At 44.5% G+C, this 144,179-nt stretch overlaps 1 protein-coding gene across 5 annotated transcripts; it reads left to right on the top strand.

Moving 5' to 3' along the window:
* The first annotated feature begins 28,774 nt into the window (after positions 1–28,774).
* On the top strand, positions 28,775–96,370 carry LOC100974858 (core histone macro-H2A.1). Of its 5 annotated transcripts, XM_034960535.3 has the most exons (10): positions 31,480–31,678; positions 41,679–41,883; positions 60,604–60,710; positions 61,143–61,340; positions 70,111–70,221; positions 77,674–77,773; positions 84,644–84,733; positions 87,274–87,448; positions 91,156–91,329; positions 95,612–95,749. In XM_034960535.3, exons 2-9 carry the CDS (start codon positions 41,712–41,714, stop codon positions 91,286–91,288), a joined length of 1,086 nt encoding a protein of 361 aa, XP_034816426.1. In that variant the 5' UTR covers positions 31,480–31,678; positions 41,679–41,711; the 3' UTR covers positions 91,289–91,329; positions 95,612–95,749. The 5 variants fall into 5 exon arrangements, with proteins under 5 accessions (XP_034816423.1, XP_034816425.1, XP_034816426.1 ...); XM_034960532.3 differs by lacking the exon at positions 91,156–91,329 and having other exon boundaries at positions 28,775–31,678; positions 70,114–70,221; positions 95,612–96,370; XM_034960534.3 differs by lacking the exons at positions 77,674–77,773; positions 91,156–91,329 and adding an exon at positions 79,793–79,883 and having other exon boundaries at positions 31,479–31,678; positions 70,114–70,221; positions 95,612–96,370.
* Positions 96,371–144,179: the final 47,809 nt, after the last annotated feature.

The raw sequence follows: 144,179 nt of genomic DNA, 5'->3' as shown, positions 1-144,179 counted from the left end.
TACCCACAATGCATGAGGGTTCCAGTTTCTTCACATCCTCACCAATGCCTGTTATTTTCCTTTTTTTTTTTTTTTTCTGCCTAATGTGCATAGCTTTGGGATATGGGAGGAAACCTGAGTGCCCAGAGAAAACCAACGCAGGTAAGTGGATAATGTGCCAACTGCACACAGACAGTGGTCCCAGGCCGGAATTGATTGTTTTTTTTTTCTCATCAATCTTATAACGAAGCAACATTGGATGAATGGACATTATGGGAGGACCCACTGTATAGCCGTCTCAGTAGGTGCGAAGTGGAATCTCACTGTTGTTTTCTTCAGATCATTCTCACACACGCTAAAGTTGGAGAACTCTGTTGTCAATAAAACAGAGCACTCAGCAGAGAGACAGGGACCCAGGGTAAAGAGAAGGGGATTTTTGCCACTTTTCAAAAAGTTCATTTTTTTAAAAAACAAACGCTGGTTGCTAATGCTGAGTTCAGTGGCCCATCGAGAGCATTCCATAGTCCTGAAGTGAATTTGAAGAGTTTGGGGGCTGCAAAGACTGGATTTAGAGTTGCGAGGCTGCAGGCAGGCTTGTGTGAGCGAGGCAGCAGGCCAGTGTGGGTGACAATGGTGCTGTGGAAGCCCATGGGCAGGGCTGCACTCTCATTAAGCTTTCGCTGGTGAAAGGGATTGAGTCTGAGCATCTCTCCAGGGTCTAATAATTTTATGAGTCGGCTTTGTGGGATAACTTCACTTTTTTGGAAGCACTGTAATGAGAATGCACAATAGGAAAAGTGCCAACTGGCTTTTTAATAAAGTCATCTGAGGCAGGGGTGGAAGAACAACTTCCCTGCCTTCCCACCAACACAATTTGTGCAACAGGACTCAGAGGGGAAGATACCAGGCTTCGGGCCCATCTTGACAGACACCAAATAGAGGGATTTTCTTATATTCCAGGACTCTGGTCCAGGCTGAGTAATAAATGTCTCTGGAAGCGGGGGATGCCTCCTCATAACCCTGTATCAGCTGCCCATTAGTCATGGGGGTTCTGAGGGTCTGGGAAGGGATGCGTAGTACCCAGAGCTGACCCCTGAGCCCCTGTAGAGGCTGCTCTCTTCCAAATCCCAACTCCTGCCAGAAGAAATGCTCATTGCTTTAGGTGTAATTGTGCTTATTTGGCTACACTGGGACAATTAGCAAAGCAGAGTTCTGTGGGTAAGAGCACTCTCAATGGGACTTGTAAGAGCCACAGCCAAGAGATCAAATAACCCCCTTGCTCTCTGTGCAGCAGGCCTGGAGTCCATCAGAAGGACACGCCCAGCCAGCCACGATGTAACGTTGGTGCAGACAGCTAGCGGGGCAGTGAAGCAAGCAATAAAGAGGCCTAATCTCTTAAGGCAACATGAATTGTTGGCGAGAACACAAGGGGAAAGCAACGTTAGCCAAGGATCATTTTCTTCTTGTTGTAGATGCCTGCTGACTGCTTGGAAAAACCAAAGTGGGAAAAAAATCCTGCTAACACTGGTGGGCAGCAAGATGCAATTTACAGGACTGGTTCTGTACACAGTTAGTCTTCTTGTAATGATTAGTGACTACTATTGACTGAGCGCTCCTTCTGCAACAGGTATTTTACATTTAATAGCTTGCCTAATCCTCATGATCCTGAAAAATTAGCAGTATTATCACCCCGTGTTGGTCAAGTTCAGTGTAAGAAACAGAAGTCACTCTAAGTATTTCAAGCAAAAGAGGATTTTCATAGAGGGAATCAAATGTTTATAAGATTGTGGTTAGGGCTGGAGGAGCATGTGCAGGGGGGTGACAATGAGCAGTTGGATATGTGGACACATCACACAGCTGAGCTATCAGGAAGCTGCTGTAGCTGCCACCAGAGCTACTGTCATGACTACTTCTCCCACCCTTGAAGCTAGTGACCATCTTCCTTGGCTGCCTCTAAACTCACCACAACCAAGTTTACCAGCAACCTCAGAGGGAGGAAGAAGGTGTCCCTCAGTTCTGCCTTATAGACCTCTCACAAGAACCATGACTAGTGGAATTTATTTCCAGCCAGAGCCCTAGCTGCAAGGGAGTCTGGAAAGCTTTCCAGGCTGCCCAAGGAAGGAGAGTAGAAGTGGGAATTAGAAGGCCTTGCAGTCCCATTTTTCATTTGAGTCCAGAGAGATTAAGTCATTTGCTCAGGATCATCCAGTTGGTAGTGGAGCCATTACTTGAGCCCAAGTTTGTAGGACTCTGAAGCCTGATCTTCCCATTGCTTTCCAGAGAATTTAGGAGAAAAAGCGTACTACATGTTCTAAGCATTCCTTTTAATTATAATTATATTGGATGGTTATTATTTGATCTGATTAAATTCCCAGTGGATTATTCTGAATTTTAGAGATAATGACTCGACTAGGGCAATTGTGACAAATGAATTGTTCCAGTATGAGGGGAGAGGGGGTAAAGAGGGTGAGAGAAAATAAATGGGTCTAGTCTGGATTTAGGTGCAGAGCAAACCTGTTTTCCCCTAGATCCCCATTCCAGGCTCCAGGTTCTGGAGCCCCAGCCATGGGCAGCCTGGGGAGCTTTACAGCATCATTGTTGGAGGACAAGCATGGAAGAGCAACACTCACAATTTAGTCTTACTGGCATTTAGGTGTCATGGATTAGGGCATTTCATCCACACAACAACTTATGAAGGAGGCAACTATCTCCATTGAATTTCATACGAGGAGATTGCGTCTCAGAGAGGTAGAATGACTTGTCCACTATGACACAGACCATCTGTGGTAAAGCCAGAGTTGGCCCCTGAGTCTGTTTCAGTCCATATTCTGAAATTCTTAGCCCTTGGCCATGTCTATACCTCCCTGACCTTACAAGTTCTGGCAGCCTCTCAGAGCACACAAAAACCTGGACTAGTCCAAAAAGGCTGACCACCAGTTGGGTGGAAACTGTTTGTGGCAGAGCCATGGTCACTGACTCCCCTGACTCCAGTCTGGAGAACTCAGTGGAGTGGGCTCCAGCAGGCCCGGGAACCACCTGGGGCTAGGCCATCTCTCTCTACCAGTGATTGCTTCCAGATCCATCGTGCAGTTCCCCACTGCACCTCGTCCTGTGAGACTTGGGGCAAGTCCTGAAACCACATTGCTCCAGCTTGAGAAACCTTAATGGCTTGTTAGTCCAACCTTCCCATTGCACAGATGGAGAAGCAGAGACTCTAAGAAGGTACCCTGCCAAAGATAATTCCCATGGCTGGGATCGGGGAGGGCATAACCCAGGCCTCTTCATCCTCACTTCAACTTTGGTGCTAACATTTTTAAAAAGACGCATTATAGCCCAAAATAATGGGCCAGCAACTGAGCACCCCTTGAATTCCTCTGATCACCGAGAACCCCTCTACCTGCCCTTCCTTGCTGGCAGCTTTGGAGACAGTGGTAATGTTCCATTTCTCGACCTGGATGAGAGTTACCTGGCTATACTGACCTGGTGAAAGTTCACTGGGCTGGACACTTACTTTTTTTTTTGTATTTTTCTGTATTATGTCATGCTTCAATTAAAAAAAAATCTTACTTAAAAATAATGTTGGCTGTACACCTTCCCCAGGACCAGAAAAATATTCCCATGTTTTAATTGAAAGGTATCTTCCTCTAATCTCAAGAGGCTGAAAAAACTGTATCCAGTGCTGCTGTCAACTCCAGAATTAAGTAGACTTGGAGATGAAAATGTCAAGAAGGTTCAAGGGCTCTGACAGAAGCTGAGACATTCCTTTTACTTTACTTCACGAGGCAGAAATGCACCCATACAAATGACACCTGTGGCAGAGACTTAATAGTTGTTTACAAACTACATCTTCCTCCTGGGCAACCAGCTAGACTACACTTCCCAGCCTCCCCTTCACGTAGGCACAACCATAAGACTGAATTCTGGCCAATAGAATGCCCAAAGTGAGCAGACGTGATGGATGCAAATTCCAAGTCTGGCCCATAAACACTCCCTTGTACAACCCCTGATTGCCTTTTTCAATCTACTGAGTAAATAGAAAATTCTCTGAAGCCTTAAGGAGAGTGGAGCCATTAGCTAGGAGGAGCTTGTGTCCCTATGACATCACATGGAGGAGAGCAACATAGGAGAGTTACCTAACCAGGAAGACCTATGATGGGTCACTGCATGAGCAAGACATAAACTTTATTATGCAAAGCATCGAAATGCATAACTTATTTGTGGCAGCAGTTGGCCTACTCTGAATAATACAAGAGCCATTCTAAAATTAGGCAAATAATCTTCTCAACCTAAAGTCAGCCCCAAAGTATTTTTAAAAATCTGAGAAGCTACAGTGGCCTCTTGCCTGTTACCTATTGACTCATAAATCAGAAACAGTTTTAACAAGGGCAATTCACCTCTTTCCCAAGTCATTAGGGCAGCAGATCAATGGAGAAAGATTCATTCTTATAAAATGTGAGATTTGGTAGTCCTTTTTAAAAAACTATTGTTCTGTCTCCTCCCTTGTTGACAAAGAGCATGTAATAGCAACATTCTGGACCCCTTTAATACAGGGGCTAACAGTTCTGTACCACCAGAGGGCGATACTATGTAACAGCTGGTGCACATAATACCTGAATCCTCATGACAGTGAGAAATGGAGTCAACATTTATAGAAAGGGGCCAGAGGCAGACACTAGAATTGTGGACAGGTTCCCGGACAATAGGATGGGAGACAGCACAGAAAGCTCCTTTCACACCTACCCCCCAGCTTCCATCTCCTTTGCAATTGTCCTCACAACTAACTCTGCCCATATTTTTCCAACACGTATAAAAATTCTCCAGCTGAAAGACCTGCTTGCATAAGGCAAGGAAAAAATGTGCTCAAGCTACCACCTACCAAAACATCCAAACACGTAGAGCTGTTAGAAAATGAAGACACTGAGAAAAAACAGAAAGAAGAAGACAGGCACACAACGGGACAGGCCCCATTTTGTTCTCTGTTGGGTCTGGGGCCTGCAAGAGTCTACAAGAAAACAGCAGTTTCTCCAGCATTACCCTGTGGTTTCCTGTTAAAGCCAAGGGTTGAGAGTTCTGCTTCCTAGAATGGGGAGCTAGCTTTTTTCCAGGCCAAGCCTTTAGCTGAAAATAACTAGAAAAGGACAAAAATATGTCATTTAATCTGTGTGATGGCATTGAAGAGTAATGACAGACCTCCAGAAGCAAGATCTAGGGGAGAAGGAATCCCAATTTTCTCTTCTTTCTTTCTTTCCTTCTTTCTTTCTTTCTTTTTTTTTTTTTAAGACAGAGTTTCACTCTTGTTGCCCAGGCTGGAGTGCAATGGCGTAATCTCAGCTCACTGCAACTTCCACCTCCCGGGTTCAAGTGATTCTCCTGCCTCAGCCTCCTGAGTAGTTGAGATTACAGGTGCCCACCACCATGCCCTGCTAGTTTTTTTATTTTTAGTAGAGATGGGGTTTCACCGTGTTGGCCAGGCTGGTCTCGAACTCCTGGTCTTGGCCTCCCAAAGTGCTGGGATTATAGGCGTGAGCCACCACGCCCAGCCAAGGAAGCCCAATTTTCAGCAGTCCTTCTCCTTGGGATATTTGCCATTTCAAACTTTTTGGTTGAAAAGCTGGTCAGAAAGGTCCAGCTGAGAAGCTGAGAAGAACTTTTGGCCATCTCTCACCTGGGTGCAGGTACAAAAATTAGAATTCAAGATTTGCCAATCAGGAGAGGCTATGATAAGCAGCTCAGGTTTTCAGCTGGGGTCTCGAATATCTACAGCATAGGAATAAGAGAATCTTGGCCCAGGTTTCCTAGAATGCAGAGCCCAAAGAAAAAGCTTGCATGCTTCCTAGGAAATACAATTGCAGGGAAGCTGGAGTGAGGAAGAAAGGTGAGTGAAGCAGAGTAGGATGAACATATATAAGGAAGTGGATCACTGAGCTTTACAACAATCACAGCTGACTGCTCCATTTCATGGGAAATGCTATGTGTCTCTGAACAGTCCTTCCAAGGGTATGCAGGTTGAGAATTTTCCTGCCAGTGCCTTGCATCTCTTGTCCCCTAGAGTAAAAGTTCACTCCATAGAGGGTTAACTCCTACATTTCCATATTATACGCCAATCCCTTTAGCAGTCCCAAGACAGACATATCCCACACCCTTTACATTTGGGTGTAAAAGCTGTAGGGGAAGCCAGAGACACTTCACAGCAGACTCATGTGTTAGAATAATGCTGACTTGAATGCCTTTTTCAGAGTCAGTAACCCTTGTGTTGGCCAGGGCTGAACAGGTAACCAATAGCCCTAAAGACAGGTGAAACTCATAGGATCTGAGAAAGAATGTAAGAGGTATTTGATACAACGAGTGGACCAGAACTAGACCAACTCTAGCCAAATCTAGCTTCCAATATTAAATCATTTCAATCTCTGATTGGATTATGGAGATCTGCCCCTGGAAAGGCAAGACTAAGATAAAGTCCAGTGAGGGACTCCCTCTGGGTGCAAAATGCAAGGGGGCTCAAAAAAACTTAATACTTGTCATAAATAATCTATAATTGCAATATTTTAAAAATCAAAATTAATGCAAAATATTTATGACAAAGAAATATCAAAATGTTTGGAAAATGGTGTTTTTATTGGAAACTGCAAGATTAATGACAAAAGGAACTGCGCAGAAATAAGAAACTTTACTTAGTGAAGCTGTTCCTCACAGGGATATAGGTTAACAATTCTGAACCTGCTGCACATATATGATGGGAATGAACAAACGAGTAAATGAAACAGAGAGAGGGGGTGGAAGCCAGGTTTCCCACTGTTAGAGCTAGAGGTTGCAGAGACGCATGTGGGGAAGGCTGGAATGAAGCATGTGGTTGTAGATTAGTGCAGACAGCAGTATGAACTCATGAGTAGCTTAAAATAGATACAGATGGAGAGAGACAGAAATAATTGCAGACATGTATGTATATAAATATATATGTGGGTTATTACATATGTACATATACTTCCTAGCTCTGTCTACTGAGAGGGCCTAGGAGCGATGATGTTCTAGCAACAGTGAGGATGCCCAGTGCCCTAATCTTGGTTTCTGGTAAAAGCACGCAGGGATCTTTGGAGAAATGGCTGATTCTAAGGCTGGGCCTGAAGCTCATCCTGTAGTACCAGAAAATAAGGAAGTGCTCAAAAAAAGCAAAACCATAGGGACATGACTCAAGAGCCAACCCGCAAGAGCTCTCAACAGCTAAATCTGGAACAATTTCAGCAACATGAAATTACAGTATTGGATTATAACCCCAAGTGTAAAATACATATCCATGAAGCCATACTGATACAAATTATTGAATAAATAAATTAAGGAATTCCAAATAATTTATGTAGCTACTCCCTGCTCCCGGAGGTGGACTTCACTCTCCTCTCCACTTTCAAATGTAAGCCATGCTCATTGAGTTGCTTCCTAAAAGTAGAGTACAAAGAGGCGGAAAACACTCGCTTTATGGAGGAGAAACCTCGCCAGCACTATCTCAGCCCAGGGATAATCAGTGATGAGTCATGTTGATGGCATGTACCCTTGATATGATGTGATAAGACTGGCACTTCACCTCTGGTCTTCTTCCCCCAACCATGAGAAAAACATCAGATAAACCCAAACTGAGGGGCATTCTACAAACCACCAGTACTCCTCAAAGCTCTCAAGGTCTGAGAATTTGGAGAAACAAAGAAAGTCGGAGATTGTCACAGACCAAAGAAGCCTAAGGAGACACAAAGGCTGAATATGATATGGCAGAAAAAGAGCATTAGGGAAAACTAATGAAATCCAAAGAAAGTACGGAGGTTAGTTAAGAGTTATGCACCAATGCTGTTTTCTTAGTTGTTACAAATGTCCCATAATAATGTAAATTTTTAACCATGGGGGAGGTTGGGTCCAATATACATGGAACTCTCTGTACTATCTTTTCAACTTTTCTGTAAGTTCAAAACTATTTAAAATAAAACTTTGATTTAAAAATAAGATAAACAGGTAAATCCAAATAAATTTTCACTGTTGAAAACATCAATAATAATGTCTTGGGGGGATTATAAATATATGTTTGATATTATTTATAATTAAATCATATTATAACAAATAACACATTTATTATGATTTATATATTAAATCATAATAAATGTGTTATTTGTTATAATATGATTTAATTATAAATTATTAGTTAAATTATTTACATATTAAATCTTAATAAATATAAGCATATACAATTATGCATGTAATTAAAATATGCAACAATAATAGCACACAAAGGGAATAAATGGAGCTAGGATGTTCTAAAATCCTTGCATTGTCTGGAAAATTGTAAAAATATTCATTTATATTAGATTTTAATAAATCAAAAATGCATACTGTAATCTCTAGGTTCATCACCAGTAGAATGTAACTAATGACTAATAAAGAAGAAAGCTATAATAATATAATATAAAAATAATACAAAAAGGAGTAAGAAAGGAAGTCGAGCTTAAAAGAGGTGAAACAAGTAGAAAATAAAGAGTAAGTTATAATGCTGAAACCCAAATACGTTATAAAATTAAGCATAAATGAAGAAAGTGCTCAAAATAAAAGTGTAATTAGATTAGATACAATAGCACTGACAACCAAAACCTGCTTTAAATATATACTTAAATATAAGGATATAGAATTACTTTAAAATAACTGGGTAAAAAAAATTTAATTCAAACATTAATTTTTAAAAGGTTGATGTAGCTAAGGGGACTTTAAAACAAAGCATTACTAGAGATAAAAAGGAGTAATGTATGTTTAAAGGATCAATCTACCACAAATATACAACAATTCCCAATTTGTATGCACTTCATAGGTTCAAAATATAAAAAGCAAAATTCACAAAACTAAAAGGAAAGACAAATCTACAATTAAATGGGCGAAGATTTAAATACATTTCTCTCAGTAATTGATAAAACAAGCAGAAAATAATAAGCAAGGATTTAGAAGATTTGAACAATATGATTAAAAAGTTGATCTAATCAACATATCTAGAGTATGACCTCCCAGCAGTGAAAGAATAAATATACATTCTTTTTAACTGCACATGAAAATTTGCCAATATTGAACATACATTAAGCCGCAAAGCAAATTTCAACAGATTTCAGAAAACTGGAATCACGCAGAAGATATTCTCTACCCACAGTGGCATTAAGCTAGAAATAAATAACAAAGTTACTAGAAAATCCTCAAATATTTGGAAATTAAGCAATATACTTCTAAGTAAATCATGGGTCAAAGAAGAAATCACAGTGGAAAGAAGAAACTAACTGAATAACAATAAAAATACAACATAATAAAACCTATGGGATACAGTAAACCCAGACTTAGAGAGAAATGTATACCCTAGGATTCATATAAGGGAAAAGAGGAATGAGCATCTATCCCTAGGAAGTTAAAATTATGACAGCAAATTAAACTCAAAGAGTTCCACTTTTTAAATTTCGAAGTAGATAGTGGAAAGGCAACGCTCCTGCTAAAATGACCTAGAAAAATCAGACAACTTATAAAAATTATGTATTCAAAAGTATCAGAATTATAGAAATGATGGATTAGAGGAAATAAATTCCACTGAAAGGAGAACCTTTCAGGGTCAAGCTGAAGATATCTATCCTTGGGGTATTAGTAGATCCTGGGCACAGGCCACAGATTGAGAATCTGGGGTGGGACCTGTCACAGGAGTCTCCTAGGTGCAGAGTTTTAGAAAGTCACATGAGACTAGAATTATACAATTGGAGATTTGAGGGGCTTCAGACACATGGCGGGTTTCCTTTCCAAGACCTTAGCTGAAATCTCAAACTTTACAGGTCAGGAGGCTAAATAATTAATCCCAAATCTCAGAAAGCTGAGAATTTTCTACAGTCTTAATATGCTTGGTAGACAAAAATCTGCCTGGGGAGTGAGCAATGAGGAGCCCTAGGAATGATAATTGACACTGACAATCTCCCACTCCCTTTCCTAGCAACTGGGCATACCTGGAGGCCAAGAATCCAGTCTTGGCACCTGGCAGAAGCCTGCTGCTGTAGAACTGAGAAACCAGCCTGAGGTAGTTGGAGAGCCTCAACTACATTGTTTTCCTTTTCAGAATGACTGCAAAATTCTGAAAGTGCTCAAGGTAGGAGGCTAAAAATTTAAGCCAAAAACCTCTGAAAAGCAGGGCAAAAATTTCCCATAGTCCTTAGGGGATGAGAAAAAAAAAATTGACACATCCGTGTCTCAATTCTGGAGAGCTGCAATCTTGAACAGGGACAAACCAGAAGTAAAGTGCATTGAACTTAATTTGTGCCGTAAGTATAACTGAGTGGTATAATGGGTAAATTGTAGTAAATGTTATTAGTGACCTGATCAGATTCCTTTGGGCCATATCATTGTAGTACACAGTGACCTGACTTCCAGCAGTTTGATGGCTTTATTCTGGATGCTGAAGCCCACTCTACACATGCACACAGAAGAGTCAGATAATCAATGTCTCCTGGGAGCAGCCTTCAATCAATGACTAATGAGAGTTAATTAGTAAATATCTCCACACCTTCATCTGTCAGATGGGCAAACTCTTAGCATGTATTCTACATGGATGCTGAGCATTCCCAAGCAAGAGAAAACTCCAGTTACTTACAGTGAGAACTTGCTTGATAATGAACCCTTAGTTAACTGTATTTGCTCTCTTGTCTCACTTCTCCATTCCATTACCAGTGTTTTCTGGGATCATATTTTACATGAACAATTTGTTCTCAAATTCAAAATCAGGGTCCACTTCTAAAGGAACCCAAAGTAAGAAAGCAGAAGACAGGATCAATAAACTTGAAGACAGATTAATAGAAAATATCCAAGCTGAATCACAGAGAAAAAAAGAATGGAGGTTGGGGGGACGGGGGAACCAGGACCAAGTGTAAGCAACCTAAAGAATAAAGCCCAAAAGCTTAACTTGTGTAACTGAAATTAACAAAAGAGGAGAGAAAAAATGAGGCAGAAGCACTATTAAAAAAAAATTATGGCTAATTATTTTACAAGCCTTAGGAAAGGCATCAAACTACAGACTCAAGAAACCTAGTAAAACTCAGACAAGATAAATGCAAAGAAAACCACACCTAAGCACATTACCATAAAACCACTGAAAATGAAGACTAAGAGAAATCATGAAAGTAGATATAGAAAATGGACACACCACCCTAAAAAATCTCAGTAAGATGGAGACAGAAATTATTACCAGAAATGAAAACCCAAATCCAATGAAATAATGTTTATTTGAAGTGCTAAAAGAAGCCAGGCATGTTGGCATGTACCTGTAGTTTCAGCTACTTGGGAGGCTGAGGCAGAAGTATGGCTTGAGCCCAGGAGTTCAAGGCCAGCTTGGTCAACATAGCAAGACCCCATCTCAAAAAAAAAAAAAAATGAAGTTTTAAAATAAAATAATTGTCAACCAAGAATACTGCATTCAGTGAAAATATTCTTGAAAAATAAATATGAGGAGTTCTGGCTTCTGGTGAGACTAACACTTTTGCAGATAACAACCTTTTAAACACAGACAGATTTTAAAACATAATTATTTGAGGGTATTGAAAATTGAATAAACCAGACAGAAATTAGATGTAATCCCACCCTTGAAAAATGAACTGTAACAGATGAATAGTAAATTTAGAAGACTCAAAGAAAAAAAGCAACAGCTGGAATCTTGAAATAAGTAAACAGAGATTCCAGTTGCTGCCCAGCATAAAAGAGAAACAGTTTGAAAAGTTAACTTAAAGGACTCAAAGTTAACCATTTCCTAGAATAAAAATTATTCAGAGAAACATAACAGAATTCAGAATCTACAAAACACTACTCATGTTGTTCACTATTCAATCAAAAATAAACAGAACTGTGAAGAAACATACAAATATGACCTACATTGAAGAAGAATATCAGTTTATGGAAACTCAGATGTTGCAAATAATAAAGTCTTTAAATAACCATCATAAATAAATGTAAGTATTTAAAGAAAATGATGGACACATTAATGGAGAATCTCAATAGAGAAAAAAATTGTTTTAAGCCAAATGAATATTTTGGATCTGGATAGTACAATAACAAAAATGAAAAAATTCACTGGATGAGCTTGACAGCAGATTGGAAATGACAGAAATGAGAGTCATTGAAATTCAAGTCACAGCAAGAGAGGTTATCCAATCTAAAGAAAAGAGAGATGAAAGAATGAAGAAAATGAACAGAAATTCAGAGACATTGTGGCCAAATATCAAGTGGTTTACTGGTTTAACACACATATGACATGCAATTGGATTCCCAGGAGAGGACACTTTTATTGCTTGTATTAAAAAAAGGAAAAAGAACTTAAAATAAGCGATCTAAGTCTTTACCTTAGAAAACTTAGAAAAAAGACAAAGCAAATAAAACCCAAAGTATGTAGAAAGGAGACAATAAAGATAAGAACAAAAGATCAGTGGAATTGAAAACAATGAGTAGAGAAAATTAACAAAGCCAAAAGTGGTATCTTTGAAAAAAAATCTATAAAATTGATAAATCTTTAGCAAGACAAATGAAGAAAAAAGAGGAGAAAGCACAATTACCAATACCAGGAATGAAAGAGGTAATATTACTATACTTCTTACTCAAAGGGGAAAAAAAGAGAATGTTATTCTCTATTTTTTTGAATAATAATGTTATTCAAAGGCAAAAAAAGAATATTATGAATAACTTTATGCAAACAAATTTGATAACTTAGATGAAATTAAGATATATTTTTAAAAACACCCTGTACGCAAATTTTCATAGAGACAAAAAATAGAATGGTAGTTGTCAAGGGCTTGGGGGGAGAAGAGAGTGGGAGTTATTATTTAATGGGTTCGGAGTTTCAGTTTGGGAAGATGAAAACGTTCTGGCAATAAGATGGTGGTGATGGTTGCACAACAATGTAAACATCTTAGGCCACTAAAATTTTCACTTAAAATTATTAAAATGGTAAATTTTATGTTATGCTTATTTTTCTACAGCTTAAAAAATGATTTAAGAAACTGACAGAAGACAAAATTTAAAATCTTACTACTCTAAATCTGTCAAAGAAATTGAATTTCTTATCAAACCCCTCTATAAACACACACATCTCTCTAGAATGAGATGATTTCACTGGTGAATTCTATCAAACATTTAAGGAAGACTTAATGCAAATCCCACATAAACCCTTTCAGAAAATAGAGAAAGAAGAAACACTTTCCAACTCATAAGACCAGAATAATTTTGATAACAAAACCAAACCAAAATATTATCAAAGAATAAAATACAATTATAAATCAACATCTCTCATAATAATTGATATGGAAAAAAACCCTCAACATGATATAGGTAAATCAAATCCAGCAACATATAAAATGGGTAGTATATCATGGCAAAGTAAGGTTTCTTTCAGGAATATAAGGTTGATTTCACATTTAACAATCAGTTAATAAATTCCACCATGCTAACAGAATAAAGGAGTAAAATCATATGATGATAGCACTGCAGAAAAAGCATATGACAAATTTCATTGCCATTATAAAAATTCTCAGAAAATTTGAAAGAGAAGGGAATTTCCTCCATTTGCTAAAGAACATCTACATAAAACCTACAGCTAACATCATACTAAACATTTTCCCTCTATTATGAAAAGGCAAAACTGGCTTCTATCACCAGTTTTATTCAATGTTATATTAGAGGACCTAGTCAGTGAATTAAAACAAGCAAAAGAAATAAATTGTATTCACACTAGAAAGAAATAAAGCTGCTTCTATTCTCAGACAATATTTTTTAACCTAGAAAAATCTAAGAAATTAACACCAACAATAAAATCCCTAAATATGATAAATAAGTTTAGCAAAGTTTTAGTATAAAAGGTTAATATATAATATTCAATAGTATTTCTACATATTAGAAACAAATAATTACAAAAATGAAAATCAATTGCATTAAAATAGCACCAAAAACTTAAAATGCATAGAAGTACACTTAACAAAAGCTGTGCAAAATCTTTACTCTGAAAACCACAAAACACTGCACCAAGAAATAAAAGACCTAAATAATATGGTAGATGGATATTCCATGTTCATAGATTGGCCAATTCAATTTTGTTAAGTTATTAAGTCTCCTTAAATTAGTCTATAGATTCAACACAGTCTTAGTCATAATAGTGGGCTATTTAAAAAAATAAAAATTAACTGCTGACTTTTAAATGTATATGAAATGCAAAGGACCTAAAATAACTAAAATAATCCAGAAAAGATGAACAAAACGGAAGCACTTGTATTATTTAACTTCAAGATTTAGTAAAAAGTTATAGCAATCAACAAAATTTAGTGTTAGTAAAAGGATAGACAAAAAGAGCAATGGAACTGAATAGACAGCCTAGAAATAGAATGGCATTTATATAGTTAATTTGTTTTCAATAAAGGTGTCACATCAAGCCAATGGGAAAAGAGAAGTCATGCTATCAAATGGTGCTGAAGCAACTGTAAATCCATCTGAAATAAAATGAAGCTTGACTTCCTAACCTCACACTTTGTACAAGATTTAATTTAAGATAGATCATAAACCAAAATGTAAAAGCTAAAAGTGTAAATACATATAAAAATCTATCACCTAGGGCTAGGCAAAGATTTCTTGGATAAAACCAGAGACACATAATAAGAAAGAAATTTATTGATGAAAATTGAATTTATCAAAACTAAAATCTTATGTTTATTAAAAGATACCAGCAATATCATTCAGGACATAGGCATGGGCAAGGACTTCATGACTAAAACACCAAAAGCAATGGCAACAGAAGCCAAAATAGACAAATGGGATCTAATTAAGCTAAAGAGCTTCTGCACAGCAAAAGAAACTACCATCAGAGTGAACAGGCAACATACAGAATGGGAGAAAATTTTTGCAATCTACCCATCGCCAAAGGGCTAATATCCAGAATCTACAAAGAACTCAAATAAATTTACAAGAAAAAAATCAAACAACCCCATCAAAAAGTGGGCGAAGGATATGAACAGACACTTCTCAAAAGAAGATATTTATGCAGCCAACAGACACATGAAAAAATGCTCATCATCACTGGTCATCAGAGAGATGCAAATCAAAACCACAATGAGATACCATCTCACACCAATTTGAATGGTGATCATTAAAACATCAGGAAACAACAGGTGCTGGAGAGGATGTAGAGAAATAGGAATGTTTTATGCTGTTAGTGAGAGTGTAAACTAGTTCAACCATTGTGGAAGTCAGTGTGGCTATTCCTCAGGGATCTAGAACTAGAAATACCATTTGACCCAGCCATCCCATTACTGGGTATATACCCAAAGGAATATAAATCATGCTACTATAAAGACACATGTACATGTATGTTTATTGTGGCACTATTCACAATAGCAAAGACTTGGAACCAACCCAAATGTCCATCAATGATAGACTGGATTAAGAAAATGTGGCACATATACACCATGGAATACTATGCAGCCATAAAAAAGGATGAGTTCATGTCCTTTGTAGGGACATGGATGAAGCTGGAAACCATCATTCTGAGCAAACTATTGCAAGGACAGAAAACCAAAGACCACATGTTCTCACTCATAGGTGGGAACTGGACACAGGGCGGGGAACATCACACACCAGGGCCTGTTTTGGGGCTGGGGGGGATGGGGGAGGGATAGCATTAGGAGAAATACCTAATGTAAATGATGAGTTAATGGGTGCAGCAAACCAATGTGGCACATGTATACATATGTAACAAACCTGCACATTGTGCACATGTACTCTAGAACTTAAAGCATAATAAAAAAAAAAAAAGAAAAAGAAAAAGAAAAGAAATAGGCAAACCACAGACTGGAAGAAATTATTTGCAAGATACATAACAGAGAAAGCACTTGTATACAGAATGCATAAAAACTCCTACAACTAAATAATATAAATGACAAAAAAGTCATAAAAATGAGCAAAAAACCTGACAGATACTTCACAAAAGACAGTATTCAAATAGCCAATAAGCCCATGAAAAAGTGCGCAATATTATAGAGCATCAGGAAAGTGGCAAGGATGTGGACTGACCCAAACTCTTATGTTGTTAGTAGGAACATTAAATAGTACAACCATTTTGAGAAAACTCTTTGGCAATTTTTCTTTTTTAAATTAGTTTTTTAATTTTAATTTAATTTTTTAACTTAAATACCCTTAAGGGTACAAATGGTTTTTGTATAAACAAAATGGATGTATAAACAAAATACGCAAATGGATGAATTGTATAGTGGTGAAGTCTGGGATTTTAGTGCGCCTTTCACCTGAGTAGTTAGTGTACATTGTACCTAACAAGCAGTTTTTCATCTCTCACCCCCACTCCCAACCTCCCTGCTTCTGAGTCTTCGATGTTCATTATTCCATTCTGCTTGCCTTTAATAATTTCTTATTAAGTTAAATATGCATTTATACTTTGACCCAGCAATTCCAATTCAGTCATTTATACAAGAGATATAACAACATATGTCCGCAAACCAACTGGTACAAGAATGTTCATCTCATTTTTATTCGCAATAATAAAAAATTTGAAAAAAAACAAAAAACCAATATCCGTCAACAGGAGAATGGATAAACAAATCATGGTATGTTTATACAATGTAATACTATTCAAGAATAAAAAGAAATGAATTATTAATATACACAGCAACATGGATTGACCTAAACATTATGCTGGACAAAACCAACTGAGTGCAAAAGAAACATACAGTATAATTCCATATATATGAAGTTCTGAAACAGGAAAACCAATCTGAGGCAAAAAACATTAAAACAGTAATTGCCTCTGGGCGTGGGGATTAACTGACAAGGTACTCAAGGGAACTTTTTGAGGTAACGAAAATGTTCTGTATCATGACACAGGAGGCATTAAGTGGTGCATCCACTTGTCAAAAGTATACAGCTGAAATGTCTACACTTTCATGTATGTACATTCTACCTTAAAATAAAAGAACTGCTAAAAGTCATCATCATCAACATCATCAAGTGGAGGAGCTGTTGGAGTATAGAGATGCAAGAATTGCATAATTTGAGAATTGTTGTAGCTAGGAGATGAATACATGTGAGTTAGTTATGTTCTCCTCATTTTGTATAAGTTTAAATTTTTCCATAACAAATTTCTTGTTAACAAAAGTGAAATAAAGAAGTTTCAGACAAACAAAAACTAGGAGAATTATTTGCCTGCAAGCCTTTATTTAAGGAAACACTAATGGTAAATTTTCCAGGAAAAAGAAAAATGATTCACATAAAGACATGCATACACAAGGGGGAATAAAGAGCACTAAAAAGTATAAATATGTGGATAAACATAAATTTATATAATTGTACAATATAGTCCTAAGTAATGTCTTATGGAATTTAAAATATATGTAGATTAAGGATTCACGAAAACAATGCAAAAGTTGGGAGAATAATGAAGTTAAAATATTTCTAAATACTTATTGTAAATATTCTGAAGTGTTGAAATTACTATTTTTGGTAACTGTTAAGGATGCAACTTGTAATATCTAAGGCAACTACTATAAGAATAGTAACATATTGTAAAACAACAAATTAATCAAAAGAACTGGAATATTAAAAATATTTTATTAATCCAAAAGGAGACAAGAAATGAGAAAAAGGAATATAAAACAGGTGGGTTGGCTGGGTTTGGTGGCTCACGCCTGTAATCCCAGCACTTTGGGAGGCCGAGGCAAGCAGATCACCTAAGGTCAGGAGTTTGAGACCAGCCTGCCCAACGTGGTGAAACCCTGTCTCTACTAAAAATACAAAATTAGCCGGGTGTGGTGGCACATGCCTGTAATCCCAGCTACTCGGGAGGCTGAGGCAGGAGAATCACTTGAACCTGGAAGGCGAAGGTTGCAGTGAGCTGAGATCGTGCCATTGCACTCCAGTCTGGGCAACAAGAGTGAAACTCTGTCTCTAAATAAATAAATAACAAATAAAATAAAACAGGTGGGTCAATTAAAAATCAAATGGTAAGATGGCGATATTAATCCAACTGCAAAAGACAAACTTTAAATATGAGGACACAAAAAGTTTTAAAACAAATGACTGAAAAAATAGACCATACAAACCCTAAAAGAAAGCTGATATAGCAATGCCGACATCAGACCAAATCAATTTCAAGAAACGTTATCAAAACAAAAAAGGAAAATTTCATAATGATAAGAAGATCAATTCACTAGGAGTATGCCACACACATATATTACATATAGCAGTATATAATTAATAATATGATTTCAGTATATATAAAACCAAAACTGACAGAACCCAGTGTAAAATATGGTTTCAATATATATTAAAGCAAAACTGACAGAACCCAAAGAGAAATAGACAAGCCTACAGTCACAATGGAAGACTTTAACACACTATTCTCAAAACCTGATAGAATAACTAGACCAAAAAAGTCAGTATGGACATTCAAAGTTTGAAAAACACAATTTAAAAAAGCTAGAGTTAATTGACATATATAAATCATTGCAGCCAACAATGATAGAATTTACATTATTTTCAAGTGCACATAAAATTTGTGACAAAATAGGTCCATGAGTTGAAGCAAAAAGTGGCTCAACAATATTCCAGTGTTTACAAGCATCCATAGTATAATCTCTGAGTATAACTGAATTAAGCTAGAAGTAAATAGCAAAATCCACAGGTCTAAATATCAAACATGTACTTCAAAAATAATATATAGTTTAAAGAAGAAATTACAGCTGAACGAGAAAATATTATGAACTTAATAATAATGAAGATGCTATGTGTCAAAACTTATAGAATACAACAAAATCAGATAAAAATTTATAATTCTAACTACATATATTAGAAAATAAAAAAGATCAATTACCTAAGCTTGTATCTTAATAAGATGTAAAAAGAACAGTGTTAAATCCAATGAAAGTAGAAAGAAGGAAAGAGGAGCTGAAATTTAATTAAGTAGAAAAACTTTAATAGAGAAATTAAATAAAGCCAAAAGTAGGTTCTTTGAAAAACTGATAAACCCTTAGAAATATCAATTGAGACAAAAGAGAGAAATCCCAGGTTATCAGTACCAGTAACGACAAGGAAGACAGCACTACAAATGCTGTATTAAAAGGGTAAGAGAGTATCTGAACAATTTTAATGCAAGCCAGAGAGCCCTCAACAGAAATTGAATAAGCCGACATCTTGATCTTGCATTTCCCAGTCTCCAGAAGTGTGAGAAATAAATTTCTGTTGTTTAAGCCACCTAGTTTATGTTTTGTTATGATGGTCCAGGCAAACTAAGACAAGTAGAGAGTCCAGAAACAAATCCACTGTCACTTGATCGATGACACTACGGTGCAACGGGGAAAGTATAATTATTCATTAACTGGTGCTGGAAAAATTAGATAAAATGATATCTTATACCATATTTTTGTATTCCAGATGGATTGCAAAGTGTGAAAGATACGTTTTTCTGCTTTCTTCTTAGAAGTGTTTTTATTTTTTAATTGAGCTATAACTTATATACAGTAAAGTACACAAGTCTTAAAAAATTGATGACAGTTTTCATATACCCAACAAGATCCTTCATGATCCCTTCCAGTTACCCCCAAAAAAATCACTATTATGACTGTCAAAATAAGTAAGTTTTGCCTATTTTTTTCATTGAGATCTAGAGGGTCTCTGTTCTCTTACCGTTGAAAGACTGTGGGAAATTCATTTCAGCTCTTTGAAAGTGTTCAGTTTAATTTTGTATCCTCATGCTCCATACAACTGCAAAATCTGACAAATGTCGTGAAGCCTTTTTAGACTGGGTGGGTTTTTGAGACAGGATCTCTTCCTCTAGCAGGACTTTGTCTCTTGAGCACCAAACTACAGGAAATTGTATTTTGCCTGTTAGAAACACTCTGCCGGACTTCTCAGCCTCCTGCACACAAGCCTCAGAACTTATCAAGTGTTCTATGGGAAATGCAAACATGTCTGGGGGCTCTGCAAGTCTCCAATCTGTCATATGAATCCTGTGCAGCCACCAAAAGCCTTGCTGGGTTCTATTCCTTCCATACAGTCTCTCTGCATGAGTTAGATCCAAACTTCAGTCTGAGCCTATAATCGGAAAAGGCCCCTAGGGAAGGAAGCTGCTAGTAATCATCAGTTCACCCCCTCTGCAATGTAAATTCATATTGTACTTGTTGCTTCCAGAGCCCTTTGATGCCTTTTTTTAAAGTACACAACTTTTTACACAGTAAAAATGTCACAGTGAAATGTTGTCACAGTAAGAATGTTGGGTTGCCATGACCTACTCATCTTACTCAAAGGTTGATGACTGATAGAGGGTAGGCAAAGATTTCTTAAACAGCACACAAAATGTGTTAATCATAAAAAAACCCTAATAAATTGGATGGACTACATTAAATCTAGAAATTTCTATTTATCAAAAAACAATTAACTGATAAAAGAACCAAAGAATGCCTAAATAAATGGGGAGATACACTGTGTCCATGGATCAGAAGACCCAACATAGTAAAGATGTCCATTTCTCCAAAACTGATCTATAGGTTTAATGAAATTTCTATCAAAATCCCAAGGGTTTTTTGTGGATATAGACAAGCTAAGACAATCTTGACAAAAAAAGAACAAAGCAGAAGTAACCACTCTCCTGGTATTAAGGCCTAATATATAGCTCCAGTAATGAAGACATGGACTGATATTGGCAGAGGGACAGACACATGGGCCATTGGAACAGAATAGAGAACTAAGAAATAGACCCACAGCAATATGCCTAACTCATTTTTTTTTTTTAATTGATCATTCTTGGGTGTTTCTCGCAGAGGGGGATTTGGCAGGGTCATAGGACAATAGTGGAGGGAAGGTCAGCAGATAAACAAGTGAACAAAGGTCTCTGGTTTTCCTAGGCAGAGGACCCTGCGGCCTTCCGCAGTGTTTGTGTCCCTGGGTACTTGAGATTAGGGAGTGGTGATGACTCTCAACGAGCATGCTGCCTTCAAGCATCTGTTTAACAAAGCACATCCTGCACCGCCCTTAATCCATTTAACCCTGAGTGGACACAGCACATGTTTCAGAGAGCACCAGGTTGGGGGTAAGGTCATAGATAACAGCAACCCAAGGCAGAAGAATTTTTCTTAATACAGAACAAAATGGAGTCTCCTATGTCTACTTCTTTCTACACAGACACAGCAACAATCTGATTTCTCTATCTTTTCCCCACATTTCCCCCTTTTCTATTCGACAAAACCGCCATCGTCATCATGGCCCGTTCTCAATGAGCTGTTGGGTACACCTCCCAGACGGGGTGGCGGCCGGGCAGAGGGGCTCCTCACTTCCCAGAAGGGGCGGCCGGGCAGAGGCGCCGCCCACCTCCCAGACGGGGCGACTGGCCGGGCGGGGGCTGCCCCCCGCCTCCCTCCTGGACGGGTCGGCTGCCGGGCAGAGACACTCCTCACTTCCTACACTGGGCGGCTGCCAGGCGGAGGGGCTCCTCACTTCTCAGACGGGGCGGCCGGGCAGAGGCCCTCCTCACATCCCAGACGGGGTGGCGGGGCAGAGGTGCTCCCCACATCTCAGACGATGGGCGGCCAGGCAGAGATGCTCCTCACTTCCTAGACGGGAAGGCGGCCGGGAAGAGGCGCTCCTCACTTCCCAGACTGGGCAGCCGGGCAGAGGGGCTCCTCACATCCCAGACGATGGGCGACCAGGCAGAGACGTTCCTCACTTCCCAGACGGGGTGGCGGCCGGTCAGAGGCTGCAATCTCAGCACTTTGGGAGGCCAAGGCAGGCTGCTGGGAGGTGGCGGTTGTAGCGAGCCGAGATCACGCCACTGCACTCCAGCCTGGGCAACATTGAGCACTGAGTGAACGAGACTCCGTCTGCAATCCCGGCACCTCGGGAGGCCGTGGCTGGCAGATCACTCACGGTTAGGAGCTGGAGACCAGCCCGGCCAACACAGCGAAACCCCGTCTCCACCAAAAAAATACGAAAACCAGTCAGGCGTGGCGGCGCCCGCCTGCAATCGCAGGCATTCGGCAGGCTGAGGCAGGAGAATCAGGCAGGGAGGTTGCAGTGAGCGGAGATGGCAGCAGTACAGTCCAGCTTCGGCTCGGCATCAGAGGGAGACCGTGGAAAGAGAGGGAGAGGGAGACCGTGGGGAGAGGGAGAGGCAGAGGCAGAGGCAGACCGTGGGGAGAGGGAGAGGCAGAGGCAGGGAGAGGGAGAGGGAGAGGGTGAGGGACGCCTAACTCATTTTTGACAAAGGTGCAAAACCAATGCAATGGAGGAAGGACAGCCTTTTTTGCAAACGGTACTCAAGCAAATAGACATACACAGGAGAAAATAAAATAGGGAAGAAAAAATCTTGCTCTAAGCCTCGTACTTTATACAGAAAGTAATTTAAAATGTATTCTGAACTTAAATGTAAAACATATGGCCGAGCGTAGTGACTTACACCTATAATCCAAGCACTTTAGGATGCCGAGGCGGGTGTATCACTTGAGGCCAGGAGTTTGAAACCCGCCTGGCCAACATGGAGAAACCCGTCTCTATGAAAAATACAAAAAAAAAAAAAAATTAGCTGGGTGGTGGCACGCACCTGTAGTCCCAGCTACATAGGAGTTTGAGGCACAAGAATCACTTGAACCCGGGAGGCAGAGGTTGCAGTGAGTGGAGATCATGCCACTGCACTCCAGCCTGGGCTACAGATGAAGACCCTGTCTCAAAAAAAATAAGTAAATAAATAAGTAAAAGAAAGAAAAAGGAGAAAAATCTTTGGCTAGGCAAATAATTCTTACTATGACTGAAAGAATAATCCATAAAAGGAAAAATTGATAAATTGGACCTCATCAAAAATAGAGACTAGAACAATAAAACATTATTTAACAACAAAAAGAGTTAATTACTGCTACATAGAACAACATGAATGAAACCCAAAGATAACAGGTTAAGCAAAAGAAGCCAGACACACACGAGTACATATTGCATGACTCCATTTATGGAAAGTTCAAAACAGGCAAAACGAATGTGTGGTGTTAAACGTCAGGATAATGTCTATTTTAGGGGCTGGAAACTGAAAGAGGGTACAGAGGAGGAGATTCTAGGATGCTGATAATATTCTGTCTCTTGATCTAGGTGCTATTTACACAGGTATATTCACCTTGTGAAAAACTCATGGAGCTACACACGCTTAGAATTTGTGCACTTTTCTGCATGTGTATTATACTTCAATTAAAAAGTTTAAAAAATTAACCCCTCCAAAGTAGAAAGAAATAGGTAATAAATAAAATAATAGAATTGATGAATTAAGAAACAAGCACAATAAAGATGATCAATAAAGCTGGTTCTTTGAACAGACTCACAAAGTGGATAAACCATGGCAAAACTGATCAAGAAAAAAATAGAAAAGACACAAAAAATGTATCAGAAATTAAAAAAAGAAAGACCTATAACAACAGATCAATGAACGTGAAAAAAGAATTATGTAATATTATTGGTAATTTAATGTCATTAAATTTGAAAACTCAGTTGAAATGAATGAATTCCTAGAAAAACACAATTAACCAAAATTTACACAAGAATAGATCATTTGAATAGTAGATGTGCTTATTGCTACAGGGATGTATTTCGTTCTTGGCCCTTTCAGCAGACAGAGCTAGGAAATGCATGCATGTATATACACATATACATATACATACACATACATAGGTATGTACATATATGTGCACATATACACACACATATTTATATATACTTATTTTAAAAATCATGAGTTCACATCATTACTTCTGATTCCAGTACATCCCTATGTGGTACTTTCTTGCCTTCCTCCATTCCGTGGTTGTATGTCTCTTCTTCCACAGGGAGAAATCTGGCTCTCGATAACATCAGCACATTTACTCATTTGCTAAAGCCTATAATACATCCAAAATTATTTTAGAATGGATTTCCCCATGCCACTACAAAAAAAAAACTCAAAAAAAAAAAATCTCAGGATGTGTTTGTAATTCCTCCCTGTCCCTCTTCCCTACCATAGACTGAGAGTATCAAATACTGTGGTCATAAATTTCTTGGATTATTTCTTTTTCTCCCTTTTAGTGGGATTATGACATTCATTTGAAACACAATTAGATTCATTGGTTTTAATTTGCTTTATGTTTTAGGAATTTTCTCCCTGCTCCTTTTTATAGGTGTCATTTTAGTTTTTTAATATGTAGAACATTAACACATTTCTAAAAGTCAAAAGTATACAAAAAAGTATACTCAGATAAGTGTCACTTTCTTCCTTATTCTTTCTGCCCCTCACTCCTTATAGGTAACTATTGTCATTGTTTTGTAGTTTATCCTTCCTGTGTTTCTAGTTGTATTTGTAAGCAGATATATGTATGTTTTCTTAATTTCCCTTTTTTCTTACACAAAATGTCACATACTCTCATTTGCACTTTGCTTTTTTCACTTAACAATATCTTTTGGAATTTACTTCATATCAGTTTACAGAGATCTTCGCCGTTCTTTTTTACAGCATATAGTATTCATTGTATGTATTATATCATAGTTTATTCAACTAATTTCCTATGCTTGTACATTTAAGTAGCTGCCAATATTTTGTAATTCCCAATAATGAGGCAACAAATAACCTTGTACATATTTATTTTTGTATCATTGGTGATGTATCTTCAGGATAAGTTCTAAAAGCATAATTACTTGGTTAAGGGTAAATGCAGAGATAACTTTTATTAAATACTGTCAAATTTCCCTCCATAGAGTTGAAGCAGTTTGTATTTCTACCAGTCATGTATTAGAGAGACAGCCTGTTTCCTACAGCTTTGCCAGTATAGGTTCAAGCTTTTGAACTTTTGCCAGTCTGGTAAGTAAGAAATGGTTTCTATGTGTGGTTTTGTTTGCACTCCTTTTATGTATGAAGTTGAATATCTTTCCATACTTTAAGTACCATTTTTATATCTCTTCCTATTAGTTGTTCATATCTTCTGGATATCTTTCAATAAGATATTAATTAATTTTCAGAAGTTTGTTTTTGTTTTTGTTTTTGTTTTTGTTTTTGTTTTTTGAGACAGAGCCTGGCTCTGTTGCCCAGGCTGGAGTGCAGTGGCATGATCTCAGCTCACTGCAGCCTCAGGCTCCCTGGCTCAAGCATCCTCCCATCCCAGCCTTCCAAGTAGCTGGGACTACAGGCACATGCCACCACACCCAGTTAATTTTTGTATTTTTTGTAGAGATGGGGTTTCACCACGCTGCCCAGGCTGATCTTGAAATCCTGGGCTCAAGCTATCTGTTCATGCTATCTGCCCTCCCAAAGTGCTGAGATTACAGGCATAAGCCACTCTGCCTGGCCAGAAGATATTAGGGAGTGCTATGAACTAAATTCTGTCTCCCCCAGATTCATATGTTGAAGCTCTAACCTCCAATGTGATGGTAATTGGAGATGGAGCCTTTAGGAGGTAACGAAGTTTAAATGAGATCATAAGGATGGGGCCCTAATCCAATACAATTAGTGTCTTTATAAGAAGTGACATCAAAGAATGCTCTTTCTAGCCCCCCAATAAACCCCCACACACCCATGCAAAAAACGCTATGTGAGGACGAAGCAGTTGTCCACAAGCCAGGAAGAAAGGAAGAAAGCCCTTTCCAGAAACCAAACACTGGTGGAACATTGAGCTTGGACTTTCAAGCCTCCATAACTGTGAGAAAATTAATTCCTATTGTTTAAGCCACTCAATCTATAGTATTTTGTTATGGCAGCCCAAGAAGACTAAGGCAAGGACAATAGTTTTTATCTGTGCTATATTTTGCCAATGTTTTCTTCCATTTTGTCATTTGACTTTTTAATGGTGTTTTTCTTTCCATGCAAAAGTTTTGCTTTTTTTTTTTTTTTTTTTTTTTTTGAGACAGAGTCTCACTCTGTCGCCCAGGCTGGAGAGCAGTGGCGCGATCTCGGCTCACTGCAAGCTCCACCTCCCGGGTTCACGCCATTCTCCCGCCTCAGCCTCCCGAGTAGCTGGGACTACAGGCGCCCACCACCACACCCGGCTAATTTTTTGTATTTTTTAGTACAGACTGGGTTTCACTGTGTTAGCCAGGATGGTCTCAATCTCCTGACCTTGTGATCCGCCCGCCTCGGCCTCCCAAAGTGCTGGGATTACAGGCGTGAGCCACCGCACCTGGTCGTTTTGCTTTTTTTTTAAAGGAAGGAATATTACAGTACTCTTTTCAGATAATTGTGGATATTGTTCTCTGATTCTATACTAAAACTCAACAAGTGGTCAGCTCTTAAAGGTTAGTAGTTATGTAGAATTTGAAAACATCACTAACTTTTCATACCCTGTGACATTGAATCCATCGGTTTATCTTGCACTTTGAATGGATCTTTTTACCTATGCATAATTTTGTGACATCTTACATGGGTCATTTGAAAAATATTGGCTAGCTAACTTATGCAGATCTTCCAAATGTTGACTGATTTTAAAATACAACATCAAAAAGTCATATTAGTTAATACTATCACCAATCTCATCAGAAAAGTATTGGGAAGCTGTCAAGTTCATGGTAGCAGATACAAGCTTTTAAATTTTAAAAAATTTGTTTCATTAAGGACATTCTTAATTCTTAAGTGAAACTAACACTCTCTTTCTGTGTGTGTGTGTGTGTGTGTGTGTGTGTGTGGGTGTGTGATGAGGTGAAGAATTCCATGGCTGCTAGTACAGTTTGGGGCCACTGCCTTGACTCATGCTAAGGCTCCAGCTATTTACCCACCAATGCTTTTGTGTCATCAGTGCAGATGTCAACACAGTGAAAAAGGCAAATAAGGCTTTCATATTATTATGAAAATAGTTTTGGTCACAGATCACTTGAAAGGGTCTCAGGGACCCCATTGTGGTCTGCAGAGCACATTTTCACTGCTCTACAGGTATCCTAAATCCTTCAACCTGTATTTTCAATCCAGTTCTAACCTCAGGGGAAAAAATATTTAAATTCAGAGATGCCTCTAGGCATGAAAAGAGGTAATACAGTCCTCTTCCTTCCTACAAACTCTCTAGGATGGTTTCCCATGGCCCCTTTGTTATTCCTCATTAAGGGTAACTACTCACCTGTACTTATCTTAAACAAGGGCATTAACTGCCTCAGCTTCCTGACTAGGTGCAGTTACAGGCCCGCATACCACGCCCAGCTAATTTTTGTATTTTTAGTAGAGATGGGGTTTCACCATGTTAGCCAGGCTGGTCTCAAACTCCTGACCTCAAGGGATTTGCCCACCTTGGCCTGACAGAGTGCTGGGGTAATAGGCGTGGGCCACTGCGCCTGGCCAATCTTTAAAAATATTCATAACGTCTTTATAATAGAGTTGGAAACAGCCTGAAAGAAGAAAAAATAAGGAGTTGGTTAAATTAACGATGGCCAAGCTTGTGGATATTGTGAAGCAGTAGTTCTCAAAATGTAGTCTGCAGTCCCCCGAAGGTCACTGAGACCCTTCCTGGAGGTACAAAAAGTCACAACTATTTTCATGTTAACATTAAGACATTATTTGACTTTTCCCTGTGTTGATCTTTGCACAAATGGTGCAAGAACAATAGTGGATAAAACTGCTGGCGACTTACCACAAATCAGCAATGGCATCATCCCGTACTCATCATCATTTTATTATTTATTATGAAGCACTCACAGCCAAAAAAAAAAAGAGAGAGCCAGTTTAACTTAAGAATGTCCTGATGAAACAGTAAAAAGCATTAATTTTATTAAATCTGACCCTTTGGAACACATTTTAAAATATTCCACGTGACCAAATGGGAAGTACGCATACAGCATTTCTACTAGGATGGTCACCTTGAGGAGAAGCACGTATGCAATTGAGCTGTGAGTTAAACTAGCTGCTTTTCTCATGGAACACTAGCTTTTCTTGAAACAAGGGCTGACAGCAAGGCTGCATTACACTTTCATGGCCCTAGGCACTTTTACCTTCATGAGTCCCTTCTTCTATAAAACAATAGAAAAAAATATTTTACAACTGTGTTTGTAGAAAGACAAATATATTAACATTATATATTAAAATATTTTCTTCAATATAAAAGAACTAACTTTCATTTTCATCTGATTTTAAAAGAAATTAAGACATTTTCATGGGCCCATAAAGTCCTGGGGGCCTGAGTACTGTTTCTAATGGAGAAGCTACACCTGACAGACAAACTATGGGTATTCAGAATTGGGTGTATGTAGGGCTGAATACTCCACGAGGCACAGTTTTAATATACAATATTAATTTATTTGTCTTTATACCAGTGCAGTTGTCTTTTTAGTGGAGGAAAGGGCCCATGGAGGCAAAAATGCCTATGGCCCATGAAAGTCATAATGTGGTCCTTTGTTTGTGGTAGACATTTTCTTGAAAATGAATGAAATGAACCTGTCATTTCTAGGAAAATCACTGTGACATTATGTTGTCAGTGATAAACTTGAGCTTTCAAGCAGAAATTACAATTTTGGGAAACTCGTATCTGCCACAATGAGCTTGACAACTTCCCAATACTCGAAAACCTTCAGATGAGATCAGTGGTGCTATTAATAGATGTGATTTTCTAATATTGTACAATGAAATGTGTTTACATTTGTAAGATCCGTATAAATCAGTGAACTGATATTTCCCAAATGATCAATGTATGATTTTACCGAATTATGCATAGCTAAAGGACCCAGTCAAGATATAAAATAGGCCAATGGATTTTAATGTATTAACTGAGTTCAAAAGTTTATTGATTTTTTTTTTCAGGTTCTACATTGCACTTAACCTTTAAGAAACGACTCCTTGCATTTTGGTGTGGTATGAAAAAAGAACATCTGTAATTGTCTGAAAAGGCGATTAAAATCCTCTATTCTTTCCCATATACATATCTACATAAGGCTGAATTTTCTTCACATACTTCAAACAAAACAACATATAGTGACCGACTGAATGCAGGAGGAGGCATGAAACCAGCTATCTTCTATTACACCAGACATTCAAGAGCCGTGCAAAACTGTAAAACAATGCCACTCTTCCCACTAATTATTTTCGTTTGGAAAGTATAATTATTTTTCTAAAATACATTATTTATGTAATATAATTTCTTTCCATGTTAACATTTTTAAAATAAATTAATAAGTATTTACTTTTTCTCAGTTTTTATTTCTAATAAAGCAAATATTGATAGATGTAACCTATAAAACAAAAGCTCTTCAGGGTTCTCAGTAATTTTTAAGAGGGTCAAGGGAAACCCAAACAGTTCCAGTAATGTTATTGTAGAACAACTACCCAGTAAAATGCTCGTAAAGAACCATTAAGTTTAAAATGCAGGTGACAATCACTAAATAGAGTAGAAACTCTGTATGTTTAATGTTAAGTGGATATAGATAAAAAGGCTGGAATGGGAGCAGCCTGTTCTCTCCTAGCAATGAATGTAGAGTGAGTTTTATTTTTTGAGCATTTTTATTTTTCATGTTTTCAGAATGAGCATAACTTTGTCATTGGAAAAAAATTAAAAACCTTTAACAGAAGAAGAAGCAGTAGCAGCAGCAGCAGCTGGTACCCCTCTCTGAGCCAGATTAGGGGAGGAGACAGGTCACCGAAGTGGAAGAACAGGACACACAAAGCGCAGGAGAGAGGGGAGAGAAGGTGGAGGCTTCTGGAGAAGGATGAGGTCAGAGCTGCTGCATTGAACAGCTCCAGAGGACAAAGGTCCTAGTGTGTTCTATGAGAATGGCACGCTGTAGAGGGGCATGGAGGTGGGGCCGCCCCAAGATCAGCTCTTGGAGGAGTGTAGACTTTAATTCCACCTGGTGGTCCCTGCAGAACGGAGAGTCCTTGCCCAAAGGCACAGAGCAGGATGGAACAACAATGTGGTGTGTGGGGGAGGGTCTCTGCACCTTTCCTGACATCTTTTCTTCGGGAGATCCTCATAGAACCATAATGCTTTGTTTTGGGACCAGAAGCATCATAAGCATCATCATTTTTCCAGGTTCATCTCCTGTTACTTTCCCCTTCACCCATTCTACTCCAACCTGACACTCGCTCTGTCTTGACTATTTTGGACACACTCCTACCCCAGCCTTTACACTTGCTATTCCTCATGCTCGGGGCAGTTCTTCCCCAGACATCCACACGGCTTGCTCCCTCAATTTCTTCAGGCTTTAAATGTTACTTTCTCATAGAGGCCTTCTCTTGTATTTGAGCCTCACTCTTATCTCACACTTCCTATTCCCCTTCTCCGCCTTATTTTTCTCCACCCCATGGAGACCCTCTGACACATTCTCCCGTTTGTCTTTCTTTCCCCCACGAGACTGCAAACTACAGGAGGGCAGAGATTTCTGCCTGTTCTCTTGGCTGTTTCATATCCAGCACCCAAATCGATGTATGACACAAAATACGTTCTCAGTACTTAATCGAATTAACGAATGCATGAATGGCAGGTATTGGACATTGTTTTGCAAACTCTTAAAGTAAGGTGTAAAGCATCCCTGTGAGGTGGAGGTTACTGCCGCTGCGATTCCCGCGCAGCCTGAGGACTGGGGGTGGGGGTGGGGGGTCTCTAATTACCTCCATAATCCCCAGTAGCGGCACTTTAAACTTCGCATCAACCCTGAGGGATGTGTATTATTATCCAAATTTAGTTCACAGCTGGATGGAGAAGTGGCTTCCGGCTCCACACTTTGGAGGGAGGGGAGTAGAGGGCAGGCCCCCATTTAAGTACCCGGGATGGGGCACCAATGCCTTCAGGCGGTAAACCAATTTAGGAAGACCTGGCGGGCTTTGTGGCGGCCCCTCCTCTTTCGGCCTGTCCGCAGTTTTTAAAAAACGTGTGTGATGATAAGGAATCACTGTCTACATTAGTAATTCCCAACTTGGGTCCGAAAGTGAACTTTTGCTGAAGCGAAGTAGCTAACTGCTTCCATGTGCAAGGCAGGTTCCAGACTTCGGGGTGAGGAGGATTAACTGAAGGACCCCAGGGGAACCGGGTGCGCAGTAATTGATCTTGGGGCAGACCAGGGCTTGGCGGTGGCCTGTATCTAAAGACAGCGGGGTCTCTGAGGCGGGGCGGGGGGGGTGGCATTGACTGGGGAGGGAAAAGCGATCGCTGGTAACAGCCATTGTGCCTTCCCACTGGGTTAGTGGGAAGGTTCCTAAAGATGCCGTGGCAGCGACAGTCCCGTGCTCAGAGCCAGGCACACAGTAGGCATTCACTCGAGACGCAGAGTCTGGGACGCGCCCTGAAGAAGCTCCTCTCCAGGGGCCTGGCCCTTCCCAAGGACTGGGCTCTGGGCGTCCCCGGGGTCATGGGTCAGACCTCGCGTCCGGGGTGCGGGCTGGTGCCTGGGCGCAGAGCGGCCGGCGTCAGCGGGTAGGGCGCGGGCCCGGGGTCAAGGCCGGGGCGCCGGGCGGCGCGGGCGCGGAGGCCGGACGCTCGGGGCCGCGAAGGGATGTGACGAGCGGCGCGCTGTGCATTGTGGGAAGCCGGCCGCGAGGACTGGTTCCAGTTCACTCGGCAGCGGCGCCGGGCGGAGGGGGAGAGCGCGGGCCGCGCGGGCGGGAAGCGAAGAGGCGGGCGGGCCAGCGAGGAGCGCGGAGAGAAAAGGCGCGAGCGGCCAGGAGGGCTCAGGCCGAGACACCTTGCAGCTGCCGCCGCCGCCACCGAGCCGCCGCGTAAGTGCCGCGCGGGCCCCCTTGCCGCACTCCCTGTCCCCGCCGCTCGGGTCCGGCCGCGGGTGCCCGGGAGCGGCCCGGCCTGGCGCGCACCGGTGTGGTGCGGGCTGGGCTCGGGCCGCCGGGTTCGGTGTGGCCCACGCCGGGTCCTCGCGCGTGCACTACGTCCTCCCAGGCCTTGTCGGGCCGCGCGGGATTCCCTTTGGTTTTGTTCAAAAAAGAAACCTGGAAACCAACTTCTCTTCGAAACGCATCCCCCTGCCCGCGCCTGGGCGCTTTTGTGGGAAAAAGGCGGTGCTGGAGCCTACCCTGGCGACCCGTCCTGGGGCGGGCTCACGGGCCAGGCACGAGGCCGCAGGAGGCCCCGCGGCGCTGGCTGGGCAGTCTGGGCCTGGGCACCCGGGAGCTGCTGTGAGCAGAGTTGTACTTGGTGAGGCCCCCGCCGGCCCGCGAGTTGCCGGCCCCGGCACAATAAGTCGGGCCCGAGCCCCGGGGGGCCGAGGTGTAGGCGTCTGGCTCGCTATCTGCAGGGAGGGGAAGGCGGGGGCTACTCGCGGGACTGAAGCCGGGCTGGTGCGGGGGACCGGGTTGGGGAGTGGTCCAAGGATAGGCTGGGGAGTGGTCCAAGGATAGGCTGGAGAGGGGCCACGGGAACCCCCGCTGCTCCCGATTGTCTCGGTATCAGCCTTTTGTTTGCTTTGTGGTAGGAAGGGTTTGCTTTTTTTAAAAGGTAACTCCGGAAGGCTGTAGGCTTCCCCGGGTGGAGAAGGCCAGCAGGAAAGAGCCTCGCTGGGGGTGGGGTGGAGTGGGGAGGTGAGTGTGCAGGATGCTGCTGGCAGTGTCACCTGACAACAGGTGTGCGACATGGCGCTCCCTACCCCCACTCCTGCAGGGGCCACAGATCACTCAAGGAGTTGGTCAGTACATTGCTTGAAAGGTTCTTTTAGTCAAGATGTTAGGGGAAATGTTTCTGAGTTTCAAAGTGAGAGACTTCTGTACAAACAACTGGGACAAACCTTGAATTCAACAATTACAATGACTATAAAGGCCTTGTAAGATTTTAATGACCCAGTAAACAGCACATAAGAATAGACAATTAGAGGGGGCACTCCTGCTAGCTTCCCTCTTTTCTTCCACCTTTGTGGTTTGAGGTTTTACCGTTAAAGTAGGGGGTGAGGGAAGTGTTTTGTTCCAAAGCTCCCTGCTCCAGGGAGTCGGGCATTTTTTTAACAGTCTTAGGTTTGAATGGGAGACTCGAGTTGTAAATTAGGTGGAATTCACCTACTGCAGGCCACCTTTAGGCTACTAGCCTGTTGTCAGAGGTGTTAACTCTGAAATGGACACCTCTTGCCTGCAACTGGAATTAATACCCATTGTACACATTTAACTAGAGTTGGGCAGCAGCATCTCAGTCTTGCACAAGAGACTCTCTGATGAGGATGAGTATGTTTTTAAACTTATTTTTTCTTAAACACAGCAAAACTCTTGAAAGACTTCAAATTCTTCCCCCTTCTAGTTTTACAAGGAGAGAGAAATCTTTCCAGTCTGTTCTTTGGTTTCGATCTGTTACCATTGTTAATGCTGATCCCTAGATAAGGCACTAAGAGGGTTGTCTAAATGAAAATTGTTTGAGGCAGGCCTTTAGAAGGAGGCATAATTTAACTCACATTTTATTAAACTTTAAGAATTGTCTGGAACTTCACATGTGACATTCTAATATACAACCATGCCACTGGTTTAGTTTTTACCAAATGGGCCAGTGTCAGGGAGTGACACATCTCCATCTGATGTTTCTTCTGGTCCCTGAGAGAGGCGAACTTGAGGAGCGCCTCGCATTCCTTCCCCACTGAGAAGCTCAGAGGGCATGTGTTCTGGGACCTGCCTTCAGAGCTAATGCGGCCCTAAGTCACCTAAAGGAGATTTATTTAAATAAAAGCATAAACTGAAAACCTCAAGCCGAAGAACCCAACAAGACTCTATATGTGCTGTTCATCAGAATTGCAACAGCCTCTGGTTTTATTTGAGTGTCCCCAAGGATTTGTGACAGTCTTTTCAGAGCCCCATTCCTAGAACATGGGCTGGGAAGGGGCAGGAGTGATTGGGGCCCAGATCTCTGTGGGTCCTTCCCATATTCTGTAGGTTTAGAGGTCTTTTGGGCCCTGCCTCAGCGCTTACAAGTGAGCCTGAGTGAGTCAACTCTTCATTCCAAAGAGTTGTATAGCTTGTTTGCTTGGACCAAACCTGTCAGGTCAGTGTCTCAGAGTCTTTCCATAAAGATTTCCTGAGAATCAGCTCCTGTTCAGGCACTGGGGACACAGCCGTGATTAAGAAATGCCTAGCCCCTACCTTGGGGGAGCTGACTTTGGGAGAAGGCAGGCAAGTAGCCGTTGTAAAATCAGTGCAGAAGGCCCCACGTAGCCCCCCAGCAGGTACAGTAACCTAGCCAGGAGTGAGCCCTTATCTGGCTTGGAAAGGTCAAGCAGGAGATGGCTGGGCAAAGGAGGGCAGATGGGGACAAGTGTTTGAGGCCTGGGGAACCCCATGTGTGCATCTTAGAAGAAAAGAACAGAGGTCATGTGGGGAACTGCCAGAGGCTCGGGATGGCTGAGTCCTGGTGCGGAGTCAGGTGAGGCTTCAGGGAGGGACAAACAGGACAAATCACAAAGGATTCTGGTCAGACTCACACTTTATCCTAAGAGCAACTGAAGGGTTTTGAGCAGGAGAGAGACAGGATCAGGTGTTCTTTTTATTCTTATTGGGAACACGTCTACTCGGCAAATAATGAGTGGATTCTACATGCTAAGCCTTATCAGAGTCCTGTCCTGTGAAGCCCACACTTTAACTTTTCTCTAAATAGCCTTCCGTGAGACTGGTTATCTTAGAGTCTGGCACAACCTTTAAAAGAGAGAGGAGTATGTAGAAAAGTTTTTTTGTAAAGCAGGCAGGCAGTAACTTGCTGTTAAAATGTAGCAAGCTGCACAGTTCCTTCAGTGCATCTCGGGAAGCACATCACCGAATGGGTTTGCAGAGGTGAAATTTCAATCCCAGACTAGCTTCCCCAAAACTGTTTCTTGCTTGTGGTAAATGACATTTGTGTTTGTGTTTTGTTTCTTCCTGCCACTGAAAACATAACAGGAGTAAGACACATCTGCTGGAACAAAATGCATGGTTTATGATTTATTTACTATCTCAGTTGGTCTGTCTCTTCTGTTTGCAGTCCCCTAGTTCACTGAGAGTGGACTGTAGGTTCTTTAATCATCTGGCTCACTTTTTGATATGGTGTTTTATGAATGGAGAGAGATATTTTTCCTGATTGGCTAGAATACTAGAACAGGTCTCTGATCCAAGCCAATCAGAGTGCAGCTTGTGAACCCCAGCTCTGTGAGCAATGGTTGTCTAGTATATCCACATGCCTCTGGGGACATGACAGCGGGTGACACCGTTAATCATTTGGTGTGATAGGAGTAAACGAAAGAGGGAAGAGAATGCCGTAAACAGGATTAGTGTCTTGTCCTTCAGAATTAAGTTTCTCAGGTTGGCCTTTGTGATTGGAGTTGATGGGAAGGTGACAAATGCATGTGGATATGTGGGCATTTATCCAGCTGCCAGAATGGATGGGGTGGTTCTTCCTCATCAGCAGTTATTTGAGCACTGATAGCTCAGACTCCTCTATCCTCAGGGGCTGGACATAGGGCTCTTTGACTAGCAACTCCCCAGCAGTTCTAATCAATATTGCATGGGATCAATAGGCATGTATTCATTGCTTAGATAATAAAATACTTCATGATTGACTATTCCAGCGGTTTCATGAGTGCCCTGATTGTTTAAGGGGTTTCTGTGCTGTAGCTTTAACAGGAGTCAATCTCTTATAGATGTGAGGAAGGTTAAGTATTTTCCTGCAGTCTATGGTACTGAGCCAGAGGCAGGAGGAGAGGTCACTGGAACCATAGAACTGTCACAGAGTCATAAGGCCTCTGTGTGCCTTATGCCCAGCTATCAGGGCAATTGGAGTGTTCCTTTCCTGAGAATCCCCAAGGTAGCTCTACAAGCTCCCTGAATTTTGAGTGTCTGGGCTCCTATAGGGATTTTGCCAGGTGTATGTACATGAATGTCCAAGAGAAGGTCTCTGATTGGTGTCCCACTAGCCATAGCTCCCAGTCCTGTGGGCTTTGGAAATGCTGCCCTCTCCTTTCTCCCTATCCACTGTCAGTGCCAACTAATCAGCTACCTTGTAGCTGGCATGTGCATGTCTACCGGGTGCCAGGCAGGGTGGTGGGTGCTTGGAGATACAGTGGTGAGTAGAGCAAATTGGTTCGTTTCATCAAGACAGACAGGTAAATAGGCAATGATGATACCATGCACTGAGTGCTAAGAATGGGATAGCTGGTTTCAGAACTTATATGTAAATGGGATCTAGAGTGACTGGCAATCATGATGGAAGGAAGGGCTGGAAACTGCATTTGCAGAGTACTGTATATAAGACTAAGAAAAATAATTGAGTATATTAAAGAATAGGGGCAGCCTGAGGGAGATTGTGAGGCACTTTTAGCTGGGCCCTGGGTCTGCAGCTGCCACATCCATTGAGGGAACTGGGAGGGAGAAATTCATCCTGGTGGATCTCTGGTTGTTGCAAATAGAGAGATGTGTTGGAGGTCAACAGGGCCTGTGCACAAGGTTGGAGTCTGGACATGCAGCTGCCCCAAACTAGACTGTGACTGACAGAAGGCATGGCCATGGCAGGAATGCAGAAGAGGGAGCACATTGATGGATCATTGCCAGGGAAGGTATTGGGACCAGTAGGCAGGATTACTCCAGACAAAGGGCTAGAGAGATGTTCAGACTGAGCGTGCTGGGTGTGCTGAAGGTGCCAGTGGGAATGAAGGTGGTTTGCAGTGCAGGGAGCAGCCTGTTAGGATGCCTGCTGGGAAGGGATAGGAGGGTGTGGCAGGGCCTCCATGGCACTTTGGTTCCTTGCCCCTACTGCCCCTCCTAGTAGTACACAGCTTGTTGTTCTCATGTCCACCTTATTCATGGGGTCTACATAGCCAGCCTTCTAATTAGTCCTGTGCTAAAAGAACTGACTGCGTTGCTCCAGTCGCATCTCGATTGCTGAGGGGCCTGTGGTCAGACTCTCTTGCTTCTCACTGTAGCCTGACTCATCTCTCCATCCAGCTCCTCTATAAAAGTTTGTCTTTGGGTAAGCTTTGAGGTTTTATAAACAAGGTTAATGTTTATTGTGATTTATAATTGGAGGAGTTGCAGAAATAAAGACCACAGAGATCCCTTCAAGATCAATCACAGAACCTTCATTTTCTAGGCCAATAACAGCCAAAAGGGCAGTCAAGCTAATGTGCAATGATGAACAGACACAGTTGCCTGAGGACCTATCATTGTTTTCAAAGCATGCAGAGCCATGAGTGAAGCCTCCTGGTTTACTGAAGGACGGAAGAACACATCTTTGTCAAGTTTGACCAGATAGTATAGCTGTTCTCCCGTGACCAGCTTCACTGCCCTGCAGAGGTGATGAGTGCTTAGGAAGCTGCTTTGTCTATGATGTAGGGCTGTCTGTTTCTCAAACAAGGCTGGATACAGAACATGGGTCAAACAGGGCCCAACAGGTTTTGGGTGGTAACTCATTCTGGGGTTAGGGTCAGCGTTCAGATTGGTTTATCATGTGACAGAGACTGGCTGTTTCCTCCTTTCTTCTGAGTAAATAGCCAGAGTACATTTCCCAACCTCTCTTGCAATTAGTTGTGGGCACGTGACTAAGTTCTAGTTGATGGATCATGGTCAGAAGTGATGTGCCCCATTCGCAGGCCTGGCCCCTTAAAACCCTCATAGGTTATTATCCATGGTCTTTTTCTTTCCATGGCAACCCTGGGAATCATGTATTGAAGATGTGAGAGTCACAAGATGGGAGGCATCTGGATCCATGAATCACTATGTGGACAAGAAACACCAGCCAATCATGGAAACCCATTTTGGATTTTTCGGGAGTGAGAAATAAGTTTTAGAGACTTATCTGTTACAGCAGCTAGCAATGTCTTCAGCGCAAATGTCCAAGATCTGTTCTGCAAGAAGATGGCCTTTTTTCATCTTATTCACATTGTTGTTTTTGTTAACTACTGAGAACTTGCCCAGTGAGTGAGTATCAGGCCCTTACATGGATGCTTTGATTCACTTCTGCCACCAACTCTTTGAGGCCCTTACTAGCATCATCTCCACTTGAAAGATAAGAAAATAGGTTCAGAGGGGTTAAATCACTTGCTCAAAAATGCACAGCCAGTAAGCGGCAGAGCCATGTTTATAATCAGGTCAGTCTGGCTTTGGACTTCTAGTTTTTAATCATAATGCTTAATTGCCATTGGCCTCACAGTCACTCTCCCCCTTGTCATGGGTGCCTGACTGGAGCTACCCACACCTGCATAAACCTCTGAAGAGCAGGATGGACCTGGCACATTCATGGGTTTATCTGGAGACTGCACAACTATGAGTTGGTTTTCAAAAGGGTGTTTTGAAAACCACCACACATTGCTGGATGTCATAAGGCTTCATGGCTTAGTCAGAATTCTTTCATAGCTGTGGCTGCAGCTTGGGGAACTATAGTTAGAAGTGCAGGAAGAACATGGGGAGGGGTAAAGTACAGAATCTCTGCAAGACAACCCCATTGGTGGGGAGACAGACTTGAGGCCGCTTTATTGGACAGGAGCCTGACTCAGAATGAGAAGTGAAGATGTTCTTCTGCCAGCAGGGTGGCACTGGAGGAGCTGTGATATTTCAGACCTTTCTTGGGATGAGTTGACTACAGTGCTTCACATCGAATGGCTTGCAGTTCAGTCAAGTTGGAGAGGCATGTGCTGGGATATATATACTATGGGAACATGGAGCAGTGAGCAATTCCAGGCTGTGGTCATGTCCACAAAGCCTCCATGGCAGAGGGAGGCTGTGAGTGTCAGTTCAGCAAGTTGACAAGAGGACAAAGGGCATTCCAGGCAGGAGAACTGCGTGTTCAGAGACATCCTTAACACAGTGTGACAGGCTCAAGAAGTCAGGGGTGGCCTGAGGCATGTGAGCCAGGGCTGGGGTGACAGGAAGCAGTGCCACCAAAAGTAGCTGAAGGATGCTGTTTGTGGCTAGCTCAGAAGCTCAGGCTGACAGGGAATCATCAGAGTAGGCAGAGCTGCTTCTGGTGTCCATGGATGAAGACTGGTGCGGTTGAGAATAGGTCAGAAGTAAAGAGGCTGAACCAACGCAGGGAGGGTGATGAGAAGAGGCCTGAGAGGTTCTGCAGGCGGTTCAGCAGAGCTTGGCTAATGCTTGGGTGCTGTGGGGTGGACAGAGAAGTCTGGGCCAGGTTCACTGCTGTTTGGCTAGTTTGGTGCATGACATTGCCACTGATGAGGCTGAGAGACCCAGAGGAGTTCAAGGCACCCATGGGACTTGTAAGTGGGCCCTTGCCATCAGCAGTCAGAACAGAGCTCTGAGGCTCAGCGGCCAGGTGTTGCACTGGCATAGAGACCTGGGAGTCACTGGCATGTTGATGTAAAGACTCAGCTAGAGTCAGAGGAGGGAAAGACAAGGAGCACCACTTTTAAGGAGTCAGCATGTCTAGGACCTGCCAGGTCTCTGAGTGCTAATGGCTCCTTTCTGGAGGAGACCACTGTCCAGTTCCCACATAGGCAGCCCCAGACATGCCCAGCAGGTCAGCTGGGAAACAAAGCTGAAGTCTGTGCTCTAGTAGGAAAAGGGCTGAGCTGCTGTTAATCATCACTGACCACAGGCCTCCCCTGCTGAAAGTGGGAGACATTCCGATTTAAAAGCTCTTAGTCCAAAGGCATCAGGTTGTTGGTCTGTGAAACACATTTGTAGTAAAGCAAAAGACTGCTAGGAAACCCAATGACAGCCTTGCCTGAAAACACAGGCACACATACATATACACATATCATTTCCTGCTCAGAGTGAGCACAGGCACCTTTTTGCAAGGAATGTTTTAAAATGGAGTTCATTGCAGCAAGGAAGGGATCCAACTAATTGTTTTGGAAAAACCCAGACCCTTCTGGGTCTCTCTAGCCCTCAGTGAGCAGTTAAGACTGGGTGCTCCTTGACAGGGCGCTCATGACAGAGGCCTTTACTCTTCTAACATCACTCCAGAGCCAGGGCCTCTGCCATCTTACCTTTGTTGGGCCTGTCTACACAGTAGCCCCAGAGTGCCCAGAATTCTGTTTTCTGTCCTCACAGCCATCTCTGTGGCTCATCCCAGATGATTTGAGATGCACCTGGGATTAGAGAGGTGTTAAGTGTGGACCATGGCATGTCCTGACAATGTCCCTAGTATAGGTTGAGCATCAGAGTAACAGGGACTCCTATCCCTGTGGCCTCCAGTGGTCACAGCATTGACTGCTGGTGCTGGAAGGCCCCAAACACCATGGAGTGTGACGTCAGTTTATCAGTACATGGGAGACCTGCCCAATTGGTTCAGTGAGCAAACATGTTCATAGGGAAGACTTTAGGGGGCCCCAGAACAGGCCAAGGCCCCTCATATCCCCTCTCCCAGCACCCTGCACTGGCCCTTTGAAGCATGCATTACGTTTATCTTTTAAATGACTAGGGGGTTATTTATTGTCTTTTTCCCCACCAGTTCCACAGGGACCACATCTGCCCAGCATAATACCTGAAGTGAATGCATAAATGAACAGGATGCTCCAAGTAAACATTCGAGACCTTGGATGGTGCTACAGTAGGAATACAGTTAGGGGCACCCCTCCACCCACCTGCAGTCTGATGGGAGAATGGGCACACGTGCATCAATGCTGTGGTGTGCAGCACATGGGGCCCTGAGGATGAAACAGCCAGATCCCAACATTTGGGAGGGCTGGCAGAAGGCAGAGGCAAGTGTGAGAGATAATGGAGGTCCCAGCCAAAGGGAACAGCTACTGCCCAGGCAGGGAGAAAAGAAGTGGAAGGGTATTTGGGGGGAACCTTGTGTGGCTCCCTGTGTGCTAGTTTAGACCACAGGTGGCCCAAGGCAAAGCTGGACAGGTGTGCCAGCCTAGATTTCTAGGGCATTACATGGCAGGCCAAGAGTCCTGGTTCTATCATGAGAATTGTGGCAGCCACAGAAAGCTTTCAGGCCAGGGCCGGGGCATGTTCAGGTGGGTGTGTACCCAGATTGCCCCACCCATGGGGTAGAGGGTGGATTAGAGGAGAGGGGGCTCTGGTAGGGAGACCTTTTCAGGAGACATTTGTGACCACTTGATTAAAATAGTGATGACCAGGATCCCATCACTGGAGGTGGAGAGAAAGAGCCCCACAAGAGGTGTAGAGGAGGGTTTTCCTCTGGACTGGGTGACTGGATGGGGATTGGGAGCAAGGAAGGAAAAAATACCTCTCTCTCTCTTCTCTAAAGATTGGCCCATCCGGTGGACTAGAAGTGCTCAGAGGGCCTCTTACTGCAACCTGACTATACACTGTACTGACTCCTGTAAGCTGCTCTTGCCTCTCACAGATAAAGAATCTAAGATACAGACACTGCTTTCATCAGAGAATCTAGGTATCTGCCTTTACATCATCTTTTTAGGGGAGGGTGTCATAGCTGTTTTTCTTTTATGAAGCCTTTGGTAAGTTTATCAGCCCCAGTCTCAAGTGTATGAAAATGCAATTATTAAACAAGTGTATAGAATGTGGCCAAGAAATCCCATTTCCTTTTTCATCATGTGGCATAATGGCAAGACACTTAAGAGCAGTCATTGTCAGTGTAACATTTAAATGGAAGTGGCCAATAAAATTGATGTCATGGTATAAATTGTGCAAAGCCAAGCCTTTCTTTTCAGGGATCAAACTGCTCCAGCAGAGTGCATCACCCGGACCCGGAGGGCCCCACAGCTACAGACAGTGGCATCTGCAGGCAGGCCTGGGGCCTTCCAGGGGACTAGAGTGTACCTGGAAAGGGGACATGTGCTGTCCCCAGCCACCCTGACCGGTGTGCCTCTCGCCTTCACAGTGTGCTCACTGATCCGCCTCCAGGGCCACCGCCATGTCGAGCCGCGGTGGGAAGAAGAAGTCCACCAAGACGTCCAGGTCTGCCAAAGCAGGAGTCATCTTTCCCGTGGGGCGGATGCTGCGGTACATCAAGAAAGGCCACCCCAAGTACAGGATTGGAGTGGGGGCACCCGTGTACATGGCCGCCGTCCTGGAATACCTGACAGGTGAGTGTACCTCAGTCAACCCAGACACCACTGGCTTAAGATGCAGAAGTTCTCATAGTTCTCCAAAGACCACTTTTGTTTCATTTTGAAACAGCTCAAACCTACAAGAAGAGTACAAGGAACATTTTCACCTAGATTCTCTAGTTGTTAACATCTTGCCTCATCTGCCTTATCTCCCCTCATTGTGTGTGTGCATGCAGGCATATGTGTAGATATTTCTGTATTTATTTTTGGCTGTTACATAGTCCATTTTGAAATTTCCTCAGCTGTCCCAATAATGTACTTTATAATTTTGTTTGGTTTTCTTTCCTGATCCAGGATCCATTTCAGGATCATATATTGCATTTGACTGCCAGTTTGTTAGTCTTATTTAATTTTGAACAGTTTGCCAGCTTTTAAAAAATCTTCCATGACATTGATACTTTTGAAGAGTCCAGGCTAGTTGTTTGGCAGAATGTCTTCCAATCTGGGTTGGTTTCAGGGTTAGATTCAGGATGAGCATTTTCTTAGGAGAATGGCATCAGAGATGCTGCATCCTTCTCTGTGCATCACGTCGGGAGGCACCTGACGTGGTTTGTCCCGTCACTGGAGATGTTCTGCTTGCTCATTCAGTTAAGGTGGTATCTGTTGGATTTTTGCACATCCTGTACCACGGTATTTCACCCAGTGGCTTCAGCAACCCTTGATGATCTTACCTGAATTTGATATTACAGTGGTGGTTATAAAATAGTGGGTTTTTTCATTTCTTGGTGGTTATAAAATAGTGATTTAAAAAATTTATTTCTGCATCTCTTAGTTGGCATTCTTTTGTAATAAAACCTTTCCCTGTGCCCTTCCTCTGTTTTTTTTTTTTTGAAGTATCAATGTTGGTTTACAGATTTTTTAAAATTTAGTAAGTTATATTTATTTCATTACTCACTTTAATGGTCACATCACCTCAAATTTGATCTTCAAGCTGGTTCTGATATCCTTTTGCCATGTCTCCATCAGTTTCTGTACATTTCCTTGCCTTCTAACACAATAAGATATTCCAGCCTTACCCTGGACTTCCCTTGCCCCAGTCTGGGACTCAGCCTTCTCTCCAAGGGGTCCTTGGTCCTGTTCACAGATACAATCTTATTTGTGGTTTCACAGCAATTGTGCAAGGCCAGCTGGGAAGGGAGGGAGACTAACCCCATTTTTAGTGATGAGAAAGCCAGGCTTCAAAGCATAAAGGACTTGTCTGGGGTTGTATACAGCCTGCAAGGGGTTGAGAAGGGACCCAAATCCTGCTGTCCTGTCGTAATGCTTTCACTGTGTATTGCCTGAGACATGATCAGGTGGGTCTGATCAGGAAAGAGTACTCTGATTCTTGCAGCCACCTGTGCTACAGCCAGAAAGGACGACTCAGTAAGACAGGGTACCTCTCCCAAAGCGATACAACCAGGCAGCGGAAGGGCTGGGTTGCTTCCTGCACTCCCTGCTCTCTCAGTAAGGCAAGGCCAAGGGTTTCCCCATAGCAAACACAGTCATCAGGAAGGTAAAGTTTTTGTGTTCTGTTGAAAGCATCTGGGCATGAAAAGTAATAGTGTTAGATTTAAGTATTTGTACATATTTTGGGACTTCTGACTTTCTGCTTAGCAAAGACTCTTATAGGTGGCAGGCCTGGTAATGTGAACTAAGCATGATTCTTCTGTGTAGATGAGGAAACAAGCCCAGAACTTAGGTGACACACCCAGGAAAGCTATGTATAGCATTGGCAGTCAGCCAGGGAGACTGGGAGAAGTTGCTAGATAGGAAACAGAAGACATTGTAGTTCTTGCCTAGTTAGTGTACGTGCTATGTGACCTAGAGGAAGCCACCTAACTTCCCTGGACCCCAATTTCCTTACAACTCAAATGGAGTCAACTGTCCCTACTCCAACTCCAGGCTGCTGTGAAGGCCAAAGGTGCTGTGCACATAATGGGAAAGCTAATGTGCTACACAAACCCAGGCAGCCCCTGGCTCCCGAATGCCATGATGCCCATTCCTGGGGTGTTCACAGACACCATCATTAGGTCAAGTACAACCTCAGTGTCATTTCTTCCATCTAGCTTTCTCTTCTTTTTTGAAGGGCATGAATGGGGAATACCATTGCTTTGTCATATCTCAGGCAACTACTACCAGTGCTGCATAGAAATCTGTGTTTTCCTGGTCTGGGCATAGCTGGTTCTGAATCTGAGCCCAGTGCTCCTGAGGTGGATGTCAGCAGTCCATTCCCATGGGGGCTAGAGACGTTGACCCAGTGGCTCACACATCCATCATCCCTATCCCCAGCTATTGTGGGTGTGTAGGAGAGGTCACAGCAGGGCATAGGACTGGCCAGGAGAGCCCATCACTATCACTGGAAAAGTAGCTCAGAGCAGATCCTTACTCTGGCATCAGCCACATCAGCTCTTGTATATTAAATAATAATATGTATTTTTAAATTTTATGAAGACCTTCCAGCAGGGCTATAGTTGGCTGAATCTGAAGCATTTCCTCTGCCTGCATGCGGCACTGAGTCATTGGCATGACCATGCCTGCCCCTAACATGGAACCAGGCCCAATTGACCTTAGGAGGATGTTCTGAGCAGTTAGTGCATGCCCAGTCACTGCTGTGGTTACTTATGTCCTGTTTTGTGATGGGAGAGGAGCCAGACTCTGGGGCCATGTCTAGTGAGAATGCTGCTCTGTTCCACCCCTCAGAACAGTGCCACACACCCACACTGACTGTCCTCAGAAGGTGACCAGCCCTTAGCCGATTGGGCGGGGATGTGGGAGCACGTGGATGTTAGACATTCTGGGTATACACCCACTTAGAACTTTGTTTTTTGGCCCTTGAGTGAGAAGGAAGTGTGTCCAGGCCCTCTTTCTGCTCTCCTCTTCACTTTTGTTTCCCTAAAGGCCTTTTCTCATTCACTCCACATGCTGTCTGCCAGGCACCGTGCTAGGTTCTGTGTGAGAGTGCAGGAGTGATCAGGGCAGAGTGGCCTCTGCTTCATGGAGCTCACACTCTTGTCTGGAAAAGACAGCCAGGCAACCTAGATAGTTTAGAGACTGAAAGTGTTGCAAGGAGTAAAAGCAGGCCAAACGAGGGCCCAGGCTGCTTGGGGGCTTGGAACTGAGGGGGAGAAATCAGCTGAGCCCTGGAGAGGTGCCAGCCAGCCCCACAAGAACTGGGAAAGGGGATCTGCCAGCCACTTATCTGTCTTGATGCGCCTGCTGGGTGCCAGGCCAGCCCCTTCCCAGAACATGGGGAAGCTACAGAGAGAGGGAGAAACTGGAGTACCAGCCTTCAAGCAGCTTAGGGTCTGGTCAAGGATGTGACCCCGCCATTGTGCTCCAACACTAGGCAGACATCTGAGGGAAGTCCCACCCACTCAAGCTCTCCTTGCTGAGAGCTGTGATGTCCCTTGCACAGCTACACACCAACCCATCCCCACCCCCAAAGGGCTTCCTGTCCAGAAACAGGTATAGGCAAGAGAAAAGCTGTGGTGATGCAGGACCACCTGTGCTGCAAGGGGGGAGACAGGACCGCAAGTGGGTATCAGGAAATGCTTTCTGGAGAATGCTTGTTAACCAGTTACCAGAGCTGCCCTGCTTGTTTAGGTGTCACTGAAGTTCCTAAGAAGGGATTGTTTTCTTCTCTGCATGGCCCAGACTCTTAGAGGTGGCATGTAGTCAAGCCCAACACCTGGCATGACAATTGCAGGCATGGTGATGGGATGTGCCACATGGAGGCCCATTTGAAGTAGCTGGGCCAGGCCCTCTGCCTTCCAAAGGCCCCTGTGGGAGAGATGGGAGGGGTCTGGATGCCCAGGGATTGCTAAGAGGACTGCTGAGCTGCAGTGCCAACCTAGGATTAGGTGCTTCTGAACCAGGGAACTGGCATCTCCTTGGTGACCAGCTCTGGGGACCACTTGGGGTCCACTGTGTTCTAGAGCTGGGTGGTTTAGAGTATGGGCATTGGTGCCAGAGTTGCCACTTCTTACTTGTGGCTGAGGCAAGTCACTCACATCTCCATGCTATAGTTTTATACTCCGTGAAATGAGGATCACAGTAACTGTCTCATCAGGTTCTTATGAGGCTGATGTGAGAGCATGCATGTGAAGTCCTTATTCCATGCCTGGACATAGTAAGTGCCCAGATGTTAACTATTAACATTAGGATTAAAGTATGAGAGAGGAAGGGAGTCTCCAGTAATCTTGTTCTTTTTCCTGTCTCTTGTCAATGACCAGAGCCTTCACACTCCTCCAAAAGGCACCCAGCATCCTCTGATAGCAGATGTCCCAATTTGAAGCTGCCTGTGGGTACTTGGCCAATCCTTGTGCAGTTTATGGAGCCAGCTCCTGACCTGGGGAAGAAGCAGGGTCCCATGAGTGATCTTTATCCACTTTACAGACTGGATGAGGCCCAGCCATTGGGCTTGACTATATCCTGAAATAAAATCCCAAGGAAAAGGGACGGTTGTTAGAAATACATCTTGCTTGCCATCTGGTTGTGGCTAACAAAGTGATTGTCCTCATCCCAAGTTTCAGCTTGTTTGACTTCCAGTCTCTAACTCAGATCAGATGTTGCATATCCCTTTGGTGGTAGTCATAGGGCCACAACCCATCCCTGCCTCCATCTCCTAGAAGTGGGTAGAGAGAGCCTGTTCCTGTCAGCAGCACATCCTGTTACACTGATACTCATTTCAGCCAGCATCCACCTCACTTGGCATTTCTGATGTGGGACGGAATCCTACAAGCTTGGAAGATTGAGGTAGGCAGAGCCTGCAGTTGGTTCTGTCACTTACCTTGAAAATAAGTCCCAAATCTCTTTACCACCTTCCTATCCGGGACACTCAAATGTGTCCTGGACTCAGACAGCTAAAAATAGAGCAGGAAGAAGAGGACAGTCAGGCTTGGCTCTTTGATGCTCCAAGGCTCTAGGAGCTCCCACATCCTTGCTTGTTTGCATGAGTGCACCTCCCTTAGACTAACTGACGCTTCAGGCCAGAACCCAGCTAATGCTTGCTAGTACCTTCTTGGACACTCATGCTGCACTGGGGCTTATGCCACAGCATTTGCTGTGTTCTGCAAAGCCCTTCCCTCACCCTGTTTTCCTAAAATTAAAACACACACACACACACACACACACACCACACCACACCACATCACACAGGAAAGGGACAATTAAGAATTTTATCTTAATTCTTAAAGAATTCTTAAAGAATTTTATCTGAATTCTTAAATTAAAATTAAGAATTTTATCTTAATCACACAGGAAAGGAGCCAGGGGCTTACAGCTAGAGAAAAAACACTGAAGTTGAAACTCCAGTGGGTACTCACAGTGTGCAGACTATATTTAAGTGCATGTTCCCTTTTCTGGTTATGTGAGTAATTTGTTTGAAAATTGAGAAACTAAAACTCATTCATAATCCCACTACCCAGATTTAGCAGCTGACACTTAATGCCTTTTGTGTATGTGTAAAAGACAGACCTTAGTCTAATTATTTGTTGTTATTAACATACGCTATTGATGACCTTCATTGACGGCCAGTCACAGAAACATCACAGTGCATACTCTTACAAAGCAAATTGTGAAGTACTTTAGGAGGTGCTCCCCACATAATCTAAGTTACCAAGCTTCCTTCAGTCTCCCTGGGGAATAGATGATTCCATGGTGGATAAACATTCACTGAGCATTTGAAAAAGAATCAGTTCAACACTATGTGCCTTTGACATTTGCCTGATGATGTGGTATTATATGGCCAGCAAGTTAACAGACCCAAGTGGGTCAGGCCTCAGGGTTTGAGACTAGAGCCTGGAAGCCACCAGGAGGTGGAATTCCACCAGTACTTCTCTGTCTTACCCAAGACGTGAAGGTGCAGCATAGCTTGATAACATGCTTCTCCCAGGGCATGTGAATCCAGCTGTAGAGCTCAAAAACAGTTTTTATCTGGTTCTTCATGGTCCTTCTAAAGAGTCCATGAAATTGTTCAGGAGAGCGTAAACATGATCTGGGCCTACTGTGTGAAGCAATGGGCCCATTTTCCTCTGCTCTCCCAAGGCCAGCGGTCAGACTATAATACTTGGATCTGAGAGGGGAAAGACCTCATTGCTTCTTGATGCAAATATTTTCTTCCAATCTGTGGCTTGTCTTCTCATTCCCCTAACAATGTCCTTTACAGAGTAGAAATGCTTGATTTTCATAAAGACCAGCTTAGTAATTATTTATGGTATAGATTGTACCCTTGGTGTTGTGTCCAGGAAGTTACTGCCAAACCTGAAGTCATCTAGATTTTCTCCTATGTTATCTTCTAGGATTTTTATGGGTTTGCATTCTACATTTAGGTCTATGATCCATTTTGAGTTAATTTTTGTAAAGCTTGTAAAGCCTGTGTCTAGACTTGGCTTTTTTGCATGTGGATGTCTAGTTGTTCTAGCACCATTTGTTGAAAATCTCATTGCTATCTTGAAGATAAGCCATGGTGCCTGGAAATCTTCAAAAGTCAAAGGAGTGTCACTGCTGTCTCATGATATCACTTTGAAGGGCAAAATGCAACTGTTATTTTTACCATCAGGGTCTGCAGATAGGTAGACAAGTTCCATGTGGAGGGTTCTGCTTTTGCTTGGGCCAACGGACAAGCACACAACACCACAAAACCTGTTTCTGGTAGACAAGTTCCATATGAAGGGTTCTTCTTTTGCTTGGGCCAACGGACAAGCACACAGCACCACAAAACCTGTTTCTGGAATCAGGCAAGGAAAAAGGTGTGACCAAAACTAAGTGTGCCTTCTTTTCATCTAGACCTTCCATTTGGGATCTATTTACTTCTTATTGAAGTACATCCTTTAGAATTTTATTTGGGGAGGGTCTTTTGGTGATAAGTGTCCTCCACTTCGGTTTTTGAACATGTCTGTCACATCTATAAAGTTTTCAGCCATCATTTCTTCAAACAGTTTATACTAGTCACTTCTTATGGAACACAGATTAAGCATACGTTAGTATTTTACTCTGTCTTCTGTATCTGTTAATCTCAGTCATGTTGTTAATTCATGTCTTTCTGGACTACTTTCTGGATAATTACTTTTCATCTGTCTTCTAGAACTATCTTCGTGTTTACTCTTTCTCCAGCTGTATCTAATCTGCTGTATTAAACAGAGTCAGTCACTGAATTTTAAATTTCAGTCATATTTTCATTTATAGAAGTCCTATTTCATTCTTTTTTGAATCTGCTTGGCCTTTTTTTTGAAATAGGATCTCACTCTGTTGTCCAGGCTGGAGTGCACTGGCATGATCATGGCTCACTGCAGCCTCCGTCTTCTGGGCTCAAGTGAGCCTCCCACCTCAGCCTCCTGAGTAGCTGAGACTATAGGTGCATGCCACTGTGCCTGGCTAATGCTTGGCCATTCTTTATCATCTTTTTTTCTCTTCATTTTAAGTTTTATTTAAATATATTTCACATGATTATTTTATATTCATTATTTAAATAATTCTAATATATGGAGTCTTTGCATCTATTTCTGCTGAATTTTGAATCATTGTTAGGAAAGCCTACCTCCTTCCAAAACTATAAAGACTTCTCTTCATGCTTTTGCTCAATATTTTTATATTTTTTCACATTTATACTTTGACCTATTTGGAATTTACCATGTGATATGGTGGGAGATAGAGATCAAGTTAATTTTATTTCACATGGTTATCCAGTTATCCAAACACAACTGAATATTTCATCTTTTTCCTGGTGATCTGAGATGCCACCTTTATCAGACATGAAATTTCTAGATACAATTAGTGCTATTTCTGGACTTTTATTTTCTGCTTTATCTGTTTGTCTTGTTGTATACTTATTTCCCATATCCAGTAGGTCTTTGTCTTTTTACTTTTGTTGAACTTCTTTTCTCTAATAAGTAATAACACCAATGGTAAAATCCACATGCTGTCAAAGGATATACAGTGAGACATGCATTGCCTTTCCGGCTCTTTTGCATTTTCAGTTCTCTTCCCAGGAGATAATCCATGTTACTAGTTCTTATATATGTTATATATCTCTTTAAAGATAATCTTTTCCCTTTTTATTTAAAAATAAATCTAGAAAATAAAATGCAAAAATACAGGAAATCAAAAGGATAATGGGCACATGTAGTATGCAGAGGCTGTCTTATTTATATTTGGGCCAAGATCTTGGGAGAATATGAGGATCTTTGATCTGCCCTTAATCCCTCAACACCCCTAGACCCCTCAGCTAACCTCGAGGCTGACATGGGACTGTGAATTGAGGCCTGCCTGGATCCTGGGCCCAGCCTGAGGCTGCGTTCCCTGGGATGATAGCTTTATAGTTCATGCTGCCTGCTACGGAACCCAAGTGTGTGTTCTAAAACATGAAACTAGGCCTGGGCCTTGGAGAACCTTCCTTCACTGCCATCCTTAATCACCACTGACCACTGCAGTGCTTGGTTCACTTGTTTAGTAATTCGTTTGGAATGATTGATTAATGAAAGAGTTAGGTGCAAAGTCCCAAGCGGGGTGCTGGGGTCAAAAGAATCACGGTTGATTTCCACAGATTTGTAGGGTACCTATGACGTGCCTCACATCAGAGCCACATTAGTGATCCCAGGCCTTCCCCACCCCTCCCTCACCTTTGTATACAGCTCCCAGCACAAGGCCAGATATTCCGCAGCTACATGGTAAATAGTTTTTTATTGAAGGCTAAGAAGACCAGTTAGAGGAATGATGAGTTTCAGGGGGAGGGAGTACTTGTAATGTCAGATGCTACCAGGAAATTGATGAGGATGAAAATTAAACTAGACCCCTGGATTTTTAAATGAAGCATGATTAGGATTAACACGGGGGCAGAGTGGGCCACACCTGTGTGAGGGGAGGTACGCAGCAGGGCAGCTGTTGCTGGCAAACAGTAGGGCGTTAGAAATGTAGCAAGGGCTGATCCTCACGTCTGCCAAAAAAAAAGCCACGGAGGTGGTCTCGGCAATACCTTGAAAAGCAGAGGAAGTCAGGAGCTGCCCAGCTGATTAGAGATAGCAGTGTCCCAGGAGTGGGACCCAGCATCCCAGGTGTCCTCCGTGGATGACCATCAGGACGGGCTTCTAAAAGAGCTATTAACACTTTGTCACTGAAAGGAGAAGGAAGTAGGTAAGAATTCCGCAAATGTCTTTTCTCCCACTGTCTTCCTGTTAAAATACCAGCAACCGATAGAACATATTTACAGTGTTTTTGCTTGCTTTCTCCTGCCTGAAGGCTTCTATGTCTAGTCAAGTCAACCCAGAGTAAAATCTGAAAGCAAAGAGCCACTCCTCAGAGCTATAAATAAACTCTAGCAAGAAGACAAACCCAAAGGGTATTAATCATTGTCAGCCTCCGTCTCTTCCCACCACCCTCTTCCAGTTCTGGTTGCCAAGAAGATGACATAAAACCTCTTTGGGTTTGTCAGGCTGCTCCACTCAGCCTAACGCTCTGACCCTGGATCCCTCCCTTTCTTCCTCCTCTTCCCACCCCACCTGCTTCCTTTTTAGGCAAGTGCATCTTCCATTTAGTGGCTAGAACATGTGGGTTCCCTGGCACCCAGTGCTGGGCTCTTTAAAGGCCGATAGTAGCGCCTGGTGCTGAGATACCCTCTCACGGGGTTGACATCACCCCATCTGCCTACAGGGGACACTCTGGGATTTTATAGAAGGCGCGTTCCCTGCAGAGCTGTGGGAGCCATGTGGAAACAAACCCAAGGCCTCTGGAAATGGCTAATGTGTTGGTTTCCCTTGCCATCGATATTCTGATTGATGCTCCTTGTGGTAACTAGTAGCTGAGGTAGTCTTTGGTTCACATTTATGTTGCCTCTATAAATCTGAGTATTGACTGCTAAAAGTCAATATCTGCTGTTCATTCAGAAAATGAGGGTACTTAACTTGAGTAGCATTGTTTTTCTTGCCCTTTCACTCCCACCCCAGGCCCTGGCAGTCTCTAGTTCATATTCTAACTGTGGCTTGTAATACTAGTTTTAGGGACTTCGGGGGAAGTGCTCTGAATTCTAGGTAAAGGTGGAACAGTTAAGTTCCAAAACATCTGCCGTATGTTGAACAGTTACTGTGTGCTAGGCACTGATTAAATGCTTTACATTTGGTAATTCATCGAATCCTCAAACCACCTAGCTTTCTTCGGAGTAAATTGAGGTTCAGAGTTTAAGTAACTTCTCCAAAATCACACAGCACAGAAACCTTAGCAGTCAGAGGAATTGGACCCCAGAGCACTTCATCCACTTGGCATTTCCTTTGTCTTGAAGCAGCCACCGTACACCTCAGGAAGACTGGTAAATGCCCGGTCCCCAAGGCTGGCTCGATGAAGACACAGCCTGAGGGGACAGACTCTGCAACAGTCATGGGTGATTGCCAGAGACATTCCTGTGGCCTCGTATGGGCAGGGAGGACAGGGGTCCTGCAAGATAGGCCTTGAAGGATAGGCAGCCCTGGACAGGGATGAGGAAAGTCTAGAGCACACAGGCAGGAGGTGGGTGTGAGCACAGGAGGGGCGAAGTCCCCTGGAGTGACATGTGCTGGCCCGCCGGGAAGGGGCGGTCTGGTGCATGTTAGAGCTGCTGCTGTAGCAGTGGCAGAGCAAGCGAGGTACTGGGCAGAGAGCTGCCCTGAGGAGCCACAGCAGGTGTCGGAGAGGGCAGTGCCCAGTCAGGTATGGGGAGCTTGTGTCACTCAGTGGCACTGAGGAGGGCTGGAGAGTGGGAAGCTTTTTGGCCAATGTCCTTTCATTGTCCCCTTAGCGAAGAGGAGGTGGAATCCTAGGTGTTGGAGCTTAGGCAAATCCTTAGACAAGCAGTCCTCAGCATCGGGAATCCACACCGGCAGACAGCACAGAGGCCAGGCTAGTAAAGACCCCAGGAGCTATAGTGCCCTCTCAGGGGCCTCCCTTTCTATGACACACTCACACTGCTCTAAAAACAGCCATGAAAAAAGAACCTAGAAAGTCTTCACATGCTCAGAACCATTTTTTGGGAGAAGCAGGATTAAGCAGGCTGGGACAGAGTGTCTGAGGGTAAGGGGGCTTGTGACCTGTGGTACCAAAGGCCAGCTGGGGCAGCCGATAGCAGAAGTGCCTGCAGCTTCTCATCTATCCAGTGTTATAATTATTTTCATTTTGAAAGGAAAATATGCAGAAGATAAATTCAAACAGCACAAAAGGGAGTAGAGCAAAACATCTCCCTCTGACCAAGTCCCTGATTCTGCTCCCAGTGGGCGAAGCTGCTCCCCTGTCTTGATGAACATGTGTAGCCCGATTGCAGACATCACCTCCTCCCCCAACACAGTGCAGCCCACGAAACTCACTGTTCTGCTCCTCACTCTTTCCCTTTGAGTCCATCTGGGAAATGGTACCATGACAGGGCTCCTTAAATGAGTTTCCTCTTTACATTATACTCTTCAAATCATTTCATTTCAGCAGACATCGCTGATTGTTCACCCCTTCCTGAGATGAATTAAGAACAAATGGCTGTGGTTTTCCCTATCAAAACAAACATACATATTAACCATTTCCTTGTAACTTGAGAGTCCTTGACAGCAAGTGATTGGTGGGTCAGAGGTCCTGCCCAGCTGCCAGCCAGGCCTTGGAGTAGAACAGGTTTCTCAGGGCCTCCCCAGGCACCTTCTCCTTCCCAGGGCCTTGACTTCTACTGCCTGAGCCGCTGGCTCTGCACGCTCTGCTGGGGTCAGACAAAAGCCCCAGACCTCATTCCAAGGTAGAGATGCCTGTGGGGGCGCCCTGGGTGCTGTGTTCCATCAAGGCAGGTCTGGCAGCACCGAGGTTAATCGAGTTCAAGTGCATTTTTCAAACATATGTTAACTGTTAAGCATAACAGCAAAGAGTAAACTATTGGCAGAGGAAACACCAGGTTTTCTGTTGCTTTTTTCCTCCTTTTGGCACAAATCCATCCATCGAAATCATCCAGTTATAGATAGAGGAAATCGAGGCAAAGGAAGTGCAGTTTTCTCCTGGTAATCAAGCTTGTCGCACTTTTTTAACAGTGCAGTTGTAGCCTCAACAGTAGTAGCTTGAATTTACTGAGTATACTAAGCATTTTACTTGGTAACTCATTAATCTCATAAGCCTAGAGGTAACCTCAGGTATCACTCCCCCTGTATAGAATAGGAAACTGAGGCTTAGATGCACTTGGCCACATCTTACAGATAATTGCAGGAGCTGGGATCCAAACCCCGACGGTCTGTCAGCAGACCCCGGGCTCTCACCACAGTGCCATTTGCGGTTGCTGCCCTCCCCTGCAGACAGAGTGGGCAGCTGAAACAGCACCAGAGGTGAGGAAGGCAGAGGAAAACTTCCTGACAAGGAAGATATTCGGGCACTGAGTTGGGTTGGTGGGTTAGATTAAGGTTATGTTTGCTAAGAATCATAGCTCCCCTGTGTTATTATGTATAATGTAAACTTATTTATTTTTTACTTTGAAATAGGGCTGAAAGTTCCAGTCAGTGGAACTTACTTTACAGATTCCCAAATTAAGCAGCATTTCCATCTTATTGGGAGACTTTGTGGGAAGGCAGAAGACTGGACCAAATGCTGTCTCTGAGACCCCTGGCTCCTCCTGGACTTTTCGGAGGAGTCTGCAGTGGGCTTAACAACAGTAGAGGAGTTTGTGTCAGACTTGGAACCATCTTTGGAATACTACTTTCAATCACTGCTGTAGGTTTTATTTTCTCTATGGAATTCTGGTTCCTTTGAGGCCCCTGGGACAAGCAGATGGAGAGCTTTGCTATGGCCCAGAGCTCCCAGCTGATGGCTGGGCAAGCTTCAGACCCTGCCACTCAACCTCCTGAAAAGGTGGGATGGGGGCAATGGATTCTGGGGTGCGGCTGCAAACACTCAGAGCCACCAAGGGAATTGGAGGAGGTTGTGGTGTGGTCAGAATGCAGGAAGCTCTTAGCAGTCACCTTCCGATTGGGGTTGATTGGGTTAAGGCCTTCTGGGATGGTGTAAAACAGTTCTGAACTCAAAGGACTGCTGATGGAAGGATGATGAATCGAAAGAAATACAATAAACAGATTCCTTGTCATGTTGTTGGCCTTGTAGCAAACATGTTTTCTCCTTGGGATTACGTGAACATTTGCTTTTCTTTGATTTCTGGTTGTTATTTTCAGTATTTCTTTTGTTAAATGAGCTCTGTTTTACAGAGCTTCAAACAGCTCCATTAAAGCCCCTGACTCTTTCCTATTGCAAGGGCTGTGTTTAGAGTTTGGCTCAGCCTCAACACATCACCTGTTAGCTGTTAGGAGTCTAATTCTGCAAACCATGACTTCATCTTGCTGAAGGAAGATAGACAAAATGCTTCAATACAACAGATATGTTTTAGTTCAAGACATTTGGAAAAAAAGAAAAAGGACCCTAAGCCTTTCGTCTCTGGGTGGACTTGCAAAGTAGACCTGTCAAAGGTATTCATGTTCAGACGGCTGGTCTGTAGTCAAAAAGGCTGCCAAACCATGCTGTTATCCAAGGATGTGGGAATTTTGTCAAGCGGCCTTAAAACAGTCATGTTCAATGAAGCTGGGGAATGTTTGGCCCAGGATGTCCCTGCAGGGCTTGCAGCTCTGAGGAGAGGGAATATGGTTGCATCATCTAGGCCACTACAGATGATGGTGCCAGCCACTCACTAGTTGCCAGAGACTGGCCCTGGCCAGGAGTGAGAACCAGAGGCTTATGTGTTTTGAAAAACAAAAATCTTAGAAGAGTTAATGAGCTGGCCAGTTTGCTCACCATTCAACTTGTTCCCTTTGCACCATTTATAATTGGGAACTTTACCACACTTACAGTCCTCTTCAGAGCAGACCCTAAGCGCCTTGGGCCCCAAATCAGTCTAGTATTGGTCACTGGTAACAAAACTTAGACTGTCACCGACTGAGAATACTTGGCTTGATGGGGTGGAGAACCTGGTAAGGGGTTCTGTTTCTTCTCCTAATTGTTCTTTTCCGTTTCTTCCTGTGGTTTCTTATGGATTCCATTTATTTTGGTTACAGCCTCCAGGCTGTGGCTCCTGAAAATTCCCTTCAAGGGAGAATCCAAGGGCTGAGCTCTGGAAACTCTGGAGAAAAGGATTTTTGTGTCCATAGATCTGGTGTTTTCCTGGTTATCTTTCTCAGAATCGCTTTTCTTTTAGACCAGCCACAGACAAAACAGAGACTCACAAAACCTTCCAAAACATGAAATGAATTGAGTGCAAGAACCCACCCTCCCCCTTGTAGGAAGGCATCGGCTCCATTCACTTTGAGGCAGAGGCTTAAGTTGGCTCTGTTCTAGCCTAGGAGAAAGCCCTCCTTGCTGATGGGAATGTGAGGGCCATCCCAGTGTGCATGGGGGGCAGGCAGGCATTGCTGTACAGCCCTGAGCCTGGGGCCTCCATGACTTTGCCCTCCATATTATTGCAAAGCAGAGGATCACTTACAGGGAAGAAAACTACATCAGGACATCTCCTTTGGTGACGTGTGCCCTGTCCCAATTCCTCAGCAGTCAGTCACCCTCTCCGCTCCCCCCTGAATAGGAACATGCCCTGGAGAGCAGATGGGAACCGTTCCATCTTGTTGAGTTGCTGGCATTTTGCACCTCTACTGTCTCTGCAGCAGACAACTCTTTCTTAGCCAGGAAAGCCCTTTACGATGGCTTTTTCTAAACCTGGACTAAGGATGAGAGGGTGGGTATTACTGATGGTTGGCAGGGGATGAGTGTGTATTCTGGGTTACTGCTTTTGTTAAGTCGGGCACCCTCCATTTTCCCTGGCCATGGTGAAATGCCCCGGCCCTCTGCTGCTGTAGCACAGGAGAGGGGTGGGACACTGAATATACTTCTCATAAAAGGTGTGTTTCTGAGGTGCTCTGTCTTGTGTGTCCCTTAACGATGGGGTTACTATGGTAACTATCCATCTGAAAAAAATGCAAGAGTAAACAGAAGATAAAGCTCTTGCTTAACTAGCTGGAAGGTGGATCTGTGCCCCTCTTTGTTATCCCTACTTGACACAGCTCCCTCCTGCCTACCCACAGGGCTGAGGGCCCACCCTATGGCGGTAGGAGTATGGAGAGGCAGTAATTTTGGCTTGTGCAGATAAAAGATGAGCTGGGGTTTTGCAAAAAGGAAGAGTCTTGGATTCTGGGGCTCCTTGGTAAAGAAGGCAACAGAATGACATCCCTGCCCAGCTCTTTCCAAGGAGCTGAGATGCTCCTCCTTCTGCCCTTCCTTATCCACCTTGCTACTCACTGTCACTTACAGGTTGGTCCAGTGTGGCATCCCTGATTCCCAGTTGAATAGCAAAACATAAGCATGGTCCTTCAAGTTTCTCTAATGGAGAAACTGAGGCTACTGAACTTTTCAGTCACAAAGTAAGAGCATAAAGGGGTAAAGCTTGCGAAGCCAGGGATAATGTCCTCTAGCTCCTGGAGAATCCATTTTCAGGTTTCTCAACCCGATGTGCTTACTTCTGGGCTACTCTATTGCTTTCTGTTCTTCTTTACATACTACCTGCCCTCACCCAAGTCAGGGGCCCAACCACACTCTTCAGGTCTTTTTATCCATCATTCTCATTTTTCCTGCACAAAAAAAAAGTGAAGGCAGCACTGCAGAAAATATAGACCACATCCCTCCCCTCCTCCCCGACCACCAACGGCCACTGAGCCTTCTCTCAGGGAGGGCCTTCCTCCAACGTTTTGGGCAGGAAGAGGAAACAGGCCACCTCCACTTTCCTGAGAAACTGTACCTTCAAACGATTTTCTTGCCAAAGGGTTGGGCTTAGGACTTAGCAAAACAGGTCACCACTGTGGGCATTCTCCTTCTGCCTCCCTTCCTCTCTGTTAATGAGGGGGCAGATAAAGCATTCTTGGCACATTATGGTCAGAAGATTGTAATCCATCAGCCTCCTCCTGTATATTCTGGCTCTGCAGATACCGATGGCCCAAAACTTCGTTGTGGCCTCCAAAAGGGGAAGGTTGTGGAAGGGAGGGGGAAGCCAGCAAAGTGGGCTACAGCTCAGTGGTGCTTGATATGCCTCTCAGGCCTTCCTGCCGTGAGGATTCTGCCCAGCGCCCATCGTGGCTGACTCTCCTTCCTGTTCCATTGCTCCCAGGCTCTGTGTTCTTGTTGGGCTTAGACTCTTGGTTTGGCATCCTCTTGGGCCGTGGGCAGGACAGTGGCATTACGGATGTGCTCTCCCGCCCATGAACACAGGAGAATGAAGGCCAAGCTGGGCTGGCCAGGCAGGCGCTTCTGCATTCACAGTACCCAGGGCCCAAGGTCACATAGGCATCACAGGCACCTTTTTGGCTTGGCCAAGGTGGGCCCATCACTGCTGGGCATTGGGACACTACCACGATCAATGATAGGGAAGCTTCAGTGAAAATGCTGGGTGGCCATCTCCCTCCTCCACTGGTAAACTAAACTGTGCTGACACTGGTACAGGGAAGGGAATAGCCTTGTGGAGACTGATGGGTGAAAGTGGGAAATGTGAGCCCCTCCACCAGATTCCATGTAAGCACTGGCTATCTTGCCTTCCACCCTGCCTTAGTTTTGTGGCTCTCACATGTGTAAAGCCCAGGTAAGGGACCCTGTAGCATTCTTTATCACTCTCTGTATCACTGGCATGTGTAGCCCTGCAGGCCTGGGAACACTGAGAAGACAGGGGCCTCCTGGTGCCTTGGGTCCCTCCTGCCAAGCACAGAGTTGTGTGTCATCAGTATGGTGATTACTGAGCAAAGGAATTCCTGCCTTGGATTTAGGGGGAAACCTGCTATTTCAAGTGTGTCTGATCTCCTCCCGCCCCTGCCCCCAAAGCTAATATGAGAGTTTCCTTGAGTAGCCAAGCAATTTTTCAGCTTTACACACATACAGCAGGTTATTTGCATTGGGTGGAGCTGTTAGTACCTCTTAAAAATGCATGCCCTGTGTCATACTGTAAATTTTTAACACATGATTTTTATGCAGCTAGAATTTTCTTCCTAGTTATTTCGTAATGATTCTGAGTGCTGATGTTGCTGGAGAAATCTAGTGTTTACAACATAACTAAATATTAGAAATTCTTTAGTACTGGGAGGAGGTCAGATTTGAGTTGGGCCCAGAAGGGTAGCCTAGAATGACATCCCAGTGTGGGCAGAATTGCAGAAGTGGAGAATATAAGATCCATTCTGGGTCTATCCGTATGCCTCACTAAGAAAACAAGGAGACAGTGATGAGGTTGACAGGTTACCAAGAGAACTGTAATGCCAAGGAGAAAACCAGGTTTTGCCAAAGGGTACTTCCTAGTTCCCACCATCTTTGGTGCTGTGGAAAACCTGTCTTGTCTTGTGAGACTGTGCCCAGATGGCAGGTAAATCAACTCTTAACTTAGTACTAACTATGGGTTATGCTCATAGCCCTCCTAGTTTTTATTTTCTTGCATACATTTTATTTTGAAAATTTTCAAACATACAGAATGTCAAGAATACACTTATTTCATCACCTTACATATTTGTTTCCTTGTGTTAAGAACTTTTAAAATCTATTATTTTAGCAATTTTTAAATATACATGATTGTTAACTATAGTTACTATTCTGCACAATAGATCATTAAAACTTCTTCTAACTGAAACTTTATGTCCTTTGACCAACATTCACCCCGACCCCACCCCCAGTCCCTGATTCCACATAGAAATGAATTCATGCTATATTTGTCCTTCTGTGCCTGGCTTATTTCACTTAGCATAATGTCCTCCAGGTTTATCCATGTTGTTGCAAATGACAGAATTTCCTTGAAGGAGGAATGTTCTTATAATCATATACCTAGATTTAACAACTGTTAACATTTTGCCATATTTGCTTTATTCCTTAGAACTTTTTCAGAATGGAGGGCAAGTTGTAGGCATCAAGATGCTTCACCCCTAAATACATCAGCATGTATCTCCTAAGAACAAGGATGCTCCCTACAGAATGGCAATACCATTATTACACTTAAGAAAATAATCCCGTGTGTCTGATACCCAGTCCACATTCAGAGCTCTTCAGTTGTCTCCAAAATGACTTTCCTAGCTTTTATTAAAAGAATCAGAATTTCATCAAGGAGTGACACATTATATTTGGCTTTTACATCTTTTTCACCTTTTGAATCTACAACAACCTCCCCCCCACACACACACACACTTTAAAAAATGTATTTATGACATTGACTTTGTAAAGAATCCAGTCACATGCTTCCAGTTTTGCATCCAGATGTGCAGGCATTCAGCATTGATGTAATCAACAAAGATTTAACAGGCCTCCTCAATAGCAAGCCATCCTGTCCTTGAAACCCTATAAGCAGGCATGGTATACTCTCAGGGACCACACTGAGGACTTTGGGTTTGGCCCTGGTGACATCTGCAGTGCTAACTGCAAGCACCCTTTCTGGGAAATGAGAGCTGGAACTGGGTTCAGATCTCAGCCCTCCCACTCACTCACTCAGTGATCTTCAGCTGGTCCCTTCTCCCTCAGCTTCAGTTCCTTCATCTCCCAAACAAGGGCATTGGACCTGGGGCTTCCTAGGTCCCACTCAGCTTTGCCATTCAGCACCTCTGTGACTCTGCCCACAGCTTTTCACCTCAGGGTAGCTGCTTCCTGAAGCAGCTGCCTCTGCCCATTCCTGGCACTGTGAATGTGGGGACCGGGGCGGGGACACATGGTCCTCTAACATGACCATACACTCATCTCTGCTCCCCACAGCGGAGATTCTGGAGCTGGCTGGCAATGCAGCGAGAGACAACAAGAAGGGACGGGTCACACCCCGGCACATCCTGCTGGCTGTGGCCAATGATGAAGAGCTGAATCAGGTATGGGCCTCTCCCATCTCCCACTGATGTTTGAGCAGGTGGTCATACTGCCCAAGAAACATAGCTGAGAGGCTTTGGTGTTGGCTGGTTATGAAAGGTGTGGACTGCCTTTTGGATTAATTAGTAGCTTCCCTGCCTCCCATGGCAGTTTTTCCCCAAGGCCTTATTGGGAGTGTTGGGGGAAGCAGGATAATACAAGGTATTTGGCTCTCCCGAAAGGAGAGAGATGATCTAAATTCCATTTGAGTGAGGGACTCTGGGGACTGGATCCCTGAGCAGTGAGCCTGAGTCCTGGCAGCATCCTCATGGAGGATGCCATGGAGGAAGGAGCTGCACCAACCCAAAGCAAGACTGTCCTGGGCAGGGCTGGCTTCTTGAAGGTTAGAAGCAGGGTATCTGGCTCACTATCTGCTATTCTGGTTTTCCTGAAAGCTGCTAAAAGGAGTCACCATAGCCAGTGGGGGTGTGTTACCCAACATCCACCCCGAGTTGCTAGCGAAGAAGCGGGGATCCAAAGGAAAGTTGGAAGCCATCATCACACCACCCCCAGCCAAAAAGGCCAAGTCTCCATCCCAGAAGAAGCCTGTATCTAAAAAAGCAGGAGGCAAGAAAGGGGCCCGGAAATCCAAGGTATGTGATTTGGCCAGAATGTATGAAGTGGGATAGGATGGGGTACGGATAAACAGGGTTACCAGGGCACCCCCCTCATTCCCCCTGTGGGCTCATCCCACTGATGGGAGAATAAAGGAGGAACATGTAGAAGCTGATTACACTCCAGAGGGGCTAGTCCAACACAAGTAGCCAGAGTCAGGAGGCCCTCCCAGAGTCTGGACCCAGTTGAAGGACAGAACCCCTGTAGGCAAGGGGAATGGATGGTGGGCTTTCAGGGATAGTGTCAAGCTGGAAGGACTCCCAAGCTGGCCCTTCCAGGGAGATGCACACACCTGTGGGAAGGGGGCTTCCCTGTGTTAGGGGACAGCCACTGTCTAGTCCTGTGGCCAGCTACCTGCATGCCCTGATGCTCAGTTGCAGAACTCTCATGTTGCCATGGCTGTATGTCTTCCATCAGGGCGCTCTAGACAGTTCACTCCAGAATGGTTGCCTCTGTCAAGGAGGAAAATGGATGTATTACTCAGGTGCTTCTTCCTGGGCCTAACTTGGATTGGCTGGGTCCTAGGTGCTGGAAACCCTCTCATTAGTGTTATCTAATGTCATCTTGGGTGGAGAAGGCCAGCAGACTCCAGGTCATGATCCTCAGTGTGGAGGAGCACCCTCTGGAGGTCCAGGCCTGTGATTGCTGTGCTCACCTGTCTGAGCATGAGCTGGAGACTACAAGGCAACTGGGATACATTTTCTTTGTTCCTTCTTTGCCCAGTCCTACTTGTCAGCAGTTGTCACAGCCTCCAGAGCCAACAAACAATGGACAGTGCCACCAAAGCTTGGTCTCTAAGAAAATGGAATCTTGAGGCTGCCCTGCTCTGAGGTACCCCTTAAGGAGTCCTCCTTCTGGCCTCCAGCCAGATCAGGAGGAAATTACCCATGGCAGAAGGTGACCTCTGTATTTTGCAAGACCCTCAGTAAGAAGTCCTGGAAATGCATCTGTGGAATCTAATGATGCAGTGTCAGGAAGTTCTTCCTACATGAGCCCAAATCCTCTCACCTGAGTGAGACAGTGAGGACACCTTCCCAGGACAGGCTCAAGGAGCTGTGACCAGGTGAACAGAGCTCCTCCTGTCCTGTCAGCATGTCCTCTCCTTTGAGCCTGCCTGTGCCTCAGGCAGACTGGCTTTCACCCGCATGCAGGGACATCTTCTGTGAACCCCAACCTTCTTGCATCCACACTGTTTGTGGAGCTTTCTTTAGTTGAGGTGAAAGAGGCTGTATTTCTTTGCATGCACAAAATCTAAATTCCTCTTGCCAACATGCCACCCACCCTTAGGCCCAGAATCACTCCCAGCTCTTTGAGAGAGAAACCCAATATTGAGGAGTGTCCTATAAGTTATTTCCAGACACTTGCATTCCATCTAGCTCACAAGTCCTGGAAGAGGCTTGAGGCCAGGCAGGGATTTCACAGAATGCGCCACTGCTCATTCCTGCTAACTATAGAATTAGCAGATTGGAAAGTTTCTTTTTCCCTTTCAACATATGCATTTGGGAGGAGGGCGGGGAAGGGAAGGCAGGAGGAAAGTGCTTGTGCAACCCTTTCTAAATGTTAAAAAGGCAACGAAGATACTGAATCTATCATCTTTTGATTATGAGCCCCAGAGACCTGGCTGCCCACAGAGCAGGGCCCTTGGTGCTGAGGACCAGCAGGGGCAGGACCACGTCCTCAGCTTAGCCTTTGCCCTGGCTGTGTCCTGAGCCATCACCCTCCTTCATGCGTTCACTGTTGATACTTGAGTGGGTCTCTCAGATGCCAGTGTCTGCTGGCAAACCTGGGCTGAATCTTGTTCCTGTTACTCTAGTCTTCCCCTAGTAGTTTTTGTTCTATGACTTTCTGAACTTTCCAATTTAGTAAACACTAGGAATTCATCTTACTTTTTGGACTTGAAGTATTTGGAGTGGGGGTGTCTTTAGCTCCTAGTAGCTATATTTGGAACTTAGTGTTTCTAATAACCATATGCCAATAATCACTCGACCACTCAACTTTTCCCTTGATTACAAAAGCAGGAAGCCTGTTATGGTGGTCTGTTTTTCTTCCACACAATAAAACACATTGTCTGCTTACTGTACCAGTATTTGGCTAACATTAAACCCTGGGGGAAGCTGAAATTGGAACCGTGAACAGCTAATTTTCAAAACATTTGTTTAATGTAAATTGTGGTGTCAGCTCCCAGAAACAGCAGAAAAGCCTGCATCTCTAGGTTTAAGTGGAACGTTCTGAAAATAACCTTTCCAGGGACATGCAGAGAAAGCCTTAGTAACATGCTAAAGCACTTGTAGTGAGAGTTGGTATTTTTCAGGTGTCAACACTTGAATTCCAAATCATAATTTTTCCCACAATTCTACATAATTTGGAGGTTTTGAAAATCTCCAATTGTGACAGCTGAGTCAGCTGTAGTGGAAATGGTTGGAGAAGGCAACAAACTGCACCAGGGGCTGGGTGTCCAGAGCCTGGCTGTACACTAGGGCTCCTCTCTACTTGGGTGGCTTCAGGCAAGTCTGTTCCCTCTCTCTGCCTCAATTTACCTCCATCTATAAAATGATCAGGTCCATTCCAGCCTTACAATTTAGTAACCGTACGCATATTACATAATGTTTTTGAGTAGGGCACATGTATGAGTTTGGACAAAAGAGTATGCAGTAAACAAAATTTTGCTCCCACTGTAGTCCCTCACCCTACTTCTCCCCAGGGCACACTCAGTGAGTTTTTATGTCTCCTTTCAGAAAGTCTGTGCATATAAAAGCATATAGAGATGTAAATCCCTCCCCATCCTACTTGCTCTTTTTTTTTTTTTTTAAATAAAAATCGTATGAGCCCCCTATTTTAGCAGTGTGGCATAGTGATTAAGGGTGCAGGCTCTGGGGTTAGCTATTTCCTAGCTGCATGATCTTGGCAGGTTGCAGAACATCTCTGGTGTTCAGTTTCCTCATCTTTAAAAAGGAGATGTAACACAAGTGGTTGTGAGGCTTAACAGAATTCATGGAAGTGCATAGAACCATGTCTGGCACCTGTGTTCACTGCCCCTGTCATATTCTGGGCAGTCCTTCCATGTCTCTGCATGTAGAGCTGTTTTAGTGTTGCATAGGATGACTGGTCACTTATGTGATATATAAAAACAGTGTAGCCAGCTGAATTAGTCCATTCTTAACGCTGCTGTGAAGAAAGGCCCAAGACAGCAATTTATAAAGAAAAGCAGTTTAATTGAGTGACAGTTCCACATGGCTGGGAAAGCCTCAGGAAACTTAGAATCATGGCAAAAGGCACCTCTTCACAGGACAGCAGGAGAGACAGGAGCAAGCAGTGGAAATGCCAGACACTTATAAAACCATCAAATTTCATGAGAACTCATTCACTGTCATGGGAACAGCACGGGGGAAACCATCCACCATGATCCAGTTACCTCCACCTGGTCTCACCCTTGACACATGGGGATTATGGGGATTACAATTTGAGGTGAGATTTGGGTGGGGGGCACAGAGCCAAACCATATCATCACCCTTCTACAAGTGGACTTTTAGATTGTTCTAGCGTTCATTCTGACAAACAGTAACTGTCATTGTTTGTGGATCTCTGTCCTCACATGCAAGTAAATGTATAGGATAAAGTCCTCAAAGTGAACTTACTGAGGCAAAGAGTGAGTATATTTTTAGCTTTGGCTATTACTCACTTTTAGGGCATTTTAACTACATTAATCTCAAAAACCGCCTCATCTTTTTAACATTTAATACTGAGTTTTTAAAAAATGAATATTCATTAGACCAATTTGTATCTAGTCTGTATGCACTAGTTACTATTCTCAGTAGTGGAGATGTGGCAGAGAACAAAGTCCCTGCTTTCCCTCAGTGTTCAGGGAGGAGGTGCAGATTCATTACAGAAGGCAGGAGGGAGTAGCTGCTATGACAAAAATAAAATGGCGTGATGGCAGAGCCAGTATTATTTTACATAGGCAGTGAGGTGAGGTTACTCTCATGATACTGGAGCAGAGCCCCAGCAGAGTAAGGTATTTGGCCATTCAAGTGACTGGGGGCAGAGAGCTCCTGGCAGAGGAATGGCAAGTAGGCCTGAGGTGGGAGCATGCCTGGCCCCTCTTAAGAGAACGTGATAGGACTTGCCTGTGGAATCCCTAACGTTTTTGTAACATGGATACTTTTGGCAGTGAGGGAAGCCTGGGGACCCTTACTCGAGATAAAGATTCCAAATGCATAAAATAGAATACCTAAAATTCAAAGGAAACTATGCCTAATTTCGTCCCTCAGGTTAAGATCCATCAGATGTACGCTAAGAATCATAGGATAACTTTCAGGGGATCTCTAAGAAGCCAGTTTTTGCCAAACTTTTGGATAAATAATGATCTCACCAGGGATTTTTTCAAACACAAACCATCAACAAACCTCACCCTATCCCCATGTGAAAACTACCCTCCTAGATCATAAATATAGGCTTGCTCCTTACCACCCGGCAAAAGCCCAAGGTGATTTTAGTAGAGTGCCTCTTTCTCTTGTTGAGGAATAAATATTTAAACTGCAAATTGAGTGATTAACGTTCTGGTAAGGGAAGCCAGAGAAAGGAATTGGTTCGTTCGAGAAGCTACTATTAGAAAAATTTGCTGGCTTTCTATTGAAATTTTAGGTTGTTCAAACATTAGAATAAGAGACTAAACATAGGTAAACGTGGGGTGATGATTTTACATAAGTCTTTCTGGATGCTCAGTTCTACAGGTTCTTAAATGTCTCCCAGCTGACTCTGACCTAACAGGTTTTCTGCTGCTCCGAACAAAGCTGGGCGAGTGTCCAATACATGGAAATTTATGGGTTTGTAGGACAATATAAAATTATAACAGTCTTTTTGGAGCTGACAGAATTGCTTGCTAACTTTTATTTCCCCCAAACTGAGATATGAAAATAATCTACCACTTAGTAGATTCCATTTCATAGAAGAAAGGGCATTTTTTTTTATTATACTTTAAGTTCTAGGGTACATGTGCACAATGTGCAGGTGTGTTACGTATGTATACATGTGCCATGTTGGTTTGCTGCACCCATTAACTCGTCATTTACATTAGGTATTTCTCCTAATGCTATCCTTCCCCCAGCCCCACACCCTCCCACAGGACCTGGTGTGTGATGTTCCCCGCCCTGTGTCCAAGTGTTCTCATTATTCAATTCCCACCTATGAGTGAGAACATGCGGTGTTTGGTTTTCTGTCCTTGTGATAGTTTGCTGAGAATGATGGTTTCCAGCTTCATCCATGTCCCTACAAAGGCCATCTGGCAAAGGGCTAATATCCAGAATCTACAAAGAACTTAAATTTACAAGAAAAAATCAACCCCATCAAAAAGTGGGCAAAGGATACGAACAGACACTTCTCAAATGAAGACATGTATGCAGCCAACAGACACATGAAAAAATGCTCATCATCACTGGTCATCAGAGAAATGCAAATCAAAACCACAATGAGATACCATCTCACACCAGTTAGAATGGTGATCATTAAAAAGTCAGGAAACAACAGGTGCTGAAGAGGATGTGGAGAAATAATGCTTTTACACTGTTGGTGAGAGTGTAAACTAGTTCAACCATTGTGGAAGACAGTGTGGCGATTCCTCAAGGATCTAGAACTAGAAATACCATTTGACCCAGCCATCCCATTACTGGGTATATACCCAAAGGATTATAAATCATGCTACTATAAAGACACATGCACACATATGTTTATTGCAGCACTACTCACAATAGCAGACTCGGAACCAACCCAAATTTCCATCAATGATAGACTGGATTAAGAAAATATGGCACATATACACCATGGAATACTATGCAGCCATAAGAAAGGGCATTTTAATACCAAAACATTAGGAAGAGACATGATTTCAGACAATAGGCTTTATGAAAAACTTGGGCATAGTTGCTATGATTTGAATGCGTTAACACCTCACAAGCAACTGTGCCGACCTTAAGCACCTGCCCTGTTGTCCCGTTGGGTGGGTACCTTGAAGGGAAAAGGCAGAAGTTTTTTGCCAAGTGGGCAGGCTATATAGGACCAGGCAGTGATGGCTTGTCTCTGGAGTGCTTTACTACTTTCTAAGGCCAGTCATTTAATCAGGAACTCTCCAGTCTTAGTCTCATTTTCTTTCTTTCTTTCTTTTTTTTTGTATTTTTGGTAGCAGTGGGGTTTTGCTGTGTTGCCCAGGCTGGCATCCTCCTGCCTTGGCCCCCCACAAAGTGTTGGGATTACAGGCATGAGCCACCACTCCCAGACCCAGTCTTATTTTCCAAATAAGGAATCTAAGGCTTAGGGAAAGGGAGCAGTTTTCGGGTCATGCTGTTGGGGGAGCCAGGACCCAAATACAGAACTTCAGAGTTCAAACTTCAGAGTACCATCACTTTTATGTCCTGTGACCATTTTTAACAGTTGGAAAATTTACATTATTTTCTCCTTATTTCTCTTTTGCTTGCCCCACAAACTTTCATCTTAATGTAACACATTTCTATTCTATTTTTTAGTTCTGCAACAAAAATAATGTATATAAATTTCAATTTTGAAAAAGTGTTTTTTGACTTTTATAAAAGCATTAAGTAGTAGATTCTACAAGATTGGATAGTTAGCACATTTATTAATAATATACAATTGATCAAACTGACAAATGCATTACAAATTCTAATAACTGTTAAGGAAAAGGTAAAATTTTATTGGAAAAGCATCTTGTAATGGGCTGGGTGGATTTTTTTTCCCCCTAACTAGTTCAGGTATCCTCAGATGAATATTACTTATTGTTGAAATGAAACAGGGCTTAGCATCCTATTTTTATATATTTCTAGGTATGAATGTCTGGAAAATCTTGTTCACTAAAAAAAATTGAAATGGAAAGGATTTTGTTATAGCAACATCATTCAGTCCTCTGAACTCTTTGATATATGCCAACAATACATAGTGTAATCTCATCAATTTGTTTTAATAAACATTTTAGAATAGTGTTAGATTTACATAGCGTTACAAAGATAGTACAGAGAGTTCTTGAATATCCCTCACCCAGTTTCCCCATTGTTAACATCTCACATAACCGTGGTACACATGGTCACAACAAGGAAATCAACACTGGTCCATTACTGTTAACTTCACCAGTCTATTTTCTGAAGATCTATCAGCTATTAACTCAATTAGGTATTGCTTCAGTTTTGTTGAAAGCACAGGATTAAAAACACCTGACTTGTGAAAGTCTGTTATGCAGCCTTTCCTATTCTTGGCTCCTGAAAAGTATATCAAAAAGGGCTTCACTAAGATTTACCATATAATTGTTGATTATACCTGTTTCTCTTTCACTCATCAAATGTTAAACACTCAGTAGGAAAATCAAAATAGTGATAATTTGTAATGTATATTTGCCAATACTATATTTCTTGATAAAGTGCTTTTTCTCTTACTTATAGCATAACCTTGGAACTTGAGATTTAGCTCACTAAATTTAGGAAAAATGTTTGCCATATAACCTAATTGCTAAAGCAGCCCTTATTAAGAGCCATTAGCAAAATTAGACCTTACTTTTCATTGTAAGTAAAAAATGTTAATATGCTCATGTTAATGAATTTGAATCCTAAATAGGCAAATGGATAGGACACAGGCCTTGCCCAGAGTTTATTCAGATTTATCCTTCAGGAAGGCATGGCCATCTGTAATATTTCTCACCCCTTCTTTCTGGATTTTCTCCCACTAGACCCTCCCTCAGGAGTGAAGTACTTTTTATTAATAATTTGGGGAAGGGAAAGGTGAAGTGTCTAAATGAAAACCAATGTTGTTCTCACTATCCTTACTCTACAATTTATTTGAATGCAGAAAATCTCCAGATTAGCCAAAGTATCCATTTCTAATACAGGCTTTGTCCTTAATAGAAATATGCCAAAAACACGCATCCCTACTCCCACAGTGGTGTGCCATATTAGTATGTACTCTGGGAAGTGGGAGGAGGGTAGTTATGAAAGGAGCTCTGGCGTGGCACCTTGACCACAGGTGTACTTCTTACGGCAGATCAGTTGTAGGAAAATGTTAGGAAGTAGAGGATCGGAAAGTTGTTTTCTTAAACTCTCCATGTCATGTACCTCTCTCAGAAGATCCTTGGGAACTCCAGGGCATACATATTTCAGTCTTAATAATGCTGAGGAAGAAGCTGAAGACCAAGCCAAGAACCATGGGTCAAGGGGTCTGCAGGGAGACAGATGGTTCATCACAGCCACCACATGCGTCCTTCTCTAACACTGGCTTTAAGGAAGGAAGGGTGGGAGCGAGTCTGACCTTCTGGAGTCAGGAAGGTTAGAGGGTTATAGTCCTTAGTCGGCTTTTTGAGAATTAGTGACCTAGAACAGTTTTTCTTCTTAAGCTTGAATAGTATTACAGACATCTAGAAAGGAAAGACACTTAAAGATCCTTAATTAAGAGACATTTACTTGGTCTGAATTTATGAAAATGGTTCTATTCTAAATGATCACTGTAAAGTGAAGTTTTACCTTTAAGTGGCTGGTTTTTTTTACAATCATAAAGTGATTAACATATAACTTAACACACTCCACAGAACTCTTGTACCTCAAAATGAGTCTGAGCTCCCCCTTGGAGAAACGCTGAGAACTGGTTGTGGTTTAGTTTCCTGTTTCCCCTTGGGTGTTATGGGTGAGGCTTGGGAGCTGCCTCTCTATTAGGATGCCTGTGTCTGTGTGGCCCACATTCTGACCCTTCCGTCTGTGCAAGAAGAAGCAGGGTGAAGTCAGTAAGGCAGCCAGCGCCGACAGCACAACCGAGGGCACACCTGCCGACGGCTTCACAGTCCTCTCCACCAAGAGCCTCTTCCTTGGCCAGAAGGTAGGCAGATGCGCGGCCTCAGTCTACTCGAGGGCCCCAAGGGACAGATGGGCACAGGCTACCTCCACTGGAAGGCTGGGGGGATCCCGGGGGCCACTCCCAGCCTCGTGGGTAGACAGAGTGGGCTGTGAGCTTTGGGAGTGGCCTCAGGGAGGGCTAGATGCTGGGGAGGCCACAATGCTGAGGGAGGACCCTGGCAGCTGGGGAAGGGAGACAGTGGTAAAAAAGAAGAGGGCAGGCAGCTCCTGTGGGAGATGGGGACCCTTGGTTAGTCTGGAGGAGGAGCTGCTTCTGTGGGATAAACTGGTCATCAGATAGCACCAGCCAGGGAACCAGGCAGAAGTCAAGCCTTGGTGGTGGAAGGTGAACAACCTAGCCGGCAGCCTGCTTGTCCTGGGGGGCACTAACGGTAGAGCCTCAGGTCTGATTCAGGGCTCTACAGGGGATTGTTTTCAGACTGTACTGATGGGTGCACTGGGTTTCTTCACTGAACCACCAGATGACTCTTCCAGCTAATTGTTTGTTTGTTTTAACCATGGGCAATATATTTTCAGCCGCCCCAGTGATGCAACTTTGCCAGGACGCCATGGTTTTGTAAAAGACAATTCACTTTTATTGAAAATAAAAATGATGCAAAGGCTTTTAAGACCTGAGAATGAGAGTTAACTAATATTTCTTTATTGACATCAAAAAGGGGTGGGAAGAAAGAATTAAACTCTTCTTAATTTTTTAATCCTATACTTAAAAAATTAAAGGAATGAATTTGACCTTCCAAGTTAATCTGTGTTTAGTTTGAGTGTGGTAACAAACTTGGATCTGAAGCTGCATCATTTTTAAACCCTCACTGTCAATTTCTTTTGCATCACAGTGACACGGTTCCCTCGCTCACGTCATTGCAAGTTCTCCTCCTACCCCTTTCCCTCTTTCTGTCACTAATTGCACTCTCTCTCATGATGCAATTCCTGTGGTGGACTCTGTGTTCCAGAAAATAACCATTACTGTTTACATTTTTAACCATTCTTTGTATTTTGTATGCATTTTTCAAAAGAAAAAGTAGCACTAGTTGTCATCTTAAGGTCTGGGGATTTGAAAGTTTTTGTTTAAAATATTTTTTGTTCCTTTAAAAATTTCGACTCAGCAGTGAAGACAACTGCCTGGGTCTACTTTCACCCCTGTAACATATTCCTTGGGTAATGTATTGAAAGTTAACGTGACCCATCCACATTACTTCCGTTTGAAATACAGAGCAGTTCAGCCCTTGGGGTCACCTTCTCCCTCTTTTCCCCACTCTGCCCTTAGGCACTCCCACCCTGGCCTCTCCCCTGCCTATGTTCTTGTTACCTCCTGCCAGCCACTCCAAAGGCAGCCTCAGATCAGAATTCCTCATACCTCCCTTGCTGGATGAACTAAAATATTTCCAAAGTAGCAGCAAATATGGCTGTAAAAATGTCCATGCAAAATGCAGATGCCCTTCTTGTTGCTGTGATCTTCTGAAAGAAATGGGATCACGGCCTCCTCTGGGCTCTGTTTGTTAGCCCTGGAGGGGAGGGGGCAAACACCACAGACATCTTGCTAGCTTCTCCCAAGAGCCAGGAACATGTCAGCTCTCAGCAACTCAACTCTTCCTTTTCAGATACATCTGGTCTCAGGGCCAGGCGTCACACGAATAAAAATAAAGTACAGTAGAGTAAAATTTTGGCTAATAATGACTGTTCCCTACTCAGAGTTGGTAGGGTGAGGATACAAAAAGCCATAGAAAAGTATTGATACTCTATAATAAATTACAAACATATCATTTAATGTTATTTTTTAAAATGGAGAATGAAAGCAGTGAACTTAGCTTAACAGTGAAATTAATGTGCTTATCTTGACTTTTGGAAGGAAAATTTGAAAGGAATGGTTAAGCTGCCACCCAGTATAAAATGGTCAGCCATAAGAGGGGCTGAATGTAGACCCAGACAGACCACCTAGCCTTCTTTCCCATATCACCCCCTTTTTAGTGGTGAAAACAAAACACCAGGCTACCAAGAAACTGCCCTTCCTGTTTAATGTGCTTGCGACTTTATGATCCAAGATTCACATATCCAGGAAGAGGTACCCAAAAATCTAGTGCTGCAGACACTGTTTAGCAGAATAAACTCCATGTTTCCAAAATAAAGCAGCATCTTAAGTCAGCCTAAGCACCAGTGTTAGAAACTAGGGTTCCAACTACCCTTTCTGGAATCCTACACCCCTGCAGCATGAGATGGAGTGAGCATTGATACATTAGAGCATTATTTTGAAGCATTACTTTCTGGCTTTTTATTGGCTATTACTGTCAGGTGAAAATCATGGCATATAGTGTAAAAAAGGCAAAAATCATGAAACTAACACACAGTTTTTACAAAGAGCACATTTAAAATATTATAGACATTAATTTTGACTTGGATTTTAGGAAATGTTTCAAAAGGGGTACTTTAGAAAGGTGACTATATGGTACCCTGTGTCCTATGAATCTCATTTTTCTATCTGTGACACTGAAACCAGTGCTTGAAGATTGCAAGCAAGCTGGGGTGGAGAAAGGTGATATTGTGCATGCTACAGCCCTGTAAGGCATGGTTGCTAAGCTACTCAGGAAGCATGGCCCAGGCTTAGGAGCCTGACCATTGAAGTTAATGATGTATTTCACATACTGAAGTCTCAGGAGTCATCATAGCCATTACTCTCTGATTTTGCCCAATGTTCACACACATTGTTGAATTGTTTTAAAAAAGAAATCAGTGCTGTGAATCTGAGTCAACTAAATGCTTTTGCTTTGTGTTCAGCCAAGATTTGCAGCCTTTTTTCAGAGGTTTTAAAATTTTCAGAAAAAACATTTCTAATGTGTCTAATGTGTCAGTGGTAACACTGACTTAATGGTAAATGGTAAATGATTTAAGTTTCCTTGTCAGAGTCAGTATTATTTGAAGGAGTTAGGAAGGCAGTCTGAGGCTGTGATGAGTCTCCTTACCTCCCAAATGATCAAGATGGCAACCCCAGCTCGCAAGCCATTCAAGGCGGGCATAACGTACCATGGATTTTCTCCCTTTGATCCACATACCCTTCTCCCGGGAGCTGGAAGAACTGTGAGGAGAAAGGGAGCTCTTGAAGTTGAAGCATCAGTGAGGAGAAAAACCATTCACCCCTTCCCCCCACTATGGCTGAGGACTGGCTTCTGAGACAGTTTAGGAAACTGACAAAGCCATGAAGGAATGGCTCAGCTATCGACCATCTGGACATCCAGCAGTATCTATCCATGTCCTTATCTTTGTGGGGCTCTTTCTAGCTGGACACACTAGATTCTGTTGCCCGGCCCAAGGCCTCTGGAGAAATCCAGCTTGGGCATGCATGCATGCAGGGAGAGCCACGCAGCACAGCTGTGAGGGCAGGAGCCAGCCCTGGAGTGTGCCCCAGGGAAGACACAGCTCTCAGGAGGAGACTGGAAAGGGTCCTATGGAAGACATTGCCCTTCCCATTCCCCTCGTTGAAGTGAACTTTGGGGACAGGAAAATAACTGCATTTTAGGTGGTCAGCCAGGCTTCCTTCCTTATCTTTTATGAGAAAATGAGAGACACCAAAATCTGACAGTTACAGGCTAGATTTAACATACTACTCAGGCACTATCTTTAACAGCCACTTTCATTAACTAAAATTGGGTTTCTAATCATATTTTTTTAAAAGAACCAAGAAGGAATGTACTATTTCCTGTAGCCAAGTAGGTCAGGTCAGGCAGTCTGCATGTCCATCCAGACACTCCTTCCCTGTCATCATCGACAGACCGCCTCCTGCCCTGCCCTAAATGGTGGGGGCCAGCCTCCCATCCAGGCGAGGACAGCTTGGCTCTGAGCCACCTCAGATACAAGCCAGGCCCAGGGCTCAATTTCTGAGCTCTGGCATTTCCATTAACCATGCCTTAAAGGAAAGCAGGCAGGGGCAGTCATTTTATCTGAGTTATATCTAAGGATGTTTGATGTTCAGTTCTAACTCTACATGCCCAGGGGAACCCCAGCACTGGCTTAGGCACTGTGCAGCACTCAGGGTTTAGGGGGCCACACCCACTCTTGCCTTCAAAGAGATTATACTCTGATGAGCATATACCATGAGTAAAGAACAAGGGTTTCCACGGACATCCTCACCACAGGGAAGACTCGGGTACTGCTTATATCAGAAGCTGGCCCAGCACAGCCAGTGAGGTTAGGATTATCGGATCCCAGTGCTGGAAGGGATCTTGAAGGTCCCTTGGCTACGACCCTTTCTGCCAACTGTGCAGCCACATGGGGACCCGCTTCTGCTCTATAACTGGCAGTGCCCTATGATTACTTTCCTCAGTGGCTAAGTCTTCATAGCTGCTTTAAATTCCTCATGCTGTGGTTTAAAACTTAGTTTTCCATCTTTCCTGACGACGGTACAAAGAAGCAGTCACCTTATTCAAATTCTGAAACCATTAATGATCCTTATTCCTCCCAGAAAATCAGACTAATTTTGGGAATTTTTACAGTTCCCAGAAATCTGATTTCCTAACCCACAAGGACCACTTCTCTGCCATGTACTTCAGATGGACACACACCCCTCTGGCTGATAAACCCCACTGGATCTGACCCTGGCTGGTGGGAGGGGACCCTGGGGCCTCCTAGGACTGGACCTCTGTCTTGGCTCTATCTCGCTTATTCATTTGTGACTGGACAGTGGGAGCCTGTCCAGACACGTGTACCTGGTCCATTTGCACGCTATGCTCATGGGCTTTCTTCTGTATAGTGGAGCTACTGTCTTCGTTCATGATCATCTCACTGTCGGCTTCTGCCCACTGGCCCACCTGCCAAGCTGATTACCCATTTGTCCTTCCAAAGTACTTGAATTAATTTGTCTTCTCCCCTTCCCATTCTCTTCCCCTGATGCACACATCCCAAGCACACACTTTCTAGTCAAGATTGTTTAAAAATACATATTTGTAGACATTTTACAGCAACAAAACTTTTGTGGCTCAGCTGCATACCCTGAGGACTTCTGCTGAGCCCCAGTGCGTAGCAGAGCATAGTTGGAAAATCACAGCTCTAGCCTCATCCACAGATGTGAAGAGTGAAACAGCACTTGGTTGGCAGGAAATCCTCAATGCTGAGTAGTAGTGGCTCCCTGAGGTACTGTAGTCTGCACTTCCAAGAGTGGGGATGCCTCTGGTCAGAAGGGAAGGTAGTGAGTCCAAAGGAAGCTGAGAATTCTCCATGAGCTTGAGTTCTGTTCACAACTGCTCCCTTCCTTCAGCAAATCCAAGTTTCCCCCAGAGAATCCCATTCCCCTAGACAGAGCAGGTGGTTCTCCCGCGAAGAGAGTCAGATACAGGCCACTGAGGGGGTCTTCCTGGCTAGCTGAAGCAGAGCCCGCCAAAATAGCTTCTTTTCCAATGAAACATTTCTGAATATAACACCAGAAGCATCTATACAATTGGAAAAAATTGCGTGAATTTTAAGGATTGAACATGTATTGTTTTAAACATAGGAATTTATAGGTGCCTTAAAAGCATACACATCCACATTACACTGAGTAGATCGAGTCTTTTTCTCCTTTGCCTGCCTTCCTCACCAACCTCCTGCCTCTTCACACTGTGTGGGGTGTGTTTTGGTGGTGTGTGGTGGGGAGTATTGGCTTAATTTGAGTTTTTGTAAATAGCATTTGCTTGGAGCCAAATGCAGAACTAAATAATAGAGTAAAATCCTTTGCCTTGTTCTAAATCCTGAGAGTTCACTTGCCTTACCCTAAGGCCCCCCACTCTGTGCCCACCCACACCCCTACTCCCCAGTGGCAGCAGTCAGGCCCCAGCCCCCATGCTGTCTCTTTTCTGTGCCTCTGTCCTGGTGCCAGAGCTCTGAGCTGCTGAGAGCTTCGCTTTGTGAGATCACCCCCATGGCTTCCTTCAGCTTCAAGGGTGTGGGTGGCCTCTAAATCACTCTATAGTGCGAGGAGCAATAACCCAGAAAGTCCATATGAATAATACTTGGTCCTCTTCTCTGAGTCTTTAACCAAAAATGAAGTCCACTGCCCTGGCCAGAATTCTTCCTTGGCTGTTTCACAAAACTTAATTCCACAACTGTTTCCTCCCAGAGGATGACTCTTAGTGTAAGCACATCCCTCTTTGAGAATCTGACTGTTTCTGGGAATCAAAAATGTGGGTTTATATTTCCGATACTTCTGGAGTGCCAGGTTGTTTGGTTTTGTTTTCAACAAAATGTTTGGCCCTAGAAATGCAGCAACTTGCTCTGTTGCCAGGAGCTTCCCTGCCAAGTGTCTTGTGCACAGCCCTCTCCTGGGTGAGCTCCTGGACAAAGCCTCATGCCCTGGTAAACCCTGCAGACTGCAGCCACTATTCTGGCCTAGGTCATAGTCTTGAGCACCAGCTCTGCTAGGGCTACTCAGGCATTGCACTTGTCTGCAGGTGTTAGGAATTTATGTTACTGAAGAGTGAGCAATGTCATTGTGAGAGCATGTGCAAGAGCAAGCTTTCCTGCAATACCTAAAGAAAAGCAAGGGGAATAGTAGGACCTGGGACAGCAGTCCTAGGCCCATTAATTCCCCTTGCCCCTCTGACAGAATTTCGAACTCAGGATTCTTCGAATACTCAGATGCCAGGGTTGCCATTGTAACAGAATAACAGTGGCTGGGGGACACCCATTCAGTGGCTCTTCAGAAAGAACAAATTCACTGGGTGGATATAACACTTAAGGAAAATGCTCAATAAGCCACCCATTGAGTCTCAGAGCAACCTGACCAACAAGGTGAAAACCATTTAAAAGACACATTGTCTTGCTGGAGAACCTTCCTCCCCTGGGTTTCACCATGGAACTTCAGCATTACATGACTAATGGGCACGTAAATTAGATGTTACTAAGCAAGAGACTATTCTCACTTCTTGCCACCCTGAGCAGGGCAGGGAAGCCAGCCAGCAGTCACAGTGATGGGGACAGCCTTAAAGGCCCATAGTCACTTGGAAGACAATGGCAGAGCCCTTAGGGGTTTGCCCAAGCCAGGTAGGATGTTAGCACCAGCCTAGCGCTCAAGGATGAGGACAGTCACATCCACCAGCCCCCAACCCTCAGCAATGAGTACTCATTCTAGGTCCTGATAGCTGCCTTACTTTGGCCCCCAGATCACAAGTCCCTTTAAAGGAAAGCTGATCTCCTCGTCCACTGTGGCTTGTGCTTCCTTTTGTCCCAGGTGCCACCCACGGGCTCTGAACATTCATCCTAGTTTGCTTGCTCCTGCATCCCGAGCAGCATTTGAGTCTTAAGTTTGAAATGGGTTCATTTGAGCCAGCAACTCCCTGCTTCCCTTTTGTGCCTCGTGCACTTGGAGTGTCCACTGTCCTTTACCTGTATCCCAAGGCTCCTTCTCTGAGACTTCCCAGCTCTCCTGTTATTTCCCACCTCATGCTTTTCTTTGCAGCTGAACCTTATTCACAGTGAAATCAGTAATTTAGCCGGCTTTGAGGTGGAGGCCATAATCAATCCTACCAATGCTGACATTGACCTTAAAGATGACCTAGGTAATTGGGGACGGGGTTCGGCACCACCAGCTGTCAGATGAAAAGTTATGGAACCCAGAATTTAGGCATTTCATCTTCCCAGACTTTACAGTGGTCAAGCCAAATTTCCAAATCCAAGATTGATATTTGAGTGTAGACACTGAATATCAACTTACTCCAGGCCATTCCAAGTGTAAACGGTCTGTTTCATTAAGTGTGATTGGCTACTCTCTCCTCAATTGCAAATATATTGCCATCTGAATTCTCTTCCATAATGATCAAACTGACTGCTGGTTACTTGGGGAGGGATTTTTAAACGTGTTGGTTTTTGTTTGTTTTTTTGTTTTTACTTTAGAACTGAAAAATCTCAGGTAACTACAAAATGATAGTTTCTCCATTTAAACCTTAATTAGAAATGACAAAGCTTGAAAGAGAAGACAGGCCACATCAGTATGCTATTAAGCTGTCTTTAGTCCACAATTTACTACCATCACTTCAACTTTTTTTTAGAACTGAAAACAGTATATGACTGAATGCCACCTTCATGAATTATTTGGCTAGAGGATGGTATTAAACAGAAGGGCAATATCTCCAAGTGAGTTCTTATGGAGGAAAACTGCCCCAGAGCCATGGTGTCTCCCTGTTCAAGATGGCAGATGGTTCAGGGCAGACTGAGAGGTGCCCCTCAAGTGTCCTGCCTCTATGGCTTTATCTTTGCATATGTGGCACTGTCAGCTCAATGGCACGACAGGGCTGCTCTGCTGCTCTTCGATGTAGAGGCTTGCCAGGGGAAATAGGCACACAGATGCAGCCTCCTTCCTAACCCTCAACTGCAATCTATTTTGTATCCCTGAGCTCTCAGCTTCTGCTGTTTTTGTCAGATAGCAGACTTCCTTACTGGGAGATACACTCATTCCATGGGCCCAGGCCTGACCTACACGAACTGGGTGCAACAGTGGGCTGAAAACATGAGGACTGGACTCAAGAGTGTCCAGCTTGAACTTGTTTTCCAACTGCCTTATACAGGTACTTAAAAAAAAAAAGGCCACAAGCTAGAAAAAGCAAGGATTCTACCCAAAGCACATTTTATACTAAAATACAAAGGCCAGGTGCAGTGGCTCACACCTGTAACTCCAGCGTTTTGGGAGGCTGGGGCAGGAGGATTGAGTGAGGCCAGGAGTTGGAGACCAACCTGGGCAAGATAGTGAGACCTCATCACTACAAAAAATAAAAAACTTAGCTGGGCTTGGTGACACGTGCCTGTAGTCTCAGCTACTCAGGAGGCTGAGGCAGGAGGATTGCTTGAGCCCAGGAGTTCGAAGCTGCAGTGAGCTATGATTGTGCCACTGCACTCCAGCCTAGGCAACAGCAAGATCCTATCTGTAAAAAAAAAAAAAAAAAAAAAAAAAATTAAACCATAAAAATAAGATAGGCTAGAGTAAGAGATGGGCCTGGAAAAATATTGATAGAGATCGGCCCATATGTTGAGGGGAAAAAATAAAGGCAGTCCTCTACATATATCAATACTGTTCTCTGGGTTTTCAAGAGAAATCCCTTGAAGGTAGACAAAATGGTAAATGTCACAAGAATAAAAATCAAAGCCTGCAAGTTGACTGCTGCAGACAGAATGGAGAAACTTGTTGTTTTGGTTGGCCTGATGGTCCACTTTTTTTTTTTTTAAACAGATGCCATGTTTTAGTAGCCTTCTCAGTGGGATGCCAGCTTTATAGGCTTTTGCAAAGTGAAACGGGGCATTCATTTTATTTCTTTTAACCTTTGGAAATGATCTCATGTGTGTGTTTCTCTTTTTTTGGACTTGTCATTCAAATGTTTAATTTAAACATGTCACATTTGATATTCCTCCTCCTCCTGTCCTCACCCCCATCCACATGTGCGCACACTGCGTGGACTGATTGCCCCTTGGGCTCATATGTTGGAATCGACCAGGTAGGCCAGCCCTGCCATTGGGGCATTAGTAAATGTGCCTGTGCGTGGGTCTCGGTCCAACACAGTTGATATACATTTGTTTACCTGTTATAGTTGCAAGTTGTACAGGCTGACATTGCCTCGATCGACAGTGATGCTGTCGTTCACCCGACAAACACTGACTTCTACATCGGTGGTGAAGTAGGTAATGCCTAGCCGGGTGCTGCCGAGTGTGTGTGTGCATGGTCAGTCGGCCGCTGCAGACAGCTTGATCCTTTGACAGCTATGCAGGGCTGCATTCATTTCACACTTCCAGCTGTCCTGACCCTGTCTCCTGTCCCTGGGTTGTGAACCTGAGTAATAAAGCTAGCTGTCAGCCAGGATGTCATGCATCCTGGCTGATGCAGCTCACAAATGGACATTTCTGGTTTGAAAACTGGTTCAGCAGAATCGTTTCTTCACCTGCCCCACAAGGCACAGCTTTGTTGGAGACTGGGTTCACAGATGATTTCAGCTGCAGGAACAATACAGGCACATGGACCGAGTGACATCCAAGACCACCTCCGTGCACTCTGAAGAGCAGACAGACACATATGCCTGTGCACAGGTCACCACCCCCACTCCCCTGACCCCCGCCAATCTGTCTCCATGTCAGAAGCACACTTGTTCCTGAAAATGGCCTTAAAGCCTCAGGTGCACAAGGAGGACCCTTTCCAAATGCTTGCCCACACTTAGGGTTCTCAGACTTCAGGTACATGAAAATCACCTCAATCTGACATGGTATCCTTAGACCACTCATGAGAAACATCATCCTAGACCCAGAAAGCACCTTCCTTTCCCTTGGCAGCTGATAAGGCATTGTTGGTTGATTCCTGGTGTGCTAAATAGCTGAGGGTGGCCAAGAAACAGGGCACTTGAGATGCCATATCCTGAGGCTGCAGATTCCTGGCAGGAGTATCAAATAGTGTCCTGCTTTAAGAACACACTGAGGGACCTGAGGAGGAGGCACCCATGTGTGATAGAAAAAAAGCACAGCTTTAGAGCTAGGTGGAAGGAACTGGAATCCTACTGTCACCATTTACTGATCATGGGGCCTGGTCAAGTCACTTAACTCCTCAGTGCTTCAGGTTCCCTATCAAGTAATGGTAATGATGGGAATTACATTAAATGTAAGCAAAGCACCTTGTTTTGTAAAGCCTGGCTCATGATTGGTGCCTGCTGTAAGGTATCACTCATGTGTATATATAATTTTTATAGTAAATATACTGGTCCTGAGAGCAGCCCTCTGAGTGTGGATTCAAATACCAGCTTCCAAAGAGAATGGTTACATTTCCAGTCAGCAGACAGTGAAGTCATCTGGAAGGATGAGGAGATCAGGATTTTCACAAGGGTCCTGGATGCTAGATGTGCAGTAGCTCACAATCTCTGGCTGCCTGGCTCTGCTTGGCATCACTAGCAAAGACTACTGTTCAGTCTTCCCCAGCCACTGCAATTTGGACTAATCACTCTCCTGGGCACTTTGGATTTTGGACATGGATGGAAAGACAAACTGGATGGAAAGTCAGAATTTGCCAAGTCTGCCAGGCCAAAATGAAATCGGGCTGTAAGCAGTTAAACTCCCCTTTCACAAGACTTTGGAGGAGTTAAAGAGCTCCAAAGTCAGGCAGCTTAAGGGAAAGATGCTTCCTTTTTAAACCAAATGAAAATTTGATAGAAGGGAAGTACTTATTTAGAGAAAAATAAATGAACAGCTAAGGGCTTGTCTTTGTCATAGCTGGGAGTGACTAAGGCCTGGGTTCATCCTGCCATTCAGGACATTTGGTGAAATGGGAATTATGAAACTTTCCAGGCAAAAGTATCTTACCCAGGTCCAGGGAGAGGAGAAAGTTGGCCTGCCTGCTGCAGCCTGAGGAAGGCCGTGCCCAGCAGGATTAGCCATGCCAGGAGGCAGAGTTGCAGCTTTGAGATAGGGCTGAAGCCTTGGGGAAGTAACAGGCAGACCCAGCTGTGCCACCCAGAAGAGCCCAGTCCTTCCTGAATTGTGACTGGAATGGGTCTCTTTGGAATAAGGATGGTGCTAATGCTTTTCCTCTGACATGTTCACCTACAACTCATTGATAGGCACAGGGTGGGGAATTATTAGCTTCCAAGCCACAGGAGCAATCTGGGCCCAGGACCCTGGCACACATCACTCACCGACACTGTAACACCTGCAGAAATCCTCAGCAGGTTCAGACACCCCAACTGGCCAAGGCAGAAAGACTGCCAGGTCAGAACCCAGTCTTCCAAAGCCCTTCAGGGCTTTTCTGCCCAGCGGACCAGTCCAAACCAGTATTGACCCCAGATATCTTTTACAATCCCAATGATAAACCAGATTCCTACATGGCCTCAATTGGTTCCAGCTCCCACTTTGATGTGTGAGAGGAGAAAAGAGGAAGCTAGTAATCACTCCATTTCTCATATTTGGTGTGAAGTCCTGAGACTGCTGGAAGAAGGAATCCGAGTGCAGGAATGCTTAGCCCCAGTGATTAACTTTTACCCATCAAAAGTTCTTTCTAACAGTGAAATAGACCACAGGCCTAGCCTGACATTTGTCCAAGCCTAAATTTTCGCTTAGGCTGTTTTGAACACTGATACTTATGCCTGCTTTCTAAGCATGAAATAATGTCCTTGTTTTCATGGGAGTAACACATGTTTATGCTTGGGGGCAAATAAGCCAATTGCTTTATGATTAACCCTGAAGTTAAGCCTAAAAAGCAAGAGTCTTACAATAAGAGTGTTGACAATATGGTTGAAAATGGGCCTGTTTCTTGTTAAAAAGTACACGTGTGTCTACATGAACATGTGCATACATATGTGTGTGTAGGAGTCAAGTCCTGACTGGGTTGATTGCCTGCAATCTAGGGTTCAGTTTTTAAGTTTGGGAAATGCATTTAAGTGTATTTTAACTTGGAAATTTCACTTTTACTTAAAGCAATATTTATAAGTAAAAATTTTAAACACTCTTCCTAAGATAAAACACCTTTAATTATAAATCAGCCCATTTTCTTAAATATTTTAGAAAGGAGTTGGTAATCATGATAAAGTAAAAACATTATTTTACCTTTCAAATTTCTCAGTTCTCACCAAAGAGTTAATCTGATAAAGACTGAGAACGCTAACTAGTCCAGCCTCCAGCATTTTTGTTGCCCTGCCTCAAGCTGGAGAATGGGTTTAAGACAGAAGGCTAGACTGGGCCCCAGGGGCAGCAGTGTGTGGAATCCAGCTGGTTCCGGCTCCAGATTCCTTTTTCTCAGCTGCAGGGATAGTTTAGGTGAACCTGTATTGGAGTCTCACTCGCCTGGGTTCCATCCATTTTGTAGTGGTGGAGTTGGGCTCTAAGCCCCCGGCCTGCTTCCTCCAGTGCATGCCCCATTCAGCTGCCACCTCTGATGCTGACTTTACTAGAAACATGCAGCAGCAACAGGTGTGACATTCTCACTCTGCCATTTAAAGCCTGTGCTGCTTTCCAGGACAGGTAGAGGCAGGAGGGCAGTCTGAGATCATGAAGGGTAACACAAAATCCCACCTCAAGGATGCTAAGTTTGTACCACCCTCTCTTGGACACAGCTGAGAGCTCCCCTGGGCTATGGCTGCTGGTCATGTTCATCTGCACACCCCAGGTTTCCTACAGCGGGTGGGTACAGGCCCAGTCCTAGCCATTAGCCCTGGTTCTTATTTGGGACAAAGCCCAAGCTATTTACTCTTCTTCCCAGACACCTCCCGGGGTTAGTTCACCCCTGCAGAACAAACATTCAAAGGAGGCAAGTTTCACTAAGATAATTAACCCTAGTCATCGCAGGGTGACTCCAAAGAGAATTTGGGCTGGTGCATTCCGATGCACCTTGACCGTCCCATACCAGAATTGTGCCAGGTGCACCTGGAATTTTCCAAGACAGATGTGAATCTTAAGGGGAGTATTTTGTCCTCTTGTGAGGAAAAGTACTTTAAAATGTGCAAAACTGAGGAATCAGAGCTTAAGGAAGACTCAGACCCCATTCTGGCCAAACTTGAAAGGCTGATCTTGTTGCTAACTTTGATTGCCACTTGCTATCCCACATGAGCATCAACCCAGAGTTCTCATAGGTGTTGGTGATCTTGTTTGGGAACTTGGTTTTCACAGCAGGAACTGATTACTTAGCAAGTGCCCTAATTGAAGAAAACACATTGCTCCCAATCTCCATTGGCTTTTGTGAAAAATCTGGTCCTGAGCAGTTAGACATCCTCCTTTCCAAGCTTTTTATAGAATACAGATTAATCTTTAAGCTCTGCTTCTGATGTTGCCCTTCTTTACTGAAAACAATTCTGAATCATTAGTGTAATTAAGAAAATACCGTCTGAGGCCATTTTTATTTTGTATTTGCATATGACACCAAAGCTGCAAAACAGGAACTAAGCATGGTAATAATGCTGGCCCAAAGGTGGCCAGGTATGAACACTTCCTTCTAGGCCTGCTGCCAGGAGGAGAGCTGGCTTATTGATGGGAGCATTGTATGCTGCTGAAACCTCCTTACTTGGGGGTTCTCCCCAGAGACAGAGAAGAAAACCTAAGGCAGGCATTAGTCTTGGAAACCAGTACCAGCTAGTATCTCATGCCAATGAAAAGCATCCAGGACAAGCATGTTTGCAAAAAACAAGCATGTCCTGTTCTTTCACATCTCTGGCACATCCATGATCACCCTGAGTCAGACCCAAATAAGGGGCAGCAGAGACAGCCAGATGAAGCAGCAATTTGAGGGTAGTAACTGGTGATGACAAAGCCCTTCTCAATTTTACTTTTTTAACTTAGCCAAGGCTTAGTTCCTGTTTTGCAGCCTGATGGAAATTTAATAGATCATTTGAAGTATGTAATCACCTGACATGCTAAGTGTCTGTGTGTGCCGGAGACACAGAATGGCAACCTGACCCCACCCTGTCCTTGTCTAGGAAACACGCTGGAGAAGAAAGGTGGCAAGGAGTTTGTGGAAGCTGTCCTGGAACTCCGGAAAAAGAACGGGCCCTTGGAAGTAGCTGGAGGTGAGGTGGGAAAGCCACCGTGCTTATCTGGTTGTGGCACATGCAGTATTAGGAAAGCCATTTTGTGAGAGGGCTTAGAATTCAGAGGTGTGTGGCAGCACAGCCGCATCTTCAAGATGGAGGCCAAGGACAGCCTGTAGCTTTACATCTTAGAGTTTCATCACATGCAGGTTGTCTGGGAAAATCACCTTTGCATTTTTTTTTATTACTTAAAATAGCTCCTATATGTTTGATGTCTAGATCACAAATTTTAAGAAATTATAGGAGCTGGGTTTGGTACATCTAAGAGCTGAGAGTGAGTGATACTGAGCCATCTGCAAAACTGCTGGTGAGAGATACAAATTAAAAATCTTCAGCCATCTGTGTGTGTAAGAGGAAACATATAAATACACATTTCTCATTTGCCAATTACACCTTCCCTGGTATAAGGGGAAGAAAACGACTTGGCATCTGATGTGGGGAGAATTATTGCTAAGACCTGGAGGCAGGGTACTTCTTACTGCTTCAGGCCTGAATTTAGGTGGTCATTTGGGGTGTGCAGGACAGAGCACCTCCTAAGGACCTGAGAGTCCAGTCAGTGGGGAGGCCCAGCTCCCCCACCAACTGTGTGAGGACAGATCACCCACTTCCTCACTTGGGGCTCTGTTTTTCTCTTCTTACTACCCGATTCCAATGCCTATTGTGTCTTTTAAATCCTCTGTTTTAAAAATGAATCTTAAGCTCTCTCGGAGGGTCCACCAGGCCTTGCCCCTCTATTCCCAGTGACAAATGACACCCCTTCCAAGCTAGTCTCAGGATCCAGTAGGATTCCCTTTGCTGATCTGTGCCTTTGACCTCTGCTCTGCCACTTCTGTTTTACCTGCAAGGGGCATGACATACAGGGTACTAATTATAAAGTTCTCCCAGGCAGTTCCACCAAAGTCCCACATTGTACAAGGGAAGGCATACACAGTTTTAACTACCTAGCCAGGGGCAGCTGGCCTTTCCCCAGGCCCTTTAAAACACCTGTTTGACCAGCCTGTGGGTCCTTTCCCATCGGGGTTCCAGCTTGAGTCCTGCTGGTAGCCCTTGGCACAAGGCCTGGGTAGGCAGCCTGGTGCTGCCATGTACCAAACTCTGCTGGGGAAACCTCAGCCACAGCAGATGCAAACCCATTAGGTATAGCATGGTTCAAGATATAACACTTTTGTTCTTGATTTTAAGGGCTATTTTAGAAACTGCTTTAAAATATTTTTGAAAGTATAAAGAGGTGAATAAAACATACTCCTGTTCTACTGTGCAAAGATAGTCACTGTTAATGTTTCTTTCCAGTCGTTTTCTATGCATAGTTTAGCCATGACTGACTTCTCATGGGGACAAACCCACTGGTTTAATTCAACCCCCAATGTCAGGTTTTTATAGGTCAGCCCAGAGTTCTCAAGCCCAGTCACAAAGCAGAGCCAGGACTCAAATTCACACCCTGTGAAATTCACACCCTGTGACTGAGCTGTTTCTACTGTACCATGAGACACTACCCACAAATCGCTCCTTCTCCAGTATCTATGACACGACCATAACAAACCATACCCCTTGGACAGATATTCCTTAAAAAAAAAAAAAGTTTCAGAAATAGCCAACCAAATACAAAAAGTTTGGATGTTTTACTTTAGCAGTGGTGTGGAGACTCTAGTGTGCTCTTGTATAGAAGCGTAGCATGCAGCTAAACCCAGTGCCCTGGAAACCTTCTTTGCAGAGCATCTGTGGACAGGGGTTCTGGAACATGCTCTGGGAGACATGGTACTTTGCAGTTTGTGGCAGACCCCAGGCCTGTGTCAAATCTGGCAAGGGAAAGGCAAGTCTTTGGTGGAGATGTATAGCTAGAAAGGGGCCCCTCTTCTAGGAAAAGAAAAACACAGTTCCTTAAAAACTAATCTAATTCTGCCACAAATAAACAGGATCCGTTATTCACACAGTGAGGCCATCCTCAGCAGGGAGAAGACAATGGCAGAGTGGAGATGCTGGTCAGGTTGCTTAGCAGATCATTTAAAGAAGTTGCTTTCCTAGTAGCTTTGTCCTGAATTGGGTTTGGGAGATTTAGAGAATACATCATAGTAGAGACAAATACATCATATTGGTGTGCAAGTCGATAATTAGCACACCAGTCGACTTGAAGAAGAAGGGTTGGAAACCCAAAACAATTATTTTGAGGCTGCAAATGTTCTGACACGTTGAGTTGAGTTTGCGTTCAGTTGAGTTTTGATGGATAAGGCTCTGCCTCTGGGAGAACCGTGTATGCTTTCTGAGAGTGGAGAGAGGCTTATTACGAACTTGGTCAAAATTCCTGGTGGTGACACATCATAATGCCAACTTTCCAAGGGTGTGGCTTGGCTCCAGCTCACGTTGGAATCACAACGCAGCAGACAGCTGTGGAACTCCTCAGACACAGGCCATTGGAGGGCCCAGGAAGATATACCGTGGCAGGGGAGTGGGTCTGTGTTTGGCATCTTGTGCTTTGCAGTGAACCAGAGCTCACTTTTTCTGTTTCATCCCCGCACCACTAGCTGCTGTCAGCGCAGGCCATGGCCTGCCTGCCAAGTTTGTGATCCACTGTAATAGTCCAGTTTGGGGTGCAGACAAGTGTGAAGAACTTCTGGAAAAGACAGTGAAAAACTGCTTGGCCCTGGCTGATGATAAGAAGCTGAAATCCATTGCATTTCCATCCATCGGCAGCGGCAGGTAGGGGCACATGCTTGTTACGTATCGGTCATGGGTGTGTCTCTCTGCGCACACATGGCCCATAATTGTGGTGCTCTCACTCTGTGCAAGGCCCACGGAGGCTGCCTTAACCAAGGAGACCAGAAGCACAACACAGGGAAGAATGCAGACATTAAATGATGGTGATGAACAATTAGAGAGACCCAAATCCCAAGGATGATATAAAACTTCAGTTTTGATAGCAAATGTCATCACAGAAGGGGACCCCAGTGTGTACTGGGACCACAGAAATGGTACCTCAGAGAGTAAGTTTTGAGGGGCACAGTGACTTGGGTGGAGAAGATCTGGAGGTATGAATACAGGGATACAAATGAACAGCTTGGGTGTCTCAGAATAAGGCTATAGCTGTGTTATGGTCTGTCCCCCAAACCACAGTATTCTTTGAAACCACAGTATTCTTTGGATAAAGCCCTCTGCCCCTTTCCTTTCTACTCACAAGCATATTTCACCTCCTGAGAACCTGCATCTCTACCTGACTCACTGTCTTACTGCCCTAGGGTAACCCTGCTGGCCTGCTAATGAGGTAATGGGACCTGGTGGAACGGAATGGGGAATTATGTGAGATTGAAACAGGGCTGGGCCCTACTCCACTTCCTGTCCCAGAAAATCTCCAGGTAGACTCACCAAGGTCTTCATGACCAACACAGTTGCCCCTAAGACACACACATACCTGGAGGACCACCACAGGAGAAGTCTAGTTTTTCGACAGCTGATGATGCAGGTAGGGCTCAGGGCAACCCCCACAATACCTACCTGGTTGTACACCCCACACATGTCAGCAAATAACCTATCAGGTTCCTGCCTGTTGGAGCAGCACTGCACTCTGGCTTAGGGGTCAGGCCTGGAGTTGTATCCTGGCTTGGCCACTAACCCGGTGAGTGATGACATGTAAATTAACCCCCATTCTGAGAAGTTGGCATAATAATCCCCCCATGCAGTATCTCAGGGTTGCTCTAGAAATTAAAGGAGCTCTTAGAAGGCAGAGTGCTTTCAGAAGTGTGTCCCATGATGCAGACATGAGGACCTGTCAGGGCAGAGCCACCTCTGAGATTGTGTCCCACTGCCCATTGCTAGGGTCCTCCCTACCAAGGGTCTAAGTCCAAGAGTCCAAGGCCTCTGGAAGGCTCGAGGTCTGCATTGGGCACTGAAGCAAAGAGAAACTGGCCTTTAGAGGCTGTAGCTGTTAACAACTTGCGCCCAAGAGGAGCCATAACCTGGGGTTCTGTACTGGCAGGTGGCTTGCTTTGGACAGAGTACCTGCCACTGCTCCTGGGGCTTCCCATCCCAGCTTGTGAGCCTTCTGGGGTCTCTGCCCATCAGCCCCTCCCAGCACCCAAGGAAGGCAGGGCTGTGCAGCACCAACTGCCTATGACACTGCAGGCTGTCCCTTCTGGGCGAGCCTGAGCAACAGTCCTCAGAACCATGTCCTGAACTGACAGCTGCTCTCTGCAAAGCACTTTCCTTCCAAACTTTCTAGAGGATAGAGAGTAGATTTTGCCATTTTCCGCTTAGGCAGGCCTCGTGATTTTGCCTCCTGCATGCTGCCATCACTGAGGTCCCACACCTCAAGTACTGGTGGCAGAACTAGTACAGACTGGGCTTCCTGTCACTTGACATTGTGCCTAGTAAAAGGCCTTGTCCACAGGCAGATGGGCACTGCCACCATTCCCCAGGGCTTTCTATGGCCAAGGCCATGTGTGACTGGCAGGACCCACCAGTACCAGGCTCTGGGGAAAGATCTCCGGTTGCACCTGAACCTTCTCTGGAGCCTGTATCACTGCCCGCCACCCGCCGCCACCCCCACTTCTCCCAGTCAAGGGCAAAACAGCAGAATGAGCATTTCCCCAGCAACCCCTCACCAGTTGTTGAGCTATGGGCAGGCTTGCCTCTCCCTTCCCTGGCCTCGCATCTCTGGGCTGTCTGGTCCTGGGGTTCTGTGAGTGAGGCCCCTCAGCTCTCCTATCCTGTGTGACCTTTGGTTAAATGAATCAGCCTCTCTGCCCTGGTCTGCCTTATCAGCAAGTGAGGCTATAGGGACTGCCCATCCTCACAAATGGTTCTGAGGCTCAGTTAATTAGTGCTTTCAATGCACTTTGATCTGCTCTGATGAAAGGTGCTTCCGCAGAGGGAGGCAATAGGAAACTTTATTGGAGGTAATAATTTCACACCCTTTCATATGGGTATTGGGAAATTTTTAATTGAAGCATAAAAGTAATTCTCATAAAAGAGCATCTGTTATTACAAACTTATTTACATTTTTCATGGAGTAAAAAGGAATAAAAATAATCAATTGAAAGCTTGAAGAGGGGGAAATGCCGAAGGCAGCACATGTGTACAGCTACCCAGGCCACATCTGCCAGGCAGACCTCACCCCATAGAGCTGTGTAAACAGCTGTCCTCTCTTTCATGAGTAAAAAAAAATGGGATTACACCAGAGCCGGCCAGTAAATCACAGTGGGTTTTAGGAGGGGAAATAAAACAGCTTGTTTGTTGCATCCAGTGTCTCTGGCACGGAAGTAATGTTGGAATTAAAACAGTATAAAGGTAAGCATGTTGGGAAAGAGCCATTGGTAAAGGATCACTCTCTTAGCTGAGGCCCAGTGGCACAGCCTACATGGATGGAAGATGACCATAACCACACCTGTGTGATGGCTCCCTCCAGCCTGTGAGGCCCTGGCATCTGGACATCCTGTCCTCAGCCATTCTGGTCACGTTATTTATGGATACCCCCACTCCCTCAGCTCTGTTTCACATTAGGGGTGACCTCTCTCCAGAGGGGTAGTACATAGGGAATACTAGTTTGGGGCTTTGATTAAACTTTCCTTAGATTTATAAGCTTAAAAGGAAAAGCTGGTTTATTTTTTTCAAGCTACTATTTATGGGTATGTGTTGAGCCCCAGGCGCGGTGCTAAACCCTTTATCTGCATTATCTCACAGCAACCCTACAAGGTGAACAGCATTATTCCTTTCAAGGGCAAAGAAACTGAAGCATAGAGGGGTTAAGTAACTCATCTGAGGTCACTCAACTTGTACTTGGTAGAGTGAGAATTTGATCAGAAGCCCTTCGCTTCAGAGCTGTTAGGCTCATGGAACCCCTGCCTCCCATCTCCATTGGTCAGCCAAACCCCAGGTCCCACCTCCTCATCCCACCAGCCCACCAGAGGACTGCCCCCTGCCTGCGTACTCTCTGTGCATAAAACACTACCTGGGAACTCCCTGACCTGCCCAAGTATAGCCATCAGCCTCTTTCCCCTCCTAAGCATTGGCCTCAGAGGTGAGATAAAAGGACAGAAACTCAAGAGACCTTTGAATGCGGGAGAGTTTTTCATTTACCCAAAGCCTGGGGGCCTGGAGTGGGAGGCCACTTTGGGGCTGCCCCATCCCCTCTCTAGCTGCAGGGGGCACAGCTCAGGGGAGTGGTGGCCCCATCACCATCGCTTCTGAATGTTCTCCCTCCTGTATACCATTGCTCTCGGCTCAGGATCCTGATGACTTGGATCAAAGTGGCCTGTGGCTGGGGCAACTTCAACCTGGCAATTACTAAAAAATGGTAAAGGCCTAAGAGCAGCCCACAGCACAGTGCGAGGGGGACCTAATCTTAGCAGAAGAATGTCTATACCCTAAGTGACAGACAAAGAATACCAGAATCCACCTCTACTCCTCCCCAGCCGTCAAGGGCAAGCTCGCAATCTGTCTGCTCCAGAAAAATCTCCCTGGACTCCCAGGAAGAAAAATCTCCCTGGACTCCCAGGATACAGCCTCTCCTGCTGTGACTCTCTGAGGTCCCTAATGAGCTCCTAGCCTGGATTTGCTGCATACCTGCCTGGCCCCAGCCCTGGAAGGTGAGCTCACTGAGAGCAGGGATGCTTAGTGAAGTCCCACTCAAGGAGAGGGCTGAGAAGAGCTGGGATGTGGTCCTTGGTGCACCTAGAGTCCCTGCATGTCCAGACAGGACCGTGGGACAAGCATCCAAAGCGTACACCCCCCAGCCATTACTGACGAGGCTGACCCAAGAGGGCATCTTGCACTGGCCCTGGGAAACTGAGGTCCAGGACTCTTGGGAAAGGCAAAGGGCATTACAGACACAACTGGAGTGAATTTAGGGAAAGCTCAGATGTCTCTTTAGTCTGCTTAAGGTCCTAGCCCTATGGTGTAGGAAACTCTTGACTCCAGAGGAACTTAAGGAACATGCCATAAACACAACCCACAGGCCAGGTCAGGGGCTGAAGAGAGAGTGGAAACAACAAACAGTGCACGCATCTCCCAGGTGGGGCTGATGGTGGCCGCAGTACTGGCAGCCTCATCATCACCACCATTGTCATCACTGCACAGACCCCTGAAACACCTAATTTCTAGTGGAGGAAATTAATGCTTAGAGAGGTTAACACCCTGGCCCAAAGCAGCTGGGATTCAAACCCAATTCTGACTCTAGAGTGGAAGCCCTTAGTCCCTCTTGCTCTGCAACATCTGATCTGAAAGATAGGCAGCACAGCTGTAGGACAGAGTGGCTGGCACAGAGGCCAGGCCAGGCAGGAATGGCTATTCAGAGGGGCCGTGGTTATGCAAGTAGCAAGTGAACCCAGCTGAGAAGCCAAAGATGCAACACCAGTGGGCATGACTGCTCCTGAAAGCAGTCAGTACTGCGCTGGGGAGCCTCTGTGTAGCCCCTGCTGCTGCATGCCCACAGTCACGGCCAGCAGCTCTCTGGGGTCTGAGGCCAACATTGTTAGCACTGTGTAACTGCAACGACAACAGCAGTTACCCAGTCACAGCTATCCCAGGGACGAGGGTGGAGGGGGCAGTTTTCTACTGCATGAGCCTTTTAAAAGACCCTTCAAAGCCACCTACTTTATAGACAGCTCCTCTTAACTGAAGACTGTCTGTGCCATGCCCCGGTGCTTTGCATTTTCTTGTCCCAGACTCTGATTCCATTTCACAGGATGGGGAAACAAGGCACCGAAGTGGGACCACAACTCAAATCCTGTGTGACTCCGGGAAATCCTGAGCTCTTAACCACTCTGCTTCTCTACCCTGGAGGGAGTAGGGCTGTCAGGCCACCCATGCCTCAGAGGCAGACCTGGGTCTGACCTGCCTCAGCTGCTGCATGTGCCACCGCTGCCTCTGTCTGGAGGCTGCAGGGCTGTGTGTGGAGTGCTCTTGCAGGGCATCCACCTACACATTCCATTTTGCTAGAAGCATTCTAACTGGCAGCAAGACATTTTGAGGCCCACCAGAAAACATTAGGAAAGCCGTTACCTCCGCCATTCCTTCCTGGCAGCCTGCGCAGTCCAGAGCAGCCACAGTCCCATAGCAGGGTTTCTTCCTTAGGCTGTAGCTTCCTAGGACAGAGGGATGGATTTGTCAACAAAGGGTTGTCCTGGAAACAAATCCAGATTCATGTTCACCCACCAACAACCTTGAAATGCTTGCAAGGCCAGGGACATTCCGGTGGAACCGTCTGCTCTCTGTTAACGGGACAGTAGGCAGGTGTGGGCACTGCAAGTCTAAAACATTTGATACTGACCTCTCTCCCCCACTTGCAGATCCTCAACATCTGGGTCCACCCTGCCAGCTTGGATTATAAAGTCCATGCTGGCTATTTGTAGAACAGCAGTTCTCAAAAGCTGCTAGACCTGCTGAATCAAACTGTTGTGTTTTGACAAGCTCTCCAGAATTCTGATGCAGGCTAAAGCTTGAGAACTATTGATGTAGAGGAATAGAAAAGAATATTTCCTCACTGAAAGTCACATACTCTTTTGTAAGGGTCCAAGGCAGAGGCAAGGAAAGCCTCAGGAGGGGTCTGTGTCAGAAAGCACTGGTCACAGGCAGGAGTGACTGTCACACTTTTGGTGTGTTCCAGGGAGACCCCTTGGGACCTCCCAGTCAGCATGGCATGGCATGGGCATGGGCCAGGCTACACTGTGTCTGCATCATACCACATCTCACCCAGCTTGTGTGGGATGTAGCTAACCGTTGGAGACAGCTGCCTGGGCATGCAGCCCGGCTGCAGCTACAGAAGCCCTGCCCCAGGGCTAGCTCAGCTAGGCAGACCATCAGGCCACCTGACAACTGCTGTTTGCAGTAGCTCCACAGGCCCTCAGCCCAGCCCAGCTCCCTGTGCACGTGTGAGGCTGAGACAGGCAAGAGGGCACCTCACTGTAGGGACCTTGGAGCTGGCAGAGCATGGTCTTGGGATTCACATGCAAAATGCAACTTCTCACAGCTCCTGTCAGCACCCTGCAGCCCCCGTTGATCCAGGTCACATCCACAGACTGGGCTCTGCCTGCTCCAGAAGCCCTTGGCCCCTTGGCCCAAGTACAGGCTGCAACAGGACCGAGGAGCCCAGCCCACAGTTAGAAGCAGCCTGAGCTGCTGGAAAGATGCCCCCCAAAAATGGAAGATTGAGTTTTTATCTCCTCAAGCAATTCTCAACGTGGCTCATTCCAGATAACCTGTCCTCTGTGCTCCTTGACTCTTGTGAATATAGTCAGGGCAGCTCTGCCTGGTGTGGGCCAAGATTTCAGATCTGCAAACAGCACTGGTGCCAGAGGAATGACCTGTCCGCTCTCAGCAGAGCCCTTTTCTTTCACTATACATGCCACCCTCCATCCTGGCCCACCTATTAGTCTAGAATCACCGGGGTCTCCCGGGAGGAAGCTGCGCAGGTCTAACACCACTCTCGTGGCCAGAGCGGCTCTGGAGCTGTGACCCCTCTCATGGGAAGAGTTGTATGCACTGGCTGCTCTGTGGGTGTGCTCTGTGGCTGAGGAGCTGCCGCCTGTGTGTGAAGGAACCCTGGGTTGCCCCCCACTAATTGCCCGCAGGCTCCTTCACATAGGCTGGGGGCACATCTCTTGTCCTCTAAGAGTGAACTCCACTCCTGAGGCATCCAGAAGCTCCTAAGTCTCCACCAGCCGGGTGAAGCTGTGTGTGGTCAAAAGCAAGTCACAAGAGGGTTTCCCCTGTGGCTGTGAAATGCACTGTGCACTGTCAACAGTGGATCGCTGAGATGTTCCAGGGCCAAGCCAGGAGGTTCAGAGTGCACAGGCATGCAGTGAGTGAAGCTAGCAGTACTACAGTAGATACCCACCTTACACCTCTGGAAACCCCTCCACCTGGCAGCAGGTGCCTCATGTGAGGGAGAGCTCCAGCTGAAATAGGCGGGTTGGCCCAGCGCTTTGGACACCAACACGCCCACAGGCTCAGGCGGATCTGTGACTGTAGATCTGCCAATGAACAGAGAGCTGGCCCCAGACTCACCCTCAGTATCCTTAACTGTAAAATGGGACCAGTAAGCGATGTGAATCCAGGGCCACTGGCTCTAAACCCAGGTTTTTACTAGACCAGGCAAACTGCCCATCTCCTCCGGGGTCCCCTGGGCTACCCACATGCCATGCTGACCAGGAGCAGCCTCAGGCACACCACAGAGCAGTGAGGGCCAGTCTTGCCAGTCCTGATTTCACATTTTTAAGTCCAGAGCACCTACCTCCAAAAATTGCCACGACATTTATTTGAAGTGGAAATGTGTGTGGATTCAAACACATTTGGCTTGGAAACTTGGATGATAGCCCTGAGTTGAAGAGCCCACAGCTCCCTGCGTTCTGGCCTCTGGGGTGGTACCGCTGGTGTGTGTTAGAGGGTGGATTCCTGGGTGGTGGCCCCTGGTGTGAAGGGGTAACTCTTCTGTGTGGGTGGATAGAGGTCAGTGCCTTCCCAGAGAACCTGCAGCCATCCCCTGGGGCTGACATCAAGAGCCTGGGCTATGGCTCAGGCACTGTGCTAGTCAAAGGTCTCATGGAAAAAGAAAATCAGGAGCTTACACTGTACTTCGGGGGCTTAATGCACACCACAAAACACTATTCTGTTTGCTGGCTACTGCCTTCTCTAAAAGCACATAGCACATCCTTCTGCAGGTGCCAGCTCTCTGCCCAGTTGTCTGTCCCCCATCCCATCTTCTGGGCACTGGGCTTTCCCACACTGGTGTACAAGCAGACACGGGGCTCAACAGACACCGACCCAACACAAGGCAAGCTGCAGCACAGAGGGAGGTGGACTGTAAGGTGGGGCAGGTCCTGCAGCCCCCGTGGCATCCCAGTTGCTGAGTGCTTATCTTCTCTTCTCCAGGAACGGTTTTCCAAAGCAGACAGCAGCTCAGCTGATTCTGAAGGCCATCTCCAGTTACTTCGTGTCCACAATGTCCTCTTCCATCAAAACGGTGTACTTCGTGCTTTTTGACAGCGAGAGTATAGGCATCTATGTGCAGGAAATGGCCAAGCTGGACGCCAACTAGGCTGAGCAACGACAGAACCAGCTGCACCATGTACCCCACCTTCAGTTTAAAAGAAAAAAAAAAATCCCCTTCACTCCTACTGGGAGGTGGGACCCCTTTCATTTTCAGTTTTGCTCATCTAGGGAAAATAAGGCTTTGGTTTCCAGTTTAATTGTTTTTGACCTTCTAAAATGTTTTTATGTTAGCACTGATAGTTGGCATTACTGTTGTTAAGCACTGTGTTCCAGACCGTGTCTGACTTAGTGTAACCTAGGAGATTTTATAGTTTTATTTTAATGAAACCCTGATTGACGCACAGCAGTGGGGAGAACAGCGTCTTTTACCTGTCACCGAAGCCAGGAAGCCCCGTTTGTAAGCGTGTGTTGTGGTGCTTTATCGTACATCCAGTGGCGTTCTTTTTACTCTAATGTTCTTTTTGTTTCCCCCCTCAGAAGAATCATGACTTTGCAACAGACCTAATTTTTGGTTACTTTTTGTCTTATTGATGGATTTGCAAATGAAAGATTTAATAAGGCAAAGCAGAATCTGTTGTCCTTAATTATATTTGCAATTTGGAATTTGTGTGAGTTGATTTAGTAAAATGTTAAACCGTTGTTGTGAGGTGTGTTTCAGTTATTGTGCCCGTGAGTCACAGGTCTTAAGTCGGCTTCTGCAGTCACAGGATGTGGGGGCAGGGCAGTCCATCCCCCTCAACCCCCACCCTGCTCCCACAACTCCTTGGATGCTCCACAGTGTTCACTGCAACCTGGGTGGGTGTGGGCCATCTGCTGGCCCCAGTGGTTTGTAGAGAGAATTTTTATAAAGTCTCACCTTTTGGTTCTGTGTGACCCTTGGGCCAGGGTGTTATCCCCATTCCCCGTTCCACAGATGAAGGAGGGAGTGTATCCAAAGCCGTGCAGGTGGCGTGTGGCAGGCTCCAGACCCTGAGCCCAGCTGTCTCCTACCATTGTCCCCTTCTGACAGTCTGTGACTTAGGGCTGGGCCTGGCCACTTGCTGATGAAGCTGCTGGAGCCTCATTCCCTCTGCCGAGGCTGCTGGGTCTGTCATCCCTGCAGGACAGGATCCCTGGCAGAAGGGTGCGTGGAGCTTTCCAAGGAGAAGCCGCCACAGCCAAGGCTCCTGGGATGTGCTGGCAGCTTTCACGTGCCTTCTCACCGCCAAGGCTGTTGAGGGATGTTGATTATCTAGGAAGACCTCAGCCAAGCCAGAGTAGCTAAAATATATGTTAGCAAAACATGGACACTTTTTGCTTCAAAGGGCACTTACACCTTAACCTAAATTTGCCTAAAATACACAGAAGACTCTTTCCGTCTCTTGAAAGAAAGAAAGAGGAAAAAAGAAAAGAGAAAGAAAAGAAAGAAGCCTGCATCTAAAGCAGACTTTAACCAGGAAGAAATATGCAGTACACTTCATATCGTGGCCGAATGTAAAGGATCATTTTTCCTTCCCAAACTGTGCCTAATACAAACTCCTCAAAACAGAAGGTCCTAGACCATCACACAACCAATCTTTTCCATGAAAGGCAAAGATTTCCAACTTAAACCTGAAAGATGATTTTTCAAAATTTTATCTGAACATAAGGAGTTATGTTACGTTTCTTTTCCAAGATCTTTGCTGGGTCTAGATTATGTATTCCTATTTCTTGATTTGAAATGAGAGAGAACGGTGGAGGAGGTGGGGGACTGCATTATCTTTTTAAGAAGCTGATCTTAAAATGATACCACTTCATAGTTAATACCAGCAAACTGCTTAGTCAAACCATACTATGCGGCCCTCCACCCAAGAGCATTGTTTGTGCAGGTAGGATCTGCAGTGTGGATGGAGGGTAATGGAAAATTGTGGCCACTGTTAGCTGGTCAGACTGATATTTACTGTATGTCAGGTACTGTGCTGAGTCCTTCATGGGTATCATTTCGTTTGGTCCTTGCAATAACCCTATAGGGCAGGTCCTATTATTAGATACATTTTTTAGCTGGAGGTGATCACACTGCTGAAAAGTGACAACCAGATTCAAATGCAGAGTTTCTGACTACTGTGATATAGGGTCCCGGACGGCATGCGCTTACCAGCAGTCAAAGAGAGTCCATTTGGCCTTGGAATTTCAAACTCGGAGACTGAAACACAGAGGGACTTGTAGATGGAACCAAGGTTTAAATGACTTAATTGGATGGGCTTACCTTTGGAGGAACACCATAGAAGCAAATGTGTTTTTCAAAGATCTTCCACTAGATGTCGCCAAAAGGACTGAGAACTAGAGAAAAGGGCTGCGATTTCTGCTCTCCTTGTAAGATTGCACAACAGAATAAATTGCATTTATCGCTGTTTGCATGAATGATTTACCATAATCACCTAAATGTTTCTAAACTTTGAATAATCCAAAGTGCATCATGCCCTGTGATGTGGGCACACTGTAGAAATTCTTTTCAATGAAACTGAGGGAAAGTGAGCCAACAAGTTGCCTGGGGTTCCCACCATTGCTAAGCCACTCAGTTCGTTTTTAAAACTGGGATCAAAAACTGTTCTCTGATGTCAGCCTCATGCTTTAAGGGGGGAAAAAAACTCATTACTTCTAAAAAATTGGTGCAACTGCAAGGAACGTCTTGAAATGCACACATGCCTCTATTCAAAAGACAAGTTTGCACTTAGTAAAACTTAACAGAAATGCAAGTATTTTGTGAGGGGGTAAAATCCTGCAGGTTCTAGAGAGGTTAAGTGTTGCAGCCCAGCCCTTCTCTTCACTGTAAGCCTTCAGAGGCAGGCTTGCAGTGGGTGCCACCGACAGAGCTGTCCCATCCACTGTCGCTGTGCTGAGTCCCCCCAGCCTCCCCCGAACTCAGAGCCATGCAACCCTGTGATCCAACAGCAGCATTAGGCAGACAATACCCACTCCCATTCATTTCTCAAGAACAATTCTTGCCCTCAACAGCTGGGCCCTGCCCTGAATAATCCAGACAATTTTCTCAGTGCTCCTCCATGGGCCCCTTTAAATGACATCTGAGATCTAACGCAATGCTGTGGCTCCAACTGGTACTGAACTGACAATAACAGCCACTGTATGTGTGTGTCCTCTACATACATCATTGACTTCTCATGGCAAACCTATGAGGTAGGTAATACTATCTCTGTTTTACAGACGAGGAAACTATGACACAGAGAGGTGAAGTGTATTCCCTAAGGTCACACAGCCATGAATGGTGGAAGTGGGATTTGAACCCAGCTCTGACTCTACAACCAGCTCCCTGGAGCTGAATTCTCCTTTGCTATCCATCCCAATATTTTGTTCTTCAGGTTATACAGGGCTTCTTACCTGCTCACTGAGAGCTCCTGTGTGGCTGGCCCTGGGAACATAAACAGAACTTGTTGGATGACAGATGAATAGGAATGTGCATTTAAAGCAATCCAGTGATCAACAAGGACTTACTAAATGCTTTCTATGAAAGAGGCCTCGGATTAAGGGTTTCTTACAAAGGCAGGTATGCAAGCATTGTCCAGCAAGCACTAACTCAGAGAAGTACCTGCTAAAAAGGCAGGGGCTCAGGGCAGGGAGTTTTGCTCACTGGCTGAGCAGGCTCAGGGAGGTCTTCTTGGAGCAGAAAACCTAGTGCTGAATTTGATAGGAAAGGTTGGAATCTCCCAGGTCAGGAGGGCAAAGCAATGGGTAACAGATGGCAAGCTGGCATAGAGGCTGCTCTATCAGCCCCAGCTGGGGAGCTTCTGCACCCTCTCTGTGGAGAATCTGTCTTCACCCGCTTCCCACCTAGGACAGCCACTTCAGCCCTGGCCTCTGCTCGCTACACGCCATCCCCAGCATTTGGAGTTGTCTATCCATGGATTTGTCTGTGGCAGAATTCCCCCTCCCATTCAGGGTCAGGTGACTGTATTTGGTCACAACTACAGTCAGCCCTGCCAGAGGAATTGGCTTACACTAAGGCAAAAAAAGAAGAGGTGGGTGTCCCATTCTCACCCAGCGTCCTGCCCCTCCCAGTCCTGGGGGTGGTCAGCCTTTCTCAGGAGGTGGAAGCCCTCACTGGGCCTGTCCACTCTAGGCCTGTCTACTTTGGGTCAGGCAAGCCTCTCAGTTCCTCATTTGTCACTCAGGCTGCCTCGTCCATCACCCCGAATGGTCCTGGAAAAAGGGCTTGCTCAGTTTACTCATTAGCAACAATGATGTTTAATTTTTGCTGCCGGGCACTCCTGGCCGATGTTATCTTGGGAGCTGGCCTTGGTGCCGCCTTCCAGTGATCCACCTGAAGGCGATGGGGCGAGGAGGGAGTCCTGGGACCCACTCCCTGCTGAGAAGGGGAATGCTCAATGGCTGGGGCGAGGCCACCTTTTCTTGGCCTTTTCTTCCACTTATAACCTTGCCTGTTGTGTTTGCTTCTGGGGGCCCCCCATATCAAAACAATATCACATGAGCCTCCTGACAGGCAATAACACTGCTCATTAATCCCCGGCCCCCGCCCTGCCCTCCATGCTCCTCCGCAAAGGTGTGTAAATAGAGTGGCCTTTCCCTGACCCTGGAAACCAACCCAGCCTGGGCTGCCTTGTCAAACTCACAGAAGAGTGTCTTAGAAACACTCTCTCCATAGGAAGCACTTCCTCCTCACTCCCCTTCTCCCCACTAAGCGACCCCCACGCCTCCCACACTCACCCATTTCCATGGGTGCACACGCACACACACATACATTCACGTGCACACAGCGAGGCCCCAGAGCCCTCTGTGTTAGCAGAGTATAGAAATGAAGAACATGCAGACAAACACCCTTTGAACCGGCCAGAGAGCAGCCAGGATTCTGTCTCCCACAAAACATAGCTGACATTTCTCCTCGAGAGGCCCTCCTTGGCCTAGTTTGCTCTGTGAAGTGACCGGAACTGTCTGCAGATCTTCTGCTAATAACTCCCTTGGCTAACTTAGAACAGGGTGCCGGGACTCCCCAGCGTCTGATGGGGGACCCAGCACCCACAGCAGAGGACAGCAGCCACTCACCACCACAGCCTGCACACACTCAGTGTCTGCATGAATGTGCCCTAGAGCACTCCTAGCAGGTCGTGTACTCCCTGGCAAGGAAGCCCTCTGATGGCCCTGCTGGGCCAGAGGAGGAAAACAGTCCCAATGTTACAGGTTAAAGGTCACCGCCTTGGCTTCAGGTTTGTAACAGCTCCTTGAGGAGAGTAAAAAGCTGAAAATCCCAGAAAGACACCCTCCAAATCTTATGTTCAAAGCCCTGAAGCCAGAGCAATGATCACTGAGTGATGATCACTGGCATGGCCCTAGAACACATGCAGGCAGGAGGTCAGATCTGCCTTGCTGGGGAGTCTCTTCCTGTCCTGAGCCCTGGGACAGGCACCCGGGATCCCCACATCAGGAGTCACACTATCCCCCATTCCCATATACACCCTTCCCGTCCACCAGCCTGGCCTGCTAGGCCAGAGCCCAGCTTCTTCTGACACAGGGTGATGGCACGTCCCCTGCTGACCACCACTGCTCACCCAGGTCGGGCCCTAGGCATGACCCTCTCAGCTCATCTCCCTGTTCAACTCTCTGGCCAGACTGGCTGGGAAACCTGATATTTCTGTACCTTGAAACGACAAGGCTTCCTAAGCTTAAGAGAATAAATTAGAGTTGAGTTCAAGTAGGCTCAGCTGCGGCGGATGGGCAAATTGATTTGCTTCCCATCTGGGAGATTAAATTCCACTGCCCAGAAATGGCAGTGGGGTAATGAGCTGTCAGTCAAACGGCGCAGAGCCAGGGCCGCGCACGTAATTGAAAGCCAGCAGCTCCTCATTAGGTCCCATGGAGGTCCTGGCTGCAGATTCCCACCTCAAGGAGGCCGCTGGACCCCAGAGAGAATGCACTTGGCCGCGAGGCCACATCCTCTAGAGGGAAATGCCACCTTGGGCCACTGCTGGGCTAACTTTAAGGAACTTTCACTGAGCTCAAGGTGCTTATGATATATTTCTCCGCAGTCACTAACAGCCCCTCCAGGATTTAATTATGGGCAAATCCACTGGAGATTCCACCCAAGGGGCATCTTTTTCCAGGGGGCCCTCTCCTGTCCTCCTATGTGTCCCTAGTCATTCCAGGTCGTCTCAAAGGGCCACACCCCACTCAGCCCTTTACACATACAAAACACCCACACTCACCCTGCCCGTGTAATCCTACAACACCTGCAGATAGTGATGGCAGTGTCTCCATTTGATAGCTGAGGAATCTGAGGTGCATGGAAGTTTAGAAGTTGCCTTCTAACACCTTGGCAGGCCTGGGAATGGAGAAAGGAGGGTCCTTTTCAGCCTCATCTCACACCATCCCCTCGCATGCTCTCTACTGTACTTCCTCCCTAGGGCTACTCGTATCTCACCTTCAGGCCTTTGCATACACCAGTTCCCCACCAGAACACACTACAGCCTCCACTTGTTTGTAATCCTACTTAACCCCGCAGGGCTCTGCTCTTAGACATCCCTTATGCTTCCTCCAGGAAGCCCTCCCTGACCATTCTGTCAGTGGGGAGGTGCCCTCTCAGTGCACCCTGCACTGCTGCCAGCCACAGTGCTGTGCCTTCTGAACAGCTGTCATGTGGTTACGTGGCCATCTACCCCATCAGACGCTGAGCACCACTCATGCACACATTCCATGAGCCCACTGGGCCAAGCTCTGTAATAGACTCTGGGGACAAGCAAAGGAGACCCTGCCCTCCATGAAGGCAGAAGCTAGGGGCCGCACACCTGCTGCGCCCTCACTGCCTCACCCCAAGGGCACAGGGCAGGGCAGGGGTTTTCTCTTGATGGCTCTAAGAATCAACAACAGGACTCAAAGGCCAAGCAGCAGGCAGAGGGCCTGACTCAGAGAGAGGAGCATGGGAATAACATGCCCATGTGAAAGTCAGCCCGGGTGACAGCTGGGGGTAACCCATCACGCTGGACCTCTCGCTTCAAGCAGGTGCATGGTGGCTTCAGAGTGGAGTCTGATGTTGGCACCAGGCCACAGCTCGGCCCCATCTTGCCACTGCTAACCACAGCCGGGGTCTCATGGCATCTAGTGCTTCTGCTCTTGCAAGCTCCTGACTTGAAAAGGGAGTGGACATGGGACCTTCCTGGATAGATGCCAAATCCAGTGTCAATCAACAGGGAAAACAGTGGGCAATGTCTGCAGGAGATGTCTGTGAATTACAGCAGTAGAGATCCCTGCCTGTGTGCCAGTCAGCGTGGGTGGGCAATAAGCTGAGGAGTCTGCGTGCATCATTTCATCAAATCCTCCTAAAAGCCCTGCCGAGGGAACATCATAGCCCCGCTTTCTAGGTAAAGGGAGCTTAGATCAGAGAGGTGAAGTGACTTGCCCAGGCCACACAGCAGGAACCTGGCAGAACCAGGACTCACAGCCAGGGACCAGTGACTCTGCGGTCAACTCTCTTTCATCCTGGTATGCTGCCTCCCAAGGGCCTCAAAAAGGAGGAGAGGTTCGGATGAGCACCTTGTCCAAGACCACAGAGCTGGAGAGAGGAGGACCCCGGGCAGGCCCTGAGAGTCTGGGCTTCCTCCTGGGCCTCCTGGGTAAAAAGACAAGGGACCCCAGCAAAGCCCAAATGGACACAGAACGGGGCCCAAGTTCTGCTCCTCCCAGGTTGGGGTCCCGGCCCGGGCCTTCCAGTAATTAGTGCGCCCTTGTTAAGACTCAGTCGCGCCATTCTCGGGCCAGGACTTGTTTTTGTTCCCATGCGGAGGCCCTCGCAGGAAGGCCAGGCGCACGTGCGCAGCCCCATAAATCCAGCCGGCGTCGCTCATTACAAGGTTCCGCCTCACGGCTCCGCCTGCCCCAGCCCGCGCGGGCTTCTCTGGGACGGGCCTCCCTGCAGCCCGGCTCGGCTGCCCCGTGCCGCCCACAGCCTCAGACATGAGCTCATCCAGCACGACGCGTGTGAGGAAGTGGCGGGACGGCGCTCTCACAGCAAGGGGACAATGTGCCCATTAAGGCCTGTCAGCCTCCCCCCCGCCGACCCACCCGCCCTCTGAGCAGGACCACCCCACTCCGGGCCCTGGCCAGCCTCTGTGGACGGTACAGCTTGAAGCCAGTTTTGGGGGATGTGTCCCGGGTGTGGCCGTCCACCCAGTGAATGCCACAGGAAGTCCAACAGGGCAGGGAAGACCTGCCTGGCGGGAGAACTGGGCTGGGCAACAGAAAGGCCCCAGACGGCCTTGCCTCCCTGCAGGCAGATTGGCCAACTCCCTGTGGGATCTCAGGCAGGTCGCTCCATCCCTCGGAGCCTCCATCCCCGCAGCTGTAACATGGGAAGCTACTCACGGCCCAGGCCACCCCACTGTCAAGGGCATTGTCAGGAATAGATAACAGGATACAGGGAGGCGTCTCACCATCCAGGGGGCCCCGTAGAGGTGGCCTGGGTGGGGTGTGGTGGTGGGGGGGGCCAGGAGGGAGCCAGGTGAGGGAAGCACTGGGCATCTGCACCGGTGACCTTGAGCCTCTGCGCTTGGCTCTCCTTCAGTAGGAAACCCAGCTGGTCCTTTACTCTGATATGAGGAGCTGGTTTAGAGGCAGGAAGAGGTAGGCCACCATCGCGTGCGCTTTGGGACAAGTCACCACCCCTCTTCAGGGCATGTTTTCTTCTGTAAAATTGAGTTGGCCACACAGCATCAGTCGGAAATCCTTAGTGGATGGGAACCGCGACTCTTACTTTGATTCCCATGGAGGGTGGAAGCTGTGTAACTGCCACATCTGAAACCCAGGGTCTGGCTGCAGTCTGTGCTCCAGAGCAGCCAGCTCATGCCCAGGTGGCGATCACTACCACACCCCATCAGAGCCCATCTTTACTGCATGTGGCCAAGGGTGCTGGAGGCATTGGCCAGCCCCTCCATGCAGCGCTGTCACAGCTCAGAGGGGAGCTGGGCAACATCCACTTGGAAGGAACATTCTAGAACTGCACTAATACAGTAGACACTAGTCATGTGTATTTAAACTAAAGTTAAATACAATTAAAAATTCAGTTCCTCATTCACACTAGCTACACTTCAAATGCTTGGCAGCCACATGTGGTTAGTGGCTACCATGTTGGACAGAAATGATTATAGACATCTCCAGCATTGCAGGGAATTGCACTGGTTAGCTCTGTTCTAGAACACTTAGCCATGGAGCCCTTCAGGGCGACACCCCATGTTTTCCATATCATTTGATTCAGTGTATGGAGCAAAAGCCACAACCAAGGCATTTCCCCCAAGCAAATGGTTCTATGCTAGTAATAATGATGACAGTGATATTATGATGCTAGAAACCATAACACCCATGGACTGAACATTTCTATGTCCCAGCACAGTGCTGGGTGCCCGACATTCACATCACATTCAACTCCCTCCAAAAGATTTTATCATGAGTGGCACACCTCTATCTTACGGACTCAGACAAGCTAAGGAACTCCAGCAAGGCGGTGTCGCGAAACTAGCTCTGACTTCAAAGCCAGCCTGCCTCTCAGGCACAGAACCTGTCTAACCTCTTCCTGTGTTTTGAATAGATGTGCACCCAGAGGGATGACTGTCCTTTTAAAAAGGCGTCTGTGTTTCCCTTCCTGGCTTTCATTTAGCTTTGAACACCTCCTCCTCTCAGGAAAGCTCAGACTTGTTTGAACCTGGGCTAAAGGTCACTCAGGGGCTGGTGTGGAATTTCATGCCCTAGCCAGGCCTGCAAGGGGCCAATGAGGCTAGTCTGGTCCCACCAACCATCCCCAGTTTCTAGAGGGACCTGCTCACTGCCTGGCTTCAGCCACCTGAGGCCAGGCACCAGGTACCCTGGGGAGTGAGAGCTGATGGACTGAGCCCACAGCTGTACTTGCAAAACCCATTCAGTGACACAGCCCCCTGCACGGGTCAGGTCAGCAGAGCTGAGAGGCATGCAGATGTCAGGTGGATGCCCCGATGCATACGCACGTGCCTGTGAGCAGCGATGGCCCACATGCTCCTGCTCAACGCCATGGTGTGGCACACACGAAGGCATGGAGAGCAGGACAGGGTGGCCGTGGCCAGGCCCTCGGAGTGAGCCCTGCACCTGCATCCACTAGGCCACCCATTAGCTAGTGGGTGAATTAATGAGTGTTAGGCTCTGGTCTCAACACCTGCTGGGGTCACCTGGTCACCCTGCAGTAGCTTTCTGCAGAGCTCATCGCTCTGGGCCACAAAACGCCTGTCCTGCCATCCTCAAACTCCTCTAACTACATCCTCGTGGCAACCCCAAGAGACTCGCATGCAGAGTAGGGACCACCCTCCAACTTGACAGATGTGGAAACTAAGACCTAGTGAGCAAATGCTGTTTCCAAAGCCCATGACTGCCTCCCGGGGCTTGTCCATGAGGCTCGTCACCTCTCCCTCAGCCATCCTCTCCAGGGTGTGTCCCACAGGCGCGCAACTGTGGGCTCTATGGCTCCCAAGGCCAAACGAGTTCACTAGAGGGACAGCTCCAGGTGCCCTCCTCTCTGCCCCAGGCCTGCCATCCTCCCTCACCCCTGCAGGCTACCCCAGGACCCAAGTCACCAGGGAGGATGATTGCTGAGCTCATCTGGCCCGAGTACTGCACACAGGACATTTCTCCCACAGACACCTGCTTGTTTAGAAACCCCAAACGCCAGGCGGCCCAGCAGGCCCGGCCCAATATTCCCGGGCACGGGAACTCTCTCACCCTCATACCCCAGAGGGCCACATGGGCCAGTCAGTCTCCAGCAGGGACTCACCAGAAACAGCCTGGCAGCCTCAGAGCAGCCTTCACATCCAGACCCCTCTGCCCACTGGCATGAGCCTGCCGCAGCTCTATCTTAAATAGGCTCACACCTCTGTGCTGAAGGCTGAGGGAAGCACTGCACCCCCACAAAGCCTGATCCTATGTTTGTCTCGCTGAAGCCCTAGGGCTCCAGTTTAAGAGACTTTTTATAGACTCCTATAAAGGAGAAAGTGAACTTTTAACATGTTTGCACTCCACTAAGTCAATACGCATAAAAGGGACAGCAGCTGAGCTTCCGCTGCCCACTTGCAGTCCAGCAGGGCTGGAGGACCCTGTCAGTGCCATCCAGCTCTGGTGGGCACCTGTGACTGCTTCTCCTTGCCCATGGGCCTGGAGCATGGCCCCCAATTCATAGGCTGTCTGTCCACCAGGGCCATGGGCGGGCACTAATGAAGTCAGAAAGCCCCCCCTCAGCTGGGCTAATGGGTGGCTCCCGCCCTCGTTCAGCCAAGACGGCCCCCCAGACGCATGATTTTCATGGGAAGATTTAGAGGAGGGGAAACACGGAAGCTGTAAAGTTTTACTAGGAATTCTCAACCATCCTCCTTTGGCCCCGACATTCATGCTGCCCTTCATTTTTAAGAGAGCTTCCTATTTGCTTTGAACTTACCCCTTAAAGCTAAGCAACCCTGTGCCCGCCTCCAGGATCCAGGGTCCAGACTCGGACTCCAAAAGTGCCTGCCTACCCAGAAGGAAGAGAAAGAGACTGCTCAGGGCACCCCAGAGGGCATTCTCGTGCCAAGCCTTGTCCTGGAACAGTCCCTAAGGACATCGTCTGCCCACTTGCCACCCTGTCAAGGTCAAGGGAACCCAGATTTTATGACTGAGACCCAACACATGCTCCAGGGTTGGGTTTGCATACATCTGCACACAGCTTTCCGTTCAGTCATTGGTACTGAGCACAGTACCAATGTGCTATGTGCCAGGCACAAATGAGTGATGCTAACGGCAGCCTCCACCGATTGGGCACTTGGTGGGTATTAGCTCAGTGGTTCAGAAAGGACACATCAGAGTCAGTTCCTGGGTTTTGAGTCCCAGCTCTGTCACTTGCTACTATGACCTTGGATGTCACATAGCTTCTCTGAATCTATAACTTATCTATGCAATAGGAGCAATAATTACCCCACACACACATACACACAACCACCGTGAGACTGTTGCGTAGATTAAATGGCACGGTATATGTGCGCAGCATATAGTAAGTACTCAGTGAATGGTCATGTGGAACTCTAACAAACCTGTGATTAAGAAATAGGAAATGCCATTATCCCTTTCTTGAGAATGAAGGAGTTGAGGTTTAGAAGGTTAAATGACTTACTGAAGGTCACACAGGGACAAGGAGACGCAACTGAGCTTGGGTCCCAGTCCTCTCAGACTCTAAAGCCCACAACCTTAAACGCTGTCATGCAAAACACTCCAGGCTTGAGAAGCAATGCAGGTCCCTCGATAAGTGAGAAAACTTCAGTGTCAATAAACTTACAATCATCAAATCTACAAAGTGATTATTTTAATTTCAGCGCCACAGTTCAGTGTTGGTTGTCTGGGGTTGGCAATAGTGGGGATGGTAGGAGTAGTACTACAATGTTTTTGATGCTTAGAGGAGTCTAGGGCCAATTTTTTATCAGATGCAGATCAACTGGACATGGCTCCTGAGAGGCCAGGCCACCAGAAGGTCTCTGACTGGCCGTGCACCCAGGGAGGGGTGGAGAGGGAAGCATTGCAGGCAGATGTCAAGGCTGCCCAGTGACTCCTCACAGAGCTGTCATCGCTCTGCCACATCCTGGTCCGGAATTCTCTGTGAAACTGAGATCTCTTTGCAAATTTTAAGGACTGTCTGCTGAGCCTTTTTGTGGAATTTTTTGGGACTCTTCATGAAAGAGTTTCTCCTTACCTCTGAATGCATCAAGAAGTCCTCAGTGTTAACGTATAAAGCTAGGACTGGGATTATGTTCCAGCCTGGAATTAACCAGTGGTACAAGTCAGAAATGGATGGATCCATGGAGAACAACTGCGGAGCAGGTAGGGAAACTGAGGCCCAGGGTGCAGAGGGACTTGCTCCACAGCCCATCACCGACACTTGTCAGCACCGGGAGACAGGTGTCACAGTCTCGTTTGGCTTTCTGTCTGTGCCTCTTTTATAACAGCCTTGAAATGCCCAAATCCCATGGCAATTGTCTGGGCTAAATTCCTCTGGATGAAGAGGTGATTTGTTTTTCTAAGTTGTTCAAAGGTCTGGGGATGTGTGGATCCATGGGTTCTGGGAGGAGGCCCACTATGAGCAAAGGCTGGTCTGTTCATGGAAGATTCCCGACCCCCTTAACAAAGCAGAACACCAAAGTTGATTGTCCCTGGCCACCCTGCCCCCGTGTCCATCACCACAGCCTAACAGTCCCTCTCAACAAAGTCAGTTGCCGATCACACGCTCTCTTCTTAAAGCTGTGGATGAAGGTGTTGGTTTAGTGCTGGCTCTCTGAGTACAACAAAGCCAAAAGGTATTTCTGAAAAAAGCTCACACATCCCACCACTGTTTTGGCTTTCTATACAGGGACAAAAGTAGAGTGAATTCTCCTTCCGGTTCCCTGATGTTGCTCAGAAGCCATTTTCTGGCTGGCAGTCAGCCTTCTGGGAGCCCCGGCTCTCCAGAGCACAGCCACGGGGCCAGAAATTGTTGAGAAATGCAGCCAAATGGAGAGAAATCACTCACAATGCTCACAATCGTGATTCCATAGGAAAGAAGGGGCACCTTCCCACAGCGGTGACGCGGACATTGTCCCCGTGAACTGTATCCCTCTGTTTGCTCCATGCGCTGTCAGGTGTAATTCCAAAGGAGACAGATGCTGAGGCACTGCAGGTGGTTGGGCAGCCAGCTGGCAGCAAGAGGGGGACCAGGCCTCCATAGAAAGAGCACTTAGGAACAGTGGCCTGGGTACGGCAGCGGGGCCTGGAGGGAGGCAGCTCTGGTGCGTGTCAAGGACTGGGCTCTGCTGTTTTTCTCCTCTAACCTATCCTTGGGTCTTCATGACTGTACTAGTTTCCTGCTGCTGCTGTAACAAATTGCCACAAAATTCGTGGCTTAAAACAACACAAAATATCTCATCACTCTGGAGGTCAGAAGTCCACGATAGGCCCCACTCTACTAAAAATCAAGGCATCAGCAGTGCTGTGCTCTCCTGGAGGCTCTAGGAGAATCTGTTTCCTCACCTCTTTCACCTTCTGGAGGCAGCTCACATTCTTTGGCTCATGGCCCCTGCCCCCATCTTCAAAGCCAGCCGTGGAGCATCTTCAGACGTCTCCCTCTCTCACTCCACTGTCATCATGTTTCCTTCTCTGACTCTGACACCCCATCAAGGGGAGGACATTGGGCCCAGCTGGAAAGTCCAGGATACTCTCCCACTTCAAGGTCCTTCACTTAATCACATCTGCAAAGTCCCTTTGCCATGGAAGGGATCACAGGCACAGATTCTGAGGATTAGGATGTGGACATCTTTAGGATGATGACATCCTCATAGGTCCTTGGGGCATAAGTGCGCCTCACACCACCAGAAAGATGGATGAAGTGTCGTCATCAGGAAAGGTAATGGGATCTATGCACTCTGTTCTCAGAGAGAAGGAAATCCAGTAGATGAGGCTCTGCTTTCCCCATTCTTTCTCCCAGCATTGTCCACCCTTGGAAGGAGCATCCCGTGCCCTCAGGATGACTGGGACTGCGAGGGCACCTGCTGGCCAAGGGAGCACAGAGCCCCTCTCCTGTGGCTGGATTAGTCCCAAGGCCAGCTGGGCCCTTCTCCCTTGCAGGGGTTAGGGCTCAGGCCCTGTACCTCTTAACCTGTGTCTTCTCACAGCAGGTGGCCATGCCTCACTCCAATCTTTCATAGCACCCGCCTGACAAAGCTCAAACACGGGCTCCAGCCTCCTGCTTTTCAAGTTAGTTCTCAACACTGCAAATTCCTGGTGGGGGTGAAATATGAGTGCAGCAGAGCCACAGGCGGTCCAGTGGGGCAGGCTCTGGGCTCTCCCCAGGGCAGCGAGGGGACACAGCAGTGCTGGCTCTGAAGTCCACTCCTGCTTCCGCCGCTGTTTGGCTGTGCCACCGTGGGCAGTGGGCCTGGGCTCTCCAGATGCAGTTTCCTCAGCTGGGAAGTGGGGGTGTTCATGGTCTCCTCCCACAGGCCTACCATGAAAACGCAAGGAGGGGGAAGATGGCAAAATAGAGCAGGGGATGAACAGTGAGCCTTCAGGATGGTGAGTGGTGGCACTTGTTTCATTTTTAAATCCTGAGGTTTTGGCACACAGTGCATCCTCGTTGCATATTTGCTATTATATTTGAAACATTTTTCGTTTGCATTTTGAGGTGCCCTGTCCCAGATGAACCGTGGCGTGGGTAGCCAAGAAACCCGACCATGCCTTCCAGAAAGTGGGCATGGTGAGAAGACCATACATTGGGCTTCCCTCTGCCCCTCAATTCCAGGTCCCTGCATCTGCCCCACTGCGGGCACTGAAGGGGACAGATGCCCTATCACACCTGCCCTGGGGGTTCTTCCCACAGACAGTCTTGCTGCTGCTCTCCACCTGTTCTTCATATGCGCAGACTAGGGGTAGTCATTCCCAGCTGGCAGGTCAAGCATCAATCTGCAAAATTTGCATGGGATGGAGTTGGTGTGGACATTCTGAGCCTTCTTGTCAGGGACCTCCTTAGGGCCTCAGGTGCCTTCATTAACCACATGGAGCATCAATGATGGATCGCCCGCACTCCTCCCTGGCTGAGCCCACAAGACCCAACATGACCAGAATCCCAGGCACAGTGCAACCCAGAGGATGAACATCTACCCTTTTCCACACATGGGGCATGCAGGCTTTCTAGGGCCCCTCAGGGGCCCTAGAGTGCCTGCCTTCTCTTTAGATTTCTGTCCTCAGCATCAGCCTCCTCCACAGCCTTCATTTAGGAAAGGCCCTTGCAACCCAACTCACATTTAGGCACAGGCACATAAGCACAGCCACCACAGCCTCCCAGGAGGACTTGGACATGGGCAGGCCAGGGCAGACCACCCCCAGCTGAGTGGGGAGCAGGGGACTCACTTGCCAGGGATATGAAGAAGTTATAGGAAGGGGCCTGCCCCCTTCAAGCCCCCTGCTCCCAAAGCTGGAGGGCCATCACTTGGCCAGGCTGTAACTCACAGTCTGAATTACTAGTTCTTTCATCTGAGCTCCCTTCCATCGCTCAGACCAGAGCCAACAGAACCCAGCACCACGGACTCTAGGAGGCCTTTCAAAACCAGCAACGACAGGTAGCATTTGTTAATTCCTTATCATGTGTCAAGCACTGAGCTACAGGCCCTACCACAACAAGGGAAGAACTATGACCCTCATTCTCACAGGTAGGGAGGCTGAGGCTTTGAGCATTTAAGGGACCTGCCCAAGTTCATATGGGCAAGCAACAGAACCAGGGCTTGAATCCAGGTCTGTGTGACTCTGAAGTCCCGCCCCCCTCCCTTTTTTTTTTTTTTTTTTTTTTTGAGATGGAGTTTCGCTCTTGTTGCCCAGGCTGCAGTGCAATGCTGCGACCTTGGCTCACTGCAACCTCTGCCTCCCAGGTTCAAGTGATTCTCCTGTCTCAGCCTCCTGAATAGCTGGGATTACAGGCACCCACCACTATGCCCAGCTAATTTTTTTGGTATTTTTAGTAGAGATGGGGTTTCACCATGTTGGCCAGGCTGGTCTTGAACTCCTGACCTCAGGCAATCTGCCCACCTCAGCCTCCCCAAGTGCTGGGATTACTGGTGTGAGCCACCACACCCAGGCAAGTCCACTTTCTTAATCACTACACTCCTCTCCCTGCCCTGGCACTTCCCCATCGAAACAGAATTCCATCCAGAGGTCCCAGCTTCAAGTCTGCTGCACTGAGAAAGTCTTTCTGAACCTAACTCAGCACACTGCATCCAGCAGCTGGGCCACCAGACCATTCCAGGGCCTGAGCAGAGCACCCGGCCCTGCCAGCCCGGGAAAGTGAGGCTGACACAGAATAAGGGCCCCTCTAGTCCCTGAGGCTGGAAGTAAAACCAGTTGTCAGGCTGCTCTGATCAGCTTCCTTTCCTCCTCTGCCACGAACATTGCTGGAGCCTTTCCTCCAGTGATGGGGACATCCTAGTATCAACAGAAGTGACCAAGCAGTGGAACAGGCTGCATGCGGCAGAGAGTAGTGCTTGGGGAAAAAGATGGAAATGGGGCTTTCTCCATGGAAAAGGTATAAGCGGACACTGCTGGTGCAGGAGAAGATTTAAGTCCAAACTATGTGATGAACCCACTGGGATCCTTGGGAATGAATTCTGATTTAAAACAAAAGCTGAGGAGCCCAGGGCCCCAAAAGATCTTGCTGGTGAGCATTTGGGAGTCACTCAACAAAATAGCCACCAACACCCACACCCACCTGTCCCTCAATGTTTTGCATCCACACTCTAGTCACCAGTGGCTCCAGATCCTGACCTTAAAGACCACAATGCCTCGGTACCCCTCCAGTCCTAACCACACCACACAGCCCTTTGCCCTTGTGTACTGCATCCCACACCCTCATTTTAAAAGATTTACTCTTTGTGTCATTTGACTGTCTACTACTGTCATGAAAAGGGAAGAGGAGAAATTCTGTCAAGGCCCACCCCAGCTGACATCCACAGTCAGCTTGCACATGCCACACTCAGAGCCGTGGCTGTGCAGGGTTGTCTGCCTGTCCAAGGGTCGTTCTGTCTGCGCTGCCACCCACATAGCCTGGCCCAGCCCGTTATGCCTTGCCATGCCTTGTTTTCTGAAGAAACACAGGGCAGTGAAGAGGGGGTGGACCTCAGAGCCAGGCAAACCTGGCTTCTCAGTTCAGCCACCTACTGACCTTGTGGCTTTTTCTACAGCACTTGCCATTTTTAAGACTCAGTTTCCTCATTTGTAAACACTTCAAAAGGCTGCTGTTTAAATACAATTATATGAATAGGCAAGACACTAACATAGGGTCTTGCACACAGTAGATGCATTTAAAATGCATGAATTACTAGGTTCTTTCATCTGAGCTTCCCTCTTGCATCCAAGATGTAATTCATGCACCTTTTGTTTATATGTCCTGTCCTCTATCTGACAATAGCCTCCATAAAGAGAAACTGGGTCTTTTCTTCCTCTGGATGGCCCCTGGGCTGAGTCCAGGGCTGTGTCCTAGAGGCTTCTTGAGAAACAGTGCATACTGTGTGCCAGGAAGAGTGAGGTCAGGGTGCTGTGCAACGGAGACCTGCTCCTGACAATGTAGCAGAACACCCTCCCACCATAACAGCCAGAAATGCTGGATAAGACATAATAAACATAACTTTACATGTAAGACTCAGCTGAAAAAGAAAAGAAAAAAGGACAGGTGTGGAAATCCACAGTGCTAAAAGCTGCAGCTGAGGCCAGAGTTGCATGAGCACGGCAGCCATGACTGTGTCTCATCCATGATCTGCCAAGCCCAACTCAATATGCCAAAAGCCAGATCCACCATTCTTTGGAGCCATCCATTGTGCATGCACTCACAGTCTCTCACATGTGCTCAACTTAATTCTAGGTATTTGGGGCTCTTTAGGCTTCCATAGGAGCCATTTTGTCCTGTTAAATCAATCTACCAGGTATGACCTTAATCTAATCAGAGGTTTTAAGGTTTTACCAAAGTTGTGTGATGGCCATATCTGCAATCTGATTTTTGTTCTGAGACAATGTCTTAATGGCTATGCTTTAATTTTGTCTTTGACCTATGGCTATATCTTAATGGCTACACCCTGAATTTGGTGAGGAAACAGTTCCATTCTGCAACTGCAAAAGTCTAAGAACTTCAGGACTGTCAATTCTGTTTGCAAACCAGCCAGTTCTTTACTGAGTTCATTTCTTTCTTGTAGCACCTTATAAAATGCAACCAATAACAACTGACCCATACCAAAAAAAAAGCCTCGGACTCCCACTTTCTATTGGCAGAAGGTAGGCTGAGAAAGGTACTCAGCCACTCTAGGGAGGGTATATTTTTAATGCTTTTTTTTCTGGAAGTCGACAAGGAAAATGGTGGAAAGGAAGGAACTCCCAGAGGGTGAAACCAGGAGCCAGTGGATCTGGGAGCTGTTCCCAGAGAGCAGAAGTAGGACCTAATCCAGGAATATTGTCTAACCCCAGGGTAGGAAGACCTCACAGTATTTTCCCCAAAGGAAGAATCTGCTGTGAACCCCTGTTCTGTGCTTCCTGCTTGTCCCCCTTTCAAATGGGACAGTTGTGGCTACTCTGTCCCAGCTCTTCAACTGTATATTGTGGTTTTTTGGTGGGTGAATTGGGGGCAAATACTTGTCTCTTTAGTTCATGGGCCTCTGGGTGAATAGGAACTGATGGAGATAAGACTTCCAGCCTGATGCTGTGATGGGATTGGAAATTTTTGAACCATCTGGGGAGGAAGTAAGTACATTTTGCTCGAGGGAGGGAAGTGAATATTTGTGATAAAGATGACAGGCTGAGGTAGATTGTATTACTGCTCAGCAAATAATCCCCAACTGACTCCATGGCTGAAGTGGACTTCTCACCCCCTTATTTGGAGCTTTGCCACGTGACTTCCTTCAGCCAATGGAATGTGAGTGGCCATGATATGTGCAGAAGTTAAATGTACTTCTCTGGTTCGTCTTGGCCCTATAAGGCCTGAGAATTCACCCAGGTAACTGTGCCCCTGTAGCCTAGGTCCTGGAAGGAGAGCCAGGTGGATCAGACCTGAACCACGTGGCTCTGGATGGAGCAGAGCCTCCAGGGCCAACCCACGAACCTGTGAGCAAAAAGTAATTGTTTTTGTTGTATTTGGTTGTATTCCTCTCAAAAATTTACTGTAAGATAGACTGAAAAAGTTTATTATATATCTAATCAGATTTCCCAAAGATAATAGGAGGAGGACGAAGAATTAAAGAGATGATGGCAGATACTTTTCCAGAATTGGTAAAAGTTGTTAACCCTCAGGTTTTGGAAGCCAACAAATTCCAAGTAGGAAAAGTAAAATAAAAATAAATAAATAAATATTTTTTAAAAATCACACTTAGACATATTGTAGTGAAACCGTAAAGCTCTGAAGACAAAGAGAAGACCTGAATGGTTGCCAGGAAGGATGAAACATATCTCCTGCCTGCATGAGTTCCGTGCCTGAGGGGCTGCACATGGGAACAAACACCTACACCCTTTATTGAGGAGATTTGCCAGGCACGTGGCTTTATGGGTGTTATGTTATCTGGAAGAAACCTTGGAAGGCCTCTAATCTGGCCCCCTCAATGAGAGATGAGGACACTGGGTTCAAAAAGGGAGAGAGGAAATGTCTGCATCTGTTGTCCCATTTTCTTGGCAGATATGAGACTTGAGGCCACAGCACCCACCTCCCAGCCTGTGTTTCCTATCACAGAGGCTGAATGTTCCTGGGCCTGGCCCAGGTGGGTACACAGAGAACAGGTGCTTCTCAAAGCCATGTGACAGGGTCTAAGAAGGCAAGGAGAGCCCTCTAAGACCCTGATGCATGGGTTGTGTAAGCAGACTCTCCTTGACTCATGATAGATGTGCCTTGGAAGAAACTGCCTTTAACGTGATAGCTGGCATTTGGGGCCTCTCCTGGCACTACACACCCCCAGTACCCTTCCCAAGAGAGCGCACAGTCCAAACCAAAACCAACCCCTGCCAAGAAAAGGCATGCCCAACCCTATTCAAAAAGTCCCCAGCTAGCCACTCATCCATCTTGGAATGACCCTCTCAATGCAGACACAGCATAATCTCTCTCTTATTCCCCACCTTGCCGAGGTTGTTCTAAGGAGAGTAGCCGACAGAAACAGCAGATAAAAATGAGCCCAGGAACAAAATCCCCAACTCCAGAAAGATGAACATCTATTTGTGGGTGGTGGACCCAACTTCCTGGGATAGCTTCCCACAGCCCAGGGCCATCTGCCATGTCCCATAGGCCCAAAGGTGTCAGTGCAATGGGGTCTCCATAGACAACAGTTGTCTCGGGAATCTGTTCCCACACCTTCCTCCTGGGCCCCGAGAAGAAAGGACAGACACAGCTGCAGGTTTTACCATGGCCCAGCCAACATGGGATACCAGATGCAAATGAAGAGGCTGTGGAATGTGTGGACTGGCAAGTGAAGAAACAGCACTTGTCTCTGAGCCGAAGCTGCTGGGCCTGGAGGTGTGACTGAGGCCATTACTCAGCTCAGTGACAACCAAGGGTTTCCATACTTTCATTGAAGAATCATCTGGCTAGTGTTTCACTAGATGGCACCCCTGGAATCACCTCACAAGTGGCTACTTATGGAGAATTCACTCCGTGGACAGCCTTGGACCATCCATTCACACTTGGTCAACTCCTGGGCTCCTGTGTTGGCTAGAGGGTGTGAATTCTCACATTAACCTGCTGAAGTTAATGCAGAAGAAGCACCTCCAAGAAAAGAAACTGAAAGTCCCCCTAAACCAAATGTGGTTACAAGTTGATAACATGGAATGCAACTCTCAGGCAATCTTACCTCTTCAGGATGTCTTAGGGGCCAAGAAACAGGCCACAAGGTCCTTGAATAGCCCAAAAAACTGTCACAACTTCCATGCACTGAAAGCTCATTCCTCTTCCTCACAAGACACCTCCGTGAGAGCCAGTGATGCTTCCCCTAGCAAGTGGGTGCAGACAGGAGCAGCGGTGAGAAGGTGAGCAGGACCACCTGCAGGTGGACACCGACACCAGCAGAACACAACAGCTGCCAACTGGAGCAAAGGCATGCAGGACCATCCAAACAGATGAAAAGCAACTTTTAAAACGTGGCCCGCCACCATTCCAGGCAGGGACAGTGCCACATATCTAAGCTCTGAATTATAGCGCACAACAGGGCCTGGCGCATCATAACATGCAAATATGTTTAACTTTTTAATTGGAAACAACTGTAATTAATTTTGCCTGAATTAATGATTATTACTATGACTGCCAAATAGAGACCTTTCTAACCACATCCTTCCTTCCACATTGATCAGTTGGCATTCTACAATGAAAAGGAGCTTCTCTTCATCCACATTTATTTATCCAAGTGTGGGCTCATGGACTGCTGTTTAATGGGTTTTACTCCATCACCATATTGTACATTTTGATGTTCAAATGTCCCAGTTTGGGCCAACAGGAGCCCCTTCAAACTGTTTCCATGTCCTTTTGACATGTCTGCATCCTTCTTTGAGCACTTCTTTACTCTCTGGCATAATGCAGTGCTCCTGGCCTATCTTGTACTTTTCCTGTCCCAGTCCTGGAATCAACCGTTTCTCCAAAGTCCTGGTGTCCTTAGCAGAAAATGACATTAGAAACCATCATTGGAGCAACTAGGTATGCTATTTGTTATATAAGTGTCATTGCTTCTAGGCCTGCCTGCTCTGTTGAAAGAGCTCAGAAGTACGTGCGTGTGTGTGTGTGACATAATGATATTTTAGTCAATGACAGACCACATATATAAAGGTGGTCCCATAATATCATAATACCATGTTTTTACTGTACTTTTTCTATGTTTAGATGCAGAAATACTTACCATTGTGTTACAGTTGTCTGCAGCATTCCGTGCAGTAACATGCTACACAGGTTTGTTCCTAGTGCTACAGGCCATACCATATAGCCTGGGTAGTAGGCTGTACTATCTAGGTTTGTGTGAGTACACTCTGATGTTCACACAGCAATGGAATTGCCTGATGACACATTTCTCAGAGCATCTCCCTGAAGTTAAGCAACACATGTGTGTGCATATATGTGTGTGTATATGTATATCATACATTTACATCTACACTTATTTCTATACTTACATTGAAAACCATGAGTTTACATCAATACCTCCAATAACACTGGGTTCATTTCTAACTTTCCCACTTCCATATCTATAACTCTTGTTTTCTAACAATGAGAGAACTGGTCTGTTACCCTCAGTACGTTTACTTATCTGGTCAATCCTCCTATATGTAACCAAGTTCTTGGACCCATCAGGCTGCCACCCACTCAGTTACTTTCCTCACATGGCATTCAACCTCTGCCAGGCCCTATTCCCTGTTTGGCTTGCGTAAATGCTTTTCTTTTTAAAAATAATTTTAACAAATTATAAATTACCATAAAATTAACTCACTTTTTAGTATATGATTCAAAGATTTTCAAGTGAATTTATAGAGTTGTGTAACCTCCACCACAATTCAGTTTTAGGTACTTCCATCATCCTCAACAAACTTCCCAGTGTCCATTTGCAGCCAGTTCCCATCCCCAGGCAACCCTGATCTGCCTCTTCTAGAAATTTTATATAAAGGGAATTATATGCCTTTTTGGCATATGACTGACTTCACTCAGCATAATGTTTTTGAAGTTCATCCATGTTGTAATGTGTGTAAGTAGTTCATTCTCATTGCTACATTATATTTCATTTCATGGATATATCACACTTTGTTTAGCCATTTACCAATCGATAGACTGGATTTGGATTATTGCAAGCTTGGGGCTACTGTGTATAATGCCACTGTGAACATTTATATACAGGTCTTTGTGTAGGCAAGTATTTTCATTTATCTTGAGTAGTGCTGTAGGCAGAATAATGGGTTCCCAGAGGTGTCCAGGTTGCTAATCAGCTGACCTTAAGAAAGCAAGATTATCCTGGATTATCTGGGCAGGCCTTGTATAATCACAAGAGTCCTTAAAAGTGGAAGAGCCAGAAGAGGAGGTCAGAGTGAAACAATGTGAGACGGACTCAATATGCTGCGGCTGGCTTTGAAGATGAAGAAGGTTATGAGTCGAGGAATTGTGGGCAAGCTCTGAAAGCTGGAAAAGGGAAGGAAAAATATTCTCCCTAAAGCCTAGAGAAAGGAACGTAGCCCTGCCAACAACTTGATTTTAGCCCAGTGAGATCCTTTTGGACTCTAACCTCCAAAAGTGTAAGATAATAAATTTGCAATAAATAAATAAATAAATAAAAATAAATAAGTTTTAAACCACTAGTTTGTGGTAATTTGTTACAGCAACGATAGAAAACCAATACAGGTAGATACCTAAAAGTGTATATTGGTTGGATAGTAAATTTATGTTTAACTTTTTAAGAATCAGCCAAGCTGTTTTTCAAAGTGGTTGTGCCATTTTATATTTGTATGAAATGTATGATCTTGCTCAGTTTCTAGAGCCTTTCAGGTGATTTTTACTGATTTTCTCCAGTTTTATCATTGCTTTTGGGGGAGAGGATTTTTCAAACTTCTCATTCCACCATACCAGAACCCAATGATTTTTTGATTAAATTATCTAAAGAAAAGAGGAGGAAAAGAGGGAGGAAGCGGGGAAAGGTCAAATGTTTGTGTTGACTTACTGGCAATACTGGAAGGCAACAGATTTCAAGGGTTCAATCACCTGCCCGTGTCTTATTAGCTATATGACCCTGGGCAAGTTGCCCCACTTCTGCGAGACTGTTTCCTCACTATAAAATAGTACTGGCAATTATAGGATCTGCCTCCTAGGTTTGTGATGAGGATTAGATAATACAGTCAAAGTACATAGTCAGTGCTTGGCCCCTAAGAGCTCTCAACTGTTGACAATGTTTTTAATGGTAAGGGCAACAAGAACAGGTTAAATTTTGTAATATCCTGTTCTATTTAAGTAGAAAGATGTGTAATTGGAAAAACCACAGAGTATGCGTTCCTAGAAATGTAAACAGCTGTCTTGCCTGGCATATTTTTCAACTCACTCATTGACTTCAGGCACCTAAAATCTAACTACAGAATTTTACAAGTCATCTGTTGCCAATGACTATCCATACACCACCATGTCCTTCCATCAATAACAACCCTATAAAATTGTATATGATTTATATTTTTTAAACATCTTTTCAGTATATACTTTCACAAGGTCTTCAGCCCAGTGGATAGATAAACCAAGAATTCTCTCATTTGACAGATTAAGGAAACTGAGGACCAGAGGTGTCAAGTGATTCACTCGAGGTTCTACAGCAAGGAAGTGGCAGAGCTGCTTCCATTTCCTCCTCTTCATTGAATGTCACTGGTTTCTGCCCACGGGCATGGTTTCCTCCTCTCTCTCACTGACATCATTCATGTTTGTTCATTGAATGTGGAAAAGATTAGCTTTCATCCAATTCAAAGATGCTAATAACACACTTAATGTCTATGAACACATACTGATTTTATTATAATCCTGCTCCTCTTTCTGGAAGCAGCCATGCCTGGCTTGGTGGAGATTCAAGACTCACCATTACAAAGAGTAAGCTATGCTTAGGTTAAATTGGCATTTGTTCTGAGCCCAGTGGCATTTTTAATGCATTTATAAAAATGGAAATGAGTCAAGGTACCCAAGGCCGATTAAACAGGCAAGTCAAACACCCAAAGAGCCCACAGCAAAGGCTTTGCCTGCAGATTCACAGCCCTGCCAACAGCTCCCATGCTCAGTCCTTCCGAAGGGCTTGCCTCCCCCCACAAAGCCCTATCAGGCCTGCCATCTTAGACAAATCTTCACAACGGCCTTACAGCTTCAGTCCTGTCCCTCTCACATTTCACAGATGAGGAAGCAGAGACTCAGAGAGGTTAACTGACTTGCCTAAGAAACACAGCTGGCAAGTGGAGTCAGGTCTCAAAATTCTATGAACTTCTCATGCTGCTCCCGTGTTCACTGATAAAGAGACCCCCTCCTCCTGCCCATTCCTTGCTAAGCCCCCTCTGATCCAAAGAGCACAGTGTACAGGCTAAATAAGTGTATAGTACAAGAGAAGGGGTGTGCAGAACCATTTCAGCCACCACCCAAGGCCATCTCTGTGCAGCCTCTGCCCTCCCCAGGTTCATGTACAAGGTTAATTTCTGATTTGACGCCCTTGAAACAAAGAAGACTTGGAGATAGAAGACACTGGGTACAGAGGAGCAATGCCTCAGGGTCTCATGAACTTGTCAGTTTTACTATTGCTACTATCGTTTTTTGTTCTCTTATGGTTTTTGGGTTTGCTGCTCTGGGAAAAGCTAATCCATTAAATGAGCGATGCCTCATTCTCTTGAATCAAGTGTTTCACTTTGTAGAGGGCACGGAGAACAAGAAAGTAATGTGGAATTATACTAGATCCTGTTTAAAACCCAGGATAGATGAGTCAGAAAATGAAGAGCCATGTGTCTCCTCTGTCTCCTCGTCCTCTCGCATGCACACATATACATGACCAAAGTTCACATTCCAGCCCTAAAGGATGTTTTCTCAAGGCCCCTCTCCAAGCTGTTCCAAAAGCCTGAGAAGGCAGTCCCTGCATTCAAGCCTGTCCTGCACTGACAGCCCGCCTGGACACTGCAATAGCTTAGTGGCAAGGGCTGCACCTGCATGACCTCAGAAGCCAGTGAGGGCCAGGGAGCATCCCCCACTCATCTTCCAGAAAACCTGGAGAGACAGGCCACATATGCAGCTCTCCCTTGTGGCCTTGGAGTGAAACCATTGAGATCTCCTGGCCTCCAGGGCTGCTCCCCACATTCCCCAGGGTTAGGACAAGTTGGGGATATGGAAAAGGGGAACAGACGAGACACCCCAACACTATTTTAGAAGGAAGGTTATTCACATTCATTCATTCAGCCCCAGCCAGGGCTGGCAGACAGCGCACTAGGAACTGGTAACTATCACTGGCACAGCACTTCATGGTTTCCAAAACTACTTATTTCCCACACGTTCTCTCTGGTGACTCACACAGGGCTCCTATTGCCAGACAGGGTAAATGTCATGCCCATTTTACAGATGAGCACAGTGATGTCCAGAAGTGACTTGCCCAGATCACAGGGCAAGGGAGTAGCAAAGCCAGACTAGGAACCCAGAACAGAGATGTGCAGGCAGGCCACACAGGCCACACCGCCCAAGGCTTCAGAGCCGTCAGGGTCCTCTTATGGCAGGAAAAGTGGGCTGAAGAGTGACACATCAGAAATGTTTTGGCCTCCACCTCAATTCCAGAGATGGTGGAGGTCAACATACACCTCCCTGCCTGTCCCGTCAGCACTGGGACGATCCTTTCACCAGCCAATCCCCACCCCACGTTCCCTGCACCTAACTGTTCTCATCTTTAAATGCACACATCATGAGTGGCTTCCTCATGAGAGCGCCACAGGAATTGAGAAGGATAAAGCCCACGTGGGTCTCTTCGCCACGCCAGGCACAGGGTGAAGCGCTCCCTAGACATCAGCTCAATGTATTATGATTGCTCCTCAGTGTCCAGCCTGGGCACACCATCGGGGCTCGGCACCTTCACCTGGATTGACCAGGGCCCCCAGGTCAGTAGGTTGGTGTCTTCCCTGCCCTGGCCCCCCAGGAGAGAGGAGGGCAGTGGAGGGAGGGAAGGAGGGAGAGGAGGCGTCCGGCAGGGCCCTGGGCCACCTCGTGGCCAGGCATTCCCGCTCCTCGCCTTTGTCTGCACCCCTGTAACTGAGAGGCCTGTCTAGACTGAGCGGCTACTAGAAGTAATCCAGGGAAAATCTCCCTGAAACCCGATCCCTCCCCTTATCGAGGGGCAGGCAGATTAGCCTGATTGATTGAACAATGGACGCCGAGGCTTTAACACGATCTCCATGTGTCTCCCGTGCAGAAGAGGCTCTGGGCAGATGCAGGGCCTGCCTAGTGGAGGAACCTGTCCTGTGGGGTCAGCACCATCGGCCTCCCAGGCTGCTGGAGGGAGAGAGCTGAGAGGACCCACTGCTACCAGGGCGACACTAGAATCCTGACCACCACTTGCACCATGTAGGGGCTGCTTTCCCTGCACGATCCAGGTCCTTGGTTGGGCTTACGTGCTCCACATTGTGAGTGCCTGTCGTCTTCGTCATCGTCATCATCGTCATCACTACTGCTATTTCACAGGTAAAGGCACTGCGCCTAAGCAACTTGCTCAAGGTCACACAAGAAGAAAACGGTACACTCTAGAGTTGGCGCTGGTCTGTTTGACACTGAGGCCTCAACCCTTGCCCGCCCTCACATCCTGCCTCCTTGGTGTTCAGACTGTTGTGGTCAGTGTGACACAAGCCCTGGCCATTGTTTCAGATGACGCTCCGATATCCATCAGCAAAGCAGTCCTCAACACCACCATAGGTGTAGAAATGCTCTGCAAGCCACACACACCTGGCAGCCAGCAGCAAGGCCAAAGGGCATCATTCTCTTTTGTTTTTATCTCTTTTGTTTTATCCCATGATTGGGAACTAACCTATAAACAAAGGCAAGGCTGTCCCTAGCTGCCTGCACCGAGAGCCTTCCAGAGTGTGATGTCCAAAGAGAGGGCAAGGATACTGTCACACATGGGGACCATCAGGTCAAGAATAAAAGGGTCATCCTGGCCACAATCCGTGGGTCCCCACAGGGCTGGCTGCAGGGAAGCCCCATTGGTACGTTCTGTAATCCATGTGCTCTGGGACAGCTTGCAGGCAGGGAAGGCAGAAAAGGCAGGGAGGGGATGGATGGATGGATGGATGGATGGATGGATGGACGGACGGACGGACGGACGGACGGACGGACGGACGGACCAGTCACAGCCCGGCCCATGCCCAGCACAGATGAGGCTAGCAGAGGGCAGTCCATGGCAGGAGCACTCAAGTGGGCCACACCTGACTTCCACATACCTCCACCAGTCACCTGTGACCCTGGGACAGTCACCTACCCTGTCTGAGCCACATCAGCTTCATTTTACAAACAAAATACTAGCCACCCACCCCTACCCTGCTCTCCCAGGATAGATAGAAATTAAATGAACCAACCTGCACCCTAAATGTAGGTTAACCTCTTTCCATGGCAACAGACTCAACTCCCTAAGAGTAGAGGCCCCACCCAGAAACTTTTGTTAAAACTCAGAATTGACGTAACTTACCAATGAAATGTAACTGTCTGATAGCAACAAGGCAGGAAAGTCACGTTTGACTGTCCTTGGAGTGCTGATCCAAGGTGGTGCATGCCAGGCAGCCCTTCAACACTGCCCACAGCACAGGGCTAGGGAAGCCTCTCTACCTCGGGCACCACCTGTGTGGCTCTGCAACACTGAGCAGTGTCTGCTAACAAGAGGGCTGTGGCACATAGGCCTCATTCCACAGATGAGGAAACTGAGGCCCAGGAACATTTCATCAAGGAAATAACATAGATTTCCCCTTAGCTCTTAGCAAAAGGGTTTCCATGGAAGCATTATCAGCTCATTAACTAGAGTGAGTAACACTGATCCCCCAATAATACCACTTTGAGATTCGTTTGCAACCTGAACAGCCAGCTGGGGTCCTAATTCATTTCAGCAAATGACATTCAGTGCATGTCTGTCCTTGTGATCTCGGGTTGGATAATCCCTGCACTTCTGGTTTCCTGTTGGCCAGGTAACACCTGTGCTCCCCAGCAACACCCTCCCCACCCTCTCACTGTGCCCCACGCAGATCTATGTCTGCCACCCTCCTTGCCGCCCCACAACCATTCTTGTATCTTACTCCACCGAGACCCTCAGCCCAGGACCTGGCCCCATTCCACCTTTGGGATTGCAGTCCCTTGGGTCCCTTTTTCTACTGCCTCAGGCGGCCTGCCTACCCACTTTGGAAGACACCTGCCCACTGGGCCAGAGGGCAACACCTTCATCTCAAATAATGGGTCAATTTCTTCCTGTGACTTTATTATCAGGCAGGGAATGGCCACTAAGGCCAGCCCTCCCTTAGGGATGAGGCCCATGCCAACTGGGGAAGGGGTCTGGGATAGTCCTGACACTGGCATGATACCAGGCAGGACATGACCACAAGGAACTCTGGGTGCTAAGGACAAAGGGGACACAAAGGTAGGTGTTTCCATGCAATTCAGTGTGCATGCCAGCCCCTATGTGGGCAGCAGGGGTGGGGAGACAGCCAAGATCCAACTCCTGCCCTCTGGAACCCCATCCAACCCAGGCTTAGCATGCTGAGGGCCGGGAGGGGCTGGTAGCTGAGATGTAATTTTGGGGGGTTTCTCCCTAGAAGTGGGGCCTCTGGGTTCTGCTTTGAGAGACAGGCAGGAGGTCTGGGGCACAGGTATCCCAGGAGAAGGCAAGATGTGAGGGAGGAAAAGGCACAACTCAGTGGGATTTCCTGGGGGAAGGACATGCCGGGCTCAGATCACAGGTAAACTGTGCACCATGGGAAAGGAGAAGCCACTGAAGATGCAGAGCAGGGCTGAGTTCTCCAGAGACCATTCTGGGGGCAGAGGAACAGGTGGATGGAGCACGCAGGCAGAAAGAGAACGGCAGTAATGGGGCATCACAGGAGTTCAGGCCGCAGAGGGCTCCAGGCTCTTTACCTTTTACAAGCTGTGTGACCTTGGGCAGATTACTTAACCTTTCTGAGCTTTGGTCTCCTCCTGGGTCAAATGGAGACTAAAACAGCAGGGCTGTCATGAGGATTGAACCTGATAATGCATGAAAAGCATTTAGCATGGTGCCTGGCACACAGTAAATGCTCAATAAATGTTTGCTTAAAAAACAAAAAGGCAAAGGCTGACTTCTTAGAGCCTCCTCCCTCCCTCAATCTCCCCAATCAATAAAAGCAGCCCTTTTATCTAAATCCCCGGGACCAAAGGGAAACCAAACACAGCAGCTGCTGCTCAGCCTCCCAAGACCTGCGCCCCGCCTGCCCGCGCTTCTCCTGCTGGGGGCCCACCACTGCGGCTGTGGCCAAGGAAAGAATGCTGGCGCAGTGACCTGGCCGTGAACCTTCCCCCCAGCCTCCAAACATGCACAAAAGCATTTCGTCTACCTAAGCAACACAGGCACCACCCAGCCCAGCTCACCCTGCCCCATTAGGGAGCCCACGGAACCAGGGTGATCTGTGCAGGATTACACACCTGCCTGGGTTTGCTGCCTCAGACCAACTCTGGGACACAAGAAAGAAAAAATGAAAGAAAAATGTGTTCTTAATATTCATGACTCTGGTGGTACTTTTGAGCACAGCGCTGAGTTCCTCCGTAAAGAGAGAAATTCAATCCAGTGTAAAATGTGCTTGATAGAGGAGGGGGTAACACAAGCTCCTGAAACCCTGAGAACGGTTTGTTGGTCTTTTCACAAGAAAACTGTGGGATCTTCCAGGTGGGCCAAGAGTTTGGGAGGCACACACTCTGCAAAATTATCGGGGAAACAGATCAGCCCAGACTCTCAGGAACTTCAGAGACAAGTCCTGCTGGCTGCTGTTCTTGGTGATGTGGCAGTGGCCTGCTCCCTCGCATGGTCCTCGGTGGCTTGTAAACCATGGAAACATGCAGGCAATCTGCCATGGGCAAACACAAGCAAGATGGCATTTCACATCTGACAAGAGGGGGACTATTTCTTTGGCCATAGTTGGGTCACAATTTACTTCCTATAGTGAGATGTAGCAGAAAGATCATGGGTTTGGGGGTGGGTAAGATCCCAGGTTTGAATCCTATTTCACAACTTAAACACCACATTGCTTACCCAGTCTGACCCTCAGCCACAGGTAAAACATGAAGAAAATGGGAGCTACCAGTGAGGCCTCTTCTGAGGGTAAAATTAAACGTGATTATGCTCATAAAGTACTGAGCCCTGTGCCTGGCTCATCACTGGCACTCCGTAAGTATCTGTCCCCTTCCCTCAACAAGTGTCCATGTGGGAACAAAGCACATCTACACGCCCCCACACCAAAGTGGGTCAGTGAATCAATTCTCTAGATAAGGCAAAATAATTTTTCAATGACCACCACTAGATAATTGAAATAAGGGATTTTTTTCCCCATGGAAATTATCTAAATAAGTCTCAAGTTTCTTGTGGCTGCAATAGACATGGACTGATAAACAAGGGACTTATTCGCCCTGGATGAAAATCTAACCCCTGGTCATATTTCCAGAAGACAGAAGGACAACCTTACCTTTTCAGAAACTGGGATAAAAATGCAATTCCCAATCTCACAATAATTGTTTAGTACAAAGAACCAAGCTAGAAAATCCCTGGGGAGATACAAAATTCATATTAAGATAGTAGAAATTAAAAGCCCTAATGAATGTGACTTTACTTTTTGACTTCACCTTAAAAAGAAGCTTTTGAAAATTGATTTATATTTTCCATGTTTAAGTGAGAATACCTACAATGAGAGTAGGAGGGTCTAAAATCAGAATTTCCAAATTAGACCCTGATTCTTGTTACTTAGTGAAACTTTCTGTCCACCGAAGGGTTTGGTTGGCATCTTTTTTTAAACTTTATTGGGGCACAATTTACTTAAAGTAAAATGTACCCATTTTGAGTGTACAGGTTGTGGAATATTGACAAGACCAACCTAGCACAGGCAAGATCTAGAACAGAGCTCCCTAAAATATTCCCTCATGCTCCTTTGCAGTCAAATCCCCTCCCCCAGCCAATAGTTTTGTTTGTTCTGAAATGACATATATATGAAATTTTGCAAGGTCTACAGTAGTCCCGCTTACTTAGGAGGGATACATTCCAAGACCCCCAGTGGATGCCTGAAACCACAGATAGCACCAAACCCTATATATACTATCTTTTTCCTATACGTATATACCTGTGATAAAGTTTAATTTATAAATTAGGCTCAGTAAGAAATTAATAGAACAATTATAACAATATACTGTTAGTAAAAGTTATGCGAACATGATGGTCCTTCTCTCTCTCAAATATACCTCACTGTACCGTACCCACCTATTTTCCATGATGGTTGGCCTGGGAAAGCGAACCCTTAGGTGAGGGCACACTCCTGTGCTCTATGTACTGTACTGTACTGTTCTCCTCAGCATGTCCTTGAGATCCATCTACGAGGTCATGTACATCAGTAGCTTATTGTTTTTTATTGCCAAGTAGTATTTCATTGTATGAATGTACCACAATTTGTCCATTCACTTACTGATGAACAGTTGGGTTGTCTCTGGTTTTTGACTCTTGTAAATAAAGCTATTAATATTTATATAAAAGTCTTTTGGTGAACACATGTTTCCATTTTTCTTGAATAAATACCAAGGATTGGAATATGTTAAGTGTGTGTTTAACTTTAAAAGAAACTGCCAGCCCGCTTCCCAGAGAGGCTGTACAATTTTACTGACCCACCAAAATACAACAGTTCCAGTGACTCCGTGTCCTCACTAGCACTTGGAATTGTCAGGTTTTTTACCATGTGAAATATATTCTTACTCTGTGGATTTAGTGAGGTATAAATTACAGTGAATAACATTTCACCTGTTTCAAGGACTCAGTTTGATTAACTTTGGTAATTGTATATAGTTGTGTAACCACAAGCAAGATAGAGAACATTTATTTCGCGCAAGAAAGTTCCCCTGAGCCTCTCTGCAGCTGATCCCCTCCTCTGAACCCGGATCCTCAGCCACCACTGATCTGCTTTTTGTAACTGTAGTTTTGCCTTTACTTGAAATTCATATAAAAGGAATCGTACAATATGTAGTTATTTTTACTTAGCTTATTGTTTTTTGAGATTCGTCCCCTTTGTTGTGTGTATGAATATTTTGTTCCTTTTTATTGCCAACTAGTATTTCATAGTATGAACCTTTACAATTTGTTAATGCACTCACCAGTGGATGCTCACTGGACTGTTTCCAGATTGCTTCCATTATTCTTGGGTAAATAAGGAGCTTAATTGCTGGGCTTGGCAAACATGTTTAACTTTATAAAACACAGCCAAATAAACTAAACTAAACTAAACTAAAATACATAGCCAAACTCTTTTCCATTTTGTCTAATTTTGCATCCTCACACAATGCAAGGTATGAGCATTCTAGTTGCTCCATGCCTGTGTCAACAACACTTGGCACTGTCAATCATTAAAATTTTAGCCATTCAGTGGATGTTATTGCATCTCCCTGCTAAATAAAGATGCTAAACCTACAGTCATATGATTATCATCCGTTCATATATGTCCTTATGTGAAGTGTCTATCCAAATACCTTGTCTGTTTTAACAGTGGATTTTTTTCTTCCGCTGTTTTAAGAGTTCTTTACATATTTTGGCTAAAAGTCCTTCACCAGATATATGTTTTGTGAATATTTTATCCCAGTCTGTCATTTGCCTGATTAACTGTCTTTTTTATTAAGACAGTTAATTTTTTTTGATTATGTGACTTTCTTCTCAAAGGAAAGATTATGATTTTTTTATGATTAGTGTGACATCTTTATGATTAGTGACTTCTTTCTTCTCAAAGAAACTTTAGCCTATTCCATTGTTGTGAAGAGTTTCTCCTATTGGTTCTTCCAGAAGCTTTTACATTTTAGCCTTTACATTAAAGTCCATGATTCATTTGAGTTAATCTTTGTATATGATGTAAAGTAGTAAAATCAAGCTGCCTCTTCTTTTCTATATAGCTAGCCAGTTGTTCCAGTACAACTGTTGAAGCAAATATTCATTCCCTTAGAGCCTCTGCTGCAAATCAAGTGACTGTATATGTGGCTCTATTTCTGGACCCTCTGGTTCCATTCTTTTGATTTATATTCTGTCCTTACATCGGTATCCCACTGAAGATTGCTGTACATTTATAGCAATCTAGGTTTTGAAATCAGGTAGTTTAAGTTCTCTAACTTTATTCTTCTTCTTCAATATTGCTTTGGATATCCTATTGTGTTTCCATGTAAATTTCAGAATCAACATTTTGGTCAATTTCTATTTAAAAATATGCTGTGACAGATGTGGATTGCATTGAGTCTACAGGTCAATTTAAGGAGAACTGACATCTCAACTATACTGAGCATTCCAACCATGAGCATGGTACACTGCTCAATACCTTTTAAGTTGCTTTTTCTCAGTAATGCTTTGTAGTTTTGGGAGTAAAGGTCTAACATATATTCTATTAAACTTATTCCTTATGTAGTGTTTTTTTTGTTTTGTTTTGTTTTGTTTTGTTTTGAGGTGGAGTTTTGCCCTTGTTGCCCAGGCTGGAGTGCAATGGCGCGATCTCGGGTCACTGCAACCTCTGCCTCCTGGGTTCAAGCGATTCTCGTGCCTCAGCCTCCTGAGTAGCTAGGATTACAGGTGCCTGCCCCCATGCCCAGCTAATTTTTTTTTTTTTTTTGTATTTTTATTAGAGACAGGGTTTCACCATGTTGGCCAGGCTGGTCTCAAACTCCTGACCTCAGGTGATCCACCCGCCTCAGCCTCCCAAAGTGCTGGGATTACAGGCATGAGCCACTGCACCCAGCCCCTTATGTAGTTTTTAAATGCTATTGTAAGTAGAGTTGTCTATTGAATTATGTTTTCTAATTGTTTATTGCTAGCATTCAGGAAAATTCTGATTTTTGTAAATTGACCTTTTATCCTCTGAATTTGCTAAGCTCACTTATTAGTGCTACATGCTTTTTCGTAGATTCCTTAGGATTTTCTACACACGTAATCATATTGTTCATGAATGAAGACAGTTGAATTCTTCCATTCTACCTGTGTGTGCCACACTTCTTTTCCTTCACTGATTGTACTGGTTGCAGTCTCTAGTTCAACACTGAACAGAAGTGATGAGGGTAGATAACCTTACCTTGCATCTAATGTAGAGGGATAGACAGTGTTTACTATTTCACTATTAGGTGTGAGGTAAGCTGGAGGTTTTCTGTAGATGCCATTTATCAGGTTGAGGAAGTCCCCTCTGCTTCTAATTTGCTGATAGCTTTTATTACAGTAACAAGTGTAGAATTTTGTCAAATGCGTTTTCTGTCTGAGATAATCACATGGTTTTTTCCCTTTAATTCTGTTAATGTGACTTACATTTATTGATTTTCAAATATGAACTCAACTTTGCATTCCTAGCATAAACACTGCTCAATCACAGTATATTATTCTTTTTACACATTGCTAGATATGATAAAGTTATATTAAGGATTTTTATGTCTATGTTCATGAGAGATGTTTATCTCAAGTTTTCTTGTACATCTTTGTCAGGTTTTGGTATCAAGGTGATGCTGTCCTCATAAATAAGTGTATTCTTATTCTTACCCTTTCACTATTTTTTGAGTTAGGGTAAGTTTCCTATTTTTCATCCCTTAAATTCTTGATAGAATTCACCAGTGAAGCCATCTGGGCCTGGAATTTTCTTTATAAGGAGGTTTTAGATAACATATTCAATTATTTTGACAAGTAGAGGCCTATTCAGTTCTGGCAATGAGTCCTTGGATATGACACCAAAAGCACAATCCATGAAAAGAAAATCTGATAAGTCAAACTTCATTAAAATTAAGAACTTCTGCTCTACAAAAGACATGGTTAAGAGAATGAAAAGGCAAGCCACAGACTGTGGAAAATATTTGCAAAACACATATCTGATGAATAATTTGTAAACAAAATATACCAAACACCCTTGAAACTCAAGAAGAAAACAACCAACCAATTGTTTAAATGGGTAAAAGATCTGAACAGATTCCTCACCAAGGGAGACATTCAGATGGCAAACAAGCATATGAAATGACATTTAAAATCACATATCATTAGAAATACATTTTACCACACATTTCAGTACACTCATGTGTGCATGTGTAGTATAAATTCATTAAACAAAACTTTCATAAAACCATATTCTTATTAATGTTATGTACTATGAAATACTATCTTCATACTATTTTAAAAAGCAGAGATGTATGTGATGAACATTATTTGGTCTAGAAATGTGTTTTTAGAACTCTTTGCCTAAGAAATTAAACTTATTATCTCAAAAATTCACTTCAACAGAACATCCCATTCCCTGAAATAAAACTATTTATAATTATCACGATGATTATAATGACATTAACGAAAAGAAATGCCTAGTGTATTCATGCTGCTAGTCACTTTTCTATATTCAGTTCAAATTCTTTAAAGTCTCCAAGATAGATCTTATAACCTCTGTTTTACAGATGAGGAAACCAAGTATCTTAGTCTGCTCCGGCTGCCATAGCAAAATACCAGAGACTGGGTGGCTTCAACAACAGATATTTATTTTCTCACAGTTCTGAAAAGTTTAGGATCAGAGTGCCAAGTATCATCAGGTTCGGGTGAGGCCTGCTTCTTGCTATGTCTTCACATGGGGGAGAACAAGGGAGGGTGAGGGGTGAGAGGGAGAAGGAGGCAACGCGCCCTCCAGTCTTCTCTTCTTATAAGTGCACTAAGCCCATCGTGAGGGTCCCATTCTCATGACCGCATCTAAATCTAATCACCTCCCAAAGGCCCCATCTCCAAATACCATCACACTGGAGATTGGGGCTTCAACAGAGGAATTTTGGAAGGATACAATTCAGTCCATAGCACCATGGTTCAAAAAAGCTAACTTGATCAGTAAGTGGTAGAGGCCAGGCTATGCCCTTGCCTACCTGACTTGAAAACTCATATGTTCAGTAGACAGCATCTCCTGTTAATAAAGCTGGGCTCTGAGACAGCCTCCAAGTCTGAGCTCCTGCTTTTACTAATGTAACACATTCACTGAAGAAAGCCGAAGCTGAGCAATGAAAACCAAAGCAACAGCTTTAAGAAAGAGCATGGGGTTCATGTTCCCATACCACTCCTGATGCCAAGAAGGTCTCTTGTGGGAAAGTTCATGAGACTGGGGCAGGAGGGGGAACAGCAAGAGGAATGAAGCAGGTGCCATTGTGGCCTGGGGTGCTTCTCTCTGCTGGGTCATAGGCCATCCCAGCCTTGGGCCCCACCAGCGCCTGCACCCCAGGCTTGACCTCTGGATTCCCTTGGAGTGTAAGGAGGCCTGCAGTGAAGAGGCGTCTCTCGTAAGATATAGGACTTTTAGATAAAACATCCAAAAATAAATCGGCCAAGTCCTAATGTCTGCCTATCACCAAGAAATACAATTTTAAGAAGTTTCATCACAACCTCCTCACCCCTACCTGAACCCAGGGCCTCTCCCATTCTTACAGCTTCCTATTCAGGGGTGGGGGTGGAGTCAAGGATATCTATTGTTTCCATCATTCAGTAATGAAACAAGCCTTGTAAGCTGAAATTTTAATATATTTGTAAATGTTTTTCTTTAGATGTCAAAATGTCCCAGTGTCAAAACAGCCAAGTCAACATGTCCTGCTTCTGAATGGCATCCCTGAATCAGTCATGTCAAAATGCCCATCATAACACCTCCCTGGGTGGTAACCAGTGGGAGTGACAGATACATTAATCCACACCCTGTACTCCCAGACTGGGGGCAAGGTCACCACCCAGGAAATGTGTGTGTCACAGAGACCTTTGCTGTGAATCTGCCTGTGCCTGAGATGGAGGGAGGTGGGGGTAAGGAGGAGGGGACAAGGCTTAGTAGGTCCCTGGAGGGAACTAGGAGGCCTCTGGGAGGTGGCTGGGCTCACACTCCTAACAGGCACCTGAATGTCCACAGGGCAGATTCTGAGGAGACAGTGGAGAGAACCCTGGACTGAGCCTGGGTTCTAGACCCACCCCCGTCACTAATTGCCTGGACCTCAGTCTTCTCTGCAATAAAATTAAATAGAAATCTTGGTCCTGCTCAGTTATTCAATGAGACATGCATGTAAAGTGCTTAGTGCCTAGCAAATGCTCCATGCAAAACACTAATATTAAAAAAGAGAGTAAACTATAGACTTTACACATTAATAATTAATAAATACTACAAACAGCTCTGTATCCGTAAGTTAGACAATTTAAATAAAATGAACCGATTCCTTGAAAGACACTCACCCAAGAAAAAGTAGGTAATCAGAATAGTCCTTTGTCTGTTACAGATAGTTTGAAACATTCCAATAAATAAAACTCCAGGCCCAGATGGTTTCACTGGTCATTTCAACCTAATATTTAAGGAAGAAATAATACCAATTACACAAATCTCATCCAGAACATAGAAAAGCATGGAAGACTTTTACCTTTTTTCATGAGGCTAGCGTAACTCTAATACCCAAACCAGAGAAGCACATTACAAGAAAAGAAACTATAAACCAATATTTCTCCTGAACACAGATACAAAAATCCTCAAAACAACACTAACAAGTCAAATCCAGCAATACATTTAAAAAAAATAACAACTGAGTGGGATTTATCCTAGGAATGCAAGGCTGAATCAGTATCTGAAAATCAATGCAATTCATTGTTAGCCAACTGTATTAATATACTGTAAAGCTAAAGAGAAGAACTGTACTCAAATACTACATTGTAGTCTGTGAACTTAGTTTCTCAGTTATGAACTATGATAGTCACATAACATGTAAGCAACTCATACAGAGTATGAGTTAGCGATTTTGAAACAACATTCTATGTGCTAGAGTTGAACAAATAAATAGATGTAACTGGAAATAATAAACCCTAGGTTTCTCATACTCTGAGAAAGCAATTACAAATAAGCAAATGCAGAAGGCTAGAATGAACACTGTGGTAGTAAAATTAGAGTCATCGATATTAACTAACAATTTTTAAAATATATTCTCTTAGGTAAAAACAAACAGAAATGAACATATGCAAGTGTTAATATACACACATATTTCCAAGTTCTGTGCACTGATAAAACCTAGAAGCAATGACATCCCAGTAGCAACGGGACATCTACTGCCCAGATCTTAGTTTCTAAATACCATTCTCTAATTTAAAACAATAACAACAACAAAATCAGGGCTCCTTGATTCAGTGTTTTATTCCAGGGCTGGAACAGAGAAAATACAGAAGGAACCTGGAGCATCTCATGGTGCCAGAAAGTAAAGAAGTGCTCAAAACAGAATGAGGACATGCATGCAGGGCATGGGAACCAGCATTGAAGAATTCCCACTGGCCAAAGCTGAAACACTTGGAACAACAAAATGCAAAATAGAATAACCTACAGAATAAAATAAATAGACATGGGTCAATACTGATATAAGTAAATAAGGGAGAAGGGATAGCTCTTCTTTATAAGAAAAACTGCAATTAATATAAGCAGAAGGAATAGGGAAAGAGAAGATCACCATTAGAAAACTATAGTAACTGTTGCAAACAAGATACATGATGTATGTTTAAACTAGTGAGAGAAACTTTGAGCAGACATGAGATATTTGCATCACCTCAAAATATCTTTCAAAGTATTTATGGATTACAAAGGGAAAGTAGTAACCTCCAGTGGAGGGTCCTGGCCACCACCACCTGAACTAGGTGATCGATGTCAACACCATCACAGTATTAAGACTTAATGACACTATGTGCCCCTCGCCATAGGATAAACTGAAAAGGCCCATCACTTCTGGAGGATCTTGGCCTAAAATGCACAAATGTCGGTCTAGTCATGAGGAAACATTAGTTCCAGCTTGAGAGACAGTCTACAAAATAACTCTTCAAGCTGTCAAGATCATGAAAAACAGTAAAGATAAGGAACTATCATAGATTAGTGGAGACTAAGGAGACATGACAACAAAGCACAATGTGGGAACCTGAATTGGCTCCTGGAACAGAAAAAGGACATACTAGAAACACTGGGGAAACCTGAATAAAGTCTGTCATTGAGTTAGTGGTACTATATCAATGTTAACTTCTTAATTTTAATAATTATACTATGGTTATACAAGATGTTACTTAATATTAAGTGAAACTCAGTGAAGGAACTCTCCGTGCTAATTTTACAACTTTCCTGTAAGTCTAAGTTATTACAAAATTAAAAGGTCTAGAACTTCCTTTAAGAGGGATTTGGCTCTTTAATGCACCCTCTCTCATACACACACACACGAATATATACGAGATAATGACATATATATAAGTAAAACATAATTTAAAAATAGCACAAGGAATAGAATGGAGTAAATGGAACTGTACTGTTGTATAGTTCTTACATTATAAATGAAGTGTATAAAATTAAAGATGCATATCTTAAAACTTAAAGCAACCACTAAAAACTAAAAACTAAAATGAAATGAAGATGCACCTAATAAACCATGAATGGAAATAAATCATAAAAAATTCAATTATTCCCAAAAGGCAGAAAGATACTTTTAACAAAGACAGTAAAAACAAATAGAAAAAGAAACAGCAAGATGGTAGACTTAAACCCAATCCAATTATATTGATAATTACATTAGATGTAATTCCAAACAGTCCAATAAAAGGCAGAGGCCCTCAGTATAGGGGGGAAAAACCCATCAAAACTATATATTCTCTATTAGAAACCTACTTTAAAATAAGACATAGATATATTAAAGTAAAAATGCATTAAAATACATAAAAGATATACCAGGCAAACCTGAATCATGAGAATTGTGAAGTGACTTTATTACTGAGACAAAGTAGATTTAAAAAAAGGAATAATATCAGATAAAAAGGCAATTTCATAATGATAAAGGGGTTAATTCATTAAAAACTGTAATTCTAAATATGAATAAACTAAATGGCAGTATTTCAAAATACAACAAAATGAGAAAATATTTTTAACCCCAATGAAAAGTGCATCATATCTGAATTTGTGTAAGAGTGCTAACATCATGCTTAAAGGGATATTTGTAACTTTAAATACTTACATCAGGAAAGACAAATGATCTAAAATAAAGATTGAGACTTTACCTTAGGAAGCCAGAAAAATAAGAGCAAAGTAAATTCAAAATAATTAAAAGGAGGAAAACAACTGCAGAGATCAATGGACTGGAAAATGAATAAACAATAGAGGAAAACCAATGAAACTAAAAGTGGATAATCTTTTCGAAATCAGAATTAGACTAGACTCTTAAAGAAAAAAAGACACAAATTAATACCAGAAATAACAGAAGATAGACATTAAAATATTCACCCACTATGTGCACCTACTACGTACCCACAATAATTAAAAATAAAATGTTCACAGACATTAAAAATAATAAGGGACTATTGCAAACAGCTTTGTACCAACAATTTTGGCAATTAAAAAGAAACACAAAAGTTCCTTAAAAGATACTAATTACCAGAACTTACTCAAAAAGAAAGATACAAATCTGAAAGGCCTGTATCTTTTCTAATTTTATGTTTTAAATTCATATACAGTAAAACTGACTTTTGGTATATAGTTGTTCATATCCTTTAAAAAACATCAAATTCATAACTTAAACTATTCCCAACATTTCCGGCCCAGATGGCTTTACTGGAGAATTCTTCCCTTAGAAAAGGGAAGAATGGGGAGTGACTGCTAATAAGTACGGGATTTTTTTCTGGAGTCATTAAAACATTCTGGAATTAGATAATAGTGATGGTTGTATAATCCTATAAATATACTAAGAACCACTGATTTGTACATTAACTTTAAAATGATGGATTTTATGGTATGTGAATTATACCTCAATATTTCTTTTAAGGAAAGAAAGACTAACAATCCTACACTAGTATTTCAGAAAATGGGGAAAGAAGAAACAATTTTCAGCTCATTTTTTGAAACCAGCATTATCCTAATACAAAAACAAAAAATAAAAGCAACGCAAGAAAACCACAAACTATAAAACATTATTGAAAAAAGCTAAAGAAAAGCTAAATAAATGGAAAAGCATTCAATGTTCATGAGTTGGAAGACTTAATATTGTTAAAATGGCAACACTCCCTAAATTGATTAAATGTAGACCCTATCAAAATTCCATCTGCCTTCTGCAGATATTGACAAGCTAATCCTAAAAATTATATAGAAATGCAAGGGACTGAAATATCCTAAACAATCCTGAAAAAGAATAACAAAGTTGGAAGACTCCAACTTCCCAGTTTCAAAATTTTCTACAAGGTACTCAATTGACAAGCTAACTCTAAAATTCATATTTTCTACAGTAATCAAGAAAGTGTAGTACTGGCAAAAGGATACATATATAGGTCAATAGGATAGAATTGACAGTCTATAAGAAAATCCCATACATCTATGGCCAATTGTTAACTAAATTGTCAAGACAACTCAGCGGGAGAAAAAGTAGTCTTTTCCACAAATGGTGCTGGGACAACAGAATATTGACAAGCAAAAGAATGAATTTGGATTCCTATCTCACACTATATGCAAAACTTAACTTGAAATGGATCAAAAACCTAAATGTAAGATCAAAGACTGTAAATCCCTCAGAAGAAAATTTAGGCATAAATCTTTCCAACCTAGGATTAGGCAGTGATTTCTTAGATATGATTTCAACCGAAACAAAAGAAAAAATAAACTGGACGTCATCAAAATTTAAAAATTGTATGCTTAAAGGACAGCATCAAGAAAGTGGAAAGACAACCCACAGAATGGGAGAAAATTTTTGCACATCACATACCTGACAAGGGACTTGTATCTAGACTATATCTAGACTATGTAAAGAACTTTTAAAACTCAATAATGAAGTGATAAGTAACCCATTTTTTTAAAAAAAGGGGGGGCAAAGAATCTGAATTGACAGTTCTCTAGAGAAGATATTCAAATAGCCAATATGCCCATGAAAATAGCCTCAACATCATTTGCCATGAAAGAAATGAAAATAAGGCTACAATGAGATACCACTTCATATCCATTAGGATGGCTACAATCAAAAAGATACGTAATAGCAAGTGTTGACAAGAATGTACAGAAATTGAAGCTCTGGTACACATCTAGTGGGAATATAAAATAATGTAGCCACTGTAGGAAACAATTTTGCAGTTCCTTAAAATGTTAAACAGACTTACCATATGGCCCAATAATTCCACACCTAGGTACATCCCCTATAGAACTGAAAATACATGTCCACACAAAAGTGTGTACAAGAATGTTCATAGCAGCATTATTCATAATAGCCAAAAAGTAGAAACAATCCAAATGTCTACAGCTGGTAAACAGACAAAATGTGGTATACTGATATACCAGGGAAGATTATTCAGCCATAAAAAGGCATAAAGTACTATTGCATGTTAACACATGGATGAGTCTCAAAAATTGTACGCTAAATGAAGGAAACCAGATACAAAAAGCTGCATAATGCGGCTGGGCGCAGGGACTCACGCCTGTAATCCCAGCACTTTGGGAGGCCGAGGCAGGCAGATCACCTGAGGTCAGGAGTTCAAGACTATCCTGGCCAACATGGTGAAACCCTGTCTCTACTAAAAATACAAAAATTAGCCGGGCATAGTAGCGTGTGCCTGTAGTACCAGCTACTCCGGAGGCTGAGGCAGGAGAATCACTTGAACTCAGGAGGTGGAGTTTGCAGTGAGCTGAGATCATGCCACTGCACTCCAGCGTGGGGAACAGAGCGAGACTCCATCTCAAAAAAAAAGGCTGCATAATGATCCCATTTATATGAAAAGTCCAGAATAGGAAAATTCAGAGACAGAAAGTAGATTAGTAGCTGCCACAGGCTTGGAGAAGTAAAGAATGACAAGTGACTGCTAATGGGTATGAGGTTTCTTTTGGGAGTGATAAAAATGTTCTGGAACTGGTGAGTAGTCATGGTTGAACAACCTTATGAATATACTAAAAACCACTGATTTGTACGTTAACGTTAAATGGTGGATTTTACGGTATGTGAATTATATTTCAATAATGAAATGAAAACCATACACCAATATCTGTCTAAAACACAGATGCAAAAACCCTTAAGAGAATGTTAGCAAATTGAACCCAACAATATATAAAAAGGATAAAATGGCCATATGTTGCTTATTTGAAAATAAATATAATTTACCACATTAACAGAATAAAGGATAAAAATATATATAATCATCTCAATGGACACAAACTGACAAAATTCAGTGCCAGTTGAAGATGACAACTCTCAGCAAACAAGGAAAGAAAAGGAACAACAAAAATTTACAATTTCACAATTTCCAGGGTCAGGAATCTGGGTGTGGCTTAACTAGGTACCTCAGGCTCCAGTATCTCACAAGACTGTCGTCAGACTGTTAGCCTGGGCTACAACTAGTCTCTTCTGAAGATTTAAATGGCAAGGGATACATTTCCAACTTCATTCACATGGCTGTTGGCAGGAGTCAGTTTCTCACATGGCTGTTGGCAGGAGTCAGTTCCTCACAGGCTGTTGGGCTGAGGACCTCCGTTCTTTCCTGTTGGCTAGAAGCCTCCCTCAGTTATTTGCCCTGTGGGCCTCTCCACAGGCAGCTCACCACATGGCCGAGTTGGTTTCTCTCACAGCAAGCTAGCAAGAGAGGGTGAGCCCCAAGATGGAAGCCACAGTCTTTTCATAACCTAAACATTAAAGTGATAGCCAATCACTTCTGCTGTATTCTATTAATTGAGGCAAGTCAACAAGTCCAGCCTACGAAAAACAGGAGGTGGTATCTTTGGGGACTATCTTAGAGACTGCCTCTGACAAAGGGCTCATGAAAAACTACAACTAATAGTACTAATATATTTAATGGTGAAAAATTGAAAGCTTTCCTCCCTAAGATAGAGAACAAGAAAAGGATACGCAGTCTCACTAATTCCATTTAACATTATACTGGAGGATTATTTTCAGTGCAATAAAACTAGATAAACAAACCAAAACTAAATAAACAAATGAAGCATAAAGATAAGAAAGAAATAAAACTGCCTCTCTCCTGAGTATGCGATTGTTTATAGGGTAAATTGTAAAGAATATACAAAAAAATCCACACTACTAGAAAAAAGAGAATTTCACAAAGTCAAGAATAAAAATCAAAATACAAAAATCAATTATACTGTTATATTCTAGTACCAAACAATAAATGATATTTAAAACAGAATACTTTATTATGTGTATTTAACCACAATGAAAAACTGGGGAAAAGCACAATACTATTTTCAATAACATCATAAACACAAAATACTTAGGAATAAATTTAATAGAAGATGTGCAAGACCTCTACACTGAAAATTACAGCATATTATGAGAGAAATTAAAGAAGCTTTAAATAAGTGGGGAGCTATACCATATTAATGGATTGGAAGACTCAACATAGCTATGGTGCTCATTCTCTTCTAATTGATCTAGAGAATTAACACCATCAATCCCAATCAAAATACTAGCAAGCTCGCTTGTAGAAACTGACGAACTGACTCAAAAAAGTTATTTGGAAGTTCAAAGGACCTAAATTAGCCAAAACAGTCTTCACACAAAAGAAATTTGGATACCAACTGGGCCAAACAGACCTATGCAGAGTACTCCATTCAACAGCAGCATAATATGCATTCTTTTAAAATACATGTGGAACATTTTCCAGGATAAATTATATGTTAGGACACAAAATAAGTCTCAACAAACTTAAGATGACTGAAATCATATCAGGTATTTTTTCTGACCACAATGGTATGAAACTAGAACTCAATGACAGGAGGAATCTTAGAAAACTCACAAAAATGTCGAAATTAAACAACACACTCCTAAACAATCAATGGGTCAAAAAGGAAATCAAAAGGGAAATTTAAAAATATATTGAAACAAATGACAAGGAAACACAATGTACCGAAACCTATGAGATGCAGCGAAGGCAGTTCTAAGAAGGAACTTTATAGCAATAAACACCTACATCAAAAAAGAAGAAAGATCTCACATAAATAGCCTAACATTATGTGTCTCAAGGAATTAGAAACAGAAGAACAAACTAAACCTAAAGTAAGAAGAAAGAAAAAATTTAAAATCAGAACAGAAATAGAGAATAGAAAAACTATAGAAATAAATCAACAAAACTAAGAATTTTTTTTGAAAAAAATAAGCAAAATCAACAAACCTTTAGCTAGATTAAGAAAAAAAGAGAGAAGATTCAAATAAATAAATAAAATTAGAAATAAAAATGGAGACATTATAATGGATACCCCAGAAATAAAAAGGATCATAACAGACTATTATGAACAATTATATGCCAACAAATTGGATAACCTAGAGGATAGATTTATGAATAAATTCCAAATACAGCCTACTAAAGATCAATAATCAGGAAGAAATAGAAAGCCTGAACCAAACAATAATAAATAAAGAGATTGATGTAGTAATTAGAAACCTCCCAATAAAGGAAGTCTAGAGCCAGATGGCTTCATGGCTGAATCCTATCAAAAATTCTTAAAGTTTTCCAAAACACAGAACTAGAGGGAATGCTTCTGAACATATTTTATGAGGCCAGTATCACATTGATATGAAAGCCAGACAAAGACACCGTAAGAAAAGAAAACTATAGGCCAATATCTCTGATGAACATATATGTAAAAATCCTCAATAAAATACTAGTAAAGCAAATTGAACATGTCAAAAAGATTATATATCATTATCAAAGTATATAAATCAACCAATGTGATGCACTGCATTAAGAAAATGAAAGATTAAAAAACCCACATAATCATGTCAATTGATGCAGAAAAAGCACTTGACGAAGTTTGACATCCTTTATTGATAAAAACTCTCAACAATTTAGGTAGAGAAGGAAATTTTCTCAACACAGTAAAGGCCATTTCTGAAAAGCCCACAGCTAATATCATAATCATAAGGAAAAACTGAAAAGTTTTACTCTAAAAATCAGTATTAAAAAAGAATACCTACTATTGCCACACCCACTCAACATAGTACTGGAAGTACTAGCAAGAGCAATCAGACAAGAAAAAGAAATAAAAGGCACACAAATTGGAAAGAAAGGGGTAAAATTAACCCTATTTGCAGATGTCATGATCCTTTATGTAGACAACTCCAAAGATTCCATAAAACAACTGTTAGAAGTAACAAATTCCATAAAATTGCAGGACACAAAATTAACACACAAAAATTAATTGCATTTCTGTATACCAATAATAATCTATCCAAAAAAGGAATCAAGAAAAATACCATGTATGATAGCATCAAAAAGGAATAAATTTAACTAAGGAGGTAAAAGAAGTGTACACTAAAAATTCTAAAACTGATAAAAGAAACTGAAGAATACACAAATAAGTGGAAAGATAGTGTATGTTCATGGATTGGAAGAATATTAGAAAAATTCCTATACCATGCAAAGCAATATACAGATGCAATGCAACTCCTGCCAAAATTCCAATGGCATTATTTACAGAAATAAAAAAAAAATCTAAAATTCATAGGGAAGCACAAAAGACCCCAAATAGCCAAAGCAATTTTGCAAAACAAAAACAAAGTTGGAAGCATCACACTTCCTGATTTCAAATTATATTATAATGCTAATCATCAAAACAGTATGGTATCCACATAAAAATGGACATATAGACCAATGGAACAGAGTACAGAAATAAATCCGAACATATACATTCAACTAATTTTTGACATGGACACCAAGAAGACACAATAGAAAGAGAATTATTTATTTATTGAAGTCTCTTTGATAAATGGTGCTGGGAAAACTGAATATCTACATGCAAAAAAAGTTACATTGGACCCTTACCTTACATCATACACAAAAATTAACTCAAACTGGATAAATGACCTAAAGAGGAGATCTAAAACCAAAAAACTCCTAGAAGAAAACATAGGGGAAAACTCCTTGATCTTGGCCATTATTTTTTGAGATGTCAGACCAAAATCTCAGCCTTCAAAACCAAATAAATAAGTGTGACTATAGCAAATTAAAAACTTCTGTACAGCATAGGAAATGATGTAAAAAATGAAAAAGCAGCCTACATATTAGGACAAAATATTTTCAAACTATATACCTAATAAAGGGCTAATATCCAAAATATATAAAGAACTCACACAACTCAATAGCAGAAAAATGACCCAATTTAAAAATAAGCAAATGACTCGAATACACATTTCTCCAAAGAAAACATAAAAATGGTCAAAAGATATATGAAAAGGTGCTCAACATCACTTATGATCAGG

This window comes from Pan paniscus, chromosome 4, assembly GCF_029289425.2.
Source record: "Pan paniscus chromosome 4, NHGRI_mPanPan1-v2.0_pri, whole genome shotgun sequence".
Classification (NCBI taxonomy): domain Eukaryota; kingdom Metazoa; phylum Chordata; class Mammalia; order Primates; family Hominidae; genus Pan; species Pan paniscus.
This window is presented reverse-complemented; position numbering and strand designations above follow the sequence as displayed.

What these genes read in the sequence shown, in the direction of transcription:
- LOC100974858 (XM_034960531.3), top strand. Translation starts at nt 41,712, where the DNA reads ATGTCGAGCCGCGGTGGGAAGAAGAAGTCCACCAAGACGTCCAGGTCT. An exon ending in ATGATGAAGAGCTGAATCAG is followed by an intron (nt 60,711 to 61,142) that starts GTATGGGCCTCT and finishes TTTTCCTGAAAG; the next exon opens with CTGCTAAAAGGAGTCACCAT. An exon ending in CCATCCATCGGCAGCGGCAG is followed by an intron (nt 87,449 to 95,611) that starts GTAGGGGCACAT and finishes TCTCTTCTCCAG; the next exon opens with GAACGGTTTTCCAAAGCAGA.